A 144,179-nucleotide genomic window follows, 5' to 3' on the forward strand; every position below is an offset into this window, starting at 1 on the left:
CCGATAAGAGAGGGAACTTTAAGAAGAAGAAGAAGACGGTCCAAATTATATGCTTCTATCATTAAATGCACAATTGTTTTACATATCGGCTGCACTAAAAAGCGACATATTTTACTTATTTCAATGTTGTAAAAAAACTACGTATTGGAGTTCGGTTCTGCATCGATAACTATAATGTTGTAATCAATATGGGCTCCGAATATTTTTAAAATTAACAAAGTTTAATATAAGTTATAAATTGTGAATCTCAGTGATATATTGAAATAAACTGTAAGTGTACAAACTGCTTACATAATATCCAGTTAAATTAGCATTAAAGTCAGCAAATTGCAATTATTTGTTATTGTTGTCAATAAACAAATCCAGTTTTTCCAGCAAAATAACCACTTTTAGTAAAAACCGATATACCTGTTTTAGCAGGTGTACAGGCTCGACTTACTTTTCATTTAACGTTTATCGAAATTAATTGAAACATGGAATCACACAATAGTTCTACAATTAAAGACCATCAAAGTCAAATAAACGCATCACAATCATACTCTTTGGCAGCGTCAAAAATTCAATTTCCTTCAAAGCAGCAAGTAGTTATCTTTAGTGCCTTAGAAAACACCAAACTTCAAGACTACGCTCTCCCACTTGGAAATATAATTCAACCGGAAAATATAATTTTCTCTTCTAGATTATCTAATAATCGCATGTGTATGTATTTATCCAATAACCAAATAGTGGATGATTTTATGAATAATCATGTTCAAACAGAAATACAAGGTGAAATTGTCAGAGCAAGAAGGTTAGTTACACCAGCAGAACGACTTGTGCTGTCCAGCGTATGTCTTTCAATACCACATAACTTGATAATCAATAAGTTACAAAAAATCGTCATAGTTCCTGTCTCCCCCATGACATTCCTCAAAATTACTGCTTTTATGCCTGAGTAAAATCACATCCTTAGTTTTCGAAGACTAGATTTGTCCTCACAGTCTAACACTACCAGAGTCATTTACTCTTATTTTTAACAACACGCTATATAGAATATTCATTTCTCAAGACAGTCTAGTTTGCTTTAGCTGCAAGAAGTCAGGTCACATTGCATCACAGTGCTCCGAACCACTAGCTCAACTAATCCCCAACCAAAACAATGAAGCATCGGTATCCAGTGCAACAAATATATCTTTGCAAGAACCCAGTGATACAAACCCTTCTCAGTGTGAACAAATGTCTATTTCTAATGTCCTGAAGACACCGAACAAAGTAGATGCATCAAATACGGACAGTCACATAATTAATCAACCAAAACGTAATTTTGATGAAATTATTTCACCTGAAGCAGATCCATCGTCAAAAGAACGTAACATTTTTCCACCACCTAAAGTCCAAGCAAAATCTAAAAAAGCTAGAATTAGTTCAGCAAGCACTTCTGAATGCTCATTTCCTCTCTTACTTAACCCTGCCACAAACTTTATAGAAAATCACCTTCTACCTTTCCCTCTAAACTTTGATCAACTTAACATGATCCTAACGAATATCACGGGATCAACAGATCCTATAGCCACGATTCAAGAATATACCACAGACCTACCAGCCTTGACCGATATGCTCACTGAAGTTTACCCCCATTTAAAGGAAAGATCTGTTAAACGCAAATTCACGTCCTTAAGGAAAAACATTTATAAACACCTTGGTAGTGAGGCATCGGACTGGGAAAGTGACACATCTCAATTAAGTCAACATTAAGGTTCAAGTTTCTACTTTAAAAGAATATTGATAGATTTTTCCATCGCCTTGCTATGCTCCAACATCTTTCTCTAAATTCCAGCATCTATACTGCAGAGCTCTTTGGTTTGTTTAAAGCCATCAAACATGTATATATTAAAAACCTCCCTTCTTGTCTAGTCCTTTCCGACTCTCTTAGTACAGTCATAGCTATGCAAAATATATACCATAAACACCCCATTGAGAAAAGAATCAAGGCCGAACTAATGGAAGCTCAAGAAAGTTGCAGAAGAATCCACTTCCTGTGGATATCATCCCTCATAGGCACAGAAGGAAATATAAACAAGCAGATACTAGTGCGCGTAACGCTCACTGCATCACTAATGATGCATCAGAAAGAGAGTGTCGGAGTGTCGCTAGCGATCTAAAAGTTCATTTCAAAAATAAAGCGTTAGTGCGTGGAATCCAATTATTGCTCCAAATTGTCTACAAATTGTAATTCATTTTTACCAATTTTAATATTGTTACAAAAGTTACAGAAATGTCGCTAATAACCTTCGGGTGTATGCGACTTTGTCTTTTTTAAATAAAAAAAACTTCTTATTGTATATTATGAAAACGTTCGGCAGATGACAAATTAAAAGATGTTTATAAACAAAAAATTATTGCAAATTGTATTCGAAATTAAGTATTTTTTTCAAAAGTTTAGGTATTATTACTAAAATAAAAATTGAAATACTTATTTAAAATACTTTATCTACTCTATGTCATATTATGTATAAGTTTTTAGTTTGTGAAAACTGTCATTATAGATAGCAGTGCGTGAAGGATTTAAAATGTGCGTGAAGTAACAATGTACTTTAAATGGGATTTACTTTTTCGCACTGTTTTAACCTTCGCGTTGTCATGGTGATGACAATATGAGCAATGAATTACAACAGTTTTGCCAGTTTTGTGGTTTGAAAGTAGTTAGAATTTTTAAATGTCAAAGTTCTAAAAATTGTAGAATAGAAATGAATTACAGTGATGAAGAGTTACAGCTTTTTTTATTTGTTTATCAAAGGTAATACCACGAGTCCTCTAAATTTTATCGATAATTTTTTTTGTTTTCACGAAAACTTCACGAGTGATTTTATCCATTTCGGTTTGATTGAGTGATTTTACCCTAAATAAAGAAGTTTAAGTATGAAAACGAAAAAATTTATCAAGCAAAATTTAGAGGACGAGTGGTATTTGAAAAGATTATTTTGTGAACCAATATGTATTATCAGTAAATACGGGCATATGTGAAATATTTTTAAGACAACTAGGGTCAATGTCTTAAGTAGGTTATAGATAAATTATTTTGTGATTTAAAAATAAACCAATTTATTTATTATATTTTTATTACATAAAAAACTGTTTAAATCGAAAATGAACAATTATTAAAAACACAATTTTTATAACTAATATGAGATTTTCCAATGTTGTTCGTAACGTCTAATCTGTCGTCACTTTCAGTATCATTAATTACAGTCGCATTTGATGTACTGGCAATGCACTCAGTTGTAGTAGTTGTTCTAAGTTTATTAATAATTTTTTTATGATGTTCTTCATTAACTTGTAAATAAGGTTTTAGCGAAGAAGCTGTGGCATGTCCAGTTATTTTTATTGCCTCCTGTTCTTGAATTCCTGCCTTAACAAGATGAGATACTACACTGGATCGGCTTGAATGATTTGTTATTTTTCGGTTTTGTGTGTCCAATCCGCATTTTTTTGCAGAGTTCTTCAACCATTTATCCATTTCATTTGGTCCAATGGGAGTATTTTTATACCATATTCCATTACCTGTTTGCCAGTATGGATTTGGGGTAAGGAAAAATCTATCGCTGGTAATATTTTTGCCACGTTTCTCCATGATTTTTTTATATAGTCTTATTGGGCACCTTTCTGGATCTTTAATGTTTGGTGTCAGCCATTTTGAATCCGAACACTTTTTTTGACCACCTTGGCATGTTTTGGTAAAAATTGGATTATATTCAATCCTTCCTGTTTCTTTGCCGGCATTATTTATTTCATATTTGAAATAATCAATTCTACAATGAACACCCTCACCACCGCGCCATGCTAACTCGTAAGAGACAACATGAAAAAATTTCATCTCTAATCCTAGCGGATTATTTTCATCGCACGAGTCTATAATACTCAAATACTCTTTTTCATCCAGCGCTATAGCACTTTGTTTTTTTTTCGGGACGACTTTGTAACTCTTTCCTTTTTGCATTTCTCACGTCTCTTGCCTTCTTAAATTCAATGTCGATAAACGGGTTAAAACTTATATTAAACTCTGAAAAATATTTTTCTTGAATCATATTGGCTGTTACATTCCAAATAGTTTTAACAGAGTATTCCTTGTAATCTTCACCATTCATTTTCTTCATATTCATTCCCCAATCTTCAAGAACTTTTGCAATTTCTTGAATACTTGTATTATCATTCAACTGATAGTTCCTTACTGTGCAAAATTGCTCAAATTGTGTCCAAACAGACCTTTTTGTCTTAATTGTATTTTGAGGCGTATTATTTTTTAACAAATCTTTAATTTGTTCATGATTATTGTCACCAAATCTAACGCTAACGTCCATTTTGTTTAAATTAAATTATGACGATGTTAAATCGCGAAAATTTAAATTGGTCAAAATTGCGCGGCCTACTTGCTTCGTGGTCTTACCCAGCTACGCTGGGTGAGTTCACCACAGTGCAGTGGTGTAATTGGTTTTGCCTAACCCCCAGGTGAATGCATTTTATTTAATTATTATTCACCCGTGTTTTTGTAATAATAAAATAGGAGAATGTAATTTTAGAACTATTTCACTAATTCTACTAATATAATGTGTATTTTAAAAGTAAATATTGTTCCAAAATATTACGTTGTAAATATTCGAGTCCTTTTATGTGATAACACTGGTTTGTTGAAATCGGCAACAGAATAGAAGAATTCGTTCTGTGTTCTGTGTACGGTTTACATCGGTTCTGTTTGACGTTTATGAAAAGTTTAGAAATATTTATTTTGAAAATAAAAACTGTAGAAAATCTGAGTATATCGTGGTTAGTGCTTTTAAAATATCTATGTACCAGGGCTGTTCATAAATTAAGTTAGTAAACACAGGTATGTACGTATTATGTGAAATTTAGGGTACCTTAGGTTTTATCAGGGAAGAGACTGTTTTATCAAGGAAGAGGCTGTTTTATCAGTATTACACTCAATGATTGGCTAGAACGACGCGTAGTGATTGGCTGAAAAAGCAAAAACGTCAGAATTTGACAGGTGAAAAAATAATCGTAGATAAAATATTGTATAAAACTGTGCGTGAAGTACTTTTTGCGAACTTACGCGATTTATAGCACTTGCTCCGTTGTCGCTCGTGCTCTAAAAATCGCGTGCGTTCGCAAAAGGCATACTTCACGAACTGTTTCATAAATAACTATTTTACACACATACATAGAAATACAATAATCGTTCCTCTTCTACCGTTAGATATCGTCGATATCGAGGGAGGTGTTTCTAGCCTTTCATGAATTTTCTCCATTATTTCCTATTTTTCGGCATTTGTGTTGCTTTTGGCCAAGATTTGCCATATTTTTTAAGTCATTTGGGGTCATATTTTTGAATTCAATCGAATTTTTTCGTATACGAGTTAACTCGAATGAAAAATTTCGTATACGAATTTGAATGTGCATTTTTGAACGTTCTACGAAATGTTATACGTATACGAGAAGAATTTGCACCTGCGTCACTGCAAATTCGAACAACATTGAACAACTAAACTACGAACTTAACCTTAAAATTATTTGGCCTCTGAAGAATCACAGTGTTGCCATTCTTTTTTGTTTATTTTTTGTATAATTTCAATCAATGGTATACCTATTATAATTACATTATTAAAAACAAATGTTATATTTGTTATACATACTGGGGTATAATGTACAAGAATAATATTGTATAAGAGCATTTAAAATATAAATATAGACTTATAGTCTGAACAAATTATAGAAAACAGGCAATTTTTGGGAAAAGTTGTTTAGCAGTTATTTTAGCTGAAAGCTGAAATCGAATCTTAAGATTGCATATGAGGTGCTCAGAGCAACAGTGGCCTAACCCAAAAACGAAGTTTTGAGATAAGTTCAATCTTTGCATTCGTATTTACATTATGCTTATGGGATGGCGCTACAAATTATGTAGCACCATTTAGCCAAATATAGAGGTAGGTTGTGTAGACCCTTGTTAATCTGAAGATTTAATGTTGCTGCTTTTATTGATATATTAATCTGAAAATGTTCAATTTGCGGGTTAGGCCACTGTTGCTCTGAGCGTCTCATATATTAGTAATATCGGTTTGAAAAAACCACAGTGTGATATTTTGTTTATTATTATTTTTTTACGGCCTTGCTTAAGCAGCCACTTTCTAGCACGCATTTCGTTTCCGAAAGTTGCACTTTCCTGCACGGCGTGCGTAAAAGTAAATTTTCCCACACGGCGTGCGGGAAAGTAAAATACCTTGTAGTATGGCATTATAATATACTATAATACATGCAATAAACTAATATTTAGATATTATTTACTAATTTATTTCAAATTTATCTTATTGTGTTCATGTTTTAATAAAATTAACGCAATAATTGGACAAAATAAAATTATTTTGACACAATATCGTCGTCGTGGTAACCCATTATAATGAAAGTTTGGTTTTAACAACCGTGTCAAAGAAGTAATTTGTGTATTTTCACTCCTAAATAAAATTACTCTAATATGACTATATTTTTTGTGGGTTTTTCCAAACGTACGGCCCTAGAAAAAATATTGTTCCTAACTCATGCGGAAAGTGAAAGTATCACTTTCCGCACTAGTTAGGAAAATAACTATTTCCACCTACCTCTATCGAAAGTATACTTTTCCGGACCTAATTTTAGGGAGCAAAGTTGTACTTTTCCTCCCTAGGGAGGAAAAGTAAAAGTGACGTCATGGTATTTCATTCATGAAATATAACTTATTGACGCCCTGTACAATATCTATTTTCTATTACGTAAGTATCTATACATTTTAACGTTTATTTATAAAACACTCTGTATTTTGCAGAATGGTAAAAAACAGTAAATTGTTATTTTGATTTAACAATGTCTACATTGATAATTTGACTTATATTTGACAGTTGACAGTTATATTGTACCTACTTGTTAGTTTTAGTTTTAATAAATTTTGTTGGTTAGTTACATAAAAAGGTTAAGTAAAAATGAAAAATGACTTGTTATTAATTAGAGGAAGGTGGAAAAACCATATGTATAACATGGGAGTAAAGTGCCTTTTCCTCCCTTGAAAAACTTCATTCTCGGGAGGAAAAGTAGCACTTTCCTCCCTTTTTATACAAATAGCTATTTTGTATTTAGTATTTACCCTGATATTTTATTAAAAACTTTTCAAAACTTTACTTTTTTGGAGTTTCAAAACTATTTTTTAAATGTAACTTTATGTACTTAATATATTATGAAAAAATTGAGGATATAACAACGGTGTCATATGTTAAGCTTAGATCTTATAGCCACTTTACACGATGCAAATAATTGCGCAATTAATTGCACAATTTCTTGCAGCAATAGAAATTGCATCGTGTCATACGCAAATTGAACAGAAAAGCTGCAACTTCTTGCTGCAAGAAGTTGCAGCTAAATAGAACATGTCCTATTTTTCATGCAATTTTTTCTGCAATTTGGCTATATTTTTAGTAACTTTTAAGGCTACACTGTTTGTTTTGACATTCTGTCATCCTAAATTTCAAACTAAACAATTTTTGACAAAACTAGAGAATTTTTTTACCAATTTCACGCTTCACAGATAACATTATTCTGGTGGATAACTTTAATTATGCAACATAGGGATTTAAGAAACTATATTCTATTTTTATTTCCTTTGTATTTAACAACTTCTTTCCTTTTGTAAATGAATAATGTATTATAGGTATACTTGCATTAGGTATTAATTGATTTTGTTATACATAATACATATTATAATTTTCTCAAATTATAATCTAATATATCTGATAACTCTACTCAAAAAACTACATTTTTTAAATTAAAAAAACAACATAACCTAAAATTTATGGTATGTCAAATTCTGTCCATTTCATGTCAGTTTATGCAATTACTTGCACCGTGTAATCACTTTATTGCAGAAAGCTAGTTGCAACTTATTGCAGAAGTTCTTGCTGCAAGAACTTGTGCAATAAATTTCGCAATTACTTGCATCGTGTAAAGTGGCTATTAGATCCAAGATCCAACTTTCTGTAATGTGATAGTATACGAATGCAACTTTATGTAATGTGATAGTACAAAAAAATTGAGGATTTACACTGATATTTTATAATATGAAAAAGTTGGGGATATGGCAACGGTATCATATGTCAAGCTTTAATCCAAGATCCAATGCCAAAATACGTATATAAATGTTAGGTTAGGTAATGTCGGTCTAATATGAAAAATGCATAAGTCCAAAATATTCAATTTTTGACTTATGATGGCATCTGTTAGCATGCCATAAAAGCTATGTACGACTCTGTTTTCTTCTAATATAGTTTACTCAATTTTGCTAAAATTGTGAAAATGAAATCTACATAAGCCCATTAATGTTGAAAACCATATAAAACCTGCACAAGTCCCACAAGTCCGCTCATGTTAGTGGCCAAACCATTCAGACGTATCGGTGCTTTTCTGATGTTTATACAATAAAAAGTCTTTTCATTGTAAACGAGTGACTACCTACAGGGTACAGGTTAACATGACCCAGAATATTGTTGGATAATTAAACAAAGTTATTACTAAAACGGACTTGTGCAATTTTCACATTATATTTAGTATTGTACAAGTCGAGTTATGCACCGTTAGTTTTTTGTCTCTCCTGTAAAATCAGGTATTTTGGACTTATGCAATCCATTCTCGTATAACATGTTCTTCCTTTGTATTAAAAAAATATTTAAACCAGCCATTAAAAAGATAGTTTTTTTATTTAATGGCATATACATTAGTCATTCAGCCAGTTGCAATAAACAAGATACAATCCTATCCCTAATACAAAATTAAACAGAAACAATACAATAAATAATACAATACAATAATAATACAATAAAAACAATAATGGAACTCTGATAAAGTGATAAAACATTTATGACAAAAAAAAAAAAAAGATGCAAATCTGAACTTGAATCTAAATCATAAAAAATATCATGCCCGCGTACAAATCTTATAGGACCGTGCGTGTATCTGACAAGAAATCTATAATGATATTGTATATTTGTTGGGAGCCTGTAGCCATCAAAGACTGTATATTGAATAGTGCATGCATATCAAGTTTAATTAAATTTTTATAGAGACAGTTTGAATGCTGTTGAAACTTAGTACATTCAAAAAAGATATGATCAAGATCACCCTGCTTTCCGCAATGTTTGCAATTATTGTCTTCAATCACATTTATTTTATATAAATGACTTGGATAGCAAGCATGCCCAAAACGTAATCGATTTATAGTTGTTATATATTTACGTGGAGCTTTAAAACTCTCAAACCAGGTACTTTGTGGAACCACTGGTTGTAAAGTGGTGTATCTTGTGGGGTTTGTTAAGCAATAAAGATTCCATTGATCTTTCCATATCGATAGTTGGTTTCTGTTAAAAATAGTAATAACATTTGATACACATAAAGAATATGACAATAAAGTGCCTGATGTTATACTGGATTTAGCTAAGTAGTCTACATACTCATTATCTTTGAGTCCAATATGTGCCTTAACCCAAATAAATTTTGTATTGAAGCCAGAGTCTTCTAACTGCTTTAACATATCCTTTATTAAAAATATGTAAGGATTACTAAATGTTTTGGGCAAAAAAGTATTTTTGATATTCTGTAACACTGATAGGCAGTCTGAAAGAATTAACGTTTTTTTACTATAAGAGTTTTTAATATATTTCAACGCTTCGAGTATGGCCAATGATTCCGCAGAGAAAATTGAAAACTCATTGGGAAGTTTGTACTTGAATTCGAAACCTCCTGAGGGTAAAAAATAAGCACAGCCAGACCCTTCTCTTGATTTAGATGCATCTGTGTATATAACTGTTGCATCACTGTAGCAGTTCAAAATAGATTTCAGGATATTGTTGCTGATTATGTTGTTTTCGTTGTATGTGGGTATTGTACAATACATCAGTTTTATGGAAGAGAGCAAAGTAGTCTAAGTTTTTGTCTACTGTGTTTAATTCATTTGAAAAAATAGGATTGTTCTGTAATGCAGTACATAAAGGCGGAGATGGTTTTTTAATCCAATACTTGTGAGTAAGATCTGATTCGTTAAGATGACATATACTGGAAAATAATTCTAAATTTGTAGTGTGTGCTTTAAGTACCCATTTTTCGCTTAGTAAATTTCTTCTAATCTCTAAAGGAGGCTCAGAAGCTTCAACATGTATTGGTTGTATAGGAGTAGATCTCATAGCACCTAAACAGATTCTCAAGGCAGAAATTTGGAAAACGTCAATTTTTCTTAAAAGGTTTTTGGAAGCAGAACCGTAGAGAGTAGCACCATAATCTATAATGGATCGTATATAAGCTCTATAAAACAATACAGATGTTTCAACATCGCAGCCCCACCACATTCTAGTTGTCATTCTAAGGAAATTAATACCTTTGCTACATCTATCCAGCATATATTGTATGTGTGGTTTCCAAGTTAGTTTTTTGTCCAGAATGAGTCCCAGATATTTGACATTATTTTTAAATGTAAAAGATTGATCACTAAGTAATACATCTTGGTTTATAGGAAGATTGTGTCTTGTAAAGACAGATACTACTGATTTGTTAATTGATAAATTCAAGCCGTTCTCTAAGAACCATGGAAAGAGGGAACTACAAACTGTACTTGGGTTGTGCATACCGTTTTCATATTTCTTGCTTTCCATATAGACACAAAAGTCGTCTGCATATTGTATGATTTTGAATGGGATCTTGTTTATTTGCATCTTATGTATGTCAGAGGTGTACAGATTAAATAAAATTGGTGATAATAATGAGCCTTGTGGTATACCGTAATAAATATGTCGATGTCCTATTAGTTTGTTATTATGATCTCTGATGTAAATTACCCTATCTGTATAGAAACCGATTATTGTGTTAACGAAAGCAATTGGCATATGAAAAAAAAATTACCATTTTATGTTTTAAGGTTGATAAACAAACTGAGTCATATGCTCCTTCAATATCTAAGAATAGTGCTGCTAAGTAGTTATTTTTAGTTAAGTTATTCTGTACATCTACAACAAGTGTTGTTAAAGCGTCTAGAGTTCCAAAACCTCTTTTGTAACCAAACTGGTTTACTGGAGGTAAATTCTCTTTTTGTAACCACCAATCTAATCTAAATTTTATAAGCCTTTCTAAAGTTTTAAAAATACAAGACAGTAAGGATATTGGTCTATATGAACTTACGATGTTTGGGTCTTTTCCGGGTTTAAGGATAGGAACAACTAAGATGTCTTTGAAAGAATCAATAACTATATTTTTTTGGATGATATCATTGAAGACATTTAAAAGAAGGTTTTTTAGTATCAACATCTGGTAGGTTGGTTAACATGGGGTATTTTATATGATCGATACCAGGAGAAGTATTTATGCGGTTTTTAAGGGCAAAATCTAATTCCCTTTCAGTAAATGGTTTTAACAGGAAGTGATTATTTGAATGATGACTTTGTGTAGATCGTGTAGGTGAATTTTGAGCAAAAGGAGGACATAATTTATTAAAAAAGTCGTCTAATAGATTATCATTGAAGGGTTTTATACTAGTAGATGCTTTTCGATTCATTTTGTTGGCCTGTGACCATATCTCCTTAGAGGAGGTATTTTTGCTTAAATTAGAACACCATTTAATCCAACTAGCTTTGGCTTTTTGTTTCAACTGCTTTTTAGTATGAGCAGTAACTTTCTGACAATTTAGATAATTATCAAGGCTTGGTGAACGTTTATACAATGCTAATGCTTCTTTTCTGTCATTGATTATCAGATCGCATTCTGGGTCCCACCATGGTGGATGCGATCGATTTTTAGATGTAAAAATTTTGTATTGAGGAATAGATCTAATTGCAGCATCATTAATGCAATCTATTAGAAAACTATAATTTTGATAAATATTGAAAGAGTTATTGTAGTTGGAAAACATGTTTTCAATTAAGGATCTATACAGGGACCAATTGGCTTTCTTGATATTCCATTTGCTTTTTGGATAAATTATTTCTTGTGAGATGTTGGTTATTGAAAAATTCATAGTTATAGCAAAATGATTCGAGCCTAAGGTGTCAGATAAAACTGACCAAGTAAATTTACTAGCTATATTAGCTGTGCAGAGTGAAATGTCAATAATAGATTTTTGAGTACCATATCTAGGAAGATATGTAGGTTCTCCATTATTCAAAATTACAAGATCTAGGTCTTCGATACTGCTAACAACTTGGTTACCAACTGGATCATTACGCAGTGAGCCCCATAGTGAGTGATGAACATTCATATCTCCGCCAATTAAAAAAGGTGATTTGATTTGTGAGAAGATATTTATCCAATCGTTTTTGGATGTACTAATATTTGGAGGTCTATATATAGATAAAAAACTTAATTCTATTGTGTTACATTTAACGATAGCACCGCAAACTAAAATTCCCTCATTAAAATTGTTTCTAATATTTATTTCAAAAAATAGTATAGTTGTTTTAATTAAAATTGCAACACCTGCATACCCGTCATATCTATCTTGGCGAATTACATTATAACCTTTAAATGTATAATTTTGATTTGGTTTGAACCAGGTTTCACTTAATAATACAATATCAATATTTTCAGTTATTAAAAAATGAATTAAACTATTTTTATTCGAAACAACGGATCTACCGTTCCATTCCAAAATTTTTAATGATTTATGTTCTGGGAACATGTTATTTATGAGTGATATGCTCTAAAATCGTTTTTATACCATGGTAAATACTATCTTGACTCATAGTTTTTATACAGTTTGAATATTTGTAATCAAATTAAAAATATAATTGGAAATGAGTGTTTCCAATACTCTCTGATCTGATTTGTTTTGACAAATTGGGGTTTTAAATTAGCAGGAAGGGGTTTGGAGGGCCCAAAATTAAAAGGGAACATGGGTGAATTGTTTTGTGATTGGTTTGGTGATATTTTTCGTTTTTTAGCTATATTATAGTGGCTTGAGGAGGGTTGGGATTGGGATGTATTATTTGAAATGTTTTGATTTTTATGTATGGTAGTAGAAGGGGATGATTTTTTTGAAGATGTTGGGAGGGGAGGAAAACTGTCTTCGATATTGTCTAGTGTGGAATATCTATTCTGAATAAACAATCCCGAGAAGGATGATTCACAGTAATTTTTTGCCTCGATAAAGGAAATTTTTTGCTCAATCATCACGTTCTTTAACTTCTTTTGATGTTTGTATTTTGGACACTTCTTGGATATGGAAACATGATCTTTACTATCACAATGTATGCATTGAACATCATTATCTTGACATATATGATCTTCATTTTTGATTTTTCCACATTTTATGCAATGTGCTTGTGGACTGCGACACTGCTTGGAAATATGTCCAAATCTTAAGCAATTGTAACCCTGTGGTACTTTGCCGATGTAGGTTTCAACAGGAAAAAATACACTATTTATTGAAATGTAGCTAGGAAGAATATTTCCTTTGAAGGTGACTATCATTATCCTTTTGGGTACATAGTTAGTTTTTCCATCGGTGTCAACTTTTCTGTAAGTTCTTTTAAAGGCTATTATGGGGGAGGGAGATTTACTATTATCTAACAAATACTTTTCATCGTATTGAGTATCAATATCTCCTATTAGGCCTCTAATTTCTAGTAAATGGTTAGGGACATAATATGCTACTAAGTTTTGGTTTTTTAATTTTATATTTTTAACCAAATTATTTGCATCTACGATTGACCTTAACAAAACTTTAATTCTGTTTTTTCCAATGGCTTTTATTTCAATAATATTAGGAATGTTCAATTTTTTATGCAAGGTGTCCGCAACAGTAAGTGGATGTAAACGGCAAATATCCTGATTGTTTGATTTTTCTATATATACATAAACTTTATTAAAATTGCACTTATCTGATGCAACGTTGAACAATTTTTTCTCTACAACTTTGTGCGGAGGTGGGATTTGCTGTGTCGGCACTTTAATAAAATCTCTGGTTTTAGTTGTAATTTTCACAGTAGAATCATCCAAATTTTCGATTAAACTTGATTCAATAATATCCATTTCACTATTCTCACTAGCACCTGAAAAGTTTTCACCTAATGGTGTCCCTGGGGAAAAAGCTTCCCCCATTGGGGGTCGCTTATAGCACTGTTTATCGCACTCAATCAATATCAGTTTTTAAATCACACCAAGTGTCCTTTTTTCTACTAATTAACTCACTAAATAGTTAATTTTATTAAGAGCAGATTTTAATGGGCACTGTCAGTTTGACGTTTTTTTGGAAAAGATAGTTCAATGCAAAAATATTGTATACGCTCTGAGCTTCGCTGGTGGCGCTCCTATCGGATTACTGGAATTATCTTTCACCGGTAATTTTTAAATTTATTATTTAATTTTTATCGCTTAACATTTACAACGCAAAAAATTAATTAAATTGTAATCGATTTTTTTAAGATTTTGCTAATCATTTTGACGTTCTATTGATAAAATATGAATTTCTTACTTCGGATACTTTCACAATTATCGTGTAGATGGCGCTAAGATTTTTAGATTAAATTATAATTACATATTACGGAACATTAAAAAAACTTAAATTCAGTATTTAAAACGTAAGTATATTTAAGGTAAAAATATATACCACAGCTTTGACCAACTAATATTTTTTATAATTAATGTTTTTAATTTTAATTTTACATTAATCACTTTGACATTTATGTCAAATTTCCGGTAAACGTTTACAGACTTGCCACTATTGGCGCTCGAGAATTTGTAAATATCCCCTCTACGTACGAGCTCACAGCGGATACAACAACGATTAATACTCTCATGCCCCGCTAACTCTAATAAAAAACATGTAATCGTATTTATTTTCCTTCCGTTTAGTCAGAGGCGCTGATGTCAGCATTGTGATTGGTGGAACATGACTTTTGACAAATCCTGCGCTATCTGTGAATCTGTAATCTGTGTTCGTGTTCGTTCGTTCGTTGTCGTTCACTTATTTTATATGGTCGGTTATGTGATGTGTTTGGTGTTTGTGTTTAGTTTGTCACCATAAAAAGCTGATATTCAGTCGTGTTTTTTGATATTTTTGTTATTTCATAATCGAGTACCTTTTTAAAGGTAAGCTTTTTTGATTGTAGGTACTGTTTATCCAACAGTTTTAAAATACACATTTTATTTCGCGTTTTGTTGTTGGGTCTAATGGCCGATCAGCTGTTGTGTGCAGCCGATAAATTCAACAAGTAAACATATATTTAATCGAAATTAAATACTCATATTTCTATGTAAAATGTCACATTATTGTATAAATAAATAATTAAGAAACAAAAGTTGTTTGTGTTTTACCTTTATTGTCCACTTGAATAACATAATATTAAATATTGGAAGTACCGTATGGAGGCTATGGTGTACCTAGCGTGGAGGCTAGATAACGCTACCCTTCCTATCCAATCAACAGCAAGAACGTTTAAAATTTCACACCTATCATGTCGAAGCTACAGACCACTTATGTGGAGGCCAGATTTGTAGTATCCTTCCAATTTTCCAGGTGCTGAAATACGTGACATATTTTTTGAAGGGTAAGATCGCATTCTACCAAATCACACAACACTTTTTTCTATGAATACTCTCAGCTAAAACTATCAGTGACAACTGAAATAACAACAATTCGTATACAAGCCGAAATACAAGTCGAAATTCGAATGGTTCATACCCATTCGAGTCGTCTAATGGTGCGTCCGCATTTGTAAATTTTTCATGCGTATTGAACTAATGGTTCGTCGCAAGAATTTGCGTCGCAAATTTTTACCAGTGAGGACGCGGTGCTCAAATCATTTGATCTTCGCTCGAAAACGATAACCGATGGAGCGTGTGCGTCGAAAATTCTTGCGTCCGATTTACGCGACGAACACGTCCACACTAGCACAATTTACTTCGAGCACGCGAAGATTTGCGACGAACAGCTGGTACGCACGAAAAATTTACCAATGCGAATGCGGCAATATCGAAAAAATTCGTTAGTACACGCTCATGAAGAATTCGAAAATACAGGAAACTGAATTTCGAGCGAATTTCTTCTAATTTGTTTACGAAATATGCTCGAATGAGTTCGAAAATATAACCCCTGCTATGTCGATATTCCACTCTTTTAAGGGTCTGCGTCTTCTGTTTTCTCTATTGGAATTAGCTTTTCACACTCTTTTCACTTGTCTGTTACTGCCCATTCATGTTAAATGACCAAACCATGCACATTTTTTCTCTTTTGTTGTGTCAAGTAACGGTTTGATTTTAAGTCTGTTTCTTATTTTCTCATTTCTGAGTCTATCTGTCCTTCTTCTTCCTATCGTTCTTCTGAGGTATTTCATCTCTGCTGCTTGTATCCTACTCTGGTGCCTTCTATTTAAGATTCAATTTTCTGCTCCGTATGTCAATGTTGGCCTATATATTATTTCATATATTGTCATCGTTTTCCTTGATATTTCTCTATATAAAAATGCTCTATTTACAGCCTAGACTAGTCTTCGTGAACTCCCTGGTCTGTTATTGACATCGTCCTCGATTCTTACTATATTATTAGTGTTACTGTTCCCAGGAACTTAACACACTTTTACAATGTGAGATTTTAGTAGTTACTGGACTGGCAAAAGATGGACCCAATAGATCAACTACTTTTTAAACAATTATTTTTGTTTATTCCATTTAAGAAAAATGTCATTTTAAATGGTGCTTTTTAATATTTAGATATTCCATTTTTAATCTCGTTAATCTCGATAATCTTCAAAACGCGTCTACAAGAAAAATACTGTATTATAATAATATAAATACATTAACACTATTTGTTGACCAATTTGTGTAGTTGGTAATCATTTACCTTTTCTTCCAATGTTTTCATTGTCAGCAGGTGTCTGATGGTCTGATGTACTATAAACTTTGCGGAAGCCAGCCTTGTTCAACCGGTTGTTAATTGTCCATTTCGTAATTCAACAGATTGTTAATGATTCTCATAAACAGTTTGTATAGGTACTTGGCTGAGCCACGATATAGGTCTACAATTCTTTAGGTTACATTTATTTGTCCCATTTTTTGTGTAAGCGTACGTTCAGAGTGGACGAGCAAAGAGCAAAGAGCAAAGAGCAAAGAGCAAAGCGGAGAAATCAAACTCATACTGGCAAACGGAGGTGCACAGAGTGCTAGCAAAGAGCAAAGCGGCGAAACCAAACAAGTTTGATTTCTTTGGTCAATGTAGTGAGACCGCTCCCGTCTGAAAAAATTTTTGATTCGGTTTCTTTGTCAATTCCTATTCAAAAATGTCCCCTTTAAACAAATCTGAAGAGCACCGGGCGGAATTTTTGGGCAGAAATTGTTTAAACAATTTTATCTACTCTATGTTATGTTACGTGTAAGTTTTTAGTTTGTGAAAACTGTCATTATAGATAGCAGTGCGTGAAGTGTTTAAAGTGAGCGTGAAGTAACAATGTATTTTAAATGGGACTTACTTTTTCGCACTGTTTTTAACACACTTTCATATAATCAAATATCCTTAACTTTGGCGTTGTCATGGTGATGACATAATGAGCAATAAATTACGACAAAAGTTTTTACAGTTTTGTGGTTTGAAAGAAGTTAGAATTTTTAAATGTCAAAGTTCTAAAAATTGTAGAATAGAAATGAATTCCAGTGACGAAGAGTTACAGTTTTTTTTTATTTGTTTATGGTAGAGTAGATAAAATATTGTATGAAACTGTGCATGAAGTACTTTTTGCGAACTTACGCTATGTATAGCACTCGCTCCGCTGTCGCTCGTGCTCTAAATATCGCGTGCGTTCGCAAAAAGCATACTTCACGAACTGTTTCATAAATACCTATTTTTAAACAAATACAAAAGATCACGTTTTTTGCTCCGGAACATATATTTTTAGACGAAGTAGTTTTCAATCCTAATAGTAAATTATTAATATTGAAAATATTAAAAATATTACTAAAAGATTTTTAAATTGAAAACTTATTGGTACACTTTCCTGGTGACACCTCCAAGACCAATTTGCAAGTCAAATGGATGCTGCAGTGAAGACGAGAGGGAAGGAATTCTACACTATGCAATTCACATCCCCCGTCTGCAGCTGGTAAAGTTCCAACGGAAAAATGCACCTAGTTAGGCCGCACCTACATTTGATCCGATTTTCTCCGATCAGATCAGATCCGACGTCGGCCGACGTCGGAATAGAAAATAAACACATAGTATTAAATGGGGGTGCCTACATTGGATCCGTTTTCTCCGATCCGATCAGATCAGATCAGATCCGACGTCGGCCGACGTCGAAATAAAAAATAAACCCATAGTATTAAATGGGAGTGCCTACATTGGATCCGTTTTTCTCCGATCCGATCAGATCAGATCAGATCCGATATCGGCCGACGTCGGGAGTAGCTTCTCCTATTCTCATCGAGAAGTGTTTGGTTTCATTCCGATTGGTTGCAAGTTGAGTTGCAATTTTAGTTGCAAGTTGGTTGCAAGTTGGTTGCAAATTGGTTGCAAATTGGTTGCAAGTTGGTTGCAAGTTGGTTGCAAACTGGTTGCAAGTTGGTTGCAAACTGGTTGCAAACTGGTTGCAAACGGGTTGCAAGTTGGTTGCAAACTGGTTGCAAGTTGGTTGCAAACTGGTTGCAAGTTTGTTGCAAGTTGGGGGTTGCAATCTAAAGCGTCGTTTAAACACAACGACAAGTCACAGCAACTAGTTGTGATGACAAGTTGAAACGCTGTTTAGACGCTGCGATTCAATGCGATACCACCTTCAACCCAACTCCAACTTTGATAAGTTGTGCGATGCACCGTTTACACACAATGATAAGTTGCAACAACTCGATTGACCTTGATAAGTTGTTTGATTTATCGCTGTGTTTAAACGATCCTTAAAGCGTCGTTTAAACACAACGATAAGTCACAGCAACTAGTTGTGATGACAAGTTGAAACACTGTTTAGACGCTGCGATTCAATGCGATACCACCTTCAACCCAACTCCAACTTTGATAAGTTGTGCGATGCACCGTTTACACACAATGATAAGTTGCAACAACTCGATTGACCTTGATAAGTTGTTTGATTTATCGCTGTGTTTAAACGACCCTTAACATGTTTAAATATATTCAATGTCATCATCTCAACACATCTTCATCGAAACTTATTGTCGGTGGTCGGTGGTCGGAAGATTACTGAACCAATGTAGGCACCCTCGCCGGAAAACCGGTCTGATCGGATCTGATCTGATCGGAGAAAGACGGATCCAATAGGGCTTTTCATCGACTGTCATTTGTTTCGAGCTTCTGTCATGTGTCACATAATATTGACATATCTACGCCATAACGTCTTTGGTTTGTATTGTTTATATACCAATAACGTATGACGTAGATAAATTAATATTATGTGACACATGACAGAAGCTCGAAACAAATGACTGTGAATGAAAAGCCCTATGTAGGCACCGCCTGTCGAATCGGATCGGATCTGATCTGATCTGATCTGATCGGAGAAAATCGGATCCAATGTAGGTGTGCACTTACTCTACGGAGTAATACGACTATAAAATAAAAATGTATACCATTTTTATTATTATATATTTTTAGGTTTTTTGGGTTATTCTAAACAAAAAAGGTATCTTGTAATTTTTCCCAAAAATTAATAGTGTTCGAGTTATAGGCGATTTAAAATCTGAAAAATGCGAAAATACGCATTTTCGAGGCTTAAAAATTCATATTTCAATTAGTATTTTTGAGGTTACCAGATACTTAAATTGATGATTAAACATTCAGCTTCGATTCTGAAGAGTGATCGCGTCTAACCTTAATTTATACCGTTGTTTTTTAATTGTTAAATATGCGTGTTTATCAGATTTTTTGCCGGTGCGGCGCGCTCTATTTCAAAAATCTCCTATTTCCTCCGAAAATTATTTTTTCTAGATTTTTTGGAATATTCTAAATAGAATAAGTTTTTTGACATTTTTCTCAAAAGTTAATAGTTTTAAAGTTATAAGCGATTTAAAATCCAAAAAATGACAAAAAAACTCATTTTTGGATTTTAAATCGCTTATAACTTTAAAACTGTGAACTTTTGAGAAAAATGTCAAGAAACTTATTTTATTTAGAAAATCCCAATAAATCTAGAAAAAATAATTTTCGGAGAAAAATAGGAGATTTTTGAAATAGAGCGCGCCACACCGGCAAAAAATCGAATAAACACGCATATTTAACAATTAAACAACAACGGTATAAATTAAGGTTAGACGCGATCACTCTTCAGAGTCTTGAGGCTCAATGTTTAAACTTCAATTTAAGTATCTGGCAACCTCAAAAATACTAATTTAAATATGAGTATTTAGGCCTAGAAAATGGGTATTTTCGCATTTTTCAGATTTTAAATTGCCTATAACTCGAAAACTATCAATTTTTGAGAACATTTACAAGATATCTTTGTTGTTTAGATGACCCACAAAACTTAAAAATATATGTTCCAGAGCAAAAAACGTGATCTTTTGTATTTGTTAAAAAAAAATTGTTTAAACAATTTCTGCCCAAAAATTCCGCCCGGCACCCTTCAGATTTGTTTAAAGGAAATTTTAAAATATTTTTAAATAGGAATCCACAAAGAGACCGAATCGGAAATTTTTTCAGACGGGAGCGGTCTCACTACATGGACTACTGTGAGAGTAAAGAGCAAATATCCTACCGCTCCTATCCACACTGCCGAGTGGAAAAGAACTAAACTCTCGTCTAGCGTAACTACCCGCTATTAGCACTTCTTTGCTCTTTGCTCTTTGCTCTTTGATCGTCCACTCTGAACGTGCACTTTTTGCTCTTTGCTCTTTGCTCGTTGCTCTTTGCTCTTTGCTCTTTGCTCTTTGCTCTTTGCTCGTCCACTCTGAACGCGGCCTAAGAGTAGGTACTACTACTAGACTTTTGTTCCAGTCTTCAGGGATTTTAATTTTATGGAGAGATCTATTACATAGCTCTGCTGGTCAAGAGATTATTACTGTCTTGCTTGTTTTCAAGAACTCGGTAATTATGTCAGCATGTCCTGGATCTTTATTACTTGTTAGCTGTTTTAAAGAGACTAGAAGCTAGCACAAGAAAATAATACAGTGAAATGGGAATCCTAAGAAGCTTAACAGGAAAGACATTGATGGACATATCCAGATGTAACGGCATCAGAAACACGTGGAGTATACAATGAATGGATACAATATTAAATAGGAAAATGAAATAATTACATTAGCAAAATGGCGGATATTAGAATAGTTAGAATAGTGTGAGGTAAGTCACCAATTTTAAGAAGAAGTTGAAGAACAAGAGGTGAAATAGCAATATTCAGGGATATGCTCAGAGACTACTTTAATGAAAACCAGACAATACGCCTAAATAAAAGTAGAAGAAAAAGATAATGTACATATTAACAGTTGGCCATTGAAATCCAATATGTGAGGTTTTATTTCAAAAAAAAAATCCAACCACGTAGGAAGAGTCCTGTGTTGCCCTGGGTAACATCCAAGCATATCTGGAACATCATTTAACCATTGTATAAATATGTAACGTAACATAACCGTCCACATTTAAAGGGTTTTTACCCTACACATTTTGGTGGCTAAGGCATGCTATTTTTTTGGCTTTTAGAATACTGATGATGGATTTCTTAACCCCGAAAACGTTTTGTCTTAATGTGACCCTTATTTAGGGTATTTTAAAATATACCTTTTACAACAAATCTAGTATTTCTGTGATTTATGGTATACAGCCAGCTACAGGAAGTTTATTTTCCTCGTGGATTTTTTAATGTACATCATATTCGTTAACTAGGGATGGCGGTTTTTGGCAAAACACCGGTTTTCGGTTATACCGTTTTTTTTGCTTACGGTTTAACCTGGCGGTTATAACCATCCAAAAAAAAACCGGTTTTTGGAAAAACCAGTTTTCGTTTTTTTTATCCAATAGGTTACAAAGTTACATTTACAATACACTTTAGTTTACGATACTCCATTCGACTCGATATCAATATAATCAAAATTAGTACTATCGAAGGAACATTTATTACTTTTAACACGTTTGTATATTTGTAGAATAGGTACATTTTAACTCATTTAATACTTCCTGTATGAGTGTATCGTTTTGAAAACGTAGCGAAATTCTTGGAGATTCGTATTCGTAATCAGTAATTCGATATTCATAGTTAGAGCATTATTTTTGGTAATCAGATAAAGTCATTCACCCACTTTCAATGTCAAGAGTTAAGTGTGAAAAATAGATGATGTTTGCGTCTAATTCAACCAGATCACTTCTTATGTAAATATTATAATTACAAATACCTTTTCAAGGAAATATTATAATAAAACTTAATACAGTGGAACCCCGATAAGTCGGCCCCCGATAACCCGGAAGTCCGGCTAACCCGGACCGATTTTCATCAGATAAACATTTTGATTTTCAGGACATATTTTGTATTTTGACAACGACAGCCGATCTGGGCGTCGAAATGTTAATAAAATTATTTTTCAATTTAATTGTGGCTTATTTCCCATCAAAATACATAGTTAATTATCAGACAAACATTTCAACAATAAAAATGTGTAATATAATATTTGAGAGTTAATACGTATTTGTGTAATTTGAACTACATAATATACCATAGTAAAAATGACTCAGGGCACACAACGTTTATTGTCGTGTTATCGAAAACAACAGGCACCTGAACGTATCCTTTATTTATTTGAAACTGTCTTAGCATTGTTTAGAAAAGATTAAAAGACTACCTATTTAAATTCTTTTTTAAACAATGGTCTTAGTCTTTACTGTTATTAGATAACATAACTTCGTTGCGATTAAGACGGTATTGTGTGTAGTAAAGTCGCATTGTTCGCTTCCGTTCTGTAATCGTTCGTAAATCTATTCAGATTTTGTGTTTGCGTGTTTTTTGTCTACGTAATGGCAATAAAACGTAAAAATGTTGTTTTTGTTTCAAAATGATATCAAAAGACAGTTTGGACAATCGGTGCAAAGCTAATAAAACTAAAAATAAGACTCTCGACGACGCGACGCTTTGTATGTGTGGTTTTGTGCGAAGCGCGAATGTGGTTTACCAGTGTCTGTGTGCCAATTATAACGGAGTTTATCTGTAAGCATACCATATTTGATTAATTTTCACCATTTTCTCCGGCTAACCCGGATTTTCGTTAACCCGGATCGGCCGCGGTCCCGATTAATCCGAGTTAACGGGGTTCCACTGTAATTGTTTTTGGCTGATGTAAGATTGCACTTTCAGTTTGCTTCTGTATTTTATAAAATAAAATAAAATTTGAATTATGGTTTTGTTTGGAATAATTACTTGAGAATAACAATTATGATTGGGATCCGAAATAATACCTAACCTAATCCTAATCACCGTAAAAACCTAATAACCGGTTTTTACTTTAAAAAGAAAAAACCGGTTATAACCGGGACAAAAAAACAACCGGTAAAACCGGTTATTGCGAAGTAAAAAAACCGGTTTTAGGTTTAAACCGGTAGGTTTTTCCCATCCCTATCGTTAACGACTGAGGACTGTTATTACACAGGTCAAGTGTGAACTACTCAATAGACAATTGATTTAGCAATATTGTAATTAGGCACCACTGTTTACAATGCCTCAAAGATTTTTTAACCAACGGTGAAACGTTTCGCCATAGCCAAACATAATTTTTTTGATAACTGTAAAGAAATATAGTTTATGAATTTTAATGGTCATTTCATGATCGCCAGATATTATCCTTTAAGCTTATTCATTTAAATGTTGAATGGGTTGCATGTGAGAGTTCATTTTAAATGAAGTAAAAGACACACGTACCCTCAATCATTTATTGTAACTTCCGACGACCGGTTTTCGCTCTTTTAAATGATTGAGAGTACGTTTGTCTTTTACTTCACTTATTCATTTAATTTTTACTGCGTAGAACGTACTAGGCTTGTTAAGTATCATTCAAAATCAATATCATCATAAATATTAAAAGAAATTTTCAGAAATTTGGGATATATCAACGTCGACTGTTCGGATTAACATCATTTATATCACTAGAACTATATTATATTTGCGCTGTCCTGGCCAGACAGCAATCTTACACTTTAGACCAAGAAACACATAAGCGCCCAATACTCCACAAGGAGGGATGAAACTATGTAGAGAGAGAGAGATATCACTAGAAAATAGTGGAAAATCTCAAAAAGATTTTTGGTTTTCTTGAATTTAATTTAATAAAAGGATTTCAAAATATAATAATAAAATGTAATAAAAAGTTTGTTTCGAGATTTAAAATCATATCAAACGATATGTCACCGCCAGCTATAGTTTGTATTTAATGATGTGTATTTTAAAGTCTAAAAATATCATATTTTTATACCTTTACAGACAAAATAAAAATAATATTAAAATTTAAACCTTTGAAATTGAGAAAATAGTTTTATAAAAAACTTTATCAAACTTTATCAGTGTTTTTTATGTTGATCCCATGAAATCGAGTTTCCACGTAACTTCTAACTTACTACTTACAACTAAATCATTATTGGCTCGTGACTGTAGGTATAGGGGTAAACGTTGCCCTCATCATTACGGCACACTAGTCACTATTCACACATATCAACCTCCATTTACCTCCCCCAAGGGGCAAAATGCGAATCCATTAATGCACCTACATCGTCTCCTGTTTCGCTGCGAAGTTCAGAGTTAAAAGCTGGAGGCACAGAACTCTGTCGTGCTGTGACCGAACAACAATTGCATTAGCCTCCCACGATGGGTACAACTCGAGTTTTTTCATTTAAGCTTTCCACTGATACGATTACATTTACGTAAATTATAAGAAAATTGTTTTGTTTTAAGAAAAAAAATGATCATTGAAAAACTTAATTTTTTGGACCTTTATTTACTTAGTAAAATATTCTGATTTGTTTATTTAAAATTAAATTTAGTGTACCTGGAAAAATATGAAATGAATTTATAAAGGATCTTGAATACGAATAGCTACGACTATCTTCATAGATTGCCTTCTTATATCTTCTTCTTCTTGTTGTTCTTGACTGGCTTCACAACTAGGGCTGAGTCTTTGCCATATTCCCTATAGCCCTCAATATTCTACGATCTTGCGCTTCCATTTTACATTTCCCCACCCCAATTCTAGATAAATCGGCTTCAACGTCATCCTTTTCCATCTTTTTCTATGACGGCCTACTGATCTTCTACCGCCTTTTTTTTCCAAAAGTACTGTCTTTACGACTCTGTTTTCGTCTGATCTTAGCACATGCCTGCCCATATTATATTGTTTGCTTTTATATGTCCGACAAAGTTTTCAGTATTATACAGAGTCACCAATTCCTGCGTTTACTGTCAATTCATCTCTTTGAGGGCCAAATATCATTCTAAGAACCTTCTTCCAAATACCAGCAGCTTATGTACTTCCCGCTGATACACAGTCCATCTTTCACTTCCATAGGTAGCAACTGGGGGAATATTTGACATATTAGATTTTCTTTTAAGCAGCTTATATAGTTCTTAATATAGATGGTAGGGAGTATATGCTCTATTCCTAGCAGATACCTTGCTGAGGTCTCTTTTTCTATGTGGTTGTCATCTTTGATTAACGCACCTAGATATTCAAACTTTTATAATACTTCGAAGTTGTGGTCATTAATAGTTTCTCATACCAAAGATCGGCATCAATTTTGGCAAATTTTTGTCTATGGAGGCCTTAATCAGCAAATACATTTATCAGTTAGAGTTTAGAAGGCTAAAAAGTTGGATTTGTGTCCTTAAATCTGGGCACTGATATTGTTGCCACATTTTTTCGTTTGCGAAATGTCACATTTTATACCCAAGAATAAAATATAGTTCTATCCCGCTCACGGAGATAAAAATATTTTTTTCTCTAACTGGCGCGAATTGCCATATCTTGCCACTTCTTGTTAGTTGCTGCGACGTCACATTTTATCCCAGTTCAATTATTTTCATAGTTGATCATTCCTTCTTAAGGTGCCTTCTCCATTACTGAAAGTTGGCTACAACTACAGCAAATTGCTCTCTATCTTGAGCTGTTCTTAGTATCAAATGTGTGTCCATGCCTGTCAAATCTCTTACGTTCTTCAGCCAGGAGCATTTTCTTCTTCCTGGAACTCTTCTTCCTTTCACTGTCCCTTCCATTATGAGTCGTAAAAAGTTGTATCTTTGTCCTCTGTAATATGTTCTAAATAATTCGTTTTTCTGTTTTTTACAATATTTAGGAGTTCTCTCTCAGTCCCCATTCTTCTCAGCACCTCGTTGTTGGTCACGTGCTCTGTCCAAGAGATCTTCAGCATCCTTCGAAAAACCCACATCTCAAAGACTTCTATATGCCTAATACTTGTAATTCCGAAAAACTCACATCTCAAAGGCTTCTATACTCGTCATGCTGATCACTCCTACTTTTTATTAATTTAAGAAAAACTATAATTATTTCAGTAGCTACCTAGGCAACGTTGAAATACATATACCCCTACTATCTTGATATTCTATTCTTTATTTTTATTTTTAAGAGGAAACAGTAGCGATCAACAGGTAGCGAAAACGCGTTCCAAGATTGCGGCTGTAATTTTGAATATTTTTTTGAGATATTTGGCACACGTATTCGTAATATAATAAAGAATGGCGGTACAGAGCCCAATTTGAAAAATATATAAATATGTGGAAAATACTCTGTAATTAAATGCAATATTAGAAAATCGAGCCTGTACCGCCATTAAGAAGAACAAAAAAATACACTTTCTTCAAATAAACTTTTTTATCCGATGCCTAGATTTTGTGTCATTTTGGAACTACTAAAATTTTTTATTTCATTAGTAGTTCCAAAATGACACAAAATCTAGGCATCGGATAAAAAAGTTTATTTGAAGAAAGTTTATTTTTTTGTTCTTCTTAATGGCGGTAGAGGCTCGTTTTTTTCTTCTTCTTCTTCTTCCTCTTTATAAGCAATTCTGCTTGTTCATTGGCGGATTGATACCTCTATGGAAGGTTGTCGCTCCATCTTTTGCGCGGTCGGCCGATACTTCTTCTGCCGATTGGTGATTTATCTCGTGCTATTTTGACCACACGTGTCTTCCCCATTCTGGTTATATGGTTGTTCCATTCTTTTTTTCTATTTAGTGTCCATTCGTTTTTACACTGTACGTTACATTGTCTTCTAATATCTTCGTTCCTCTTTCGATCTCTCAGTGTATTTCCTGTAATTCTTCTCAGTACTCTCATCTCTGCCGTTTCCAGTAGTCTTTGTGTTGTGGCTGTATCGGGTCTTGTTTCTGATGCATATGTCATTATTGGTCTTACACTGGCTTTATAAATTCTTGACTTCATCTCAGTGTTAATATGTCGGTTTCGCCATATAGTGTTATTAAGGCATCCTGCCAATCTATTTGCTTTTTGTACTTGATTTCTCACTTCTTTGTCTAGGTCTCCGTAACTTGACAATGTAATTCCAAGGTATTTTACTTCCATTACTTGTTCAATACTGATACCATCAATTTCTATTTTGCATCTGATTGGTTCTTTACTGATTACTAAAGTTTTAGTTTTTTGAGATGAAATTGTCATATTGAATTCTTTTGCTCTTATGTTAAATCTGTGGACTAATCTTTGCAGACTATCTTCATCTTGGGCTATCAATATTGCGTCGTCTGCGTAGCAGAGTATTTTTACTTCTTTGTTTCCCATTCTATATCCTCTTCCTTTGTTGACGTTTTTGATGATTTCATCCATGATTAAATTGAAAAGCAGAGGACTCAATGAGTCTCCCTGTCTTATTCCGCTGCCTATATCTACAGGTTCTGTAAGTTGTCCATCTATTCTGACTTCCATCTTGTTATTTTGGTAGATGTTCTCAATAGTTTTTATGATATCTAGAGGGATTTCTCTATTATACAGAAGGTGGATTACATCCCTGAGTCTTACTCTGTCAAATGCTTTCTTTAAGTCAATTAGACATAGAAATGCTGGTCTATTATACTCTAGTGATTTCTCAGTAATTTGCTTTATGACGAAATTGCATCTGTACACGATCTTCCAGTACGAAAACCCTGTTGTTCATCTGCTAAACTTATCCTCTGATTCATTACGTCTTGTAAGATTTTAGTTGTAAGTTTTAGGGTAGTATTTAACAAGTTGATACCGTTTTAGTCGTTTTTTTAATAATGTATTTATTAACAGAGTAATTTCCACATATTAATATATTTTTCAAATTGGGCTCTGTACCGCCATTCTTTATTATATTACAAATACGTGTGCCAAATATCTCGAAAAAATATTCAAAATTACAGCCGCAATCTTGGAACGCGTTTTGGCTACCTGTTGATCGCTACTGTATCACCTTAAGGAAAAATTGTTGAAACTTCTGTTGTTTCTGGCGAGTTATAGAAAAAATATGGTATTATACACATGGCAAAATGCAGATTTTAGCGCTCTCATGATTACATCTCCCCGCTACGTGTCGGGATGTAATGTATGGGGGATATCGGGATGTATCGCGCTAAAATCTGCTATTTTTGGACATTAATATTTTTAATAATAGCTTTTAGAACTGACTTTTATACAAATATAGGAAGTAATGAATTATAATAAACATGAATGTCAAAAAACAATATTTTCAATTGTATTTTTGTATGTTACCACAAAATATTATTTCACCTTTTTATGTCTATTGTGATGGCATACTGACCAGCATATTTTGATTATGTATATTTTTTGTGTTGATTATTCTGAAACGATTTTCTTTTGAATAATATTAAGAACGATTTCCGAAATAGAAATACTAACGTCAAATATAACGTATTTTCATTCAAATATTTGGTCAAATTCCATTAAACAGATAAATAGATTACATTTTTATTTGTGTCATTTATTATTGGATAGTTCCATATGTCTTTAAAAATAACCATCTTATTAAAGACAAAATAAAAATATTTGTACTTACTTACTTAAGCCGTCCTCTTGTACCTTACGGTGTCGATGCATTTGTAATTGTTTTTAATAATACAAGAAATATATTTTTTAAATAAATAATCATCAAAAAGGAACTTGTAAATTCATATCTATAAAGTAAAAAAAATTGATGGATTCGACCGTTACTTGATGGAAGTTCATTTTATCTCACAATAAAACACTGAAAACTTTTGTTTTCTATACTTCCACAAAATTTATTATTTACAACTATGTGACTACAGCTGTTTCGGCAGAGTGCCTTTCTCAAGTGATATAATTTACAATGTGTTTGCCTTTTTAAGCCTCTAACTGAAGAGGTTGAGGAGTGGGGAGCTGTTTGTCTCGAGTTGGTCATTCAGAATTATATCTGTATTTTTCAGTTTATTAATTTCCATAGATTCTAAAAAAGATAGCTTAAGGCCTTTATTTTGGATATGCAGAATTTGAAACCCTTCATTGAAAGAATGATTATGATCTAGAAGGTGAAGTGCGTATGTAGAAGTGGCTGTTTTTCTATTGTTGAAAGCCCTTTTGTGTTCTGCTATCCGTTTGTCAAAAGTTCTGTCAGTTTGACCGATGTACGTTTTCGGACAGTCACCACAAGTTAGTTTGTACACACCACTCTGTAGTTGCTTTCTCTTTCGGCTTTTATTGTTCTTAATATATTTGCTTAAGTTGTTGTTAGTTCTGAGAGCTGGTATTATTCCTTTCTTTTTTATGTATCTGGCTATTTTTGTTGTTATCTTGCCAGTATATCTGAGAGAGCAGAAGGTACTGGGTTTTTTCTGTGGTGGTGGATACACTAATTTCATTTGACGTAAAAAATCTTTTTCCTAGTGTTCCTCCTACAGAAACTTTTGTTTTAGTTAAAAATCTTTTAGACCATAATAGTATAAATCCGATCATTGCATCTGAAATTTTACACCTCCTTGAAATTTGCATAAATCAAGACTATTTTGAATTCAATAATCAAATATACACAAACAACAGTGCAGGACTTATTATGGGTAATCCTCTAAGCCCATTACTATCAGATAAATTTATGAACCAACTTGTAACAACTGTTTTTACTGTAACAACTGTATTTAAACAGTTCTTATATTGGTGGAGATACGTGGATGATATACTAGTATGCTTTACAGGAACTAACAGACAACTTGACCAATTTCTATCATACATTAATTCACTTCATAGTAATATTGAGTTTACAATAGAAACAGAACAGAATAATTCCATAAACTTTCTAGATGCAACGATTACCAGACTACACAACAAACATGAGTTCTCCGTATATCATAAACCTACCCATACTGACACAACTATACACAATTCATCATCCCATCCTACACAACACAAATTAGCAGCCTACCATAGCATGATACATAGACTGAGAGAAATTCCCATGACAAAAAATAACTTTGAGATAGAACTAAACATCATTAAACAAATAGCAGTAAACAACGGCTATAACGAACATACAGTTAACAAAATTTTAAATCAAAAACTCCGTAAGAAAGCCCTGAAATTAGTGTATCCACCACCACAGAAAGAACCCACTACCTTCTGCTCTCTCACATATACTGGCAAGATAACAACAAAAATAGCCAGATACATAAAAAAGAAAGGAATAATACCAGCTTTCAGAACTAACAACAACTTAAGCAAATATATTAAGAACAATAAAAGCCGAAAGAGAAAGCAACTACAGAGTGGTGTGTACAAACTAACTTGTGGTGACTGTCCGAAAACGTACATCGGTCAAACTGGCAGAACATTTGACAAACGGATAGCAGAACACAAAAGGGCTTTCAACAATAGAAAAACAGACACTTCTACATACGCACTTCACCTTCTAGATCATAATCATTCTTTCAATGAAGAGTTTCAAATTCTGCATACCCAAAATAAAGGCCTTAAGCTATCTTTTTTAGAATCTATGGAAATTAATAAACTGAAAAATACAGATATAATTCTGAATGATCAACTCGAGACAAACAGCTCCCCACTCCTCAACCTCTTCAGTTAGAGACTTAAAAAGGCAAACACATTGTAAATTATATCACTTGAGAAAGGCACTCTGCCGAAACAGCTGTAGTCACATAGTTGTAAATAATAAATTTTGCGGAAGTACAGAAAACAAAAGTTTTCAATGTTTTATTGCGAAGTAAAAAAAACTTAACCAACATACACTAAAAAATATTTGCTAACTTAATGGTCAAAAAAAAATCCAGATTTACTTGACTTTCTAGGTTTCTCGTTTTAGTATAAAAACTTGTTAATCCTAATGTGACACACCGGTTTCTGACACCTTTAGAGTCACGTTATGCTAAACTCTGGCTGAGCTGCGGTTCTTCCCTATCGAATATTCTTCCTGTAACGTTGGTACTAGGGTATGAAGACATCTGAGGTAGATATGGTGTTAGAACTTCCTTAATTTATTCCTTCGAAAATATATTTAACACACTGCTGAAAGGATATGTTTATTGGTAATACAACTACCTCCTTCTTCTTATGGTGCCTATCCGTTACAGATATTGGACACTAACATGGCTATTCCGACTTGGTTGACTGCTGCCCTAAAAAGTTCGGTAGTGGTAAAGTTACATCATTTTCGTAGGTTATAAAACCAGGGTATTCTTCTTCCTGGACCTCATTTTCAATGCACTTTACATTGAAGTATAGTCCGAAATAGATCGTACTTATGCTTATATTGCTTTACGCTCTTTACCCATTCTATGTGTGTAGACGTTTTTAGTTGGCAACTTTGTCTATCAAGGAAGTCCTCAATATACGTCTATATCAGGGGTCACCAATTAGTTGCCTTAGGGTCTGTTTCGAAAACCTGTGCCACTTCCGAGGTCCGGATTTAATGCTACCTGTGTCTGGTTGTTCTGATTCGGTATTTTTGTGCATTCTTGTTAAAAAATATCTTCTAGAAATAAATCAGAAGGGTACCGGGCGAAATTTTTGGGCAGAAATTGTTTAACAATTTTTTCCAAGAAATGTAAAACATCACCTTTTTTGCCCCCGAAAATAAATTTTTAGCGTTTTTGGGTCATTTTAAACAAAAAATCTTCTGTCAGTTTCTCAAAACTTGATAAAATTCGAGTTTTAAGCGATTTAAAGTCTAAAAATGCATCTGAACAAATAAGCATTTTCGAAGCTTGAAAACTCATGTTTATTATTCGATTAGTCGGGGGCTCAAAAAAGCCTCGGTTACTCCTTACAATCTTGAAACTGAATGTATAAACTTCAATTCAGGTACTTGACCACCTGAAAACTAATAATTTAGGTACATATGAGTTTTCAAGCATCGAAAATGCGTATATTTGCATTTTTCAGATTTTAAATCGCTAATAACCTGAAAACTATCAACTTTTCAGAAATATGACAACAGACCTTTTTGTTTAGAATTACCCAAGAAACCTAAAAATATATTTTTCGGGACAAAAAGGTAATTTTTAATTTTTTCCAAAAAAATTGTTCATTCTGACACCATCCTGATTTGTTTAGCTATAAAAGGGGACATTTTTGAACAGGAATCCGCAAAAAAAACGAATTAGAAAATTTATATACGGGAGGGAACTCACTACATGGACTAATATGGAAAGCAATACCAATTTGTACAAGCTTATCTTATTGTTTTTTGACCACTGTAGAGTTGAATACTTTCCTGCTAAAGTAAATAAAATACAAATTGCCACGGATGTGGCTAGAGAACCTAATTCTAAGCAAAAACTGTTTTATAATTTTTTTTGAAAACTCACTACTTTTTGAGTTTTTCGTGGTTGAAAATTGGTAATTTTCATCGAAAAATGACACCGTTTTGAACGGTTTTTGGGAATACCTTAAAAACTATGCGTCTAACGAAAAAAACTATATAAAATATTTTTGTAGCTTATAAAAAAACAAAGGGATTCGTTCTTTCATAAATCTTCTAGTCATAATACGAAAAGAGATTATGGTAGGTGAGAAGAATTTGTTTTTTGGTGCATGCTCAAATCGGTGTATTTAGCTTGAACTAATAGTAATACCTTTTGTAGTGCTTGAAAGCACCTTTAAAATGAACAATATTAAATGTCGATTATATTCAAACTAAGCGAGATATGCTGCAAAAAAATTGACGACTAATGTATTTTAAGAAAAAATGAGAAGTGTATTTAACCTCTCATCCATCAGAATAAAAATGCATCGTTTTCCTTCCACAACACTTTTTATTATAGTGTTATTTCTATGTTCAAAAAGTTGGACGGATTTAAACTGAATGGTTTTTGAAAAAATTAAGATCAAATTATAGAGATCATTTTTAAATTTTCTTAAAAATCTTCCTTCATCTTTCTCCATGTAAGTCGAAAATGATCAGAAATACGAAAAACGGGATACGGCACAAAAATGTAGGGTATTTTTAGATGAAAAATTTGTTTTTGTTTTGCACTACTGTATCTCTTATCATTTTCAAGTTACATGGAGACAAAGGAGGTTTTTTAAGAAAATTAAAAATGCGCTTTATAATTTGATCTTACTTTTTTTCAAAAACCATTGATTTTAATCCAGTTCAACTTTTTGAACATACAAATAATAAAAGGTAAAATTTTCAATCCTAATAGCGACATTAATAATATTGAAAAATATTAAAAATATTACTAAAAGATTTTTAAATTGAAAACTTATTGGTCCATTTCCCAGGTGACACCTCCAAGGCTTCTACAATATGCAAACCAAATGGATGCTGAAGTGAAGACAAAAGGGAAGGAATTCTACACTAGGCAATTCACAACCCCCGTCTGCAGCTTGGTAAAGTTCCAACGGAAAATGGACCTAGTTTCTCTATAGCAGTAATACTAATAAAAATAAAAATGTATACCATTCTTATTCAGTTGCAATGCGAAGGCAAAACAATCTTATTTTTCACTTAGAATAAATAATACTATAGTAAACGGTATTGTAGAAGATAAACAAATACAAACGCGTGAGAATTTATAACTATAATTCCAATGCGAAGGCAAAACAATCTTATTTTTCACTTAGAATAAATAATACTATTGTAAACGGTATTGTAGAAAAAAAAACAAATACAAACGTGTGAGAATTTATAACTACAGTAGCAGCCGATGAAGAAAGAAACACCACAAACAGAAACTAACAAATTACTTTATATTTTTTTAAATTTGGCATTGGATAAAGCCACGAATAATCTCCTATCAAAATATTTTAATTTTGCTGTTGCACCTGCACGAATTCCTGTAGAAAATATCACTAGTAAAGTAGAGACTATTATTACTATTACTAATGTTCTAACAGAAGTAGCCGAAATGACACGCCAAGGCTTAACAAAAATATTAAGAGCTGCCAAACCACCAAAAAGAAATTTAACACACGGGGGTAATAAAAAAACTAAAGAAAGTGTGAAAATAAAAATAACAAAGAAAATGCTTTTTTGCTGTGAAATTGTGCTCGTTACGAAAAACTAAAAATGACCTTCAACTAAAAATTATAGGTCAGAATATACCAGTAGAATGTGAACACTAAGAGCGTTCCAAGTACCAACAAAAATAATAAGATTAGAAACGATACTCAGAAAAACCATTTGTGCTGTCAAATGCAATGGTACAGGCTCAAAAGAATTCGAAGTGAAAAACGGAGTTCGTCAAGGAGACCCATTACAACTTTGTTATTCAATATAGCTTTGGAAAACATTGTGAGGGATACTGGGATAAACATATCCTTCAACTCTTTTCTACAAGGAACACCAATGCCTGGCGTATGCTGATGATGGCGTTCTCACTGGGCACGACTGTTTCGGGCTACCGCTAAGATTGGACTAAAAGTGAATATAAATTACTTCAAGAACATTGCAATTGCGAAGAAAAAGGAAAGAATCGGCATGGCATGCTTTAAGTTAGGGATGAAGGATAGAGCAGAGGTAGAATTTGATAAAATCGAGGAATATATGTATTTGGGTACACTTATCGACCAGACATGTGAGGTAGAAGCAGGAATCCAGTTAGTACTGACCAATAGTAGTAGAAGAGTAGTTAGTAGTAAGTAGTAAAATAATTAAGGCTAAAGAAATATCACCTAATACAAAAATAAGTAAAAATAAATAAAAATTTTATTTTTAATTAAGTTGCAATGCGAAGGCAAAACAATCTTACTTTTCAATTAGAATACGGAGCGCAGTCCAGTCCCTTGAATCGCGATTTTCGGCTCTTATTGGAGCCTCATCGGAAATAACGTAGGCTTGTTCTCCATATCCCAATTGATCCGTACTGAGAGGTTTTTCCATCCATTGCAACTGAAGTGAAAATATTAGGTGACTAGCGTCATCTGGCAATTAAAAGATGAAGTTTTCGATCCTAATAGCATTATTAATAATATTTAGAAAATATTAAAATATTACTAAAAGATTTTTAAATCGAAAACTTATTGGTCCATTTCCTTGGTAACACCCCCAAGGCTTCTAAAATTTGCAAGCCAAATGGATGCTGAAGCGAAGAAGACAAGAGGGAATTCAAAAAACTTACAATTCACGACCCCGTCTGTTCAGCTGGTAAATTCCAACAGAAAATGGACCTAGTTACTCGAAGGAGTAAAGACCAATATAAAAATAAAATAAATTTTTTTATTTTTAATTCAGTTGCAATGCGAAGGCAAAACAATCTTACTTTTCAATTAGAATATGGAGCGCAGTCCAGTCCCTTGAATCGCGATTTTCGGCTCTTATTGGAGCCTCATCGGAAAGAACGTAGGCTTGTTCTCCATATCCCAATTGATCCGTACTGAGAGGTTTTCCCACCCATTGCAACTGAAGTGAAAATATTAGGTGACTAGCGTCATCTGGCAATTAAAAGATGAAGTTTCTGTTGGAATTTACCAGCTGAACAGACGGGGTCGTGAATTGTAAGTTTTTTGAATTCCCTCTTGTCTTCTTCGCTTCAGCATCCATTTGGCTTGCAAATTTTAGAAGCCTTGGGGGTGTTACCAAGGAAATGGACCAATATGTTTTCGATTTAAAAATCTTTTAGTAATATTTTAATATTTTCTAAATATTATTAATAATGCTATTAGGATCGAAAACTTCATCTTACAAAAATAAGTGTATACAAACCTGTTCTTAGACCCACGATGCTATGTTAACCTAACCTAACCCGCCGAGATCAAAAATAGTGAGAAAACGCAGCCTAGAATGGCTCAGTCATCTAGAAATACTGAAAGACGGTAGACAAGTCAAGAATATTGGTTGAAGAGCACCTAAGGACAAAAAAAAGAGAGGAAGACCAAGAAGGAAATGAAGAGATGCAGTAATAGAAGACGTCGGTAAGTTGGGTATCAGAAATTGGAAGCTGACAGTTAAGAACATAAAACGATGGACATTAACATAAAACGAGTCCAAAAAGGCATGTTAAGGCTAAAGGTACATACATACTTCCAGGTGCCGATTTAATTTTTCACATTAAGTTATCTACTAATTTAACCTACTCACATAAATTTTCCTCTTGTCTTTCTAATAAGGTACTAACTATTAATTTATAATTGTTATTGATATATGCAAGTGGCAGTTTCAATTTCTGATTTCTAAATATTTATTTTTGCTTCTCGAATAGCTTTCGTCGGAAATAACACCATCAAATTCTGACAGCAGTAGGTAGGTAATTCTATTACATTGCGGTGTTCGAAGTAAAATAACTGCAAGTACTAGTACACTTTAGAAGACCAAAAATAAGCATTTTTTCAAGATTTTTTTCTCAGAACTTTTATTAAAAATGAACATAAAACTTTTTACATATTAATATCTAATTTTAGAGAATAAAAAAAAATATCTTTTTTAATAAGTTTTAATAAGAATAAAAAGAAAGTAGTTCCGATGGAGGACAGTTAGTCTCAGGATTGGGATCTCTGAAACAAAAAAATCGTACGACATTTGAAAAAGGAAGGTTTCTTACGTGACAATTTACTACCGTTAGTGAAAAATTCCGCAAAAAAAGATTTTACGGAAATTTTAAAATATTTTGTGAAAAAATCGCCGATTTTCTTCAGTTTCTCATGGTTAAAAAATATTTATTTTTTATTTTTTGGTAAAATTTTGGTAAATTGTCACGTAAGAAACCTTCCTTTTTCAAATACAGTACGATTTTTTTGTTTCAGATATCCCAATCCTGAGATTAACTGTCCGCCATCATTTTTCGAGGCCTCGACTTTTGCGCCCTCTACAATATTAGTGTACGTGCATAAATGAAAAAAGATATATTTTTGTACTTTTTAAGAGTTAGATATTAACCTTCGGATGACCAAGGGGGTTAAATTTGGACACCAGTGCATGTTTTTATTTAATAAATTCAGAAATATTATCAACTTTAAACTCATTATTTTTTTATTTGACTTTAATACCGTTCTAGATAACCTCATATTTTTTTCTTAAAATTCCCTATATTTTACGAAAAAAAAATTTTTTCTGAATTTGTGGTCAAAGAGGAATTCCCTTGGTCTTCCATATTAAAATTTTATATTAAGTAAATACCGTCTATTATGTGGAATTTTATGTAAGAAACATTTCAATATTGAAAAAATATTGTTTGTTAAACCTATGGCGACATCTTTAGTTCAAAGTTCAGAATAATGATTCCTGTTTTTGTTCTGTTGTACATAATTAAAAATATGTTTTAGTAATGTTTATTTATAATTTCTTGATACAATAGTAACATTAAAATTACGAATACAATTTCTTAAAACAACTTCAATTTTTTGTCAGTTGTCATTTTTGACTTGGGGTCATTTGTTACCCCCGTCATTCCCAACAAAAACACCCGAATAAATAATTTTTTAAATACAGCACCTAGAGACCTGCAGTTTTTTGCATTGCGTTCAGGATGACGCCAGGAAAAAAGTCTACTATTTAAAAATGTTTGGAAATGCATAATTGCACTGTAAAGTGCATAAAATGCATCCAAAATTGCATAAATACAAAAATAAAGTCAAGATCAGTATACTAAGGAACAACATTTATTATTTGGGGGTTTTTGGGGTCACTGAATACGATTACGCCATCAGAACTGACCTCCGGATCACCTGGTGCCCAAGATCACTGTAAGAGACGTCATCTTCTGGAGTTTCGATGGTTTTTGGCATTAAATCGATGCAAACGCGTTACTCGCCGGTTTTAGGTGTCGCTAAGTACGAATATGTCATCAGAATTGATCTCCGGAGTACCTGGTGCCCAGAGTAGCTACTAAGGCACGTCATCTTCTGGAGTTTCAAGGGATTTCGGCACTAAATTGATGCAACTGGACTATTCGGGGGTTTCTTAAGGTTGTTAAATACGAATCTGCCATCAGAACAGACCACCGGATCACCTGGTGACCAAGGTCACGGCAAGGGACGTCATCTTCTGGGGTTTCGAGGCTTTTCGGTATCAAATTGGTGCAAACGGATTACCCGGGGGCTTTTGAGGTCGCTAAACACGAATATACCATCAGAATAGACCACCGGATTACCTGATGCGCAATGTCACTGTAAGGGACGTCATCTTCTTGAGTTTCGAGGGCTTTCGGTATTAAATTAATGCAAATGGATTAGTTAGGGGTTTTTGGGGTCGCCAAACATGAATATGCGATCAGAATTGAACTCCGGAGAACCTGGTGCTTAAGATGGCTACTAAGGCACTTAGTCTTTTGGAGTTTCGAGTGTTTGCGGCAATAAATTGATGTAAACGGATTACTTACTGGATTTTTGGGGTCGGTAAACACGAATATGTCATCAAAACTGAGCTCCGGAGTACCTGGTGCCGAGGATCACTACTAGGATAAGTCATCTTCTGGAGTTTCGAAGATTTTCGGCATTTAATTGATGCAAATGGATTACTGGAGGGTTTTTGAGGTGGCTAAACAAGAAATATGCCATCAGAATCGACACCTTGTACACCTGGTGCCCAAGGTCACTGCAAGAGACGTCATCTTCTGAAGTTTTGAGGGATTTCGGCATTAAATTGATGAAAATGGATTACTCGGGGTTTTTTAAAGTCGTTAAACATGACCATGCGATCAAAACAGACCATCGTAGCACCTGGTACCCGCGGTCACTGCAAGGGCGCCATCTTTTGGGCGAGGTTTTTCGGTACTATATTGACGCAAACGGATTACTTATAGGTTTTTGGGGTTGCTGAACACGAATATGCGATCAGAACAGACACCGGACCAGCTGGTACCTAGGGCACGCCATCTTCTTGAGTTTCGAAAGTTTTCGGTACTAAATGAATTCAAACGGATTTCTAATGGCTTTTTGGTGTTGCTAAATACGAATACGCCGTTAGAACATACACTGGAGCACCCGGTCCCCAAGGCACGTTATCTTCTGAAGTTGCGTGAGTTTTCGGTATCAAACTCATACAAACAAAGTACTTTTAGGTTTTTGGGGTTGGTGAACACGAGTATGACGTAGATGAAGGATTCTGGAATATCTAGTGATTATGATGATCAATAATAACTCCAACGCATAATAACATTGTCATAATAGAATATAGTAAATCGATCTGGAAATAAATAAAGAAAAAATATTGTCAGATATAAATAAAGTTTATTTAAATTTTATATATAAATAAGTAAGAAAATTGAATAGCACGGTCAGTACCTTGCAGTGACCATGGTCACCAGGTGCCCCATGGGTCTGTTCTAATGGGATATTCGTGTTTGGCGACCTCAAAAACCCACCGAGTAACTCATTTGCATCCATTTTAAGCCGAAAACCTTCAAAAATCCAGAAGATGACGTCCATTGCAGTGACCTTGGGCACCGGGTGATCAAGAGGTCTGTTCTGATGGCATATTCGTGTTTAACCACCTCAAAAACCCCCTGAATAGTCCAGTTGCATCAATTTAGTGCTGAAATCCCTCGAAACTCCAGAAGATGACGTGCCTTAGTAGCGACCCTGGGCAATAGGTACTCCGGAGGTCAATTCTGATGGTATATTCGTATTTAGTGACCCCTAAAACCCGTGAGTAATCCGTTTGCATCGATTTAATGCCGAAAATTATCGAAACTCCAGAGGATGACGTCTCTTGCCATGACCTTGAGCACCAGGTGATCCAGAGGTCAGTTCTGATGGCGTAATCGTATTCAGTGACCCCAAAAACCCCCCAGATAATAAATTTTGTTCCTTAGTATACTGATTTTGACTTTATTTTTATATTTATGCAATTTTGGATGCATTTTATGCACTTTACAGTGCAGTTATGCATTTCCACCCATTTTTGAATAGTAGACTTTTTTCCTGACGTCATCCTGAACATAATGCAAAAAACTGCAAGTCTCTAGGTGCTGTATTTAAAAAATTATTTATTTTGTGCTAAATGCCCTGGTCTATGCCTCAGGTTCACAGTTTTAATCGTTATCGACTCGGTAATGACTCACTTGAACGAATAAGTAATCTTGTATATAGTCCGTCCGCTATAACTTTTCCCATGCGGTACGATTCATTTTCAATTACGTCAAAACAGAAAGTGAAACGTACGCCAATTTGTGTAGTATATAGTATACAGTATATAAAATGTATATACACATCGACGTTCGTTTCAATTTATGCTTTGACTTAATTTGATTGAAAATGAATCATACCGCATGGAAAAAGTTATAGCGGACGGACTATATCTGGGTAATCATATTAGTGTAAGCTGGAACCCTAGTACAGAAATAAAAAGTAGAATTGCCAAAGCCAGAACAAGTTTTATGAAATTTAAGAAAATCTTGTGCAGTCATGATCTAAATTTGGAACTTCGCATAAGTATGATTCGATGTTATATATTCCCAGTACTACTTTACGGGGTTGAAGCATGGACCCTGACAGAATCGCTTTTAAAACATCTAGAAGCATTTGAGATGTGGGTCTACCGCAGTATTCTGAAGATCAGTTGGGTAGAAAGAGTCACAAACGAAAGGGTTTTGCAACGTTTGAATAAAAGTTGCGAAGTTGTGAACACGGTTGAAGGGCGCAAATTGGAATTGGTCATATAATGCGTCTCCCAGAAAAATATGACATACTTCACCTTGTCATGCAAGGTAAAATAATGGGAAAAAGAAGTGGTCCGCAGCGCCGTACAACTTCTTGGCTTAAGAACCTACGCCAATAGTTTTTGAAAACTAGCACTGAACTATTTCGTGCGGCTGTAAATAAGACAGTGATTGTTAATATACTGGGCAATATGAGAGCCAACGATCGATAAGCGGTCTCGGTACCTTAAGAAGAAGAAGAAGAAGTTATCGACTCCCACTTCATCACTCAGAGGTCTCTAATAGCATATGTTGCTAGAATATTTAAATATATTAGTTTTATTCTTTATAAAATGAGGTGTGTTCGTTGGAGAATTAATTAACGAAACTATTGAAGGAAACGCACAAGTTTTATTTAGATAATAAGAAAATCTACGGTTTCGTCTTGATTAAAATCTGTCTTCCTCCATCCCCCGATAGCACTATTTCTAGGTCTACCTGTTGTCAAAGAGGCTCTAAGGAAGACAGATTTTTACCATTCCGACCGTAGATTGTCGATATAAATTAAAATAATTTATATCGCAGTATGGATAGAACGCCCTCTAACGGGGAATAAGCGAAATGAATTTCGACTCAATTCAAGCTTTCTGCTTAACCCAGGTATAACATACCAAAAGGCACCGCCAGGAAAACATTCCACTTTGCGGTTCAGAGAGCCCATATAAAACGAGTCTTTGTACTCTATGCAGAGTATTGCATTAACAAAATAAGAAAATTTACGATTTCGTTTTGATTAAATCGTTTTATTTTATTAATTAATTTCGTTTTATTTAGATGTTAACAGTTCAGAATACAAAACGATACTGAATTCCAAATCAATAAATACAAAATTCCTTAAAACCTCTCACAGTCCTGGCACATATCATTGACACCTCGAAATCATCAGCGTGTGTGTTTCTTATTTCCGCTCTAGTCTAGATATGGGAATAAAAACGCACCCAGTGCTGCAGTGGCGTGCTCGCCATAACACCTCCGTTCTGAAGACCGAAGCTGGGGTGTCCAAGACGGGCTTCTTTTGCAGCTTCAAAGTTTTGGCTTGCAGTGTGGAGCCTCTCTGGACATACTCCGCACAGGGCAGGTAGGGCCACATGAAACACAGAAACCAACCGGCAATAAATCATTCTCTTTTTGTTGTTGTGAGAAGGCCGTAGATGAAGTGTACCACAAGGTAATCGAATTATATGTTGTAGTTATTGATTAAAATCTCTTTATAATATGTATAAAGAAAGCTCATATCTACTACTTGCCGTGTTACACTTCAACTTCGTTTAAGTAATCGCATCATAAAATTGTTTTACATTAATAGTCTAGTAAAATAAAATTACACTACATGTAAATCAAAATGTAAATTCGTACAGGTTGAAACAAATTTTATATCAAAGTTTAGGTGGGTACAAAAGATATTTTCAAAAAAGTATCCAAATCATACAAGGGGATCATTGTATAAATAATTAAAAAGGGGTCATTTTGGCAAAAAAAAAATTACTTTTTTAACTGCTGAGGTCATTCAATTACTAATGAAGGTGTATAGTAATATTTTCTGCAAAGTTGAAGAGTAAATTTATCACATAAGACTTACTAAATTAAATTTGACCCCCTATTTATTTAAATAATTATACATAAAACTTTAAAAACAAATTTGCAAAAAAGTATTTTTGGAGTTTTAAATAAGCACTATAAAATATCTTATTTTACAGGAGAAGTTGCGCTATGTTATCAGTATTAATCAAAAAAAAAAAAATTGGTCCAAAAATATTTAATATTTTTTAAGATACGGAATTTGTTTATCAAATAATGTTACTCTATTTTCCATCGCAAAAACGCGGTTGTTGCCAAAGAAATATTTACCTGTATTAAATGTTATTATTTTTATTCTTATGTATAAATTATTTTCGTATGTATGTTTTCGATAAATGTATTGATAAATAGTCCAGGGCGCATCTGTTTTGAGATGGACGTTGAGAGGTGACTCAAATTTTTTTGCAGAAATTGCTTGAAAATAAGTCAAATAATAATATTTGAGTTATCCTCCCACTCAAAATGGTCCGGAACATTGTTTAAATAATCAAAATGTCAAAATATGAAGGAAAAATTCGATTTTTTTATTGGTTTTTTGATTATAATTTTAAAACTATTCATTTCTGAAAAAAGTTGTACTGACATAAAAGTTGTGTAATTAAATTTCCTACAATACAGAATTGGTTAAAAATTTAAAAAATAGTCACCCTTGTTGCAAAATGGCAATAATTGCGAATAAAACCATACAAAAACAAGTATTCGCAATTTACGTTTTTCAACCATTTATGCTAAATTTAGGACCTTCATATTTTACCCAGAAAAACTTTATGATATATTTAAACAACACTGTAAATTTCATTAAGATCGGTTTAATAGATTTTGTCAAATAAATTTTGCAATCCAGCTTTCGCAATAAAAATTAATTTTTTTAAAATGTTGCAGAACTAAAAATAAAGCAGATAGCAAGTTGAAATTTTTTTTACTTATAGAAGTATACTATACCTTTCATTTGCAATTTGAAAAATTAGAATCGATTAATTACCACGGCGTCAGGAAATTTTTTAAATAAACATTAATTGTTGGTGCTACGCGCAGGACAGCGGTGTTCGATTCACACAAGTTGATTTCCACCAAAAATTTTTCCCATCATTATCTAATATATTATTTTCTTGCTCTATATTTTGTTGTATTTTAATATCTTAGTTCCACAAAAATCAAACTAATTTTATTATTGTTTGTGAAATATTGTTTAAATAATTGCATATGTTTAAAAATAATAAACTTTTATTCTCTAAGTTAAAATATATGAACAAGGAAAGTTTTTGCTAAAAAAAGTGTTATTTCAAAGGATAGAGTATGTGATTTTATTTTGCAATAAACAAATTTATTTATTTATAGCGAAATGTAATAAAAATTAAAATGTATCAATCATTATCAAAGGTTATTGGAATGCCCAATTAGAGCAAACTATCCGCTGTCCTGCGCGTAGCACCAATAATTAATGTTTATTTAAAAAAATTCCTGACGCCGTGGTAGTTAATCGATTTTAGTTTTGCAAACTGCAAGTGAAAGGTACAGTACACTTCTATAAAACAAAAAAATTTCAACTTGCTATCTGCTTGATTTTCAGTCCTGTAACATTTTGAAAAAATGAATTTTTTTTGCGAAAGCTAGACTGCAAAATTTATTTTGCAAAATCTATTAAACGAATCTTAATGAAATTTACAGTATTGTTTTACTGTATCATAAAGTTTTTTTGGGTGAAATATGAAGGTCCTAGGTGTAGAATAAATGGTTGAAAAACGTAAAATGCGAATACTTGTTTTTGTATGGTTTTTTCGCAATTATTGCTATTTTGCAACAAGGGTGACCATTTTTTAAATTTTTAACAAATTCTATATTGTAGAAAATTTAATTATGCAACTTTTATGTTCATACAAATTTTTTTGAAAATGAATACTTTTAAAGTTATGATCAAAAATCGAAGAAAAAAATCGAATTTTTCCTTAATTTTTTGACATTTTGATTATTTAAACAATGTTCCGGAGCTTTTTGAGAGGGAGTATAACTCAAATATTATTATTTGAGTTATTTTTAAGCAATTTCTGCAAAAAAATTTGAGTCACCTCTCAACGTCCAAATGTACTAATATTTTTACAGATCCGCCCTGGTCTAAAATTCAAATTTCAATTAAATTTCCTCCTAAAATGGCATTTGAAAATTATTCATGTTTGTTTATAATTTGTTTTTTTAATAACGTCACGGGTATTAAATATTTTGAAATGCCGTTTCGATAATTGGATTCCTGGGAATTTTTCACTAATTAACAAATTTTTTGTCTTTTTTTCCTCTTCTTTTTTTTTCTTGGAGTTATATTACTATGGGGCCTTTTAGGGTTAAGTTTCATTAAAAATGTCGAATCTCTAAGTTGTAGATTCTAGACCTAAAAATATAAAGATTGGTCTAAAATCACTTAAATAAAATGTGACTACTTACTGAGTTACAGGGTGTTTTATTTAAAAATTTAAAAATTATTTTTACCAAGTATTTTCAAACTATTTGACATATACTTATCATATTTGGCAGAAAGTGTGGGTACTATACACTCTACTAAATTGTGATAAATAAAAGTTTTTAGCTACTACCAGAGGCGTACGACATGGGATAGTTAATGGTTGACCCTTTCCAAATTCTACGCCACTGAGGTAATTACTATTTTAGCTAAATTTTTCGATTCTTCAATACTTTCTAAGCAAATAATATACTCTTTACTGGTAACGCTTAAGTCATTAGTTTTCGAGATATTGGACGTTAAAAATTAAACGGCATAGTTATTTTGATTGATTTGATTCATTCATTCATTTTCAACTTCCAATATCTCTCAAACTGATGACTTTATCGATACCAATAAAGCTATTTACATACAAAGTATTGGAGAGTCGAAAAATTTAGCTAAAATAGTAATTGACTCAGTGGCGTAGAATTTGGGAAGGGTCAATCATTCACTATCCCCTGTCGTACGCCTCTGGAACTAGCTAGAAGCGTTTATTAATCACAATTTAGTATCTAGGGTGTATAATAGCCACACTTTCTGCCAAGTATGATAAGGATACGTCAAATAGTTTTAAAGTACTTGGTAACAATAATTTTTAAATTTTTAAATAAAACACCCTGTAACTCAGTAAGTAGCCACATTATAATAAAGAGATTTTAGTTAAATCTTAATATTTGTAGGTCTAGAATCTACAACTCAGAAATTCGATATTTTTAATAAAATCTAACCCTAAAAGGGCCCGTAGTAATGTAACTCCAAGAAAAAAAAGAAGAAGAAAAACGACAAAAAATTTTGTTAATTAGTAAAAAATTCCCAGGAACCCAATTATCGAAACGGAATTTCAAAATACTTAATCCCCACGACGTTATTAAAAAAACAAATTATAAACAAATTTGAATAATTTTCAAATGCCATTTTAGGGGGGAGTTTAGTTGAAATTTAAATTTATCAATACATTTATCGAAAATAAACATAAAAATAAAAATAGTAAGATCTTAATTAGGTGAATATTTCTTTGGCAACAACCGCGTTTTTGCAATTGAAAATATAGTAACATTTAATAAACAAATTCAATATCTCACAAAATATTAAATATTTTCCGACCAATTTTTTTTTGCTTAATACTGGTAACATAGCGCAACTTAATCTGTAAAACAAGATATTTAAAGTGCTTATTTAAAATGCTAAAAATAATTTTTTGCAAATTTGTTTTTAAAGTTTTATGTACAATTATTTAAATAAATAGGGGGTCAAATTTAATATAGTAAGTCTTATGTGAAAGATTTACCCTTCAACTTAGCAGAAAAAATCCCATAGACCTTCATTAATAAGTGAATTACCTCAGCAGTTAAAAAAGTATTTTTATTTGCAAAAGTGACCCCTTTTTAATTATTTAAGCAATGATCCCCTTGTATGATTTGGATACTTTCTTGAAAATATCTCTTGTACCCACCTAAACTTTGATATAAAATTTGTTTTAACCTGTACGAATTTACATTTTGACTTTTTTTTATTTTATTAGGCTATATCGTTATCCAACTTAAATGTTAGACTTTTATTGGTTTCATTAACTTCAAGAATGAATAACATACGGTCCTGTGTTTAATACTGATTTTGGTGTATTTAGAATTTTATCAGTTAAAATAAAGCTTATAACAGTGAGAATTTTTTTTGTTTATCAAAAAGAAAAAGGTGTAAGTATTAAAATTTTCCAGCCACTGATGTTGAACCGGGAGCAGAAAATGTTTTTTTGCTTACCTGCAGTACTTAAAATAGTTATTTTCCTAACAAGTGCAGAAAGTCATTCTTCAGAAAGTGCGGAAAAGAGATTTTCTGCAAGAGTTAGGAACAATATTTTTTCTAAGAGTCTTTAAAAAATTACCAAATCTTAATCAATTAATTTAATTAATATGAAAATACATACACAATTTAATTCTTTGACAAGGTTGTCAAAACCAAATTTTCAATATAATTAGTTAGCATGACGAAGATCTTGGTTTCCATGACGATGATTCAAAACGACTGTTATTGTCTCCCGATTTGACTTTCGAATGTTATGTCAAAATAATTTTATTTCATCTAATTGTCGCGTTAATTTCATTAAAACAGGAACACGATAAGTTATATTTGAAATAAATTAGTAAATAATATCTAAATATTAGTTTATTGCATGTATTATAATTACTTTAAGGCCATATTAACATATCTAAATTAACACGCGTGCGTAAAAGTAAAAAGCGCGTGCGGAAAAGTAACACGCGTGCGGAAAAGTAACACGCGTGCGGTAAAGTGAAACTTTCTAAACTAAAATGCGTGCGCGAAAGTAGACATTTTTGCACGCTCGTAGAAAAAAATTTTATTGTCATTATTTATATTTAATTTAGAACAATTGAAGACCTTGGGACCAGAAGGGGACAAGCCACAATTTCGTCAAAAATGAGTTAAAGTAGGAATCGCACACTTTAATACCATATTAATGTCCCAAACAGAAAATTTCAGCAGTTTTCTCATAGATGGTACCGCTGTAGTTAAGTCCCGTTGTGTCACCATTACTTTATATTGCAACAGAAGGAGACAAGCCACAGTAGTAATCAACATGGCGGCGGAACATTCCCGTGTATGTAAACGGAAAATAGACTTTTCTGAGTTTGGTTCTGAACACAGTGACCAAGATCCGTTTTTAAATAAAAGCGAAGATGACAAAGACTATACAGTATCCGGAAGTAGCAGCGATTGGGAAAATATAAACTCAGGAACAGTAAGTTTATTTACTGTGTGGCTTGTCCCCTTATGTTATATTTTTCTAACCTAAAAATATTAGGATTGTTCTAAAGGTTTTTTGTGGCTTATACCTTTTTAGTAAAATACCTACTTCATTGTAGGGAAATGAATAGGTTTATACCCCACAGACTTCTCGAGTTCTCTTGACAACTCCAGAAAAGAAGGCGCCTTCTAGATGGAGACACAAGGATACCCAACGACATAAAAAATTAAGCGCAAGACTAAAAAGAATCTAGTTTACGAATATGTATAATGTATATAAATACAAAAGGGAAGAAAATAGAACCAAAAAAATTAGGTCCACCTTGCGGTTGCAAAAAACAGTGTAGGCAGAAATTGGTGCTTGCCAACAAATTCTACCAGATACTGAGAATAATGAACCACTAGAAGACATTGAACATTTGGACGACTTTTTAGATATTGAAAATATTGACAACTGAATTATTTTATTGTTGCATTTTATGTTCATATTTTAGAATATATTTTTTTATACAAAAGGGGATAAGGCTCATATTTTTTCAAAAAATGCTCAAAAACTCAAAAACCGTTAAATAAACATTTGTGTTACTTTTATTGTGTATTTAATATCATATTTCCAAACGACTATGAGCCTTACTGCCAAGAAAAAATTTAAAAATTGGATTTCAGGATTTGAAAATAACTTTAAAATGATGTTTTCTCCAAAATATTGTTTGGTGGCATGCCCCCTTCTGGTCCCAAGGTCTTCAATTGTCATTTGTTTTTTTGAAATATTGTTGATTTTCATAATCGTTTAAAATTTGCTTAATTTGAATTAACGAACTAGGATTTAAAGAGCGAAGCATTTGACACAAAGGTTCTTTTATGCCCGTAATAATAGCGGTCAGAATTGCAGTCTTACTGTGAAAATTATTTAAACATTTTTTCTTGACATTATTTAAATTTGAATCGTATTTAATAACTTTATTGATTCTTATTAATTGTTTTTCAATTATATCACCGATATTTACAGGTTTTTCATTAGAACGTTGCTCAAAATGATATCACTCAAAATTTAGACACTGCAAATCCAAATTTTCACCAAACTGAGAAAGGAGAGCATTTTTTATCTCTTGCCATGTCGAAAATTCTTTCGAACCAATGAAATCAAGAGCTTTTCCCTCTAACCTGCTTTTTACAATAAAAGGAAAAATTTGTAAATCCGCTGGGTCAAATTTTGCAAAAATAAAATCAACAGAATCTATAAAATAGTGTAATTTTGAAGAATACCCATCAAAAACATTTGTGAGCTTTGATAGCTTTGTCACACTTAACCCATTAACCGCCAAGCAAAGAAATACTGAAATAATATGTAATATATTTGATTAACTAGAGTAAAATAAACTTAAACATTCGTAAAAAAATTGTTTTACACTTTGATAATGGCAGGTGTCACAACAACAAAATGGTTCGTTTTCGAACCTTTGGCGGAAATGAGATATAAAAATTTAAATACACAATTTTATTTTTTGTGAAAAGTCTCAAAACATTTAGAGTGTAAATGGACCTGAAAGTTTTGATAAACAAAAATAGTATGGTTAGAACATTGCCTACACCTTCTTTAGCTTCTTTCTCAAAAACGAAGTCGAGCGGCCGTCTATCTTTTTTAGAAATTATTTTAGATATTTCCAGTTTACACTTTCCAATCCTGTATCTTGCACTGTGCCAGTTGCATAAATTCGACAAATCGACATATTGTCTACAACACTACAGAACCTCCCTTATGTAGCCCTTTCCCCCTCCCCCACCCTAGATTATAACCAAATTGAATACCAGAATACCCGTCTTTCTAAAGGTACGTATCCACTACGTTCGTAATATTTGACCACCGAGGCACTGCCGCACGGTCGTTGGCGCACTGTTGCACGGTCCGGGAGCGCCAACCATCCACTATGTTCACGAACCTCTTGCACTCCGCGCTCCCTGCAACTGCTCCAATCGATACGGTATGCGCTCCTCTACATATAAACCGACACCAATTGGAACGCCGAGGCGGAGCGCCAACCATCCACTATGTTCACAAACTTCTTGCGCTCCGCGCTCCCTGCAACTGCTCCCATCTACATGCATTGCCTCCTCTACATATAAACAGCCACCTATTGGACCGTTGAGGCGGAGCGCACACTGTTGCATGGTCCGAGAGCGCCAACCATCCACTATGTTCACGAACTTCTTGCGCTCCGCGCTCCCTGCAACTGCTTCAATCGATACGGTATGCGCTCCCTTACATATAAACTGCCACAGATTGGAGCGCCGAGGCAGAGTGCGCACAATTGCACAGTCTGGGAGCGCCAAACTTGTCCACTATGTGGAGCAGTTGCAGGAGCTCGGAGCGCAAGCATAGTGGATACGTGTTTTTACACATAATAAAGAAATATCCCAACAAATTACTGCCTGTGCACCACATTGAACTTATTCCTGATCAGACAGGATTATATGTCGATTTCCGCCAATGGGTCGTTATCGAACCATTATTTTCAAACACGAGATTTGATGACTCAGAAATTTTTTTTTTGTATTTTTATAACAATTGGTGTACAAATAGGTTAAAAAAATAATGTTTTAATTTATTTGACCACAAAAGTGTTATGTCAATAAAATTACTACAGTAAAAATAAAGTTGTGTCGAAGGATTGAAAATGTCGGACATTTAGAAAATATTTTTGTGATGAAAGCATGAGTTTGGAAATTAAACAAAATTAAATTTATTTACACTTATATCTTCTGGTTGCTTAAAAAATACAAAGATTTAAAAAAAATCAACGAATTGTCAAAAAAAAATTCTACAAAAAATGGTGCGTTTTCGCACCTTTGGCGCTAAATGGGTTAATATAATTATTAGAAATGCTGGCGGAAATTATGGACGTAATTGCTGTTACGTCGTTAGTTGCCATTGTATTAAAAAAATAAATGAAACAAGTAAAAAAAAGGCAAATACTAGATCTGATATCTTAAAAGTTTGAAAATAGCGAAACAGAGTAAATAAAAAAAATGAAAACAAATACAAAATGAATATAATTCGACTAACCTTTAGTATTTCCGTGAGAACGTGGCTTTACACCGGAACGGGTCGAAAATGTTGCAGCTTCCCAGATCTAGTCGCTTTACAATGGAACGGGTGGAGAACGTTGCAATTTCCCAGATCAAGTGGTCTAACACTGGAACGGGCAGATAACGGGTGTGAGCACGTTTTGTACCTTCCAGATCAAGTGGCCTTACACTAGAACTGGTCGAAATTCTAAACTGTATGTAGCCGGTATAGTAGCCGCTATGTTGTTGCTTCTTCTGTGGAAATGCTTCACCGTTTCCATGGTCGAGTGGCTTTTCACTGAAGCTGGTGGTTAAGAAGATTTCACGAAGTTGCTAGTTGCGCCTCCCCAGAACTTCCGAATTGCTTTGTGGCTTTACACAACAAGTGGCCTTACACTTGGAATTCTTCAAAGCTGCTTACGGGTTCCTTCAGTTTTCCTTCCTCGTGGCCTTACACTCAGAACTCAACTACTAAGTCACTAATTCTTCAATTTCCCAATTAACGATTAAAATCGATTAAAAAAAGGCTTTACTTTTTCTAATTGAAAAATCCTACTGACTGCGCCAGTTTTATTCTTTATAAAATGAGGTGTGTTCGTTGGAGAATTAATTAACGAAACTATTGAAGGAAATGCACAAGTTTTATTTAGATATTAACAGCTCAGAATACAAAACGATACTGAATTCCAAATTAATAAATACAAAATTTCTTAAAACCTCTCACAGTCCTGGCACATATCATTGAAACCTCGAAATCATCAGCGTGGGTGTTTCTTATCTCCGCTCTAGTCTAGATATGGGAATAAAAACGCACCCAGTGCTGCAGTGGCGTGTTCGCCATAACATATTTACCAACGAGTCGGTGCGTTTTCGTTTAATTCAGTCTTCTTGAAAAGTCTCTTTGATAACGGGTAAACCTAGAAACACGTGTCAGGGAATGGCAAGAGACTCGAATGGAATCACAACGAAACCGTCTATTTTTATTAGGTTTTTTAAACTATGTTTTATATATCTAATTGCTTGTTTTTTAAAATTTATTTCTTCTTCCTTTTAAAGAGGTCTCTCCTCAATGGATGTTGGCTACTACAATTATTGCAAACTCTTCTCTGTCTTTCGCTGTTTTTATTAGCTGTTCAAAATTTAGCTCTGCCCGTTGTCTGATGTTTCTGAGCCACGATAGTCTTTTCCTTCCTAGTCCTTTCTTTCGTACTTATTATTTCTCAGTATGTGACCTAGGCAGGCGCGGATCTAGAAATTCATACTAGGGGGGGGGGCAGACTTAGAAAATAGAAAATAGATTTAGCAACAGAGTTTAGTCAATTTTCAAGAATTCTTGAATTACTTGTACTAGCTTGTGACACAATGTGCGAACCAGCAGATACGGATTTTCCGATATCAATTTTATGACCAGTCCTTTGTTCTTTTATACTATGATTTTGGGAGTAAAGTGTATCTGGCTGCACATGGATTCGCTCCCGGGTTCAGGTAGGAAGACCTAACCCTTCGGTCATAACTTAACTTTCGGGTATGAGTTTCGGAGCCAACTCGTGTACAATAAAAGTGGTTTTATAGGGGTTGGGAGCGAATCCATGTGCGCCGGTGTATCTACCTGAATCTGAATAGTGAATATGAAGGATTGTGGCTTATTTTGATATAAAAGATAATTTCAAACTAAAAATAGTAGTTACATAATATATTAAAATCTTAAAACAGGAGAAGTTTATTTTGCACCTTTTTAACTTAAAGTATTTCAACATAAAGGAACATTAAAAATTTTTCTCGTTCTCAATTGCTTCAATATCCGACATTGTTTTGTTTTTAAACGATTATAAAGTGTAAAAAATCATGTTTTTGCCTGTAAAACATTTCTTGTAGATTTTAGAGAAAAATGTTTTAAATAAATATTTTAGATCTTAATAGTTTCTAATTTGAAATACATAAACAATTGGAGATACTTGCAAAAAACAGCATTCGAATAAGAATATTTGTATTTTGAACGTTAATAGGTACACGTGTGGTAAGTTTTTTTTTAAAGTCTACAACAGGAAAAAATATGCAGTTTTATTTTATTAGATATAAATAAATTAATTCCTTATAACAAAACTAAAGCATCCTCGATATTTAGTATTGCGTTAGAGACGGCTCTACTCGAGTTACTTTGGATTAAAAAAAATTAAGAAAATTGCTCTAAATACCTAGAATGCCGAGAAAATACATTTTTTAAGGTATACCGATTTTAAGGTATACCGATTTTAAACTTTGAATGATTTTTATGATGAATGGTGATTATTGATCATTATATGATGATGAATGTAGTTTATTTTTGAATACTCGTACCTAAAGTATCATTTTTTTGCAATGTGATAGCAAAAGAAGGAAAAAATGAAATTTACCGAAATTTAACGATTTCTACCGAAAATATAGGAGCAGTCTCCCGAAATTTTGTCCAAGAGCTGTGGCAACACTGCTCAAATATTATATTTTCCAGATTTAGCCATAAGACTCACACTTACTCTAAGGATAAAATACACTATATAATCCCAGATACCTACGGTATCAAAAGGATTGATAGACAATTCACGACTATTAATCTCACTGGTCGTTCTTTACCATAAAGGTTAACCATTCTACCATCAATAGGTAGGTACGCATGGATTATCTAGTAAAATACAAATTTTTATATCTTTATTGTATCGCAAATTTGGAACGTGACTTTTCATGAGATAAGGTTTATACTCAGTGTAATGTATTTCTATTTTAAAATATCATTTGTGTTATTCTTTGAATTGAGAAAAATATTTCCATTGTTTTTAGTTCCAACGGTTACCAAACAAATGTGCCTTCAGATTATTTTTCAGAGAGGGATGTTTTATTAGATTTTATGGCTTCTTTCAATTCTTTGGAAGCGGTTGTCGTGTAATTTAGTGTTGTACTGATGGCTTAAAGTTTAGAGTTAACAGAAAAAAATAATAAATAATAAAAAAATACTTATAGACTAAATACAATAGGGGGTCCATGGACGCGTTGGCCCTCCCCCCTGTATCCGCGCCTGGGCCCAGGTATGATGTTTATCCAACTTTCACTGCGTTGAAAAGTTCTCTTTTCTTGCCTATAACGGCAACTTCTTCCATAGTTTGTTTTGTTAATTTACTTTCCTCCGATGAGAATTTATTAAAATGTTTTGTTAAAGAACTTAAAACTACGGTGATTACACTAATTTCTGTTTCTCTTTTTAGTTGATTGTTCCAAAGAAACGGACAGCTATTCTAGTAAACAGACTAATGGTTGCTTTAAAGGAAGCACTTGATAAAGAAGGAAGAAATGAAATGTTAAAGACTACTAGTAGTATAGGACAATTTTCATCAAAAAATAGTAAAACGTATTCCATGAACGAAGATGATTTAAGATCAGTAAGTATTTATTATCAGTTTTTAATTTACAAAATGTATTTATCTACTCTATGTCATATTATGTACTTACAAGTTTTTAGTTTGTGAAAACTGTCATTATAGATAGCAGTGCGTGAAGGGTTTAGAGTGTGCGTGAAGTAACAATGTAATTTAAATGGGACTTACTTTTTCGCACTATTTTTGACACACTTTCATATAATCAAATATCCTTAACTTTCGCGTTGTCATGGTGATGACATAATGAGCAATAAATTACGACAAAAGTTTTGACAGTTTTGTGGTTTGAAAGAAGTTAGAATTTTTAAATGTCAAAGTTCTAAAAATTGTAGAATAGAAATAAATTCCAGTGACGAAGAGTTACAGTTTTTTATTTGTTGATCATAGATAAAATATATTGTATGAAACTGTGCGTGAAGTACTTTTTGCGAACTTACGGGATGTGTAGCACTCGCTCCATTGCCGCTCGTGCTCTAAACATCGTGTGCGTTCGCAAAAAGCATACTTCACGAACTGTTTCATAAATAACTATTAATAAATATGTTTTTTTACAAGCAGGTTTATTTATAATAAATCTTTTACTTAATCGTGTGTGCAATTAAGATTTTCTTTTTGGTCAGATACTCAAGTTTTTGAATAGGGTATTAGACGACAATTTTGGCATAAACATGGACGGCATATGATAAATATAAGAACAGTGATATTATGGTAGTAGTGGTTATAATTTGGGAAAATTATCTTGTTGGGAATATAGGTATGCACAGTCCACAGAAAGTGTGTTATATTGTTATTTTCTTTATGAACAAATTAGCGCATATTTTTTTTAATTATTGCTCTGGAACCCCAAGATTTTAACTTTAAACCAAATACACCCAAATAAAAATTCACTGTAATTAAATTCTACATAGAGACGTGTTTTTTCCGATTTACTTCGACTAAAATTTTTCGCGGAAAATGCGGGTTTTTTCAACAAAATCTTTCATTTTCAACAAAAATTTTAGGGTAGTAATTACTTATCAATAATTAAATAGCTTGGTGAAATAAAAGGTTTCTTGAAGTAGGTTATATTTCCGGAGGCCGGCGACAATCTAACAAATAGTTTAGCAACAAATAAAATAAAAATTCCGTCTTTATTCAGTTGCAATGCGAAGGCAAAACAATCTTATTTTTCAATTAGAATACGGAGCGCAGTCCAGCCCTCTGAATCGACGATTTTCGACTCTTGTTGGAGTCTCATCGGAGAGAACGTAGGCCTGCTACTCCATACTTCAATTGACCAACACCGGTAGTTTATCCCCCACATCGCAACTGACGTGAATGGACTAGGTGATTAGCGTCATCTGGCAATTGAAAGACGAAGTAGTTTTCAATCCTAATAGCAATATTAATAATATTTAAAAATATTAAAATATTACTAAAAGATTTTTAAATTGAAAACTTATTGGTCCATTTTCTTGGTAACACCTCCAAATCTTTTAAAATTTGCAAGCCAGATGGATGCTGAAGCGAAGAAGACAAGAGGGAATTCAAAAACTTACAATTCACGCCCCCGTTTGTTCAGCTGGTACATTCCAACAGAAAATGGACCTAGTTACTCAAAGAAGTAACGACCAATATAAAAATAAAATAGTTTAGCAACAATTTAATTGTAAATTAAAAATTTACGGTCACAATAATATCCAGAATAATAATTATGATTTTTAGGAGGTACAAGGTTAGTAATAACCGAAAATGTGACAATGCACTTTTTGAGAATCCCGAAAAGGCGTTCTACCGAAAACTCAATTCCACCGTAGAAAGTGTCGACAAGTCTGATCCAAGCCAAGATGAAATTCATGAGTTTTGGGGAAATCAACTTTCCACACAAGGTGCTTTTAACAACAATGCTGACTGGATAGGAGATACGACGCACAACTGTCACCACTAAGTCACTCCTAACTACGAACCATTCACGAATGAAGAGGTCTTAAATGTCATCAAAGAGCTGGAAATCTCCTGGACCAGACGGAGTTCAGAATTTCTGGCTTAAAAAGTTTTGGTGTATTCATGAGTGCTTATCAACATTAATTGATCATGTTATTTCTAATCCGCAGGAAATACCATCATTTCTAACTCAGGGAACTGCTTATTTAATACCAAAGGATCAAAATAACACCCAAGATCCATCCAAGTAACGCCCAATTACTTGTCTTCCAACTTTGTATAAATTGGTCACATCCTGTGTAACCCGGCGTATCTACCAACACTGTGCTCTAAACAATATCATAGAGCCTCAACAGAAAGGATGCGCTAAGGGTTCCATGGGTTGCAAAGAACAACTTATCATCGACTCAGTCATTTCTAACCAGGCATTCACTAAAAAAAGAAACCTTCCTTTTACTGCCTCTATTGACTACAAAAGGCCTTTGATTCAGTACCGCATGAATGGCTTATCGATATATTGAAAATATACAAAGTCGATGATAACATAGTAACCTTTTTAAGGCATATAATGAGAGATTGGAAGACTAAAATTCACCTCCAAATACCTGGTGAAAACAATATCGAAACTGAAAATATCGTAATCAACCGGGGCCTGTTTCAAGGAGACTCGTTGAGTCCATTGTGGTTCTGTTTAGCTTTGAACCCCCTTTTCCAGCTCTTAAACTCCACTGACTCAGGTTTTTGCATTAAAAACAATATTACTGTGGTAGAGAAGCTCAATCATCTCTTGTATATGGATGATTTGAAATTAATGGCTTCCACTCGAGAACACCTAGAACAGATGCTAAAAACTGCAGAAACATTCTCTAATGATATTAGTATGCAATTCGGTCTAGGCAAGTGCCGTGTTTTGAATATAGTCAGAGGAAAGGTACAGCCCGGTGGATTCGATATGCCTAATGGCCAGAACATCGAGGCCATGGGCGAAAACGATATGTACAAATATCTTGGAGTAAAGCAGGCGCGAAAAATTGACCATAAGCAAATGAAAACTGAGATAACGACTGAGTTATTACGAAGGGTAAAACAGCTGCTTTGTTCACAGCTTTAGAGTAACAATTTATTTAAGGCACTAAACACCTACGCTTGTTCCGCGCTTAGCTATTCATTTGGTATTGTTAAGTGGACAAAAACGGATATAGAAAATCTTCAGCGAAAAGTACGAACACACCTTACAAAGGCACAAAAACACCACCCTAAAAGTGCAGTAGAACGAACGACATTACCGCGGTATTTAGGAGGAAGAGGACTTATGGATATAGGTGAGCAATTAGACAAACAGATTGCTAATTTAAGAACTTATTTTCAGATGCAGGCTGAGACATCTATTCTACACCGCGCTATTTGCGCAGTAGATGACACAACACCTATCAAACTGAGGGAACCATAAATGCGCATAAATCACCTCACTAAAGACGAAAAAATGCGCAGCTGGATGGGAAAACCTCTACACGGGCGACATCCCAATGAAGTCAGCCAAGACTATGTCGACAATACAGCGTCGAACTATTGGTTGACATCAGGAAAGATGTTCCCTGAAACGGAAGGTTCATTACTGACCATTCAGGATCAGATTATACCAACCAGAAATTACCTGAAACATATCGTCAAAGACCCTCAGGTTTAAAACGACAGTTGCCGATATGGATGCCAAGCCCAAAAAACCATCCAGCATCTTACAGGGGACTGTCAGGCATTTGCTGCAACTGAATACAAGGAACGGCATGACGCAGTGGGAAAAATCCTTCATCAGGAGATACCTATTAAGCTGGGACTTCTCCAAACAGACCATCTCCCATATTATCAATACGTCCCTGAAAGTATGCTTGAGGATGGCAACTACAAGCTATACTGGGACCGCACTGTGCTCACAGACCAAACAGTGGCACATAATAGACCAGATCTCGTACTAGTTAATAAATTAACAAGGCAAACAACACTAATTGATGTGGCGATACCTAACAACAATAATCTACGTAGTAAATTTACTGAAAAGATCGCCAAGTACAGAGATCTGGAAATTCAAATACGAAGACAATGAAGAATGCAAAGTACCCAGACGATACCTATTATTATGTCTACTACTGGAGTCATTCCGAAGAACCTCCTCGAAAGCATAAAAAGGCTGGGTCTAAATGAACATCTTTACAAGACCATGCAGAAAGCTGTACTACTCGCAACGGCCAGATGTGTACGAAAATTTTTGGGAGACACACCTGCATACCAAGTCACCTAGGGCTCGATAACACGGAAAGAGTACCACCAGAGCTCAATCCTTTTGATACCGTAGGTATCTGGGATGAGTCAATTTTCTCCTTAGAGGGAGTGTGAGCCGTATTGCTAAATCTGGATTATGATTTTATGATACACCAGAATAACTAAGATTTTCGTATAAAAAGCACTAATACCTATCTAACATGCTTTATAGAATTAAAATTGGACTATTTGAGCATCCTCAGGAATATTTAAATTCATAAAAAATTTTTTGGCTTATACACAAATAGAATATCTCGGTAACTACATATTAGATTAAATTAAAGTGACATAACGATAGGTGTTGAAAAGGGCGCGGCAGTATGCTTCTTTTAAAAGAAAAACATTGAATTACGAGGAGTGTTTCCTGAGATACAACCGGTGAAAGTTGACCGACATATGCGACGAAGTTATAAACAATAGGATGGTATTCTTCGGACCTTTAGGTTTTTATTTTGGTCCTCATTCTCTATACAAATTTTAATCTCTTTACGAGACTCACAACATATTATAATCATAAAAACGATCGATATTACGCGTGAAAAATACCAAAAACACCAAGATCACAATAAAAAACTAGGTTGAAAAAAAAATAAAATTTTTAAGTTCAAAATCGGTATACGTTAAAAATATGTATTTTCTCGGCTTCTCATAGAGAAATTTACTTCATTTTTTAAATGGAATTAACTCGAGTAGAATAACTAAAGCATTACTAAATGCCAAAAATGCTTTAGTTTCAATATAATAAATTAAATTAATTTTTCTACAACCGTGTTAAAAATGCAATTTTTAGCACTCCATACGAGCGTTAAAAATGCTACTTTAAGGCACTAGTGCTTTAAAATATTTTTAAGGCACTGCAGTTGGTATTGACCGTATGGGAAATTTTGATGTAATGTCAAAAAAATATAAAAATGGAATGTCAATCAAGTTCACGTAAAAGTTCTTGTAGATATTGTCCTGTAATTACGTTTGTAGAAAAAATATTGTATGATATGCGTGTTAAAAAGAACATTTTTAAGGCACTCATGTGAATTGCAGAACTCGCTATCGCTCAGTCTGCAAACTTTCACATGCGCGCCTTAAACGTGTACTTTTAACACTTATTAGATTTTTAATTTTTAATTAATACAAATTTAAAATGAGAATATTTTTGTATTTTGATCATTAGAAGGTACACGTATGTTAAGTTTTTCTAAAAAAAGTCTACAACAGGAAAAAATACGTAGTTTTGTTTTGTTATAAATAATTTATTAACTTATTATAACAAAACAAAAGCATCTTAGGTATTTAGTAATACGTGAGTTAGGTGGGTCTACTCAAATTACTTCGGATTAAAAAAATGAAAAAATTGCTCTACGGGAAGCCGAGAAAATTCATTTTTTTAACATATACCGATTTTGAACTTCGAAGTTCTATTTTTTTCCACCTAGTTTTCCATTGGGATTTTGGTATGTACCTATTTTGATTTGTATCATTTTGTATTATTGTAATTATGTTATGTCTCTTATGTTAGTCTCTTGAAGATATGAAAACTTGTATGGTGAAGGATGGCCGAAATAAAAAGACAATGGTCCGAAGATTACAGACCTATTGTTTATAACTTCGTCACAAATACCGATAAACTTTGACCGGTTGTATCTCAGGAACCACTCTTCGCAATTTACCTTCTTTTCTTTCAAAAGAAGCGTGCTACCGTTTTCGTAATTTAATTTAATCTAGTAGTTGCCGAGATGTTCTATTCGTTTATTCTTCTATTCGTTTAAGCCAAAAAATTTTTCATAAATTTAAATCGAGAGAGTGTCAGGCAATTTTGTGAACTAAATTGATCTCCGGCAAAAAATTTTGTGCGGGAGAAATTTTATTTTCAAAGTGCAGGATATATTGTCGGAAATGAGTTCAACTTTTGTATTTGGTGGTTTTGGAGGTCACTGAATAAAAAATTTCATGACGGCGATGGTCTCCGAGGTACCTGGTACCCAGGGTAGAGCTCGTCACCTGGAACGATCGAATAATTCGCGGGACGATCGAATAATTCGCGAAATGAAGATTGGATCGAAAAACTGAAAAATACGCGTTTAATATTTTTCAAAAATCTATCGAATGACACTAAAGACTACGCCCCACTCCACCCCCTGGAGGTGGGTTAGGATAATTTTAAAATCTTAAATAGAAACCCCATTTGTAATTGTAGATTTGGATTGCTTACGTAAAAGTAAGCAATTCTTATTCGAGACATTTTTTAGAATTGTGGATAGATGGCGCTATAATCGGAAAAAACGATTTTTTCGTGATACCATAGGTGAATTCGAAGCTTTTTGATAAAATTCTGCTAAAAAGAATGAACCAAATAATAGAAGAGAAAAAATGATTCCAATCCACCAATTTGGCTTCAGAAATAAATATTCTACTATTGATCAAGTACACATATGTAATTACTCACATAATTAAGAAATCATTATAAGAAAAGAATTGTACAATTGTCTGTTGTACAATTTTTTTAGACGTAGCTCAGGCCTTCGACAAAGTATGGCATAAAGGTTTAGTCTACAAACTCAAAATTCTTATGCCTAAACAATATTCAGAAATTTAACAATCATATATATCTAACAGATATTTTAGAATTAAGCAAGAAGACGTGTACACTGATCTAAAATAAATCAGAGCAGGAGTCCCTTAAGGAAGCGTATTAGGTCCTGTTCTCTACCTGTTACACACATACGATATACCTGAAATGGAACATGATACTGTAGCCACTGTATAATACTGTAAAAATAATGTATAATACTGTATAATATTGTAAAATATCAGTCTGATTTTTGCATGAGAGTTTAATGAAAGGGTAACAAATCAATTGGAAGTTCTGTCGGACAAAATACATGTGACGTTTTTGTGGTCTGACCGTTCCAAATTTTTAACCTGTTTCACAATTAAAACTTCCCCTGTTCCAGTGTTCCCATATATCAAAGTTTGTCCGACTAGACACCCTTAAGCTATTAACAAATTTTCAGCTTGCTATTTTTCAACTTTTTTTCATACGCGGGATCCAGACCTAATACTATCGAACAGTTTATTTATATTTTATTCAAAGATTAAACTAATTTTTACTTACAACTTTCCAAAAAATTTTATTAAAACAATACCAAAAAATAAGAAAAATTAGAAAACACCCGGATTCGAACCAGGGACCTCTTGATCTCCAGTCAAACGCTCTACCACAGAGCTATACTCCTTTTGTTTGTGCGGGTGCGGACTACAATATTTCTCAGACATAGTGTCAAATAATAGACCAAGTGAAGTAAAAAATAGGTACTTTAAATAAATATTACTTATTTAATAAATAAAAATGTACACCATCTTTATTCAATTTTATTTTTAATTTAAAAATCTCTTAGTAATATTTTTAATATTTTTCAATATTATTAATGTTGCTATTAGGATTGAAAACTTTACCTTACCATTACTTATTTAGTTCAGAGAAATAAGGAAAAAATATCCTGTTGGTGACACAACCCCCTCGAGACCAAAACCAAATTTTTTGAGTAGTATGGAGATCTATAATAATAACCTATATGTTTCCTGCAGCCGATTTTGATGATATACTATACATAGTTATAAACAAATGAAGATAAAAACGGTAAATTTTCGCTATTTTCGTCTATTACCAAAATGTTAAGCATTTTAAACAAATTTGATAGGAGAAACTAATAAATCGTAAAAAAAACTTCAATATGGCGTTCGCTGAATATCTCAGTTCTTATTGGTTGTTTAGAAAATTGCAAAATTAATGATACATTTTGAGCTTCTATAAATATTCATAACTTCTGTAAATATTAACTTAGAACCTTCTTGTTACACGGAATACTGAAACTTCTAGTGCTTAAATCATACCGTAAATTTCAAAGCAATTGGTCAAATACTTTTAACCAATCAAAAACCTTTGACAAACGGATAGCAGAACACAAAAGGGCTTTCAACAATAGAAAAACAGACACTTCTACATACGCACTTCACCTTCTAGATCATAATCATTCTTTTAATGAACAGTTTCAAATTCTGCATATTCAAAATAAAGGCCTTAAGCTATCTTTATTAGAATCTATGGAAATTAATAAATTGAAAAATGCAGATATAATTCTGAATGACTAACTCGAGACAAACAGCTCCCCACTCCTCAACCGCTTCAGTTAAAGACTATAAATAGGCAAACCATTGTAAACTAAATCACTTGAGAAAGGCACTCTGCCGAAACAGCTGTAGTCACTTAGTTGTAATAAATTTTGTGGAAGTATAGAAAACAAACGTTTTAAGTGTTTTATTGTTAGAAGTACCATATCAATAACTATTTTCAATATTTAGTAAGTTCTTGTGTTCTTATATTAATTCTAACAATAGTCGATATTTTAAAAATGTTCACTTGTCTCATTTGCATATAAAAAACTTTAAGAAATAACACTTTAATATAATAGGTTAAAGCTTGTGTTATAATTTTCAGAAAATATTTAGTTTACTAATCAAAATAAACTTGACATGTTTTAGTTCTATGATTGATCGCCTATTTTAATGATGGAAATGTTATGGTGTAACCTAATTTACACATTAATTTTACTTCTGTGTGGTTTTAGTACTATTTAGAGCATAATATATTTTATAGCATAATTATTTACGAGCATTTCAGCCCATTTGTAAAATAACAAATTGTCAGAATTCACAAAATAATACAAGAACGTACTAACTAAACATTTGACACGAACCAAAACCAAACTACCTACTTTATTTAAAAATGTAAGTACAATAATAAGGCCGTAGTAGAAACTTACAGTTGATCCGCCGGATCTTTGCACATCATTATCATTCGTATTAGGCCTGGATCCTGCATATCAAAAAAAAGTTTATTAATAGCAAGCTGAAAATTTGTTAGTAGCTTAACGGTGTCTAGTGGCACAAACTTTAATGTACGGGAACACTGGAACAAAGAAGTTTTAATTGTGGAACAGGTTACAAGTTTCGAAGGTCAGACTACGAAAACGTCCCATGTATTTTGTCGGACAGAACTTCCAATTGATTTGTTACCCTTTCATTAAACTCTTATGCAAAAATCAGACTGCTATTTATCACCAACATAATTCCTGTCATTTAACATGTTCTACAGTTAAGCCCCTGAATATTTACCCGTTCGTCATCATTTAAAGCACACGAAATAAGTCGATGATAAGTCGGAAATTGAAATTTACTAAACGCAACAGCAAGTGACAGTAAGTGACTTGCTGTTGCGTTTAGTAAATTTCAATTTCCGACATATCATCGACTTATTTCCTATGCTTTAAATGATGATGCACGGGTTAAAGCGCTCTATTCACATGCGTATTTGTCCGGCGGATATGTACGGCGGACAGATACTCCGGACAGATCCGCATGTGTGTATCCGTGCGTACGCCGTATGTGTCTTGCTCGCCGTCTGTGGTTCAAGACGACGCGACGACTGAATGTGTAGCACCAACGAATTTGTCTGGAGACACATCTGCCTGTATGTAGCTAACAACGGATCTGTCCTCCATACATATCCGCCGGACAAATACGCATGTGAATATAGCACTTAAGATTCAGGGCCTCAACTGTACGTGTCGGAAATATTAAAATGCCCAACACATTATTTGTCGTACAAACATTTGTCGTATATTATATAAAGTTTGCTATTGTTAAACCTAAAAACAATCTGCTAGTTTTCATAATCGTAAGGATCGGTACTTTATGTTTTGATTAAACCCCGTTTAGTTGACCGGGGTTTAATCGGGACCTCTTTAGGTTCTCTTGCGTTGTAATAAATGCAGATATAATTATTATACTTAGTTATAACTATAATAATACTTTTAATTGCACTTGTTACAATGCAATATACCCTAAAGAGGTTCCGATTAAACCACGGTTAGCTAACCGAGGTTTAATCGAAACATAAATTACCGGGCCTAAACTTATTAGGATGACAAGTTGCACAATTAAAATCACGTTCCACAATTAAACTTCCCTGTTACAGTGTTCCCATACATTAAAGTTTGTCCGACTAGACACCGTTAAGCTATTAACAAATTTTCAGCTTGCTATTAATAAAATTGTTTTTGGTACGCGGGATCCACTCCTATATTATAGAAAATAAACCATAACATTTGAGCCAAACGTACGTAGTTTATACGTTAAAGCCATTAGAAAATGGATAATTTTACAATAGACGTTTTTAGACTTACTTCGCTTTTATTTTATTTATTATATATACATACACCGTTATTTAGGCGTCAACGCCCTTCCGGTAGGGATCCATGGAGGAATATCACCAAGCCGCAAGCACTTATCCCTTGCCGGACCGGTCCTCCATACGCCAATCAGGCACCTAGCTTATTTGAATTCAAGCCATAAATTTCATATAGAATTTTATACTACGACGTTGGCCTTTTTATTTTTCAATGTCTTGGCCAGGAATCGAACCTCGATATCTAAAATCCACTAGAGTTGTCGATCGAGCACCTCAACCCACTAAGTCATCTGACCGACTATATTTTATTTATTGCAGTTTAAAAATTAGGTATACATTTTTGTGGAGGTAATTTTTCAATTTTTGGAAATCTATATAGGCTGTTGATTATATTCAAAATAAGATAGCTAAAAGGAACTACAACGTTAACGGGGTTTTATTATTTCATATGGTCAATGGACATCTATATATGAAAAAACCGCGGAGTGCTACCATTTGAAGGGGTGCGTTTTTGAGAAATGGGTGAATTAGTCCCTGGGCACAGGTTACATTAGGGTGAGTTCTATGCGCTTTTGGTGCAAACATATCTACATAAAAATTGTTCCTGGTTAAATTTCTTATCTAAATATCACTATTTAAAGTCAATGATACTTTTTTTTACAAAAATATATTCAAAAGAAAAAGCACAAAGAAACCAAAAAGAAAGAAATTTTGTTGTTTGTCCCATAACTTTTGTCCACGAGCATATATGTATAGACATTGCTTTACAGAAAAGAAACCTACATATTTATTCTTAAAATGTTGTTTAGTAGAGGTAATTAGGATTTATAGTTTTCGAAATATGATTTTTCAAAGTTCGCCACTCACAGCAATTTTGGGCAATTTTTCTTGTTATTTCGCAAGTATTGTTCTGTAACTTTTTTATACGTAACTTTAGGTATATGCAATGGTAAACGTAATAGGAATAGAAATCAATTACTTTTAAAATGGTCTACTGTAAAACGTTGTACGACTTTTTTTAAAGAGATTATGGTTTTTTAAGGTTTTATAATTTTAACAATTTTTTATAATATAATATAAAAATAAAATAATATTAGTATATAATATATTATATATTATATAATATTATAATATATATAGTATATATAATATAATATTATATTATATATTATATAATACCTAACATAAAAAAGTAGATATTATTTTTTACAATTATTTTTAAAATTTCTCATTATAACTTTTTTTCTTGTACATGAATATACTATATATTGCTCAATAAAGAGGGCTTACTTTCTGTTCTTTAAAATGGTGTATCATCTATATTTAAATAATGGAAACCCAGTGATTCTTTGATATTTTTTTAACTGTATTATTTAAAATTATTTCTTTTACAAAAATGAAATAAACATTAGTCTTAGAAAACATCACTTTAGTTAAAATTATTTAAACATTGACATTTAAAAATTTTCAAAATCAAAGTACATCTCTTCGTTAGCATTAGTTTCAATATCTTCGTCTGACACCTCAGTTATCTTAGAGTTCCCACAATTAGTACCTATGCACAGGCACCCTTTGCAGAATATTGAACAACTAATTCCTATCTTCCTACAACCGCAGGTTTTTGTACATCGTTTGGTACATTTGCATGCTATTTTTTTCAAGCAAAGCTTGTGGTGCAGGAGCTTTGACCGTAAATATTGGAATTAATCCATATTTTGAAGTTTGCCCGGCCGAGTCAAGTGGGTCCAAAGTATTACCTATAAAAAATAAGATTCAATCATAACACACAATCACATAACAAAGTTATAATGAGAAATTTAAAAAATAATCCTAAAATCAAAAATCGTTGCAAGTACTTATTACATTTTGAAAAAGCATATCTCATTCAAAAATAATCCTAGAATTTTTTATAATACACCATTTTAAAGTAAACAGAATAAGCTTCCTTTTTTATTAGTATAATATATACCTAAATGTAGAACAAAAAAACGTTATAATGGGAAATTAAAAAATAATCTTAAAAAATATAAAACTATAATTTAATATTATATTATATATACTATATATAATACAATATTATATAATATATAATATATTATATAATAATATTATTTTATTTTTATATTATATTATAAAAAATCGTTAAAAGTATAAAACTTTGAAAAAACATAAACTCTTTAAAAAAAAAGTCGTTCAACATTATACAGTAGACCATTTTAAAGGTAATTGATTTCTATTCCACTTACATATACCATTGCGTATGCCTAAAGTTACGTAGAAAAAAGTTACAGAACAATATTTGCGAAATAAAAAGGAAAATTGCCCAAAATTGTTGTGAGTGGCGAATTTTGAAAAATCATATTTCTAAAACTGTAAATCCTAATGACCTCTACTACACATCATTTTAAAGAGAAAATATGTAAGTTTTTTTTCTGTGAAGAAATGTCTATACCTATATCCCCGTGGACAAAAGTTATGGGACAAAAAACAAAATTTCTTTCTTTTGGGTTTCTTTGTGCTTTTTCTTTTGAATATATTTTTGTAAAAAAAAGTATATTTGACTTTAAAAAGTTATATTTAGATAGGAAATTTAACCAGGAACAATTTTTATGTAGACGTGTTTGTACCAAAAGTGCATAGAACTCACCCTAATGTAACCTGTGCCCAGGGACTAATTCACCCATTGCTCAAAAACGCACCTCTTTAAATGGTAGCACTCCGGGGTTTTTTCATACATAGAGATTCGTTGACCATATGAAATAATAAAACCCCGTTAACGTTGTAGTTCCTTTCTATAGTACATAATCAATAGCCGGTTAGCTAATAACATCTACAGTAAATAAATATTTAAACTCTCCTAATCAGAAATTAAAGTAAAAAAGACAAGTAAAATCCTTTATAAAAGGTATAGTTATTAAACTTCCCAAGAAGGGGTTACATCACAAGCAAAACTAGTTTTCAATCTGATAACAGATCATTATCAGTGCTGACAAGATGCTGACATGCTAACCACCAAAATACAAAAATATTAGGGTAAAAACCCTTTAACCCTTCCGGAACCGTGCTATAAAAACTTACGCTGCAGGCCGTGCGGGGCAACTATGGTACCCCACTAAAATACTTTAATAATTCATTTAAATTTTACATTATTGTTTGGAAAGTTATATGTATAATAAAGCACTAGTAACTGAAATAATTTGTTTTTATTATTAAAAAGATTTTCATTTTTTTATTTTTACCTGCAATTACAATTTGATCTAATTCATCATTTTTACAGTCAAGGCATATAAATGTTTTACTTTCTTTTCGATGTATGGTGCAAATGGGTTTTCTGCATGTACTACATGATATTTTAGTCTTTCTATCACGTGCCCTGGCACAAAAGCTGCATCTTCGACTTGTATATTGTTAAATGTCTCTGGCAGGGGTTTCTGGCACTGTGTGCCCCGAGGAGTTAATTTCAATTTTAGTATAAAATTTAAATTATATTTGATAATTTTTTTAAAAAACGATTTAGTAATATATTTTCTAAGATTACCTGGAGGGATAAAAAAGTAAAAATATTAAAGTTATTAAGACAAAACCTCATCTGGGGTAGCTAAGCTGCCCCGCACGGCCACGGAAAGGTTAAACTTGATTAGTCATGGAAGCATTGACTATAATTATTATATTAAACATGGATGCACAAGATATCACATGTATAATGCCCAGGGTACCATCTGAACCTAAATTGAGTTGTTAACATATTGTTCACGGTTGTTGTCAACTGAACTGAACTTCAACATGTGAACAACTCAATTTAGGGTCAGATGGTACCGTGGGCATAATACATGCGATATCTTATTTAGCAAATGAGGGCAAATGAGTACAATAATGCATGACTTTATTGACGGTTGGCGATAAAAGTTATTTACCAGCAATTTTATTACTGGAATCGAATTTCATGATTCTATATATTAATAATTTAAGTATGCAAAGTCCGCAGATAGTGTGCAACTTAAACAAATATGTTAAAAAAGTCAAATAATGATAAACAAATAAAAAAAAAACAAAAAAAAACAAAGAAAAAAAAACACGAATTAAAACTAAACAAAAGAGTACTTAAATAAAGCATTAAAAAAAAACAAAAAAATATAATTAAAAAAAAATAAAAAAAATATACATATAAAAAAATGCACTAAACAGAAACACACAAATTTTAACAATAACATTTATCCTAGGGTGTGAGAATTTAAACAATCAATTTATTTATATTGGATCAAAAAATGCTCTTTTTATATTTTATAAATAAAAAATAATTCTGGCTAATTGGTTTATGCCAAAGCCATTTACAAATAAAAGAAAAAAAAGTGTCCAACTTTTTTTATAAACAAAATGGAGCCCCAAAATCGTGTTTTTTTAATTATATTGCTCTATAACTCCTATTTCTCTAGTACTATAACTATAAAGATTTTAACTTTACACCAAAAGTACCCAAATAAAAATTCACCGTAATTAAATTCTGCATAGAGACATGTTTTTCCCGATTCACTTCGACAAAATTTTCCTCGTAAAATGCGGGTATTTCCAATAAAATATTTAATTTTCAACTAAAATTTTAGATAAGTAATTATTTATCAATATTTAAATAACTTGGTGACATAAAACCCTTCTTCTATATATTATAATTCCAGAAGCCGAGGGAAATTGAATGAACAGTTTAGCAACAATTAAATTGTTAATTAAAAATTTACGATCGTTATAATCTCTTCTTCTTCTTCTTTTTGTATAGACATGACTCTGTCTCTTTTTTCAATGTGCCTCTAGTAAGTTGTCGTTCCATCGTTTTCGTGGTCTTCCCACTGATCGTCTTCCTATTGGTGAACCGTCTCTCGCTGTCCTGACTACCCTATTTGTTGTCATTCAGCTATAATAACCATCGCTATAATAACCATAATAATTATGATACATAAGAATAACTATGATTTTTGTATAAAAAAGCAATATACCTATCTAATATAAGTAAAATTGAATGCCTTACCCTAGGACCGTAGCCATAGGAATTTTATCCATCCTTTGGATTTTGCCATGTTGGCATTCTTATAAGACTTTTATTAGTCTGTTTTTGAAAGGCTTTGATCTATGTATTTTTTGGTTGGCTCACCATGTTCTTGTAAGTATAACCAAACTTTGCTTTTACCTTGGTCATCATTTTAACTTTAACATTTTGCTTCCATTAATATGGTTATACTTATTTTAGAACACTGATGATGCTCTTGTTACAGAACGAACACGTTTTGTTTCTATGTTTGTAGCCCTATAGTGGCTCTTTAAACTAATATACCTTTTACCAAGCCAAAATTTTTTATTAAATTTTACTTGTAATTAATGGTATACAGCCAGCTACAGGAAATTTTTCCTTGTGGATATCTATCTAATATTCTTTAGAGAATTAAAATTGGACTAGTTAAGCGGTCTCAGGAATATTTTAAAATTATAATCAAGATTTTTGGGTTATAAACAAATAGGATATCTCGGAAACTATTACATTAAATTACATTATGAAAAAGTATTGGAAAGAACGTGACAGGTCGCTTTCTTTAAAAGAAAAAACGTTTAATTGCGATGAGTGGTTCCTGAGATACAACCGCTCAAAGTTGACCGGTATGTACGGCGAAGATATAAACAATAGGATGATCATTTTTGAAACATCACCTTTTTCTTTCGATACTCTTTCTCCACATAAATTTTTATATCTTTAAAAGGCTCATAACAACTATTATAATAATAAAAACTATCGGTATTGCGAGTGAAAAATACCAAAAATACCAAAATTTCAATCAAGAATTAGGTTGGAGAAAATGGAATCTCAACGTTCAAAATCGGTATACGTTAAAAACATGCATTTTCTCAGCTTCCCACTGAGCAATTTTCTTCATTTTTTTTGTTCCCAAGTAACTCGAGTAGAGCCACCTAACTAACAAATTAATAATTGTCAAATTTGCTTTTGTTTTGGAGAGAAAATTATTTTTTCTAAATAATTATACAGCTTTAGAATGAGAATATTTGTATTTTAAACGTTAAAAGGTGCACTTTTTGTACGTTCATGTAAAAAAAAAGGATACAACTGGAAAAAATATGTAGTTTTATTTTCTTATAAATAAATTAATTTATTACAACAAAAAAAAAACAACTTCGACATTTAATAATGCGTTAGTTATATGGTTCTACTCGAGTTACTTGGAAACAAAAAGAAATGAAGAAAATTGCTTCATGGGAAGCCGAAAAAATGCATTCTTTTAACGTATTATACCTATTTTGAACTTTGAGATTCCATTTTCTCCAACCTAATTTTTGATTTGAACTTTGGTATTTTTGGCATTTTTCACTAATGATATCGATAGCTTTTATTATTATAATATCTGTTATGCGTCCTTTAAAGATATGAAAATTGGTGTAGAGAAAGAGGACTGAAATAAAAAGGCGATGCTTTAAAAATTACCATCCTCTTGTTTATATCTTCGCCGTACATGCCGGTCAACTTTGACCAGTTGTATATCAGGAACCACTCATTGCAACTAAACGTTTTTTTTTAAGAAGAAGCGTCCTGCCCGTTCTTTTCAATACCGTTCTCATAATTTAATTTAATAGTTGCCGAGATATTCTATATCTTTATAATCCAAAAAAATTGTTTATAATTTTAAAATATTCCTGAGGTTGCTTAAATAGTCCAATTTCAATTCTGTAAAGTATATTAGATAGGCATTGTGCTTTTTTATACCAAAATCATAGTTATTCTTATATATCGTAATTATTTTGGTTAATATAGCGACTGTAAATTTTTAATTAACAATTTAATTTTTGCTAAACTGTTCATTCAGTTTCGCTCGGCATCTGGAAATAAAATCTATACTAAAAAGGCTTTATGTCACCAAGTTATTTAATTATTGATAAATAATTACTTACCTATAATTTTAGTTAAAAATGAAAGATTTTGTTGGAAAAACTCACATTTTCCGAGGAAAATTTTCGTCGAAGTAAATCGGGAAAAACATGTCTCTATTGTAACGTGCCCCAAAAAGAGGGTGTTATTTATGTAACGTGAAAAGGGAATTGAAATTTGACATGATGTTGATATGTCATATAAGGGGATGTTACACAACAAAATTCAAGGCCACGGTCGCTCCAGTCTCAGAGATCTAATGGGGTGTGGATTCTTAAGGAATGGTAATAATGTACTTTTATTAGCTTAGAAAAAAAATTAAAAAGATAGAAAAATCGAAATGATGTAAAATAAAAAAAAATAAAATATTGGGCGCCACTGGTTACCTTAAGGAACCAAAATTTACACAAAAAATAGAAATAAAGGAAAGAAAGATAGCTAAATCAAAATAGAACACAAGAAATAATCTCACAGAAAATATACATAATATACAAAATATTATAATGTAACTTACCTTATTTACTCTATACTCAAAATTCTATACTCAATATTCTATACTCAATATTCTATACTCAATATTCTATACTTAATATTCTATACTCAGCCAATTCTTTATTGTTCTTACGATTCAAGAGAGAAGGAAAGAAATAATAAATTTGTAGTTAGCAAATTAAACATTATTTATTAAAAAACGAGAAAAAAAATGAATTTCTGATCTCTTTGTGTTACAAATGATAGAGATCGAGATTACAAAAAAATAAAATAGAAAGTTTACAAAATATACCTTGTTTATCAGTCCTGTTCTTCCTGTGGTTGTAAGTCCAAGACGCCATTTCACTACGCGAAAGTCACTTCACAATGTTAATAGCTACAGCAACAATACATAAGGTTATCCATAGTTTATAGAAAAATTCAGCTTTGTATGCATTCTGCATTCTCAAAAACAAATTAGTTCTACTCGAACAAAATTATTAAAAGTTTATTAAACGGGATCAAAATTACTAAAATCAAAGCAAACTTCGCTTTAACTAGGGTGTTGGAACACAAAAAGGAAACTTATTCTGCATAATTTCTGGATCTGACTGCAAAAAAAAAGGAATACCAAAAATGGTATTTAGAAATTATCGACAATTCGCTTGACAGCAACGAAAATTGCCGGAGTTCCATTATAATCACACCACTCTGCATCGCCGCGCTGAGTTCTCAGCCGGCCTAAGAACTGGTAACTACATTTTAACGTCACTGCAACTCCAAACTAGACTTTTAACTCAACCTTTCAGGTACCGCTGCAAGCAACGGACCCTCCCAGGCTAACTCAACTTGAAAACTAAACTTGAGTTGAAGAAAGACCTAACAGAACTGACTAACTCGATCTCCCCAAACTAACATCTCTTAAAATCAACGCCCTCTCAAAATCATCACAGGATCCATCCCATCGACCAATTATAAATTCAAAACACTCATAATTCAATCTGAACTAATAAGGAAAAAGTTTAATCCTTCCTTCTTTCATCATTGACTAATAAAAAAAATAACTAAGCTTCCTACACTTTTTATTAACCAATAGAAAAAAAAAACATGTTCTAAGCCCAACCTACTGGGTATGGAGTCACCCAAAATTAGTTTGCAAAGACAGCAAAACTCACTCCGTTCTACAGTTCTAAGTAAAGATATTGCTAAGTCTACAATTCTACACCTGCACCTTTCAACACTCAAAGCAGCACGATTTGTGTATCTAAACTCCAAAAACCCGGCGCCAAAGGCCATTATAATATACAATGTAACTCTGTTTTACATTGCAAACTGACTGTTCTAAGTTCAGTTTTCGAGCGATAATATAAACATTGAAAACCGAATGTAGATATGTCTACAAAATAATATAACGTCTTTCTTTTAACCAGACGGATAAACTACAAAATCTCACGTATCTTTTTTGGAACAGAGATAAATTCAATGTACAGGGCGTAGCGAAATTGCTACAAATGTAAACTAGATCGAAACCTCAAATAACTTTGGTATTCAGGATGGAGCAAAAATACAACGAATTTCGGACCGTTATACTATCAGAATTTAATTACGCTGAATTTTTATTTGGATATTTTTGGTGCAAAGTTAAAATCTTTGGAGTTATAGAGCAATAATTGAAAAAACACGATTTGGGGGCGCCATTTTGGTAAAAAAAGTAGCACACTATCTGCGGACTTTACATACCTAAACTATTAATATATAGAATCATAAGATTCGATTCCAGCAATAAAATTACTGGTAAATAACTTTGTCCAAAAATGACCTATTCTCCGATAATCTACCCAGAATATAAGTAAAAAAACAGGCAAGGTACGATAAAAGAAGATGTATAAAGAGGAGACTGAGAAGTTCAGAAGAAGCTACATAAAAACACAACATGAAAACACAGTACAGTATAATATTAGAATTGGCAAGAAGTAATTACCGAAACACTAGGGAAATTGAAGATGGCAATGAAAAAATTCTTAAAGGGAAAAAAAGAAATAATTAAAATGTGGACAGAATATTTAGAATCTATATATTGAAAGGGAAATATATACGAAGAGTTAAATGAAACTGAACAGGGAGATGCTACAGAGTACATGGATTTAAACCAGGTTATATGTTCAAATGAGGAAATAAAAACGGCAATACACAAAACGAAAAACGAAAAACGAAAAGACAGCAAAAATATCGACAACATACCCGCGGAACTAATAAAAGATGACGTAGAATGGGTTAGTGGAATATTATATGAGTTGTTTAAAGAAATATGGGCTAAAGAACAGATTCCCATAGATTGAAAGGAAGGGATAATTCTGAAATTGCCTAAAAAGTGGGACCTTAAGAAATGCAATAATTGGAGGTCAATAACAATATTACCTACAGTCTCAAAAGTTTTACAAGATTATTAAGAGAAACAAAATTCGATCAAAAATATTAAGGGGCAACCAAGCCGGAGTCAAGGAAAACTGTTCTATCTTGGATCATATATGTACCCTAAGAATTATCCTCGAACAGGCTACCGAATAGCAAAAGAAGGTATGCGACAGCTTTGAGGCCTTCAATAGAGTCGACCATGAAAGTATGTGGAAAATACTAAAAATATATGAATTACCAGAAAAATACGTAAACCTGATCAAAAGGTTTTATAAAGACTACCAAGCAAAAATACAACCTAATGGAAAGATAAAAAGTAAAGATAGAAAAAGGCGTCAACCAGGGATGCATACTGCAGCCGATGCTATTTGCATTCATTACGGACTGGATAATAAATGAGGAAAGCGAAAGATGGAAAAACAGGATTAATATGAAATATAACAAGAAAACTGGAAGATTTATAATTCGCGGATAATGTATGCTTGCTCACAGAAAATAAACATCAGATGTAGAACAAATTGAAAAACCTATCAAACACAGTTAACAGAGTAGGATTAAAATTAAACATGAAGATTTAAGAAGGTTACAAAAAGAATAATAACAAAAAATGCGATATGAGAAGACTAAAGCAAAAAAGATAGTAGCACTGATTCCTAAAGAGAAGCTAAGTAACATGGAACAAACATACAATGCAGAAGAATTACTCCAGAATATATGTGAAACATTTAATGAGATGAGAGAAGATCATCTAATAGGAAATAAAGAAAAGAGGAAAAGTTGGATGAATGACAATGTACTTCAAGTCAAAAAGAAATGAAAAAATCAAAGAACAACAAAAGAATGTACAACCATATTCAGCGACGGAGAAGAACCGAAATATGGAAAGCCAAAAAAATTGGTTAAAATTACAATGTAAAGAGATATAGTTAATGAAACAAAAACACGATACGTTCAATATGCATAAAACTGTTAAATAAGCAGCTGTTAGAATAGAAATATGCTTTATTGTCATGAAAAATTGTACAATTTTGTCGACAAAGCTTACAAAAAGGCAAGAAAACGAAACAATAACAGTTCAATTTACTACAATTACATAAATCGTCAGTATAAATTAAAAAAAATTAATAATAATGAACTTAAACAGTTAATCAATTGCAAAATTTAAAAATTGAAATAAATTGCAAATTGCATAGTCTACCTAGTAATTAAGTTTAAAAGTTAAGCTGCTGCATATGACACCCAAATACAGATGAAAAATAACAATAAAAATACTATTTGTGCAAAGGGTACCGTAATTTCTTAGTTATTGATTAAGAAAATCTTCTACTGCATAATATTATGGTCTTTCGGATAGGTAGGCTTTTGTCAGTTTAGGGAATTTGGGGAAAGATGCTGCAGATTTAAGTTGTAGAGGGAGATAGTTGTAAAGTTTTTTGCGGAATATAATATAGATTTCTTTACTAACTCAGATGATGGAGTCGGTAAATAGACGTCAAAGGTAGAATTTCTCGTGAAGTAGTCATGATTAGGTCTTGGTGGAAAGACACGTAAATGTTTACAAATTAAGCCAACAGTTTCTAAAATATAAATATGTATAAAGGTGGAAGGGTTAAAATTCTGTGATCTTTGAAGTAACTTCTACAATGTGTTGTTCTTCTGAGACCAAACAGATATCTTACTGCTCTTTTGTGTAATTTGAAAATAACATCGCATTGGGCAGCTGTACCAGAACCCCAAAAAGGAAGACCATAACAAAGATGTGACTCAAACAAATAAAAATATGTTATTTTGGATGATGCTAAATTGAGTTCATTCGAAACAGATCTTATAGCATAGCAAGCTGAAGATATTTTCTTCCTTAACAAATTAATATGGAGGGACCATTTAAGGTTGCTGTCTAAAATAATACCAAGAAATTTTACAGAGTCAACGGTACTGATCTGGCTGTTATTAAGAGGTAAGGGTTGGAGAGCTCCTTTATAAGATAATGCTACTGTTTTGTCTACGTTAAACGAGAGTAAATTAGAGTCAGACCAGGTTTTTATTGTAAGTACATCAGAAGTTATAGTAGCATGAAAAGTTGCAATATTTGAGTTGCTCCAAGTAATACTGGTATCATCAGCAAAAAGAAAGATTTTTCCATTGATTTTTAAACTATTGATGTCAGTAATAAAGATAAGGAAAAGTAGAGGACCCAATAGTGATCCTTGAGGTACCTCACATACAATGTTTTTGAGACTAGAATCTGTATCATTTGCTCTAACCAGTTGTTTTCTATCATCCAAGTAAGATTGGAACTAATTCAAAGAAATACCTCGAATTCCGTAGAAATTTAGTTTTTTTACTAAAATGTTGTGATTTACACAATCAAAAGCTTCGACGTAGTCACAGAAAACGGTGGCAGTGTGAAGATTTTTGTTCAGTGCTTGATAAACCTCATGTAGTACAGAAAACATGGCATCAGTGGTGCATTTATTATTTAAAAAGCCGAACTTATTTTGTGATAAAATCTTGTTTTCAACGAGAAAGAACATAAGTCGGGCTTTTACGAGTGTCTCAATAATTTTGGAGAGTACCGGTAGTAGTGCAATAGGTCTATAATTGCAGGTACTATATATTTCACCACCCTTATGAAGAGGAATAATGATGGCAGTCTTTAAGCACTCTGGAAATTTGCCTTTCTCAACAGAATCATTAATCAGTGAGATGAGGACTTCCAACACATTTTCTGGGAGATTAGAAAAAAATTTTATTAGACCATCAGTACTACAGGAAGATTTGCTTTTGATACTATTGATTGTTTGGATCAGTTCAGATTTATCGACTGGTTTTATAAAGAATGAATTCGAGACCTTTATTGAATTAGGGGGATAGGAAATGGGATTTTTTGTGGCAAAATTGTTGATGTAATATTTTTACTCACATAAACACAGTATTCATTTAGATTTTCAGGGTCTGGAAGGGAAAATGTTTGAGCAGTGTGGGTTTTATTTCGAAGATCGTTTATTATGGACCAAGTTTCTTTTGCAACACCTTTAGAGCTTCCCAGACGGTTTTGGTAGTAGACATTTTTAGCTGATTTTATAAGTTTAAGATAGGTTACCCTGTACTTGGTGATATGTTCAGTGATAGAGACGTTCTTAGTAAATTTCTTGATGTAGAGTAGAGAACGCATATTCTTGGAAGATATTCGGAAACCTTTAGTAGTCCAGGGTTTGCGATGTTCTGGCTTAACTGGAACTAAAGGAAATGCTTTATTGAAGATACAGACAAATTTATCTAAAAAATCACTGAAATTATTATCCACGTCCATAGCAGAAAAATGCCACTCAGAGGTTAAGCATAAATTTTGGAAATTACGAAAGTTCCGGGTAGAAAAAATCCTGCCTAAACGTCGGGTTTTTGAGAAGGGTTTGCTAAAGATTGTTCTTCAGCTCCTTGAGGACCAGAGTTTCTAATTTCATTTCAACCCAGCTTCTGTCTTTTAACATGTCATAATACCTCCATATCTGGTGTATTGAAACTAACTATCATTAGGTTCATTAATTTTGAGCACTATCAGCAATCCTAAAATTAATTACATTTTTGTAGTTACTTGATAAAGAAGACTTTTTCGCTTGTCAATGGCAACGAAAAGTTGACGTTTACTGAGTACCGTCAGTTTATCGTGTTTAAACTTGAAAAATGCGCGTCATCCGTAGCAACCATACCGCCATACAATACAAACAAATTGAACATTCATACTTATAAACGCGCGTCGTCCGTAGCAACCATACATTCATAAAATAACAAATTGAATATTCAAACTCATAAATTTAATGATTTAGAAATAGTTTCATTTTATTAAGTGATTGTAGAAAAAAATTTTGTATGTACTACAAGCAAAAAGTGACATTATTGCTTTCGAGTTATTACCGCTCTCCGCTTCGCGTCGCCCGGTAACTATTACTCTCAAGTAATAATGTATCACTTTTCGCTCTTAATACATAAATAACTTTTTTCGTAGTTAAATTGAAATCACATACAATTCAAGATGTTTCTTCATTTTATTAATAGACTGGGTCATTTAGCACTAAAAATACCCAAATAAATAGATTTTTAAATACAACACCTAGAGACTTGCAACAGGATGAAGGAAATCGGAATAACTCAGAGGTTAATAGAAGCCGTAAAAAACCTATACAACAACAGGGTCAGTGTTAAAACCTGCAATAAATACTCCAACGAATTTAAGACCACAAAAGGCTTATTGCAGGGATGCTCTACATCTCCAATACTGTTCAAGATATTTCTGGAACAAATATTAGAACCATGGAAAAGGAAATGTGAAGGGATGGGAATTCCAATCCGGGACAACTTCTTGTACACACTAAGTTTTCCAGATGACCAAGTGGTAACGGCAACGGCTAAAGATGAAGAAGATCTGTCCTATATGCTCAGAAAATTAAAAGAGGAATACACAGAAAATGGACTGGAAATAAATCTAGAAAAGACCGAATACTTAACAACAGAACAAGAACCAATGAGAAACTTGGAAATGGACGATGATAGGGAAATTAACGGCACTGAAAAATTCAAATAATTAGGATTCATACTCTCAAAGAATGGAACCACCGAGCAAGAAATAACCAGCAGATTAGCACAGATAAGAACATGTATGAACGGGGTATTGTGGGATAGACAGATTACCAGAAATACAAAGACCAGAATATTTTATATGAGGCGCTCAGAGCAACAGTGGCCTAACCCATGATACTACGACAACCAGAGATAAAGCCACTTCGAGAACAACTTTTAACCGGTGACGTCAGCGCCCGACAAACTTGTACGGATACTTATGGGAAAGCATAGAGTTTTATACGGTTTTATACATTCTCGTATTATTAAATAACTGAAATTGTCGTTCGTCTGTTCTGTTAAGGCGGAGATACATATGCGCTCTGCTCGGTGTGCGAGCCGCTCGCGCGCAGCGTATTCGTCAGATTAGTACGTGTTTTCAAGTGACGCACAAACGGCACGCACACGGCGCACCACGATCTAAATTCTGTCGGTTTTTCAACAAACGCTTTGATGGTTCGCAATACGTATTTGGACGGGTTTGCGAGTGGTTTGTTGGTTTTGGCGCGCATGAGTTGAAAATTTGTTAGTAATGGAATAGTCGGAACTGTCGGAAGGAAATTGATGTTTACCGTGGAAAATCATTATTGTGGGATCCTCAATAAAGAACCATTTAATTTAAAGAAACAACTTAAATCCAATCTGAACGGAAATAGAAGCTGAAATAAAAAAATGTACATGCGGACCTTTTTAAAAAATGTTAGTTCATTGTTGTACTAAAAATAACATGTATTAAAAATAAGATTTACTATTTTATTTGTGCATAAGCCACAATTCGAGTTTGAAATCAAGTTTACTTGACGTTTCGACTTTCACTTCGGAAATAGTTATCAATATCAAAAAAACATTCATAAGCAGATATATATTATGTGTCACCGGAAAGCGAAATAGGTAATGCACGACTTGGAGAACCTATAGTTTTCCAACTTCGTGTCTGGTGAAGCAACGCAGTTGAAACAAGCGGATATATTATAATTGTGTCACCGGAAAGCGAAAAAGGTAAGGCACAACTTGGAAGACAAAATAGTTTTCTAACTTCGCTTCTGGTGAAACAACAGAGTTGGAACAAGCAGATATATTATAATTGGGTCACCGGAAAGCCAAAAAGGTAACGCACAACTTGGAAGACCCAATAGTTTTCTAACTTCGCTTCTGGTGAAGCAACGGAGTTGGAACAAGCAGATATATTATAATTATGTCACCGGAAAACGAAAAAGGTAACGCACAACTTGGAAGAGCCTATAGTTTCCCAACTTCGCTTCTGGTGAAGCAACGGAGTTGGAACAAGTAGATATGTTATAATTGTGTCGTCGGAAAGCGAAAAAGGTAACGCACATCTTGGAAGAGCCTATAGTTTCCTAACTTCGCTTCTGGTGAAGCAACTGAGTTGGAACAAGCAGATATATTATAATTGGGTCACCGGAAAGCCAAAAAGGTAACGCACAACTTGGAAGACCCAATAGTTTTCTAACTTCGCTTCTGGTGAAGCAACGGAGTTGGAACAAGCAGATATATTATAATTGGGTCACCGGAAAACCAAAAAGGTAACGCACAACTTGGAAGACCCAATAGTTTTCTAACTTCGCTTCTGGTGAAGCAACGTAGTTGGAACAAGCATATATATTATAATTGGGTCACCGGAAAACGAAAAAGTAACGCACAACTTGGAAGAGCCTATAGTTTCCTAACTTCGCTTCTGGTGAGGCAACGGAGTTGGAACAAATAGATATGTTATAATTGTGTCGTCGGAAAGCGAAAAAGGTAACGCACATCTTGGAAGAGCCTATAGTTTCCTAACTTCGCTTCTGGTGAAGCAACTGAGTTGGAACAAGCAGATATATTATAATTGGGTCACCGGAAAGCGAAAAAGTTAACACAGGGCTTGGAAGAACCTATAGTTCTCTAATTTCGTTTCTAGTGAAGCTACGCAGTTGAAACAAGCAGATACATTACAATTGTGTCACCGGAAAACGAAAAAGGTATCGCATGACTTGGAAGTACCTATAGTTCTCTAATTTTGTTTCTGGTTGTAGGAACAAGCAGATATATTATGGTAGGGGAGCAAAGTATGCTAAATGTGCAGTCACTCGAGCGCTTTGGGGACCTATTGGGTTGTGATTATTAGGTCCTAAAACCAAAAAAGTTAAGTAAAATTTTCCATTTTAGTGGGGACTTCCCATTTTTTAATTTAATTTTCCATTTCCAACAATCTTTTTTCCGATTATAGCGCCATCTATCCATAATTCAAAAAAATGTTTCGAATAAAAGTTGTTTATTTTTATACAAACAATCCAAATCTGCAATAAGAAACGGGGTCTAGCATTTAAGATTTTAAAGTAACCCCCCACCACACCTCCGTGGGGGGTCGTGTTTGGAACCATTCGATAGATTTTTCAAAAACATTGATAAAGTGTATTTTGCAGTTTTTCGATATGATGTTTATTTTGCGAAAGATCGCGGGATTTGTATTTAAAATTTTAAATTTACCCCCCACCCCTCTCCGTGGGGGTCAAGTTTGGTATTTTTCGATAGATTTTTGAAAAATATTGAACACGTAGTTTTTAGTTTTTCAATCTGACGTTCATTTCGCGAAATATTCGCTTTTTTTTTTGTGAAACTTTTTGACTCACCCATTTCCGTACGGCCCGCTCAAATTGTCATATTTTTGAAATATAGACTCTTTTGTATGTACTTAACTTACCTTATCTTAATCTGACAATTTCGAGTATTTTAAGGATAGATTTTTTTTCGGGCCCCCCTGAACGAACTCCCCTGTGTTAAGAGCCAATATATGGTGGAGGTACATCTGCAGGGTACCACGTTTCTCCCCATATGATAATCTGACGCGCTCGAGTAACTGCAAAAATCCCCGCTTGGGCTCCCCTACCATTATATTTGTGTTGCCAGGAAGCGAAAAGGGTAGTTCCCGAAATGTTCCCAAACTGTGGCTTATTCCACATAAAATAGTAAATTGCATAAGATGACACAAGAAAATAGTTTCAGAACAATACCAAAATAAGATGTAGTAGAAGTACAGGACAGAGACATGATTATCTACAATTACTAAACGTTCGTAAGTTTCCTCTGGATCGTCAAAATGAAAAATTTTAACGAACAATAACCGCGCCACGAACGCGCGGCGCACACACGGCGCGGAGTTCGCGGCGCGGATATCTGTGTCCGCCTTTACACTGTTTAATTTATACTTCGATGAATTATTGTAATCATACAAGTATGTAAAATAATACAATATATTATGTAGGAATTGTACTAAAAAACGTAATAGTTTTTTCAATTTAAAAATTTAAGAGGTTTCTTGACATGCAGAAAGCTTTAAATAAATCACGTCAAATAAAAGATGGTTTAACAAATAATAAAAAAACTAAAGTTTCAAAAAAGTATTAAAATTATAAAAACAAAATTAAGTAGATAGATTTAGATGGATTTAAAGAGGTGGCCGTTTAGCCTATTCCGCTGCTACTTTTTCAGATCTATTGTGGTCCTCTAATTCTAGATTACATTCTTTAGTCTGGCCCTTTTTAAAAGGTCCAATAAGCCCCCAATTCGCACCGCACATTCTTCTACATTTGTCCAAGGACATAGTAGCTTTCTGTGTGGTTTTCAGGATGTGAGTATTCCATTTAAGCATATGATCACTATAAACCCCAAGGTATTTTGTTTTTTTGGCAAATGAAATCTCTGTTTCTCCCAGCGCACCACCGGTAGTTTTAAGCCTTCTAGTGCTCCACTAAAAAGTGAAATTTAAAATTATTTACCACTAATAACTTGCATCCACGTTCACTCATTACGAAATCTGTTACAAGTATTTCAGCCATTTTAACAAAATTTATTTCGACTTTCTCATGTAACTCGTCCAAGAGACAATACATAAATGATGAATAACTTTTACACCACCTTCAAAGAGGGTAATTTATACAAGTAATACCTGGAATACCGGTATTAGATTATCAACATCGTTAAGAATTTTTAAAAAAATCAGAGTTACAAATTCACCGGTAGTTGATGGGTTATCGAAAAATTAACTCAGGGCCAGAGTTACCAGTTGGCCTATAATTAGGATGGGGGATTAAAATAGTTACGAATTCACCGGGACCCGCAATATTAACTCTGGTTAAAGCAACCATCAAAGCAAGAGTAGGTGGAGGCTGTCCACAAGGAGGAGTTCTGTCACCTCTACTTTGAGCAACCTTGGTAGATGATCTCAAAAATCTCTCCACATAAGACTTTTTTCTCTAGGATACACTGACGATATATCAATCGTAATCAGGGGCACGTTTGCCCAGCTGGTGTCTGGGAGAATGCAAGAAGCCCCAACTATAGTTGACAACCGGTGTAAATAAGAGAGACTGATAGTCAATGTTCAGAAAACAAATCGCCAACTGCACCAAAAGGACAGCACTAGAAGGCTTAAAACTACCGGTGCTGCGCCGGGAGGAACAGAGATTTCATTTGCCAAAAAAACAAAATACCTTGGGGTTTATACTGATCATATGATTAAATGGAATACTCACATCATGAAAACCACACAGAAAGCTACTATGTCCTTGGGCAAATGTAGAAGAATGTGCGGTGAGAATTGGGGGCTTATTGGACCTTTTAAAAAGGGCCAGACTAAAGAATGTAATCTAGTATTAGAGGACCACAATAGATCTGAAAAAGTAGCAGCGGAATAGGCTAAACGGCCACCTCTTTAAATTCATCTAAATCTATCTACTTAATTTTGTTTTTATAATTTTAATACTTTTTTGAAACTTTAGTTTTTTTATGATTTGTTAAACCATCTTTTACTTGACGCGATTTATTTAAAGTTTTCTGCATGTCAAGAAACCTCTTAAATTTTTACATTGAAAAAACTATTACGTTTTTTAGTATAATTCCTACATAATATATTGTATTATTTTATATACTTGTATGATTACAATAATTCATCGAAGTATAAATTAAACAGTGTAACAGAACAGACGAACGACAATTTCAGTTATTTAATAACACGAGAATGTATAAAACCGTATAAAACTCTATGCTTTCCCATAAGTCTCCGTACAAGTTTGTCGGGCGCTGACGTCACCGGTTAAAAGTTGTTCTCGAAGTGGCTTTATCTCTGGTTGTCGTAGTATCATGGGCCTAACCCACAAATTGACCATTTAGATTAATATATCAATAAACTGCGGGGCCTGACACAATTCCAACTGAAATAATTAAATTAATATCCCAAGATCAAATCAATGTATTAGTAGACTTATACAGTGCGGTGGAATAAGTGTTGCCCCCCCTATTAACTTGTTTATTTTAAGAATATAAGCAAAGCACTCGGACAGGTCGATTTTTAAACTAACCATAGTATATTATAGCATCAACGTTTCGAACTTTACGCGATTCCTCTTCAGGTGACAGGCATAACTTTGATTTTTTTCAATGGGAAAGTACATTATGTGATACCTCATTTAAAAGCTCTTAAAATGCTGATTTCAAAAATGTATAATACTTTAATCCTGTTTGAGAGCGTAGGCGCAAAATTTCGGTCGAACTATTTTTAAACGCATTTATTTTTTTCGAATTCTGAGAAAACTAATAAGTATTTTTAAAAAATTGAAACGCAGAATCAAAGATTAGATTATTACCGAGGGCAGACAGTCCCTTAGAATAAACAAAAAGTTTCTTTTGAATGATATATTTGAAATTAAAAATCACACTAAATTTTTTCTTTTTTTTTACCACTGTGACTTATTAAAATAAACATTATAGGAGTTCTCAGGGACTTTGGACCATCGAGAATACTGTAATATTTCATTATGCGTTTAAATTTTTCAAAAATATTTATTAGTTTTTTCAGGATTCGAAAAAAATGATTGCATTTAGAAAGAATTCGATCGAAATTTTGCGCCTACGCTCTCAAACAGGATTAAAGTATTATACATTTTTGAAATCAGTATTTTAAGTGCTTTTAAATGAGGTGTCACATGATGTACTTTCCCATTTAAGAAAATCAAAGTTATGATTGTCACCTGAAGAGGGGTCGCGTAAAGTTCGAAACGTTGATGCTATAATATACTATGGTTAGTTTAAAAATCGACCTGTCCGAGCGTTTTGCTTATATTCTTAAAATAAATAAGTTAATGGGGGGGGGGGGGGGGGCAACACTTATTCCACCGCACTGTATAATACTGTATATCATACGGGTATTATTCCGAGAGATTGACTCAAATTAACATCTATAACATTACCAAAAAACCTAATACAAGAGAATGTAATGACCATCGTATAATAATTAGTCTAATGAGTCACACACTAAACATATTCTTAAAAATCATCCATTTAAGAATTTTCAGCAAAGTGGAACAAGACCTAACTGAAACCCAATTTGGATTTAGGAATGCCATGGGCACGGGTCATTCCATTTCAAATCACTCAATTTTGGAGCAAAAAAAATTTTGGACCTCCGATTTGTCTGAAAATTGGTATATAGCTTCTGCGGGACGTACAAATAAGATATTTAAGGTCAAAAAATCTTCTTCTTCTTTTTTTCTCAAAATGTTATTTTATGCGATTTTACAGTGATTTGGAGTTTATTTATACAAATTTGCATTTTCTATCGTAAAGTATCAATGAAGAACATAATATTTTAATAAAGAGGACTCAAAAATGTCATTATATGGCATTATAACAAGTTACTTTGATTCAAAACAAGCTTTTGATCAAATTTTATAGTGTAGAAAACGTTAAAATACCGTTTTTTACATTTTTCTCCATTCCCAAAATACATCAAAATCGATTTGGCTGAAAATTTGCCTACAGATAGACGAAACATAGGACTTTAAGTGATGAGAAGGATTTGAATTATATTACAATACCAAAAAAGTTACATGCAATATTATAGTCAAAAATATAGGCGTCTACTGTAAGTAAAATTAACTCGAAAATATCGACCTCACGACAAAAATTGTTAAAAAGAAATTGTAATAATTGTAAATACGATTTATTTGGAACAATTTCAGTTCCTACCATTTTTGTCGAAAAGTTAAAAATGGCGGAGATATTGAGCCAAACAGGTTCTCCTTTAAAATCAAGATGGCGGCTAACGTAACGGAGGAATTCATTCGTGATTTTAAATTTAGGCTACTATTGACTCCCTTAAAGATCAGAAAAATAAAGTTTTGGGCAGCTCGGCATTCAAGGTCAAATGCTATCCCGACTGGACTAATATATACTTTTGAGTCTGATATTACTGCATGTAACTTTTTTGGTATTGTAATATAATTCAAATCCTTCTAACCACTTAAAGTTCTATCTTTTGGATATCTATGGGCAAATTTTCAGCCAAATCGATGATGATGTATTTTGGGAATGGAGGAAAATGTAAAAAAACGGTATTTTAACGTTTTTTACACTATAAAATTTGATCAAAAACTTGTTTTGATTCAAAATAACTTGTTATAATGCCATATAATGACATTTTTGAGTCCTTTCTATTAAAATATTATGTTTTTCATTGATACTTTACGACAGAAAATGCAAATTTGTTTAAATAAACACCAAATCACTGTAAAATCGCATAAAATCACATTTTGAGAAAAAAAGAAGAAGAAGATTTTTTGACCTTAAATATCTTATTTTTACGTCCCGCAGAAGCTATATACCAATTTTCAGACAAATCGGAGATCCAAAATTTTTTGCCTGAGTTATTTGTACACGAGAAGCATTATTTCGATTTAACGACCTAAAGCGTGTGATACACACGCAAACTTTAAGTACGCGGGTTTAAAGATCGCGGACTTACTCAGCTCGCCGTCGCTCGCTGATACACGGCAGACTTACTCATAACTCATTGCGATGTCGTCGAGAGAAGATGCTTTGTGCTATTTAGGAATTGCATCGTATTATATACTTCGTATCGTATCCTATCGTATTATATATTTTTAATACTAATAAAAAAAGACGAAATCGAAAAGTGTGGGTAACAAACAAAATATCACAGATAAGAGGGTAATATTTTCATCAGGAGAATAAAACAGCCTATAAATAATTAGGTTTACTCAAAAACAAATAATCAAAAGCGTAAAATTGTGTTTTACGGTTTTCTAAAAAGTTATAAAATGTAACTTGTCTCCTTTCAACAATAAACGATTGAATTATTTCTAGGCAATTTGCTTAATTAGTGAAAATATAATTGTAACTTTAAAAGCAATAACATGATGGCTCAAGGCTCGTGGCAGTGATACACGTATGGGTTACGAGTAAGATTTCAAACTTGTTGGATCGACGGCGTACTTACTCGGTGGACTAAAAGGGGTGATACACACGCGAGTAAGTACGCGAACTTATGGCTCGCGACCTTTTTCGCGCGTGTATCACCGCAAGTACGCGTACTTTAAGTCCGCCGAGTAAGTACGCCGTCGATCCAACAAGTTTGAAATCTTACTCGTACCCCTACGTGTATCACTGCCACGAGCCACGAGCCTCGAGCCATCATGTTATTGCGTTTAAAGTTACACTTGTATTTTCACTAATTAAGCAAATTGCCTAGAAAAAATTCAATCGTTTATTGTTGAAAGGAGACAAGTTACATTTTATAAGTTTTGAGAAAACCGTAAAACACTACTTTAAGCTATACTAAATTATTTTGATTATTTGTTTTTGAGTAAACCTAATTATTTATAGTCTGTTTTATCCTCCTGATGAAAATATTGCCATCTTATCTATGATACTTTGTCTGTTTATGCCTACCTTGTATTAAATTAAAATACAGTAAAACCTGCCATATCCGGATCAATGTGGCGACAGACCGATCCGGATATGAAAAAATCCGGATATCAAGACCACTACTTATTTTACAGTCTCTGAAACGTTTTCTCCTTCATACATTCCAGTAATTAACGCCGTCAATAACTTTCGTCGATGGACACGTTTTATAGATTCTATAATACATTATTTCGCCATCTTTTAGTTCTTCTTTTAGTGCGTTGTTCAACAGCAGGACTGCCTTTCTCGGTAGATTTCGGTAGATCCGGACGGCGCCCGGATATGGGGAGGTCCGGATATGACAGGTCCGGATACGGCAGGTTGTACTGTAGATCAAAAACAAGTGCTATACTTCACATCATGATTTTGACAGCTTACCACACTTATAAAAAATCAAATTATTCTTCTATTTAACAAAACCTGATCAAAAAAATAATCAAACTCTACTAAAAAACATAAGATTTCAGCAAAATTAGGTACACAGAAAATAAAAAATTTAACCACGAGGACAGTTTCTAAATTTTTTGCTACCGACGGCGACCGCGATCTTTAAAACCGCGTACTTTAAGTCTGCCGTGTATCACCGATGGCGAGCCGAGTAAGTCCGCGATCTTTAAACCCGCGTACTTAAAGATTGCGTGTGTATCACGCGCTTTAAAGTACGCGTACTTGCTGTGATACACGCGCGAAAAAGGTCGTTAAGTCATAAGTTCGCGTACTTACTCGCGTATGCATCACACGCTTTATGAAAAGATGTATGGATGTAAACCAACCACTCTATTCGATAAGGTCTGACACAACCATCTTATACAGTTGCTTAAAGATAAACACATTGATAAAAAATACTTAAGAGTAATAACTCATCTCTACTTTAACCAAACAGCAAAAGTCAAAGCAGGTAAAGAACTTTGGTAGAAAGTAGAGATAAAAAGAGGCGGAAGACAAGGTTGCATACTCTCTCCCTTATTGTTCAATCTATACTCGGAGGAAATAATTAAAAAATCACTCGAAAATGTAACAATTGGAATAAAAGTCAACGGCAGACCCATAAACAATATCAGATATGCCGATAATACTATACCAATTGCAGAGAATATACAAGACCTACAGGCACTCTTAGATAATGTAGTAGATGCTAGTGAGGAAAGCGGACTAACGCTTAACGCTAATAAAACACAATTTATGACAATTTCCAAAACACAAGACATTTGCGACATAAGCGATCGACTTGAAGCATTCGAGATGTGAACCTACCGAAGAATATTAAAAGTAAGTTCGGTAGATAGAATAACAAATGTTGAAATCCTTAGAAAGATGAAAAATTATAAGGAAATTATGAATACGATTAAGATAAGATAGTTGCAGTATCTCGGCCACGTTATGAGAGGGGATAAATAATATGTGTTGCTACAAACTATAATGCAGGGAAAAATACAGTGAAAGCGAAGTATTGGAAGAAGACGCATCTCCTGGCTCAATAATCTGAGAAAGTGGTATAGTTGCAGTTCTATCGACTTGTTCAGAGCTGCAATCTCAAAAGTGAAAATAGCTGTGATGATTATTCAACCTTCTTAGAGGAGACGGTACCTAAAGAAGAAGATCAGTAAAAGCAGCAACATTAAATCTTCAGTTTAACAAGGGTCTACACAACCTACCTCTATAGTTGGCTAAATGGCGCTACCTAATTTGTAGCGCCATCCCATAAGCATAATGGAAATACGAATGCAAAGATTGCATTTATCTCAAAACTTCGGAAGCTAGTGGTGTAATTTGTGACAGAAAAATTGCAATGAAGCTGAAGGAAAGAACCTATAAAATAGCCATAAGACAGGCTATGATGTAAGGAACTGAATGTTGGGTATTAAAAAAATGAGGAATAACGAATGCATGTGACAGAAATAATAATGCCTAGATGGATGAGTGCAGTAACAAAAAAGAACAAAATTGGGAATGAGTATATTAGGGGAAGTCTAGGGGTGACACCAATTAATGCCAAAATGAGGGAGCATAAGATAGGCTGGTTTGGTTATGTTCAACGCAGTGGCGTAGCGTAGTGGGGGCGGCAGGGGCGGTGCGCCCCGGGCGGCACTTTTTAGGGGACGGCAAAATTTAACAATAAATAACAAAAATATTTTGTAAATATTTGAACCATTTTATATTTTCATCGCACCTTCAAAATTCGGACCGATTGAAAGGAGCACGGAATTTTTCATTACTTATTTTGTGACGAATTCGGGGAATTCATTTTCTTTAAATATTTAGTAGCGACTGGCAACAACATCTATACTGACTTGAAGGAATTACCCGTTTATGACTAACAATCAGCGAGAATGACTTGTATTAATAGGGCTTTTCATCGATTGTCATTTGTTTCGAGCTTCTGTCATATGTTGTATAATTTATGTATATTGTTGATATACACGGATTATACGACATATGACAGAAGCTCGAAACAAACAAATGACTGTGAATGAAAAGCGGCAACGGTGCAATAAAATACTTTGCTCTTAAAAAAAGTAGACGTTTAAATTTTTAATTGAAGATGGAAGTTTTGTTTTTAATTCCAACAAATACTCATATTACTTTTCAATAAAAATAAAAATACAGGGTGTCCAGAAACTCTCCCGACAAACGAAGACTGGAGGTTCTTGAGATAATTAAAGTGAGAGAGCTCTTTGAAGATTGAGTCTTGGAATTAGTTTTTCTTAGATATCTCCAGAACGCTTCTATTTAGAAAAACGAAACCTGGTACACTTATTTATCTTCTAGAAATAAATCAATTACATTAATTACGAATTTCTAATACCGGTCATAGGCGCCCGTTCTGGGTAGGGCAACGGTTACTTTATCGTATAACTTTTTTATCTTTAACTTCTAAGCATTTTTATACTCGATTACTAAATTGCAAGGTATTTTAGTACTAAAAGGTACTCTTGCTTTAAGCCGGTAGGATGCACCGTTTTCTAGAAAAATCGATTTGAAAATTTTTTGTCTGTTGATTTTGAAAAAAAAAAAATTAAAAAAAACCATTTAGAAAAATGAAAATTGGTACGTTTATTTACCTTCCAAAAATAAATCGATTTCCTTAGTTGCGAACTTCTAGTACCGGTCATATGCGTCCGTTTTGGGTAGGTCGGTTAGTACGGTTATTTTATTGCATAACTTTTTTGTCTTTAATTTTTAAGCATTTTTGACACTTGATGATTAAATTATGAGGTATTCTAGTACTAAAAGTTACTCTTGCGATAAGTGGTTAAAACACACCGTCTTTTTTGAAAAAAATTTTCAAAATTTTTTCAAATTCAATGAACGAAAAATTTTCAAATCAATTTTTCTAGAAAACGGTTCATTCTACCGCCTTAAAGTAAGAGTACCAGTTAGTACTAGAATGCCTCACAATTTAATAATCCAGTGTAAAAAATGCTTAAAAGTTAAAGACAAAAAAGTTATGTAATAAAATACCAGTTGCCCTACCCAAAACTGGCGCCTATGACCGGTACTAGAAATTCGTAATTATCGGAATCGATTTTTCTCTGGAAGATAAATAAGTGTACCAGTTTTCGTTTTTCTAAATAGTAGCGTTCTGGAGGTATTTAAGAAAAACTAATTACCAGACGCTATCTTCAAATAGCTCTAGCTCCCGTAGGTGAATTTTTGGACTAGGTGAATTGGGTTAAATTGTCTTAAAATTATCTGAGGAACTTCCTGTCTTCGTTTGTCGGGAGAGTTTCTGGACACCCTGTATAACATTATAGTTTCGTTCTAGTTGTAATTAAAAATTGATTTTATTTAATCTCGTCGATCGTCCTAGGTGTACCAAATCCTAAGTGATAGAGGTACCTAAGTTACATCAATGTATCTAATTGATTAAAGTAAAAGAATTTTTGTATTAATAAACGTAATTGGAAAACTTAGATAAACTTTTTTATTTAAAATCTAACCTGTACAATGCAAAAGAATGATGACTGTTCTCGCCGAAAAGTTCTCTATTATTAATCTATATAATTAATGTATGTAATGTATAGTATACATACATTAAATTAACATACCTAAATAAGAGGGCGGCAAAATTGTCTTCCGCCCCGGGCAGCCGACACTCACGCTACGCCACTGGTTCAACGTCGAGACGTTAATCATCCAATACGAAGAATTGCTGAACTGCGGGTCCTGGAAGTCCTGGAAGAAATAGGAGAGGAAGGCCAAAGAATACTTGAAGAGACGCTTAGACAGAACCTGTCGGTAAAGGGGATTGATGTTGATATGATCCATGATAGAAACTTATGGAGAAATGCAATTAGGGATGTCAACCCCGCATATTGATAATTACAAAGAGAATGATGATGATAAACAATTGCAAAAAATGCTTACTTTCTAGTTCAACTTGCAATAATTTATTGTTTTTTAATTTAGAGAATCTCATTTCAGAGAGCAAGTATTATCAAGAAAGTCGTTTTTCTATGGATGCTATACAATATGCAACTTCTCTCACTACTTACATACATTCACAACGAACAATTCCTCACGCAGTCAGAAAAGTCGACCTTTTATACTTACATAATTTTGAAGAGCATTTTTTATTGAAGTAGCATTTTATAAAGCATTGTCCTTCAAATTTAGAATCTTTTGTAGAAATTTCCCTTAGATACAGCTTAACGTCTGGAACATCTTCGAAATTAAGGAAATTCTCTTTGTATTGTCTTATTTTTGATTTCTTGAAAAAGTGAGTTTATTGTTCAGTATTTCGTACCAACTCTATATAAACCGTCAATTGATTTATCTTGTATGATACCCAAAATATTTCGAGCATCTCCTTTGGCTATATTAAAGCTGGGGTAGGTATCGATACAGTTTTTCCGGTCGAAATTAAAGGACATTTTTTTCACTTAATTGTTTCATAGCATTAATCTGGGCATGAAGACATTCAATCGCTTGTCCTTTATTTATTTTAATCTTTTCTGTCTGTGCACAACGCATGCATTTAACATTTCTTTCAAATCCTAGTATTCATCAAGTGTGCTGTCAGCGCACACAACATGTAACACCTGATTACAAATAATTATGCACGTGTGTGCGTCAGAGCTCTCTTTTTGGCAAATACAACCTACCACATCTGAAGAGGTAATCTGAATTGTTTGACAATTTTCTTCCTCTCCTAGTGACGATGGTCCGGGGGCTTCGTTAGTATTATGGTGATCCTTAGTTTTTTCTCCGATTGCGATATCTTATTTCACAGTTTACGATGAAATTGCCATTCCATCTGTTTGTGCTAATATAAAATTCATTCACTTAGTCAAATCAAATTTTACGTGTAAATAATAATCAAACTCCGTTCGCTCAACTTGGACGCATTTTGATAGATTCAGAGTAGGAAACGTACAACACAAAATTTCTTACCCCACAAAAGTGAATGCAAAGAGAATTTTCTTAATTTCGAAGATGTACTTCAATAAAAATTGCTCTTCAAAATTATGCTATTAAACTTAATCTAACAAATTACGGCATTTTGATAGCTGATCGGGGTTTGACTAGTCAAACCCCGATTTCATAAAATTAAATTTCGACCTTTGTCTGACCAACTTAGTCTCTCCTAGGTTTGACTAGTCAAAGGCCTAAACTATAATTTATTTCGGGCTTTGACCAAGACCGTCAGTCAGACCTGAGGATTGCCTAGTCAAACCTAGCAGTGCCTGAAATTCGGGCTTTGACTATAACACATATACTATACCTAAAAGCACCTAAATTATTTAATTTTGAAGTTTGAACTCTTGACAAAACCGCATCCATAGAAAAAGTACAGTGAACAACACACGAGAAAATGAACTATTTCTGCCTCGCTTGATTTACGGCCCTCGCCTCGTGCCAACAAACTTCTACGCTCGTGAGAAATATGTCTTTTTTCTCACTTGTTGTACAATATACTATTGATAAACGTTTCCATCTACAATGCTTAGTTTTTTACACAATATTGAAATAAAGAAAAAAGTCAATTTTTTGCTTAAATGAACAAAAACCATAACGCAGTAAGAAATTTGATATCCACGAAATGGTATGGTATTTTAAGGGTTTTAACCCATGTATTTTTGGCGGCTTAGCATGTAGAGCTTGCTTAGAACACTGATGATGCTCTCTTTAGAGCGAAAACGTCCTGTATTTTAATGTAGCCCTTTATTGGGGTTTTCAAACTAATATACATTTTACATAGAAGATCTTTTTCTTCAAATGGTATGCCTTTCCTATTGACTTCCATGAGATATTCCAGCTAAAAAAGAGCGGCCAGTAATTTTTCGTTTTTTCAAGGGCTTTTTCGGATTGTGTTTCGTGGGTATATCTTATTTTTTAATTGTTTTAGTTAAGACCGTTATTTGCAAAAGTCTCTAATCGACAAAAAAAATCAAAATTTACATTTTTGTCTAACTTAAACCATTTTTCAACAAGGAACGGATTACTATCGGTAAAATCCTTTATAACTGCCTCCTTACCATATAAAAGCAAGTTCAAATTTGCTGGTTATTTGCAAAACTCTTTGTTTGGATTTACAGTTTATTTGCCAAGCTGCTTGTTCGCCAGATAGGGTTTTCGGACTAAGTGAAAAGGAAATAAAAAATACCCGTTATCATAGAAACGAGTCATTACGATGCCATAATAAGTAAACATGCTACAGTTAGAAAAATATGTGTTGACTGGACCATACAAGACTGGAAAAGTGAAACAAAAAAATTCGTAAAACTGCCTGGAGCCTGGCATTTCAAATTTAGCAATGTGAAACGATTTATATTTCATAAAAGGAACACACGATTTTAATTCAGGGTGAGATTAATTACTTACATAAGTAACACAGCAATGCCTAAAGGTGTCTGTAAGAAAATAATCGTTTTCCATTCAGCCAGGGGAAGTAGCTTTACGCAGCAAACTTAAAGGTGATAAACCTTCAATTTTTAGTTTACCCGATAAGCATTATGGTGTAGGCTGGGAAAAATAGCAGAACTAGACTTCTACAATAACATCCTAAGGTAAACTGCTATAAGTACAATAAGAAGTGAAAGTGACCAAGATTTTTACCTGTTAGGTACTTTTTAAGCCTGTAGCAATCCTAAAGAAGTGCAAAATTTATGTAGCACGATGAATTAAATAAACAAAAAAATATATTCAAACTGTGTAGTTATGTAGATCATAGGCATGATGTTCTTTGTGCTAGTTAACTTTTCGGGTTGCCCCGGTAAGCTACGGTCTCAGAGGTTGAAAGGGGTGGGTTTTTAAAATAAAACATTTACTATCAAAAGGTATTAATCATTGGACGCCATCAATAAATCAAAATAAATATACTGCCATATGCCTATCCAAAAATAAAAAAGAATTACTTGCAATGTTGTTCCTTCAGATATAAGTGGGTGCATACCATTGCGGTCGTAGATTGTCTGTACGCCTTTCCAACAATAAGAATAAGATATATAGTGTGCAAAAGAAAAATACTGATATAAGTTAAAACATAATAATCGTTTATTTATGAACTAAAAAATTTAAGAAAACCAAAATGAATTGAAATTAATGAGTAAAAAAAAATTAAGTCCCTCACAGGTATACTTGTTCAAAAGAAAATTAAACAGATTATTACAAGTACCTGGTGACCTGGGACTGCATTGTTGACTAGAGCTAAGGTAGATCTGGTATAGCTCAGCTGGAACTCTTGTTACCCAACACTTTTCACTAATACTTTACATTTTCTGACTTAAAGTACTATTTCACAAAGTTTTATTATACGAAGATAAAATTACAAAGTTTTTTGTTATATTTTGACAAAAAGTAACTGCTTAATTGATTTTCTGTTTTATTAAACAGCTGAGGAATATGTTCTGCGAACTTGCACTAATTATTTATTCTTGAAAACAAACAAAACAGAAACTGTTCCATCCAATACACAGGAACTATACACCAAAACAAACTAACATGGTATTCACTGTAACCACATCGTTTCTCACTAAGAAAACAGACTACATATATGCTCAACTTTGGCACAGAAACAAAAAGATTGGAGTTCACTCCATCTGATAACTCAACTTGTCTCGCAGACAAAACTAAAAACTGTCTCGCGGACTAAACGGTCTACGCCTCAACTTAACTCTGTCGTAGATCTAACTTGATTGCCTTCTCTCGTCCTTATTACCTAAAACAAGACTCTCCTCTCAAACACAGAAATTACCCTCCCATTTGATCACCGGATCTTTATCCAATTAAAAGAAACCAAATATTTCTTCTACAAATAAAATAACAGGGTATTTTCCAAAGTCACATTCGACCAAAAGTCGTAAATCTTCTTTAAAAATAAAAAATACACAATATTCCTCGGCAGTTGGTCGGTTCACACCAAAAGTGCTTATTTGGCATTATCTCAGGTGTAGTAACCCGAGACTATTACGACTTTACGTCAACAAAACTGAGACTCAGAGGCGCAAAAGATCATTAAATCCTTTTGATAATTCGCCTCAATAAACAAATTCTCCACTTGACCAGGCAACGAAAAACACATCGTTGTTGGGAAAAGAATTGCGCAATACTCATACGTTTAATTTATTTATGACTACAGGGTCCGACCTTATATATTTATACGACAATAAAAACATATTTAGTGTGTTTTTTTAGGGACCGTTACAAGCCGGCCACTCACGATACTGCGGCGTTGTTCAATTTTGAGAAGTTCGACTAATTGACAAAAATGTTGATCGTGTGTGACCGTGCATCCAACAAAAACGTTACAATTTTACCACATAGAAACTGGTTTCTATGCTGCAGTATCGCAGAATTGATATCATCGACGATTTTGTCGGACGACACCGCAGTATCGTGAGTGGCCGGCTTTAGTTTTTTAAATAAAATATACTTGAACTGAATTTTGTTTTTGAAAACCTTCGTTGAATGTTTGTAACACGTTATTTTATTGTTTAGTTAACAAACTTTTTATAAAAAAAACTTTATCTTATTTGCAAAATACTTAAAGTTTAATTTATTTGCAAAACTCTCTCTTTGTGAAAAAAAAATTGTTCCAATAGCTGTGAGAGATCTAAATTTATAATCCTAATTACTTATTCATCATTTAATCTTCGCTTATCCACTTATGGATATAGATATCCCTCATAATTTTCCATCTATTTCGATTTTGTACGTCTTGCATCCAGTTCCTATGACAACGTTTTAGATCATCAGTCCAACGTGTTGGTGAACGATCTCTGCTTCAGTAGGCATCATCTCTTGGTCTCCAATCCAGTATCCGCTTTGTCCATCTATTATCTGTCATTTTAGCTACGTGACCTGCCCAATCTCATTTCAGTATTGCTACTTTCTCTATTGCATCAGCCACTCTTGTTCTTTGTCGTAACTGGCGGTTTGTGATCTTGTCTCGTAGTGAAACACCCAACATTGCACGATCAATCGCCCTTTGAGACACACGGATCTTTTCCAGTGTTTTCTCTGTTATGGTCAATGTTTACGCACCGTAAGTCAACAATAGCAAAACACACTGATTAAAGGTTTTTCTTTTAAGGAATTGGTATGTCGACGATTTGAGAATATAGTTCAGCTTGCCATAGGCTGCCCAAGTCATTCTAATACGACGGAGAAGCTCAACGGTTTGGTTATATTTTCCTGAGCTAATCTCATGACCTTGGTATTTATAGGCCATTATCTGGTATATGGATCTTGTTCCTACGAATATATCTTCGCTGATTACAAGATTTTGCATCATCGAGGTTTTAGATATATTTATTTTCAATCCCCCTTCTAGCGAGGAAAGGTAGAGCTGATTTAAAAGTTGTTCTTTGACCTCATCTATCCTATCAGCTATTAGTACAATGTCATCTGCAAACCTCAAGCTAAGCTTATCTCCGTTTATGTTTATGCCTTTGTTGGTCAGTTTTACCCTTTTACAATTACAATTCCGTTACTTATTATTATATTATTAATGAATATAATATGGCTAATAGTAGATTATACCACGAGTCAATAATGATGGCTATTATTCCCGAGGAATATTTACGAACCGAGCCGCGTTAGCGGCGAGGGAGTAACATTCCGAGGGAATGAGAGTCATTATTGCGAGTAGTATACTCTACTTTATCTACGACAAATTAATTAATTTAAGATTTTTAATGAACAACTTTATTTGTTAAAAACATTAAAATTAGTAATAGTACAATTAATAAACTGAATTGGTTGAGAATCATCATTAACTTTAGTAGAGTTTTTAATACAAATATTTGGGATCTCGATTGCTGTAGAACAAGAAGATGGTACATTACTGTTTATCTCTTTAGCGATAGTATCTGCTGTAGTTGCCTTGTTTCTCATAGACTGATCAATGTATCCTTCAGCTACCTGTGTTGACTTCCAGCCCCCATGACGCTTTAATCCAGTTAAATCGCCTCCTCCATCAATATACAGAGTGGCAGATGATCTGCGATAACAATGGCCGGTATAACTTTGAGGATTTGGCAAGTTTAAATATTTGGCAATCTTTTAAATAATAATAATAATGATAATAATAATAATGATCTGTCAAATATACTATTCGTTTGACAGTGACACTTTTTGAGGTTGATTATTTTGTTTCCGTGGTGAATTTTGTGATTGTTGTGCCAGAGGGATTAATAGCTATTAATCCCGCATTATTAATCCCTAAGGGATTATTATATGGCATTATATTGCAAACACCACAAGTATAATACATATATTATGTATCAGTCGTAGATAAAAAATATAATACATATATTTCGAAAATATGATTTACATGAAAGCTGCAATGTTTTTTGTTGCTCCTGAAAAGTAAATCAAATAGCAAAGACGGAGTTTTGCAAATAACGGCCTCATTCAATTTTATAACCTTTGAAAAATGTAACTAATATAGATGTTTTTCAATTTTATGTAATCAATAAATTTTTCAATTAAAAATCTTGTAAAAATATTTTATTTTACAAAATATTTTTATTAGGTTGAAAAACTTGGTCTGTAACTAATATAGTTCTTTTTTAGATGGAAAGAAGAGGACAAGGCGGTATTGGTTCACAAAAAGCAAGAAGTTATTGGAGATGCTATTTTAACGCTGTAACATGTTTTTAACTCTTCTTATTTAAATAGAAGTTAACGTGGATGTGTTAGTGGACTAATTTTACGAGTTATTTACACTTCAACCCAACATAAATATATCGCTTCATGCGAAAAGTGCAGGTGGTGTAAACTTGAGGTTTGAATTTTCAGTTTAATTAATGGCCGGTTTCACATTATTGAGTTACCTTCTGGTTAGTAAATATGTAGTGGCAACCAGCCTTACGGCAAACAGGTGTTTTTAATTTTACTTTATGTTTTGGAATAAATAATTTTGATTTTGTTTACTGGAACCTAATTTTAGTTAAATATTTAGTTTGTACCTCTATTAAATACTTATAGGCTATTCAGTGTTTTATTGCGTCTTAGTAATAGTTGTGATAGTCAGGGATCCCAGGCCTGCTTTCACCATTTACTACTAACAAGCAAATTTTTCGTGAGTAGCTTTATTTTGACGATACGCCCAACTTTTTTCCTTACAACAATTTCCGTATGTGGTAGATAACAAAGATAGCAGGGATGAAACATGTTGATTTGACGATTCTCAAAAATTTATTGCTAACTGTTTTTTTTTGTTAATTTTCAAGATTATTATCTAAATTAGCCAAAAAAATATTTGTCCTACAAAATGTAAGGTTTTATCAAATTGTCCCCTCTTTTCAACATGTATCATTAACGAGATCATGAAAAATGATTACTAACCACCTGATTTTTTTGTTGGTTAGCTTATGTTTATAATATTTCACATCAAATTGTCATACAAATTGTGTAGTACGTTGTCCTGGTCCTACTTTCAAAAGTTGTTAATACCACTAGACCATTTTTTTATTAGTAACAATAGGACAAAGGTATCACTTGATAGGTTAGTTGTTTATCTTTCATCCAAATAAAACAATGTCCTACAAGAAAACAAGTATGTATCGCTAGTCTGACAAGAATTTTCATTTTCGTTTACCCATTTGTAACACAACATAAAGTGAAGACGTACTTCTTATACACGTGCAAAAATGTGTGTTTTACATAAACAAAAATTAATTCTCATCAGATAAACCTTCATCATCTTCGCTACTAGCATCACTCTGATCTTCATCTCTCTCCCCTTCTATAATAATAGTAATACAAAAAAAATTATGGATAATAATTTCATTCTTCTATTCTTCTAATCTTCTATTCGTTTCAGTATGTTTTCCCTAGTAGTAGAGAATGGAAGAATTTTACACGAAACTCTACAGAACACATCAAGACAATGAAATGGGACCAGCACGGAAATTAATCAAAAAAGTTGGATTGGAAATAATGCCAAAAAAGTAACAATTTTAGAAGTGACTACAGCATTGGAAAACATGAAGATAAATAAAGCTGCAGGAGAAGATAGAATTACCACATATATGATATTAGAAGGAGGTAGGGAACTTATTGCAATTGTAACTAAGCTTATAGCCTATAAACTAAGCTTATAACTAAGCTTATAGACAGTTGTTTACACCAGGGCAAAGTCCCTAAGTGCTCGAACAACTCTAAAGTAATCTTATTACACAAGAAAGGTGATTATAGAAAGTTGGAGAACTACAGGCCCATCAGTCTACTGTCACACTTGTTTAAAATACTCACCAAAGTCATAACTACCCGACTAACAAGGAAATTAGATAAATACCAACCATATGAACAGGCAGGTTTAAGAAAAGGCTATTCAACTTCCGATCACCCGTTAACCACAAAAATATTAATAGAAAAATGTAACGAATACAAGTTTCCAGTTTTAATAGTATTTGTAGACTACGAAAAAGCTTTCGACACTATAGAACACACGGCCGTAATAAACGCAATGCAAAATTGTAGAATAGACATCAGATATATTAACTTAATAAAAGAAACTATGAACCAAGCTACAGCTACATACTACCTAAATGAAAATGAATACACGAACCCTGTACCATTAAACAGGGGAGTCAAACAGGGAGACACTTTATCACCCAAACTGTTCACCTTAGTTTTGGAGAACGTGTTTAAAAATCTAAATTGGAAATATAAGTGAATAAACATCAATGGCCGCTACCTCAGTAATCTACGATTTGCGGATGACATAATCCTGATAGCTACTGACCTACAAGAACTGCAAACCATGCTTTCAAAACTACACGCAAAATCTTTTAAAATAGGACTGAAAATGAATTTAAACAAAACAAAAGTCATGCACTCCGAAGAGACCGTGGCAATAATAAACAACAAAGTTATAGAAAAAGTTGAAGAATATATATAGGTACTTAGGACAAAAAATAATACTAAATAGGGAAATTGAAACGAAAGAAATAAAAAGAAGAAAAAGTTAGCATGGGCAGCATTCGGCAAACTGAACTATATACTCAGAAATCAGCAAATTCAACTACATCTTAGATTTAAAGTTTTTGATGCATGCATTATTCCGATATTAACATATGGGGCACAAACATAGACAATCACAAAAAAGAATATAAACATACTCAGAGTCACTCAACACGCGATGGAAAGAGCAATGCTTGGCAAATCACTTAAGGACAGGAAAACAAACACATGGATAAGACAGAAAACCAAAGTCACCGATGTGGTAGAAAAATCATTAAAATTGAAATGGGAATACGCTGGATATATAGCTAGGAGCGATCTAAATAAATGGCACAGAACAATTCTAACCTGGAGACCATACCAACACAAAAGACCCAGAGGCAGACCTCCTATGAGATGGACAGATGATATGAAACGAACTGCCGGGAAAAATTGGCTACAAGTAGCGTACAAGAAAAAACAATGCAAAGGAAGACTTGAAGAGGCTTATGTTCAGATGTGGATGTGAATGGCTAGACGAAGAAGAAGAAGAAGAATAATTTTATTATTTATATTTTAAACAAATTATATTATATAATTCCATTCTAGATACTAAAATAATATTTATTAAAATGAATAAAGGAATTTTACCTTTTATTAAACGTCATTCAATGTTTTCATATCGACAAAAGAACCAGAGAGACTGAGTGACTTGTCGCAATAGGTTTTTATAAGATTAGATTCGGCGATTTACAAATTTTTTCATATTATTATAGAGTCAGATATAACGAATGAACAGAATGAAGGGGAGGGAGATGAAGATCAGTGTGATGCTAGTAGCGAAGATGATTAAGATTTATCTGATAAATATTTTTTTTGTTTATGTAAAAACACACATTATTGTACGTGTATAAGAAACTAAAATATTTAAATTTACAGAAATACGTTTTCATTTTATGTTGAGTTACAAATAGAGAAACGAAAATTACAATAATTCTTGTCGTATTAGCGATACATACTTGATTTCTTGTAAGACATTGTTTTATTTGCATGAAAAATACACCAACCTATCAAGTGGTACCGTTGTCCCACTGTTACTAATAAAAAAATGGTTTTGTGGTATTAACAACTTTTGAAATTAGGACCAGAACAACGTACCACACAATTTGTAGGACAATGTGAGTGTTAAATTATATAAATATTAACTTAACAACAAAAAAATCAGGTGGTTAGTTAGCGTTAACGATACATGTTGCAAAGGGGGACTCTTTGATAAAACCTTGCATTTTGTAGGACAAATATTTTTTCGGCTAATTTAGATAATAATCTTGAAAATTAACAAAAAAGGACTAGTTACTAATAAATTTTTAAGAATCGTCAAATTAACATGTTTCATCCCTGCTATCTTTTTTATCTACCACATACTGATACGTAGATACATACCATTTGACTATCATGACATAACATACAAACTTGTTTCTTTGTTTCGAAGGATATCATCAGAGCTATTATTCGTAATGCGTAGGTATTTTTGATATTATTGATCTAAATCATTAGCCGTTATTACAATAATTTGCAGTTCTTTATTCCATATTTTCTGTAAATTTCGTCTTTGATGATAACTATCGTATACAGTTTAGTTTTGTATTCCTTGCATCACTGTATTTTGCATCAACCCATTTGGGATCATCTTTGTGGTTCACATGTTATAGAATGTCTCTATTTTCTTTAAATTGCTCTTTTTAGATTCATGTTTCCATTTCATAATAAAGAACCGATATAATATTACCATTAACAAGAAGGAGTTTTAACCCTTAACTACTGATGTGAATGGTCCAGGACGGAGAATATGACATGCGGTATGTCATACCGTTGCATATTCTCCTTTGTCTTTATATGAAATTGTTTTATATCCCTGTATTCTATGCAATAATTGTCTCAGTTTATAACTAAGACAAAGAATGGTTAAGTGCTATGTTTGGTCTATACTTTTGTATGGTGCAGAAGTGTGGGCACTAAAAGTATTGAATAGAAACAGACTGTTTGACTTGTACACACTTCTATACTAGGGTGGTCCGATAAGTACTTAGCCTCTCCGTCCGATGGCGCCACTGTCGCAAGAGAAATCTACCATCGTTTAATACATTCTTGTAGACGGCCTATGTCAAAATATCAGACCAATCGGACTAGTAGTTTTGTTTTAACCGCGTGTGTAAGCGGGCGTGTTTGGGGATTTTAGAAAAATTAAAAAAGAGCAATATCAGCCGGTGATTCGATTCTTGTTTTTAGAAGGGGAAATCCCGCAGCGAAATCAAAAAGCGCTTGAATTCTGTAAACGATGATTCTTCTCTGTCGATAAAAGCCATCAAAAATTGGTTTAGCGAGTTCAGCGATGGTGACACGACGGTTTTTGATAAGTCACTCCCAGTTGCCCCGAAAACGGCTACCACTGAGGACAGCGTGAAAAAAGTCCACGATCTCGTGTTGGTAGACCGCCCACTAAAGGTGCGTGAGATAGCTGAGACATTATGCATCTCAAAATATCTCATTGTTCGTTCATATCCTGCATGAAATTTTGGACATAAAAAGCTGTCGGCGTGGTGGCTGCCGCATTTTGAAACTCAGAACAATAAACGCAACCATGAGACCACATCGGAGACCTCCCTGACCAGTGGTTAGATCCCTGGTTAATTTTTAATATGAGAATGTGTTTGTTTAAGGTTTTCTCTTCATTTGAGGTAGTTACAATTATAAGACGATAGCTCTGATAATGGCATTAAAAATGCTGAAAGTACTTAGCTGATTTTAATAAATTTATTTACACACTATCAGTCTTTGAAAACATACACCAGTTTCCGTTCTGATTTAACTAAAAGTATTAACCATGAGCAGAATTAAAGCATTGAAAATGTGGATTCATAGACGGAAGCTGAAGATACCTTTGACAACAAAAACTAATGAAGAAGTACAAAGGAGGGTAAACAAAGATAGGGAACTGCTAAAGACTGTTAAACAACGCAAAATGTCTTATCTGGTACACATCTTTATTTTACCTGCAGCAACGCGAAAAAGCTACATAGATGTTGTGTTGAACCGGGTTCTGAAGTTCTTTAACCAGGATGTTCTTCTTTTTCCTGAACCTTTTTTCCAAATATTTTTTCTTGCAGGATGGCCTGTAGGAGGCCATGTTGGGATTCATTTTGCATAATGTGTCCAAAATATTCCAACTTTCCAGACTTGATGGTGGTTAATACCTTTCGATTCTTCCCTCTTCTAAGGGCCTCCTCCTTCATGACAAGGTCAGTCCATAGAATTTTAAGAATTCTCTGATATAGCCACATCTCAAATGATTCCAATTTTCGGCACATATCTTCGTTCAAGTTCCATGATTCAAAACCATAAAAAATGAAAAGAAGGCGTAGCATCGCAGCATTTTTACTTTTATACCAAGAGAAAGGTTGTGACTCTTGAAAAAGGCCCTCATACGGTTGAAGGTGGATCTAGCTTTTCCGATGCTCACTCTTATCTCTTGGTTGTTGGTCCATTCTTCATTTATTATGGTGCCGAGGTAGTTGTAGGGCGTGACTTTCTACAAGTGTTTGGTTGATGTAGAGTTGACCTTCTGATGTCTTTTTCTTGCTAATGATCATAAGCTTTGCCTTCTTTACATTTATATTGCGAGCAGATAGTAAGGGAAAATCTATATAAAATATTACAACTGATCCTTAAAGGTAAAATAAAAGGCCCTAGATATGTAGGAAGAAAACAAGTTTCTTGATTAAAAAACATTCGTGAATGAACTCAGATATAAAATGCAGGACAACTATTCCATATTATCCAATATTCCATATGATTCTTCACACTACTTTAGAATAAAATACTGCTCCAAATAAAATAAACTTTATTTTTTCAAGAAAATTATGAACGCATGCATAATATTAAAAAAATCGTGGAAGTTCTTACAAAATCCTTTACAAACTGATTTACAAAAAAACTTGAGTATTGGTAATTAAAAAATAGTAAAATACTGTTGAGGGCAGTTGAAAGTATAACAACTGGGTGAAACTTCTGCCATACTAATAGCGAAATAATACACTGGACTGCTTTTAACTATAAAAACGTAAACACTGAATGCGGTCCGTGATACCTCAAGAAAACTTTGTGTCACCGTAGCTCAAAGACTAAATCATACTAAAACTAAAACTGCAGCAGTTCAGAGCTGCTACAATTACACACCACTTGAAAGTGCACATGTTGTTCTAGGAATCTTTTAGAAATCAGGTTTTACAACAAAATATATTTTCGGCGCGATATGGTATATAACCCAGTAAGGATCTGTTTTTAGGTGGATGTGAGAGGTGGCATTCAGATTTTTGCGGATAAAGTTAGGTGATAACTTCGTTAATAATAATTGATTTATGCTCCTTCTCAAATATGCCCGGAACATTAATAAAAAAAATAAAATATTTAAAAATTTCAAAAAATTTCGTTTTCTTCTAATTTTTTTGCTTATAACTTAAAAACTATTCATTTTAGAACAAAGTCCTATAGAAATAAAACAAAGATAATTAAATTTTCTATCAGATGCAATTGGTTAAAAATATCTTAATTTATCAACCTTGCTTCAAAATAGCAATAAATATAAAATAAGGGGGCAAAACAAGCCTGTCTTTATTCAATGATTTTACATCACTTTGGTCACACTTGGAACCTTCCTAATTTGCTTAGAAAATTTTTGTAATGTGCTAAAACCGTACACCAAATTTCATTAAAATTGACTTACTAGATTTTGCATAATAATTTTGCAATCTAAACTTTTTTAAAAAAATTAAAATTTTTTAAAATCTTGCACAACAAAAACTAGAACGTACAAAGATTTGTCAATTTTTTTACACATAAAGAAGTACTCCACCTGTCTAATGCACTTTACGGAATTGAGATCTGATTATTTAAGCAGCCTCAGCAATGTTTTAAAGTTATAAACAATTTTTTGGCTTATAAACAAATTAGTGCTGTGGCCAGGAGGGGGTGCTACGGGCTCCTTTATTTAGATCGACTTACCCAAAAATTTTTATGTATTTTGACCCGTAGAACACGAATTTTTTGGGTAACAGTTGATCCGGATGTCGATAAGATTTTTATAAACAAAGAACTTGAAGAATTACATAAAATCGATTTTTCGCAAAATAAAATATTTTTTGTATTTCTTGGGTAATTTTAAGCAAAAAATGTTCTTACAAGTTTTTCGTAGGATGCATAGTTTTCGAGATAAACGCGGTGGAACTTTCAAAAAATCGAGAAATTGCAATTTTTGAACGCGAATAACGTTTGATTAAAAAATAAAATAGCAATTCTGCTGACAGCATTTAAAAGTTTAAGTCAAATTATACCGGTTTTAATTATTTGCATTGCTAAAAATTAATTTTTTTATTATTAAACAAAGCTATTTTTTATAAGCCAAAAAATTGTTTATTATAATTTTAATACATTGCTGGGGCCCCTTAAATAATCAGATTTTAATTCTGTAAAGTGTATTAGATAGGTAGAGCACCTCTTTATATGTAAAAAAATTAGCCAACTTCTAAATGGTCTACTTTTTGTTCAGAAAATTTTTTAAACAATTTGAACTTTTTTAAAAACATTTAGATTGCAAATTTATTATGCAAAATTTATTAAGTCGATTTTAATGAAATTTGTTGCACGATTTAAGTATGTTACAAAAAATTTCCTAAGCGAATTACTAAGGTTTTAAGTGCCACCAAAGTGGTTAAAAAATATTGAATAACAACAAACTTATTTGGCCCCCTTATTTTGTATTTATTGCTATATTGCTATAATACCTTAACACATTTTTTACCAGTCGTATATCAGACAAAATTCAATTATCTTTATTTTATTTCTCTACGACTTTGTTCCAAAACGAATCGTTTTAAAGTTATAAGCAAAGAAAGCAGAAAAATCGATGTTTTTCGAAATTTTTAAATATTTTAATTTTTTTATTAATGTTCCGGGCATATTTGAGAAGGAGCATAAGTCAATTATGATTACTGAAGGTGTCACCTAACTTTATCTGCAAAAATCCGAATGCCACCTTTCACATCCAAAAATAGACGTTTTTTCGCAAATCATTACTGGTCTAATACTGCATGTCAGTGGTTAACAGTTAATAATAATTTAATATTTAGGTTTTATTCGCTAAAATATTCCTTTCATTACTTGACTGGCCATTTAGATGCTACTTTTAATCTCTACGAAGCTATCTTGGCTTTCAGTAATATGAGAGTTGCTTCCTTCTTACAAGTTTACTTTTTTTTTCTTTTTTATTTAATTATGATAATATATTTCTTTTCACTTACCTATGTAAGTATAATGTATTATTCGCTAAAGTTTAAAATTTATCAATTAGTAGTTGGATATTCTAGGGTGTTTCTGCAGTATAGACTATGCTCAGGTTGTCTTATATTGTTTATTGAAATGTCAATTGTTTTAAAGCCTACTTATTGGTCGGAAAGTGATTGTCAATTATATAGTTATGGTATGAGTTAAACATGGTTGGCAAAATATTAAAATTACATTAAAAAATATCCTAAAATTAAATTTTATCGCGCAATTTAAATTTTAAGGGTACTTAAATTTAAATAATATTCATCCCTGTGTTACACTTTTCTCGATTTAAATTCCTTGGCTGTTTTCTGTTCAGTGTAAATTATAATGTTTACCTGGTTAAGAGTCTGATCCAGAACAGAATCCGAATGGAGTATTAGAGAGATATTATCCATTTATACAGAGCGCTGGAATAAGTGTTACCCCCCCCCTGATTAACTTATTTACTTTTAGCACATAACCAAAACGCTCGGACAGGTCGATTTTTAAAATAATCTTAGTACTTATATTATAACATCAATGTTTCGAACTTTGCGTGGTCCATATTCAGGTTACAGTCATAACTTTAATTATTTTGAATGGGAAAGTACATCATCTGACTCCTCATTTAAAAGAGTTTGAAATACTGATTACAAAAATGTATAATACTTTCGGTCCAATGCTTTTTAAATGCCTTCACTTTTTAAATTTCGAGAAAACTTATAGGAATTTTTCAAAATTTAAACGCTGAATGAAAGATTAAATTATTACCAAGGGCCGAAAGTTCCTAGAAACTTCTATAATGTTTATTTTAATAAGTTACAGGGGTGAAAACAAAGAGAAAATTTAGTATGATTTTTAATTTTAAATATATTATTCAAAAAGATTTTTTGTTTATTCCAAGAGACTTTCGGCCCTCGGGAATAACATAATCTTTCATTCTGCATTTAAATTGTTCAAAAATAATCATTAGTTTTCTCAGGATTCGAAAAAAATTAATCCATTTAAAAAACCGATTTTGAAAACGAATCCATTCAAAAAATTTGACCGAAATTTTGTCCAAGTGTTATACATTTTTGTAATCAGTTTTTTAAAAGCTTTTAAATAAGCTGCCACGTGATCACGTGATGTGCTTTCCCATTTAAAAAAGTCTAAGTTATGACTGTCACCTGAAGAGAGATCGCGTAAAGTTCGAAACATTGATGCTATAATATACTATGATTATTTTAAAAATCGACCTGTCCGAGCGTTTTACTTATGTGCTAAAAATAAATGAGTTAATATGGGGTGGGGGTAACACTTATTTCAGCGCACTTTAACTTGAATCACGTTCTTTAACTTGTAACTCGTTAAGAGTATTGTCAAGACATGCTTTATAATAATTTAAATATGTTAGTTTTAGCATGTAAAAGATGTTTTTGATATTAACTATATTTAATCTAATTAATAATTTTATATTGGATAATTTCGCAATAGATACACAATATTTGGTGTACCAAAACATGTAATTAGGTCTAAAAATGTTATCTTTTGTTTTAATTAATAAATGTACCTATCTCTCGTAGACGCGCTATATACTACCTAACGTGTAACTAGATATTCCTTCCTCCGTGTAAATTATTTATCATCATGAGTAGTAGGAGGGCGGATTACCCCTAAAAAGACGCTTAGAAACGGAGTACACCGACAATTTTTTTTTTCAATTCTGCCATACCAAATCTTTTTTAATCTATTCTATATCGATTATTTTCAAAGTTCAAATTTATAGACCAGTGCAAATAGCAAAAAAACAATAAAAAATTAATAGCAGGATGAGACCAATTCCAAATGAAAGTACACATATTAGATAACATGTGGAACATTTTTCACCAAATCTGGATGAGGGGAACATGGGTTGGGGGAGCGCTTTTAGGGGTGAAAACGGTTAATTACGATTTGCGGCAAAACGGCACATCCTATCGAAAAAAGTTAAATTGCAAAGTTGTAGGCTATAAGAAGATCTACAACTTTTGTGAATAAGCATTTTTCACATAACCTCAAAATATCCGAGAAAATTGGAAAATTCGATGCTTTCGATTTTATTTTTTTTTCTCACTGAAAAAAATTTTTTTTTACCAAATATGGTGGAAACTTACCTCTTTATGTCCGAAACACACTGTAATTTTTTTGTATAAAAATAATTTTTTAAACTTTTGTTTTTTATGTTTAAGGGAAAATGTAAGCATTTTTTCAATTGAAAAATCTCCCGAAATTTTTTTAGCTTTTTTAAAGAAGGTGGCATTTCTTTTGTTTATTGAAACCTCTATTTTCTGATGGTGTAAAAAAATATATACGTTACTGTGGAAAATTTTGTCACAAAAGGCAAAAATCGGAAATTTATTTTCAACCCCTCACCATTTTCAGATTCTCAGACGTAATGTAAGTTGCATAGCGAGTAGGTGCAGCCCAGCCAGACGCCGGGCCGCGCCGCGCTGCGGCCAATATATGTACCATCATGACACATACAGTGAATCAAACGTACGTGTTAAACATAATTTTGTGAAAAGGATTTAGTGACAAATTTATTTATTTTAAAGGAAATTGTGGAATATACATAAACAGGTAAATACTACCTGTTTCTTATTCTCAATTAATCAATGAAATATTATCATTTTCTTTCATAAAGAGTATGACTAAAATAACTTGAAATTTTTTTATTTTTTTAATTAACAAATTTTTAATAATAATTAAGTACAATATATTTCAAAATAAATTAGAAATAGGTACTTTAGTACAATATTAACAAACAATAATTTCTTTCTTTTGCACAAGCAAATTTAGTTTTACTCGAAGAGAAAATTGTAAAATCATGATTTTGTATTTGTAGATTATCACTATGGATATGGAAGAATCTGTTTGTATAATCTGCAATGAGGCAGATAATAAGCAGTTGTATAAAATAAAAGAAAATGCTTTGAAACGTTTAGTGGAGTCTGGTAAAAAAGATTTGACAGTAGACACAAAAAATTTGCAAATATAACATCAGCTTTTATTCATAAAATTTGTCAGAAAAATTATAATGATGATGCTCTAATAACTACATACCATGATTCATGGCAAATAAAAGCAATGGAAGGAAAACAAGTTAATAAAGACGCTCTTATTTTCATTATGTGATTGACGTTGACAAAAACATTTTAGCTCGTTTGAAAAATGTACCTAATTTAGTTGAAGTACAAGCGTGTTATCACAAGGATTGTATGGGTAATTTTTATAGGAGGAGAAGTGACAGAAAGTTTGGTCGCCCAAAAAGTGAAAAAACAAAGAATTTTATTGATTTTCTCATTAATTACATCATTGACAACGAAAGAGAATGCCAATTTTCTGTCAATGAAATAAAAGAGGGATTTTCAGGCGATCTTCCAGACTACATAACAATTAAAAATTAGTTGAAAAAGCATTTTCAGAATGAAATCGAGTGCCATTTATTCAAAAGAGACATGATAATTTTACACAAAAATGGAAACCAACGCCAAATGAAGAAAATGTAGACGAAGACCATGAAGGTCTAGAAGATTTAGAGGAAACTGCAGAATCTGTAAGCATTACCGAATGTGATGAAGAAATGCCATCAAAATGGAAAAACTTAATTAATTGATGAAAAATTGGCCATTAAAATTATAACAATTACTTTCTTTTGTATTAAATAAACTTTTTCGTTAAAAAAGTTGTTGCGACTTTTAATTTGGTTCATGAGAAAAAGTTTAAAAAAAAATGTAGTTTATAGGTAAGTAGGCCGACTTTAAAAAAAATGTGGTTTAAAAAAATAACAAACACGCTTTTAAAGCACTAAAAATTTAAAAATAACTTTTAAAATTAAAGCTAGTAATATTTTATTTTTAAATTTTTAGTGCTTTAAAAGCGTGTTTTTTATTTTTTTTTTACTATAATTTATTCACAAAACTAAAAATCATAGACAACGGCATTAGTGTAGTAAATTTTTAACAGACGTTCGTTGGTTCCTGCTCGCTATGCAACTTATATTACGTCTGAGAATCTGAAAATGGTGAGAGGTTGAAAATACATTTCCGATTTTTGCCTTTTGTGACAAAATGTTCCACAGTAACCTATATATTTTTTTACACCACCAGAAAATAGAGGTTTCAATAAACAAAAAAATGCCAACTCCTTTAAAAAAGCTAAAAACATTTCGGGAGATTTTTCAATTGAAAAAATGCTTACATTTTCCCTTAAACATAAAAAACAAGAGTTTTAAAAAATATTTTTATACAGAAAAATTACAACGTGTTTGGGACAGAAAGAGGTAAGTTTTCGTCATATTTGGTAAAAAAAAAATTTTTTTTCAGTGAGAAAAAAATATAATCAAAAACATCGAATTTTTCGATTTTCTCGGGTATTTTGAGGTTCTGTGAAAAATGTTTATTTACAAAAGTTGTAGACCTTTTCATTGGCTATAACTTTGCAATTTAACTTTTTTCGATAGGATGTGCCGCTTTGCCGCAAATCGTAATTAACCGTTTTCACCCCTAAAAACGCTCCCCCAACCCATGTTCCTCTTATCCAGATTTGGTGAAAAATGTTCCACATGTTATCTAATATGTGTACTTTCATTTGGAATTGGTCTCATCCTGCTATTAATTTTTCCTTTTTTTGGTCCATTTTAGAGCTATCTGCACTGGTCTATTATATATATTTTTTATTTTTCCCAGTGGGCCGTAACGGATAGTTCTTTCAAGACGACAGACTCAATAAAACACAAGTTAAAAATAAAATAAATATATTAAAGATAATTATATACAGTTTAAAAGAAACAAAATAAAATATAATTCCGTCTTCTACAAACGAAAAACAATATTAAACTTTATTACAGTTATCCGATCATAATAGCAACAACAAAATAATACGATAAAGAGTATATTTATATACAATAACAATCTCGCTACGTTAAATCAACATAGCCCTATATTCCGATCCGGAGATCATTCCTCGCTACTACCGCCTACTGAGATAACGATCATGGCAAGACCCACGTCACTACTGTTGCGTCCGCCTAGGCATAGTCCCACCTCACATACGGTGCATCTTTTGCCAAGCCAGCTAATGCTAGTTCAATACGCTAGCAGCAGCTGTTGAGCCATGGTTAGTTCAATTCGCTAGCCACGACTGATTTTATCATTCTCCTAGCTCGCCTTAAATATGCTCTTGCTGCCACTACTCCTTCGATTTTCCCTAGCGACGCTATGCGCCAACACGGATGCTCCTCCGGTCGTCTCTGGTAAAACAGCTCATCGCTTGTCGTGGCATCACATCGTTACACCCCCTTCTCTTTGGAAAACAAAAAAAAATGTAGCGTACATTTTTTTCTGCCATGTGTGCAACACGGCTTGGACTTATCAACGGTGTGGCCTTGGTTGGTTCTTCCTTATTTCGTAAACTGGTCGTGGATGGCTGTCAAGAAGATGCTTCCCCCTGTAGATCTTGAGCGTGGTACCCTCATATCCATTGGGGCAGTGTGCCAAGGCTTTTCTACAGCAAATGGTCACATTCTTCCTGTTGGCTGCATCTGCGACGGTTTACTCTTAAGGCATGTACTTTCTGTCAGTTTACTTTTCGCAAACTGATCTGGGATGATTGTCAAGGAGATGTTTCCTTCTGTAGATCTTGGTCGTGGTCCCCTCAAATCCATTGGGACAGTTTGCCAAGGTTATTCTACAGCAAATGGTCACATTTTTCTTGCTGGTTTCATCTTCGACGGTTCCATCAACAGTGTCGTCTTTTTCGGTGATTCGTAAATTAGTCTCGGATGACTGGCTAGAAGGTGCTTTCTTCTGTAGATCTTGGGCGTGGTCCCCTCAACTTCATTGGAACAGTGCGCCAAGGCTTTCCTACCGCGAATATTCGCATCCTTCCTGCACGTTGCATCGGCGACGTTTATTTTCGGATCATTCTCGGTTTGGTTCATTTTTGGTTTCTTAAGAATCTGAAAACAAAAAAGCTTAATCATCTTTGAAAGGGTTCTATATATATCCACACGACGTAAACCAATTACTGAGTCTGTGTCTTTATCTGTCGGCATTTTTGGTATTTTCCGTGCATCGAGTAACGACGTTTACTTGCGTATATTCTAATTTTTGCTCGGGCGCCATTGTAACGAGTAGTTCTTTCAAGACGACAGACTCAGTAAAACACAAGTTAAAAATAAAGTAAATATATTAAAGATAATTATATACAGTTTAAAACAAATAAAATAAAATATAATTCCGTCTTCTGCAAAGGAAAAACATTATTAAACTTTATTACAGTTATCCAATCATAATAGTAACATTAAAATAATACAATAAACAGTATATTTATATTCAATAACAATCTCGCTACGGTAAATCAACATAGCCCTATATTCCGATCCGGAGATCATTCCTCGCTACTACCGCCTACTGCCATAACGATCATGGCAAGACCCACGTCATTACTGTGGCGTCCGCCTAGGCATAGTCCCATCTCACATACATGCATCTTTTGCCAAGCCAGCTAATGCTAGTTCAATACGCTAGCAGCAGCTGTTGAGCCATGGTTAGTTCAATTCGCTATCCACGACTGATTTTATCATTGTCTTGGCTCGCCTTAAATATGCTCTTGCTGCCACTACTCCTTCGATTTCCCCCAGCGGCGCTATGCGCCAACACGGATGCTCCTCCGGTCGTCTCTGGTAAAACAGCTCATCGCTTGTCATGGCATCACATCGTTACAAGTTGTTCCTAACAAATAACAAAAAAACAATTTACCTAATCGCTTTTAATAATCATGTTCATCATTGAAATAAATACGTCTGCTCTCTTAAAAGTTCTTCCAAAAATGCTTCTTTTTCGAGATAATTGCAATTTTTTGTTGAAAAAATACCTTAATTAATAATCTTTGGAATTTCTTTTTCTCCAAATAATTTACTAAATAAATTGTAATTCTACGCAAAACTTTATAATATATAAATTTTCAAGTGTAAGTAAGAACATTGTGACAAGAACGAATGGTTTTTGTCGCACTGAAAACATGGACATAAATATTTCGATTGTGTATTACGAGCAATCTTAGTCCAGGGTAATAAGGTTTTTTCCATGACACTTGAACAGCCAGGGTACTGAAGCGTTTTTTCGACAGGTAATACCTATGAGAACAAATTGTAACTATTTCCTGCGTAGGATCTGGCGGCCACTTTTATTTTTAAACAATTAAGTTTCAAAAAATGGCATTTTTCACTTTTTTTTTTCAAATCAATGGAAAACAGGGAAACTGATGGTTTTGTTAGTATGAATATTTTCGATATCATGGAAAAAGCTTTAAAATGACGTATTACAGAGTTTGATATACTCATTTATTGTTAATATAATTGCGAAAAAAGGTCGGAATTGCAAAAAAAATTATTTTCGCAATAACTGTTAAAAAAATTAGTGTATAGCTTTGAAATTTTTGTCAAATAAGGATTCTTTGGTGCTTAATATGTGATAAAAATTTCAAAGCGATTTATTCAAATTGTTTATCCCAGAGAGCATTTTTTTTGCAATAACATAAGTCAGAAGAAAATGACGTTAGAGCCATTCCACAGGTGTCAAATGAAAGAGCATGAGCTATATTTTCAACTTGTTTTAAAAAAAAGTGAATTAAAAATGCATTTAATAGTAATAAATAATTTATGCACAAGTATCGTAAATCTTTCCTTATAAACTTTTTATTTTGTTATGTAAGAAATTATACATATTTATTACAATTTTTTATCAATTATGATTTAGATAACATTACTTGGTAGTTGTGCACTTAAAACCGGGTAAAAAAGTTAATTTTTTTTGGAAAAAGTTATTCAAAAAGTTATTGATAAAGAAAAATTGAGGATACTTTTGCATAATTATTTATTACTAATGAATGCATTTTTTATTCACTTTTTTAAACCATGTTCAAAATGTAGCTCATGTTCTTTCATTTGACACCTATGGAATGGTTCTAAGGGAATTTTTTTCTGACTTATGTTATTGCAAAAAAAATGCTTTCTGGGATAAACAATTTGAATAAAATTTAAACAATTGAATAAATCTCTTTAAAATTTTTATCACATATTAAACACCAAAGAACCCTCATTTGACAAAAATTTCAAAGCTGTACACTAATTTTTACAACAGTTATTGAGAAAAATTTTTTTTGCAATTCCCTTTTTTCGCAATTATATTAACAATAAATGAGTATATCATACTTTGTACTACGTCATTTTAAAGCTTTTTCCATAATATCGAAGATATTTGTACTAAAAAAATCATATTTGGTATGGCGGTGGCCGCCAGATCCTACGCAGTAAATAGTTATAATTTGTTCCTATAGGCAAAGAATACTAACATACCCAAGTGGGTGTGTTAGTATTTTTTGCTATAGGTATTACCTGTCGAAAAAACGCTTCAGTACCCTGGCTGCTGAAGTGTCACGAACAGGGTATATTTTTGACTTATTACCCTGGCTTATCTACCGTTGCTCTGTACATAAGTGTATAAAGCAATTCAAGTGATTCAGGACGAGGCGCGTAAATCTTTATTTTTTATTTTAAATTTGAAACTATGTATTTAGTAAAGTATAAACCACTTCTTATCCTTGTCAAAATATTGTTAGTTATACATACTTGAAGGTTTAAATATTATAAAGTTTTTTGTAAAACTGTAATTCATATAAATATAACAATATTTCAGAAAAAATAAATACAAAATAATTAGGCAATTAAGGTTTTTTCATAAAAAAATTTCATATAACTCAAGAAGTACTCATTTTTGTAAACGTTACATATAATACCACAAAGAAGTATTTCTTTCAATGCCATACGCCTAAAAACCTTTATTCGAAGCGAATCAGAAAATTGTTATTTGTTCCTAGTTTTTTAATATCAGTTTCCAGCCCACTTGAACAGATTAGAAAAATAATACATTTGATCTTTGAAAAATATAGAGAATCGAATAAACACCATTTGATTCGCTAGAAATGTAAGCAAAAAACTTAGTCTGTTTATACCCTTCTTAGGGCGGTAAACCGATCGCTTATAGCACGACAATTCTTTTTAGGTCCTGGCCTGTTCTAAAACCTTCCGCCAATCCGATCTATTATGGATTTTGCGCTTTCACTTGGTGATGTTTAAGGTTTTTTTTAGTCTTGTTTCACCTGCTCTATATACAATATTGGTAATCTTTTTTCGGAATATAGCAACTTTCAATGCAATAAGTTATATTCTGGATTTGCAACTAACCAGTGTAAATTTCAAGACGACATCGCGATGTTTCACATTTAATTCATTTGTTCGCCTGTAGTGAACTGAGGTGCCCCATCGGATTGCATGTCTGTGCGATAGCCAGCGGTAAACGGATTACGGTCGAACCAATGAATTAATTTTAAAACTTGGCGACGTTATATTGAAATTTACACTGGTTAATTGCAAATCGAAAGGTGTCAGTTCAGTGCAGTCGAACAAATGAATTAAATATGAAACATCGCGACGTTGTTTTGAAATTTACTAAAATTTCTGTATTCATTCTACCGGACCCATCCAGCATAGTATTCAAATTTTATTAAACATGGTGATTTCTGGAGTTATAAGCATTGTACAATTAAAAGTTGCCACACCTTGTTTTTTGGACTGCCTTGTCTATATGTCTTAAAAATTTTCATTCAAACGTTGCTAGTAGACCATATTTCTCCGAAAGAGGCCATATTTCTCATCCATATGTTAAGACCATCTGAATAGTGTGTAAATTTTACATATTTTTCTTTTGTTATGCTATCTTCTTAAGATCTTAAATGCTTGAGGGGTCTACTACTTACAAGTTTTATTTGCCACGTATATTCTCCTTTTAATCTCTTCACTAATATTATTTTCTGAAGTGACTAATTAGCTTCGACATGAAAATTTTTTATTTTCTTGAAATTGTAGGTAGTTATTTACTTTGTGTATATAATTGTGTTTTGGCATTGATTTTTTTTTTATTAGAAAAAGAAGTCGCATCCACCAAAAGGTTATTAGCGACGGAACAAAATATAAATAACAAAAGTAAACAACTACAGGTTGTACAGAATGTTTATGGATTTTAGATAATTAACTATATTGTCGCAGGAATAGTTTTGACCTAGAGCCTGTGGTAGAGCGTTTGGGATCTTGTAGCGCTGTCTTTCTTGGTCATATTTACTACAAACTATTAAAAAGTGTTCGACTGTTAATCGGACGTTACACTGATCGCATATAGGTGGATTACTCTTTGTGAAAAGGTAAGAGTGCGTTAACCTGGTATGTCCTAGACGTAAACGCGCAACCGCAATTTGTTCTCGTCTATTGCGCGACGATGGAAACCACTGAGACACATTATTTTTTATTTTATTTAACTTAGAATTATATTGAGACCACTCATTTCGCCACAAACACAACACTTTATTTTTAAAATAAGCTTTTAAGTCACTGGAAACACACTTGTCTATCGGCTCCGAAAAATCACTTAAAACTGCCTCTCGTGCAGTCCTGTCAGCTTCTTCATTTCCTGTTATTCCGACGTGTGAGGGAACCCATACAAATTGAACGCTTCTTCCATGTTCATGAGCTTGGGAAAGCTGGTATTTTAGCAACTTTTCAAAAGGATGTTTCGGATTGCGGAAACAAGTGAAATGTTTTGAATTGTACAACTGATTGGTCTTTAAGTTTGTCTCCTGTAGACAAATAATATCTGGAGAATATTCAGATAAAAGAAGCTGTAGCATAGGGAGACGATGGAAAAATCCATCAATGTTCCATTGAAGTATCGAGTTGAATGTTGTTAACAGATTCGGAGTTAGATGATACTGAGCAATTATCTACAGAAGAGTCACTGTCTAAGTCAGAAATCTCTTTCCCTAAATGGTTAAGAAGTTTCTTTTGAAGTTTTGTAAACTTAGTTTTTGTAGATCTATCATTTGCATATTGATAGCTGCTTTGTAAACCAGGCATATCAGTTGTAAATTCTTTAACGACGGTAATAGTGTCGGGGGAGCCTTGGACATTATCAATCAGTAAGGACAATTGGTGGTAATTTAAAACGAATGGTGGGGTATGATTATCAATAAAATTTTCAAGAGTTTCCCGTGTAGATGGGACTTTAGATGAGCGCGGTTTTTTTGGTTTAGAAGATTTGGGTTTTGCAAACAGATTTTGTGATGAAATTGATGAGTCTGAAGGAGGAGTATCGATCTCACCAATACTGCGTTTTATGGAAGAACTTGCGTTTTCGCAAGTGCTATTAGAGTTTTCACTTAGCTGTTGTGGCTTTATTACCTTTGGAAGTACTGGAGCAGACTCATTGGTAATGACAGAAGTCGAGCTTGAAGTTTTGATTGTAAGATTGGTTGAAATGGTTGTTTCGGAAAATTGTGGTGATGTATCAGTTTTATTTGAGTTTTCTGCAGTTGTATCTAATGGAAGAGGTGCTGATAGATTGGAGGATATTGCTTTAGGAGTTTGTGAAAACGGTATTGCCGCTGAATGTGGATGACTGAAAGTGTTGCTATGAGTAGGAGTATTAGTAATTTCTTGGTCATGGAGATTTGTAGGTGTAGGTGATATGCTCGGATTTGATAATGCATAACTTGATGACTGCTGAGTGTTTGGTAACTTGTGTAATATACTTGTTGGATCTGTTTGATTTGGTACTTCATTGTTTGAATCAATATGAGTTGATTCCGTTACTGAACTGTTATTGCATTGGGATGATATGTGTCCTGTATTTTTGCAAATAAAGCAGGTGAGTGTACCTTGTGACAAAAATATGCGGTAAGGTGTTTGGTCGAAATTTATTAGAATAGAATCTGGAATTGGTGATGTTATAGGGCTTACACAAACTTGCCTCCGAAAGCTCAATATGTGACTATATTCGGGAAGAGTTGAGCTAATTTTCAGAAATGTTATTGGGGAAATAAGCTTTAAACCAATATTCTGTAATTCTTCAACTAATACTTGATGAGGAATTGACGGGCAGACACCAGACAAGACTAGTCTTTCTGCTGGAGAGACAAGTCTCCGTGCTGTTACAATTTCGCCGAGTACTTCTATAGAGCCATGTTGTTGCATGAAATTATCTACTACGGTTTTGTTTGCCAAATACATGCAGATTCTATTATGAGATAATCTAGATGAAAAAAATAATATTTTTTGAGTTGATTATTGTGCCCAACGGAATTAAATAATCCTGCAGTTTAGCATTATCGATACAACTAAATACAATTGCTTGGGTCTTACTCGGAAAAGAATGTGAAGCGGCTGATGCATAACTGTTTGTGATATTCGAACGTTGATTTACTGGACTGGTTAGATCGGAAGGTGTGTTTACATTGTGTGAAGTCATTTTAGCTGCGGTGGCGAAAGCTTCAGTCCGGCTCTGGTCAGTGACAAACCAACCGCATGCTAGCTAACCTCACAAAATTATTGAACGGTGGTGTATATTTATTATTTGACGTTTTCTTTTCACAATAATAAAGTAATAATTACGTATAGATGACTTACGTAGTAGTATCTAGTAGATAAACACTTTACTTTTAAAAAACTATTTAATAATACCACTTGTTTTTAGTAAAAACTAGGAGTACAATATCAGTACAACTTCACCATACCTTGTCAGGGCCGGTCTCGGCATTGATTTGTCTACCGTTTTCTGCTACTTTTATTATTAGATTGAATGTGTGTATAATTTCCCATCTGCTTGTAGCTATATCAACGTTGTCAGCAAATACTTGTACACCTTTTGTTATTCTTGTAATTTTCTAGGATTTGCATTAGTGTACATTTGATTTCTCCCTACAAAAACCGCATTGGTATGCCCTAACTAGTTATTTGCTTCGTAATCTAAATTATTAACTAGTCAAAATATGTACATTCTTATTTGCGAAATGAGCTTTTGAGGTTTATTTGTTTATCTCGTTGGCATTAAAGTGGTAGGGCAGTCTGACAGAAGTAGGTTTGATTTGTGAGCCAGATTGCAGTTATTATAGTGATGAAACTGTTAAAAATGTTCATGACTTAGAAGGCTAAGTTTTAGTCCAAGAGCAGATCAATAAAATTTAAAATATTATTCTAGATTCCGCCAGATTAAAACCTATTGGGACCATCTTTCTGGTTACACCTCCGATAACCGATGCTAAGGCTAAAGAAGATGAATGATTTCTAAAATTTGCAAATCACGTGCCATCTGCTCAGCGCGGAAAGTTCTAAAGAAAGATGGATCCCCGTACTCAGTAGGAGTAAAACAATTACAAATAAAAATTAATAACCATTTTCATTTCTTTGCAAAACGAAACCTAGAGCCGTATTAAACTTATGTTTATTTAGAGAGGCCGCAAGCGCCCCTACCGGTTTCAAAACTCTCGTAAGGGAGTGCATATGCAGCGTTCTCTGACTGGACAAAAATAATCCCCGGCCTCCAGTCTCGGATTGCAACGAACAAAATGACAGGATGCCAAAGCGACATCTGCTAGAAGAAAGTCTAAGATTTAATTTAATAGCACATAAATAAAATTTAAAATATTATTTTATATTGCACCAGATCAAAACCTATTGGGAACATCTTTCTGATTACACGTCCGAGGTTATTAAAAATGCAAACCATAACGGATGCTAAGATTAAAGAAGATGATGCATTTATAAAATTTGCAAATCACGTCCCACCTGCTCAGCTCTGAAAGTTTGAATGAAAGATGGATTCCCCGTACTCAGTAAGAGTAAAACTAAACCATTTTCGTTCCTTTTTAAAACGAAACCTAAAGCCGTATTGTACTTTAGTTCATTCAGAGAGGCCGCAAGCGCCCCTACCGGTTACGAAACTTATTATTTTTTGTCATGGAGTGCATATGCAGCGTTATCTGACTGAACTAAAATAATCCCCGGCCTCCAGTCTCGGATTGCATTATTTAGGTTTAGTCAGAGAATGTTGCATAATATGCACTTCCTGACGAGAGACTAATAAGTTTAGAAAACGGAAAGGGCGCTTGCCGCCTCTCTGAAGGAACTAAAGTATAATACGGCTTTAGGTTTCGTTGTGCAACGAGGTGAAAACGGTTATTCATTTAAAAAAATCTGTTTGCTACTAAACAATAAGACGGCGAATAACTGAACTTATTTGCATGGTATGTGCAAAAAACGTATGTCTACAATGCAGTCAAAACTTGTGGAAATGTATGTCCTCATATTTGAATAGGCCGTTATATTTTTCAAATCTTAAAATTCAAATTGTTTATTTTGTTCCAACCTCTATTTTATTTATTAGTTTTATTTTGTATATAAACTAAAGTTGATTATTTTATCATCTCTGGTTTGATGGCATCAATACACGGATAATAAGGTTATAAGATAACGTTCACAAAGTCATTTGCAAACTCATACATACAGGACACAGGAGTCTCTGCTATGACGAGACAATACTTATTACTTTATTACCTTGTATAATCTGCATTAAAAAGCTCATCATACAGTAAAGTTATTATATTATAACGTTCATTCTGAATATAACATTTTTATTGTTGTTGTTGAACACGTTGTTTCTATTTTTTTTTAAGTCTAATTGTATGAAGGTAGCTTTAAAATGTCGTATCCGTTTTACTGCATCTTATTATTTAGTATCTACAGCGGACCTACGTATTTTTTATCTGTTTTATACACTGTAATTGTCAATTCAATGACTTTTTTGTAGGTTAAAGGCGATGGTATTCTTACATTTGACGAATCTGAAAAAGACCAGCTAAAGGATTTTGTTTATAATTTAATTAGTCACGATTAGTATTTAGTAAAGCTACATTGGAAGACTATTGTGATATGTCTTTCTCATTAAAATATTAAAACATTATTTTACATTAATTATTTAGAAGATATAAATATTTCTCTAAGTCTACGTCTTAAAGTGATAGGCGTAAAGTTTCGTTTTCATTTTTTTAGAATCCTAAAAAAACTAATAAATATTTTTGAAAAATTTAAACGCAGAATGAAAGACTACCTACTTTATTACCGAGAGCCCAAAGTCCCTTAAAACTTCAATAATGTTTATTTTAATAAATTACAGGGCAGAAAAGAAAAGATAAAAGTTAGTGTGATTTTTAATTTCAAATATCTCATTCAAAAGAAGCTTTTTATTTATTCTAAGGGACTTTCGGTCCTCTGTAATAATTTAGTATTTCATTCTGCGTTTAAATTTTTCCAAAAATATTTATTAGTTTTTTCAGGATTCGAAAAACAAATGAATACATTTAAATGGCACTAGAGCCGAAAGTTTGCACCTATCACCTTAATTTAATGGGTTAGTCTTAATTTAATGGGTTACTCTTCTCCATATATTTCTGTTCTATAATACACACATCGGAAAATCTAGGGATATTGTTAGGAAGAGATCTAGTGTCTTATTTAATTGTTTTGGATACATAATAATCGTAATAACTATGGTCTGTTTTTAAACCAGGAGGAGTAATTCAAATTTACCGCGCCATAATGCTTGTTTGTAATTAGTCCAATCTCAGGCAAGTTTACTCCACTGTTTTGAAATTTTGACACTAATCCAATTTATTAAATTTTGACAGTACAGGCATTTCATAGTTTATTTAGTTATGTCGGTGATTTTTTGTGTTTTCTACGTTATTCCTTTAATTTTTAGATTTTTAGTCTACTTTTATATAAAAAAAGTTGTTCATAAAAATATCAACCAAAAAAGAAGTTATTTGGTGATATTTCTAGTGACTTTCTTGGGTGTGAATCTGCCTTTTTAGTTTACTCCTTTTGGTTTAAAAACAAACCATAGTAGCATTTAATATACAAGAAAATTTGTTGAAATATCAAAAATAACGATAATGCCTTTAAATACAATTAAATGTATATTTGTTGTAAATGTTGTAAAGCTGTAGGCAATCATATTCATCACATTTTTGTTATTCTTCACGCTACTCTAATCTTGCAGCGCGATTGACTCTGGAGATAAGTGGACATCTCAATGGCCTTCGACTGTGGAGATTGGCTTTAAGGAGACGATTTCTTAAGGTAGAATTCCGCACCAAGCGACCGAGACAGGAGACCGCGACAGGCGACAGATAGACGAGGTCTCCCCACGACTGCTCTCAATGCAATTATATCAGGGTAGTTCTGCAGCCCGCGCCAGAGACCAGCGACCAACTATCATCTATCGCGACCTATCTGTCGCCTGTCGCAGTCTCCTGTCTCGGTTGCCTGGTGCGGAATTCTACTTTTACAGTATCACGGCCTATGCTCACCTGGTGTGCACTTTCAAAATCAATCTTGAACTGCAGTTTAGTACGTTCACGTCCAGAATGACGTTCAACTGGACTTCCACTGTCACAAAAACGCTGCCACAATAGAATTACAACACTTTGGAAGACTCCCATGCGCTAAGCTACATTATTTTGCCGCATGTCACCTTGAAGAAGGCCTACAGCCTTTGAAAACCTTGTTTTTAGATTTTGTAAAATACTGGAAATACAGGAAAATGGAAGAAAATATAATAAATCCAAATGAATTAAATCTAAAATATTACTTACCTATAATGGGGTTTTAATGAAAATGGCGACAACAATTAAATATAGAATGTGATATGAATTAATAGTCAAAATCAAGAAAAAAATTTGAAAAAGAGAGATATATGACCAATTGGTAGAATTGTGGTCAATTAGATAGCAATTGGATACCAGAGACGCAGAACAGAATAAGATGGAAATATGTTTAACAATGGACAAATCAGGATTAATCGATGACGATGATGAGGTATGGCAGATACAATTTTGTTTTGAGTCAATACCTTAGTCCATTAAAATGTTACATTTAGGTTGCATTTCTTAGAGGAGTCAATTTTATTTTTTTAATGTGTAGGGGGGTTCAGTAGAAGCTTAAGTTCAAGTTTTTGGGGTCGCCACCCTTGTCCCCCGGCCGCCATATTGGAAAAAGGGGTGCAAAGGGGTTTCGCGCTGTGTCTTCTAAACTAGCAATCCTACAGAAAATTTAATAACACATAAAATATACCAAATTAAATTTTATACAATTTTGTATCTATTACTTTTTATCGTCAAGTGACCAACAAAAAAGTTATAAATAAAAATATGAGAACATTTTGTAAGAAGTTTCCTTTTGGAGGTTATAACTTTTTTTCCGTTCATTTCACAATAAAATAACATCATAGCGATTTTGTAGAGGATTTTTCAATGAACAATTTTCGCTATAAAGTTGTTTAATTTTATTTATTATCTAGGTTTTACAGCGCTCCAATCTTGACGAGATTCTCGAATTCTCATAGGAATACTTGCCTGCAAAGGTAAAATAGTATATGTAAAAAAAGTGAGTTTTGAGATAAATGACTTTTTGTTCTGTTACTGTGCCGTTTTGTCATTTATAAAGTTAGACAAGTAACATTTGGAATATAAAAAAAGTATGCTATTATAATAATTAGTACAAGAGCAAATAGGTATAGTTTTTTCAAATCTGCTTGTAAAGTGACATATACTGTTTTACCATTTTTCCAGTATACCCAAAGAGTATATAAAAGACTTTATACGTATAAACCGTCGGGGAGATAAAAATTCCCATTAAGTAGTCATACTATGGTAAAAGAGTATATAAAAGAGTATGCTATTTTACCAGTGGAATTGGACCCCGTTTTTATGAAATATGTTACCGTATAACAGCATATACCACATACATCCTGTTTTACCAGTAGAGTTTCAAAAAATAGATATTTAACATAATACCAGGGATAAGCAGTGTATGACGATGTATACTATTCTGCCTTTGTTGAGTTTGTCGAATATACTGTTTTACCCGGAATGGGACGTTTCATCGCCGCCGGTTCATCGACGCCATTTCGATGCCGCCGGTTCATCGACAGTCCATTTCATCGCCGTCATATCTCGCATTTCCTAGAAATCCTAATTATTACTAAAAATAAATAATAATTGTAACTGTGGAAAATTCGGAAATATATCAGATAGCGATTAATTGACTGGCGATGAATCGGCCGGCATCGGCATCGAACTGGCGGCATCGAAACGGGGCGATGAAACGTCCTAGACCCGTTTTACCATAGCAGAGACGCAAGTACACGTACTCATATACTGTTTAACCAGTGTCACATTTTGACAACTAAATAGATAGAAATAAACTAAAAATTGCATAAGAAAAAGTTTCGGCGGCAAATTCAAAAATCGATTTTTTCACATATACTCTTTTACCTTTGCAGGCAAGAATACAATAAAAAAAATACTTTTCTATCTATATATTAGTCGAGCGGCAGCAATCTTTATGCTGACCAGGAAAATCAAATTTAAGGTGAATGACCAATTTTGGTCTATTTTTATGTTTTCGAGGTTGCTGAATCCGAATATGAAGTTTATTTTTATCTAGATTTGATGGAACATGTTCAAAAATCAAATTTTATACAAAAATGCCGAAAATCAATTTTGATGATTTTTCAAATTTACCTCGCTGTATCTATGGTCGCTGTAAATATTTCCCTTTGAAAATTTTACTGTTTAATCTCTGAAGTATGTAGATAACAACGGGATTTGTCCTAAATATTTCAACACATTAAAAAAGGAGTTGTTAGTTTTAAAACATCTTGTCATCATATTTCGTTAGTTTCATGTTTACTTAAAAAAGTTGAGTGACGAACTTTTTAGTTTATAATTATAAAATTATAAAACACAACAATAAAATATAATTCATGAAGAAGTTTTTTGGAACATTTTAATTCAAAATATACAATAGGAAAAAAGTTATGTTAGTTCATAAACAAGCGGCATACCAAAAAAACGCTTATATCTCGAGATCCTGACCACGGTGTGGTGAATGGCTAATTTTGATCATATTTTATGATTTTTATAACAAAAATTCGTTTTTTGCTCTTCCTAAGAATTTTGCAATATGCGGTTGCGTCATTCGGCGAATTTGTCCTCAAACAACTTCTTGGGCCGTTTCTATATATGCTTCGGGTTATAAGTTTTATAGTGGGGAGAAAGGTCAAAAACAGATTAATAATAGCATAGGAATGTTAAAATTATAATAAATTGTATGAATAAAAAATATATATAGATAGAAAAGTAAGCCTAACTTTTGTTTTTATTATATCCCTATGAGCATTCGAGAATCTGGTCAAGTTTGGAGCGCTGTAACACCTATATAAATAAATAGAATTAAACAAATTTATAGTGCAAATTGTTCACTGAAAAACCCTCTACAAAATTGCTATAATGTTATTTTATTTTAAAATGAACTGAAAAAAAGTTATAGCCTCCAAAAGGAATCTTCTTAAAATTTTTTTACATATTTTTGTTTATATCTCTTTTGTTGATCACTTGACAATAAAAAGTAATAGAAATAAAATTGTAGAAAATTTAATTTGCTACATTTTATGTTTAATTAGATTTTCCGTAGGGTTGGTAGTTTACGAGATATAGAGCGAAACCCCTTTGCACACCATTTCCAAGATGGCGAACGGAGGACAAGGGTGGCGACCCCAAAAACTTGAACTTATGCTTCTACTGATTCCCCTACATATTAAAGAAATAAAATCTCTAACAAATGCAAGGTACGGCTTAAAAAACATTTCAATGGAGTACCTGTTGCAATAGGGATTTTATTTTATATAACAACTATTATTTTTTATTCATGACTACTCTTTTAATAATCGTACCTCTTGTGTGTGTATATTGTTGGCGAAGCGTTAAAATTGACGCATCTTTTTTATCATTTACATTTACATTTACATTGACTATAAATTCCATATTATAGAAAACGTTTGTCAATATTTTTCGAAACTACTTCTAAATATTCTACTTCTACTTCTAAATATTCGATTTTTTCAATAAATAGAACTTTTTAACATACGCACAGTCTGCACTTTACGGATAATATTTATATTTATAAGGCTTCTTAGATATATTAAAAATACCCCCGTAACGTTATTAACGAAAGTCGAATTCGACCTTAAAATAGTCTAGGCGCCTAATAGAGGTCACGGTGTCATTTTCAATTCTGATGGACAAACTCAACGGTTTATTATAGATTTTTGGCTGCTGATACGAATTTCGAGGGTGGATTTCGATCCAAGTGGTCAAAAAATTGTTATAAACAATTAAATTGTTTATAAATTGTTTATAAGGCTGTGGCTTATAAACTAAAAGAGATAAAAAAAAATGTTTCAAAAAAAATGTGTTTCCTAATAAAAAACGAAGAAAAAATCGTTTACTAAACTTAAATCCTGCGCTCGGCTTCTACGCAAGAATATGTGCCTTAGAAGGTCTCATTTTAAAGCTCAATTAATAGGGTAGGTCGAAAAACAATGTTTCATTTTTTAATCGCTATACCGCGGAAAACTTGCCTTTGGGGTATACAGGGTGTCCAGAAACTCTACCGACAAACGAAGACAGGAGATTCCTCAGGTAAATTTAAGATAATTTAACCCAATTCACCTAGTCCGAAAATGCTTCTTAACCCTTAAACGCCCAACCTTTTTTAGGTTCCATGTACGCCCAAGGGTGGGTAAAAAATGTCCACCTCGAATATATCTAATATGTTTATTGAGAGTTGTTGGAAATGGATTAAACTTAAGGATCTTATGCTTAATAAACCCAGAATCTTGTAAAATATTAATATAAACAATTTACAAACCTTACAACAAAATTACAATGTACACCAAAATTAACATACCAGTAAAAGCCAGTAATTCAAATTTGTCGATTTTCTCCATATTCTTCCTTTCAGCCTCCTCATTGGCGAATAATATGTCGATTATGTAATTATACGTCGATAATTATATGGATTATGTTCCTACCAACGCGAAATTACATAGAAACCTTTAGTAACAAGTTTTACCAAGGGTGTACTTTTTATGCCCACCCATATTTAACTCAAGCTATTACTTTTAATTTCAAAAATATCGGTAGATACAATTTAACATCCGATAAAAGGCTGTCTTTTTAACAATAAATAATTTTTGGAAAATTTTTAAACACGTAATAAGTATGTTACAAGGGAATACGCATTAGGTGGATATTTTTTACCCACCCTTGGGCGTTTAAGGGTTAAGGGAGCTAGAGCTCTTTGAAGATGGCGTCTTGTAATTAGTTTTTCTTAAACACCTCCAGAACGCTTCTATTTAAAAAAACAAAAATTGGTACGCGTATTTATCTTCAAGATATAAATCTAATCCATACATTGCAAATTTCTAGTACCGATCATAGGCGTCCGTTTTGGGTAGGGCAACGGATATTTTATCGCATAACTTTTTTCTCTTTAACTTTTATACATTTCTGACACTGGATTACTAAATTGTGAAGTATTCTAGTACTAAAAGGTACTCTTGTTTTAAATCGGTAGGACACACCATTTTCTAGAAAAATCGATTTGAAAATTTTTCACTTTCTGAATTACAAAAAAAAATTTCAAAAAAAAAACTGTTTAGAAAGACGAAAACTGGTACATTTATTTATATTCCAGAGATAAATCGATTTCATTAATTGCGAATTTCTAGTACTGGTCATAGGCGTCCGTTTTGGGTAGGTCAACAGTTATTTTATAGCATAATGTTTTTGTCTTGAATTTTCGAGCATTTTTGACACTAGGTTATTACATTATGAGGTATTCGAGTACTAAAACTTACTCTTACTTTATGTTGGTAAAATACTTCGTTTTTTGTTGAAAAGTTCATTCAATTTTTTTTCAAATTCCAAAAACGAAAAACTTTCAAATCGATTTTTCTAGAAAACGGTGCATCCTACTAACTTAAAGCAAGAGTACCTTTTAGTACTAGAATACCTCACAATTTAATAATCCGGTGTCAAAAATGCATAAAAGTTAAGGACAAAAAAGTTATACGATAAAATACCCGTTGCTCTACCCAAAACGGACGCCTATGACCGGTACTAGAAATTTGCAATCGATGGAATCGATTCATCTCTGAAAAATAAATATGCATACCCATTTTCGTTTTTCTAAATAGAAGCCTTCTGGAGGTATTTAAGAAAAACTAATTTCATGACGCCATCTTCAAAAAGCTCTAGCTCCCTTCAGAAGCATTTTCGAACTAGGTGAATTGGGTTAAATTGTCTTAAAATTATCTGAGGAATCTCCTGTCTTCGTTTGTCAGTAGAGTTTCTGGACACCCTGTATAAGTAAAATGCAAAGTAAAATAAAGTTATATATTGAACCCCTAGCTAGCGCATCATACTTAAAATTTAGTTTTTTTCAGAAATGAAAATTAGTTTTACAATCTTTGGCCAATAATATTTAAACGTGCTATAGTGAAAACTGTTTAGTTAGTAGTTTAAAAAATAGGAAATAAATTTGAAACAGACAATATCTTTTAATTTTCGGTAGCGCCCCCTCCGTGGCTCAGTGGTAAGAGTGCCTGCGTTTGGATCGAAAAAATCCGAAAGGTTGTGGGTTGGAATCTCACCAGGGTCAGAGATTTTTCATTTATTATAAATTAATAAATGAATATAGTTTCTGTCCTTGTGGGATCGGTACTCACCGGAGGGACCGCAGACGTTCGGATACAATTAGCGTCTCTTTGCAAAGACAATGACGTCGACTTTGCAAAGTAACAAGACACTTACTCAACACACACACTACACATGACACTAGGTACCTAACTGTTAAAAATTACCGTACCTACCATGCCAATGGCCATTAGTTGTCGAGGCATTAGCTAAATAAAAAAAAAATTCGGTAGCGCAAAATACTAAAAAATTGTTAAAATTCACATATTAGCACCATAAAAGAAGGTCTGGTCTAGTATGTTGTGTTGGGTGTTAATAGTACAATCCATTTTTTGTTCTTTTACTTGCCACCCCATTTAATTGGAACAGAATTATTCTAGTGTGTTTAAAGTTATAAAGGATATAAATAAAACAACTTATAATTTATTAAAACATGTTTAATTAAAACAAAATTGTAGCCAAACAATGTCAACAAATTAAATGAAATTTTGACTTTAGGAAGAGTCTTTTACTCATTATTTCTGAGTGGGTACGTTGAAGCTGCGCTTGCTCTCAAACTTTGGCATCGAAGCTCGGATGCTACGGCAGATCTTATGAAACCATCTTGTTCGTAACCACTAGGAGGACTAGTTAATCGCAATATTTTGAGTAAAGATGAATAGTATCTTCTAGACATAAGTTGTGAGATAAAGTCAGGCAACTGCTCTGTGGACTTATGTGTTCGAGAACCGGGTCCACTTTCCCACTCTCGATGGTTGACTACAGCTAACAGAGATATGAGACTGTATGTAAGTGTTCAGTTGAACATAAATTGTTAGTATCCTTCATTTTTAAATCATACATGCCTGTAAGTATGGTTCAAAATAAAGTACAGCAAATACCATTTGGATCTGAACACCTATTGAGGCTATCAAATCAACCAGATTTCTACCAGAGAATTTGATGAAAGTAGTTGATCCTGTAATCGAAATAAATGCATTTTTCCCACCCAGAAAATTTGCTACTGAGGATGATAGTGGATGAAAGGAAACACATATAAGAGAATTAGAATTCCGAAGACTAATCAAAGCAAGGATGTTAGCTAAAGAAACAGAAACAATTAGGGTTTTTCGACCTCCAAAAATTACCTTTCATGCGACTGACTCTACTGAATTATTTGATTGGAACACCACTGAAATTACGCCACCATCACTGTTACAGAGAGTCTCTGATGATGAAGTTTGGGCTAAAATCACTGCTAATGAAACACCCGAGGATTGGAACTTTGGAAAATTTCCATGTCATACTCAAGCCGTGGAACGCTGCGTCAAGTTAATGACTGAAGCATCTAAAACAGTCGTCGGTGCTGATGAGAAAAGTAATGAGATGGTTTCATAAGATCTGCCGTAGCATCCAGAGATTCGATGATAAACTTTGACAGCAAGCGCAGCTTCAACGTACCCACTCAGAAATAGTGAGTAAAAGACTCTGTCTAAAGTCAAAATTTCATTAAATTTGTTGACACTGTTTGGCGATAATTTTGTTTCTTTTTTGTTTCAATTAAATATGTTATTAAAAATATAAGTTGTTTTATTTATATCCTTTATAACTTTAAACACACTATAATAATTCTATTTCAATTAAATAGAGTGTAAAGTAAAAGACCAAAAAATGGATTGTGCTAATAACACCCAACACAACATACTAGACCACACCTTCTTTTAAGGTGCTAATATGTGAATTTTAACAATTTTTGAGTATTTTGCGCTAACGCAAATTAAAAGATATTGTCTGTTTCAAATTTATTTACTATTTCTTAAATTATTAACTAAACAGTTTTCACTGCAGCACGTTCAAATATTATTGGCTAAAGATTGTAAAAATAATTGAAAAATGTCTTGATTTCTGAAAAAAACTAAATTTTAAGTGTGATGCGCTAGCTGGGGGTTCAATATATACTTTGCATTTTACTTATATACCCCAAAGGCAAGTTTTCCGCCGTATAGCGATTAAAAAATAAAACATTATTATCTTTTAAAACATTATTGTTTTTCGACCCACCCTATTAATTAACAGGCTTCCAAAAAAATTTGTTAAATTACTTGATCTTCATTTGTTTTAAAGTTATACCTAGTACCGGCGCTAGGGTATAAGGTGCCCGCCTGCAAAATTAGAGTAGGCACCCTTCAGTTTTTTTACAATTAGTATTTTGTATAACACCAAAAGAAAAAAGCTCATTTTGGCGCCCCCCAAACAGGGGCGCCCGCCTGCAGTGCATCCCTTGCAGGCCCGTTATCGCCGGCCCTTATACCCGTTTGAAGTTATAATTTTTTTAAAAAATTGTACATTAATTTGTTTATAAGGGTTTCAAGTAAATTTGAGCTATAAACATTTATACTTTAATTAACAATAATGATAGAAGAACCCAAAAGGAACAATTTGAGATTATGGCCAAGATGTCGATATTTTAATAGCGCGCTATGAGGCGCAAGATTGGCTCACAGCGTTAAGGTTCACGCGCTAACTTCTCGATGCAAATTATAATTTATATGTTATATATATTGTATACAGTACCTAAATCGTGCAGCTGGACATATGGAATATACATTAAGAGAATTGTGGCAACTGCGCTTACCTGTGATTGTTGAAGCTTCTGTTCGAATACGAGTTTCTGGTGTAATAGAGCTGTTAGAACGAATAGAATGAGTGAGTTTGGAAGCAAGGCTGTCCATAAATAAATCAAAAACAAAGATTACGATTAACAAGTTAATTTCACTTTAATGTGTAAAATATTTTTATTTCAAAACGAATTTCAAAATTTAACAGACACAGTTTTCCCATTCCTTAGGCCAAAAATATTTACTGTTACATCGTCATGTTTCGACGTTTATTTGTGTTATCCGAAATGAATTGTCAATTTTGAGGTTAATGCCCCTAATGCTAACAACCATATTGCCATCGAGAAAGCGTAATTGCCACAATCATCTCAATGTATGTTCCTATGTCCAGCTGAATGATTTATATACGTCATCTTCATTTTTCATTTTTGAAGATCCTAATAAAATTTTATCATATAATTTTTATAATTAAATCATCATACTGTACCTCGTACCACCTTTCATTCTATTTAATTTGTCTTTTATTTTTTGTACTAAATGAGAAAAAATCCATTGAAAAACTAATATTTCAGAAATACAACTAAAAAGTAAGTTGATATTATTTATTTATTATTACTATTTTTACAGACATTTTCTTTCATACATCTGCATCGAGATACACAGGGAATATCAGCTTTTTAATCTGCATAAGTTCTTAGAGCAATTTTTACAGACACATGGTGCTACTAAATCTGATCTTGAAGGCATTAAAGTTAAAACTTTTTGGGGCTTCAGAGTTTCGTTATCTATATGATATCCATCAAATTCTTTTGCAGTATCTTCGAGGCAGGTTAATTGTGTGTAAACCACATAAAATGCTCGTTTTATATGCAATTGGATCGAGTTTGATGTTGGTGGCATATCTTGCAAACTTTGTTTGGAAGTCTATTAATTAAGCTTTAAAATTAAACCATGAAATGCTCATTTCAATGTGCAGAAGCCGAATTACGATCGATAAAGCGTCGAAAAATACTTACTTGACTGTGAGCCGATCTTACGCTTCATAGCGCGCTAATAAAATATCGACATCTTGGCCAAAAATAAACTTACGAACATTTTCATAAGCTCAAATTGTTCCTTCTGAGTTCTTCTATCATTATTGTTAAATAGAGTATAAATGTTTATAGCTCATATTTGCTTGAAACCCTTATAAACAAATTAATGTACAATTTTTTTTAAGAAAATTATATCTTCAAACGGGTATAACTTTAAAGAAAATGAAGATAAAGTAATCTAACAAAATTTGTTTGGAAGTCTATTAATTAAGCTTTAAAATGAGATTTAAGGCTCATTTGCATGCGTAGACGCCGAGTTACGATCGATAAAGCTTCGAAAAATACTTATTTTGCAATTTGCAATTTGCATTCTGCAGTAATTTTACAATATCTTGAGTTCTAATTGTCGGATTTAAATTTAGTAAGCGTTTCTTTTTCGTTTTTTATTAAGGAACAAATTTTATTTGAAATATTTTCTTATGTCTTTTAATTTATGAGCCAGTGCCTTATAAAAAATTTATAAACAATTAAATTGTTCATAACAATTTTTTAACCACTCGGATCAAAATCCACCCTCGACATTCGTAATCAGCAGCCAAAAATCTATAAGAAGCCGTTGAGTTTGTCCATCAGAATTGAAAAGGACACGGTGACCCCTCTGGCGCCTAGACTAATTTGTTCAAATATTCAGTATATTATACTACGATACTTTTTATCACTAAAAGTAACTGCACTGAGTGCCTTCAAATAGTTATTGTTAAAAATTAACTTATCTAAATTAGTAACGAACTCAGAATATAAATTATACTGTACCTCGCAAGGATACAACACTATGTCCATTTTCGTAACTTTACAGGAGAGCAGTTTTAAACTTTTTTTCAACAAAAAGTGTTATTGCTGCAGCTATTTATTGAGATATTGAAACAATATTTTAATATAACATTCTATCTATTGTAGTTTACGTAATACATTTGTTGTAATCAAAAAAAAATTTTTTTCCTGTGTTTTTTAACCCTTTTATGGACATGGTGTTGTATTCCTGCAACAAAGTTATTGTAATGTATGTTTTAGTATGGGGTATTCAATAACAACTACAATACTATTTGACTTACAAAATTTATTAAACCAAACAATTCACCATTAGAAAAATGCAAATAATACAAAAAAATTAACCAAAATGGTATTTTAGGTACAAACCACTCAGACGTCCTCATTTGAGTCTCCTTCTGGATAGTCACTATTGGTATTATCGCTAGTGTGCTTTAAGTTTTTATAGAAATCATGGCAAAACGTAAGGTACATATGGCAGTAATGCCAATAGATCATTGTACTTTTGTTGTGATATAGGTATTGGAGTTTGTGATACCAGTTGCAAATCTTTTGGCAATGTAAGGTGTCGCCTTGGAAACCTAACAAGATCAATTTCCTGGTTTTCACCATTAAAATTACTTTTCAAAAATAGAGTTCCCATGCTGTTTTGTTTTACTTGCAGTTGAACACAGTTTGACAGAAGAACTTGTTGTTTATTGATATCTCTCTTTCTATTAATAAAAGGAGGATTTTGAGATATTTTGACATCGTACAAAGACCTAAAATTTTTAAAATCTTCTAATTCCATATTATGTACGGTATATTTCATTGATGTTTGTCTGACTAACTGCTGCCAATCCCAAGGTGTTAAAATAGTCATGTTGTTTCGCTCTATCAGCGCATGGACAGTGTCCGCCTCCATGTGGGTGTGGCCCTTTAGTAGAAACTTCTGGGTGATAATTTTTACTTGTGGATACTTATTGAGTATCCAAAAGAAACACATAATAAGGCTAACATTTTTATTCTGGCCGTAACAATTGTCTGACCATAGTATAATTTCTTCTATTTCACTGCCAGGAATGACGGTATCTGCCCATTTGAGTAATCCAGATCCGATTTCATTTCCACCACGAGCTCCTTTGGATTCATCCCACATAATGCAATGGACTGAGGAATCAGAGGAATCATACAAGGTGTAATTTAATGTCCACAGCTTTCTCTTATAGAAGCTTATGCAATTTGTTACAAGGGGTGATGGCAAACATTTTTGCAGATCACCAGTTAATACCTTAATGGTATTGTTAGCCTTTTTGGTGTCCTTGCTTTTCAAATCATACCTTAATTTAGATTCATCCAGATGTCTATTATGTTCTTCTTCAACAGATTTTTTTTTCATCTGGAGTCAAATTATTTTTTAGTTTTGCTTGAAAAGAGTCACATGTGTCACATGTGTCTATTTCTGGTGGTTTGAAAGTCAACTTAAATTTTTTGTTGAACACATCATAGTACAACCATTTTTTAGCTCTTAACATAGGGTTGAAATCATTGTTATTACAATCCTCTATATACAGCTCATACATTTTCTCTACATTCAGGTGCGTACCCAAATACTTCATATCACTTTTTTCCCTAGTGTAATGACTGCAATAGGTTGGGAAAGAAGAAATGTGTCTTATTACACTTTCAATAGTGTCTTCGTGTGTTTTATTCGCAGGAATTTGCTTGCCTCTTTGATCGCTTTTTACAATTCCACCTGGTTTAATATTTTTCAAAACATTAACTACCACGGTGTTTGATATAGAAAGTGTGTTTAAAAACATAAGTTTACATACTCTAATGCGTGTGCCATTTGTTGTAAAATAATAATGTAGAGTATTTTTTTTTGACTTGTTGGAGGCAGGATCTCTTTTTCTTGAACGGACAGTACTATGCTTCTCTAAACATGAAAAAATGAATTGCCGTTTTATATCAGTTCCCTTGTCCTGACTCCAGTATGCATTAAAGATCTCCTGTCTGTTATTTTGTAATAATTTTTCAAAACATTTTAGTCTGCAAGAACAAGGAGGTTTCATAATTCTGGCAGGGACAACTTTACCCCTTTTTACTAACATATTCTTCACCTGCAGAATATTTACGTTTCTGAATATTACATGCCCATTCACTGGTATGAACGACACGTTTTCTACCTATCTGAGTACAAATAGATTTATACTTCACTTTCCTTTTTACTTCATTACATGATGGTGAATCATCACTTGGATCTATTGCAGAAATTGCAGGTTCATCACTTTTGTCTCCATCATCTTCTTCTTCATTAAAACTCAAGGCATCGCTAATGTATGTATTGTATGTTTTTTTAACGACACGTTTTTTACCTATCTGATTAGAAATAGATTTATACTTCACTTTCCTTTTTACTTCATTATAAGATGGTGAATCATCACTGGAATCTGTTGCAGAAGTTGCAGGTTCATAACTTTTGTCTCCATCATCTTCTTCTTCATTAAAACTCAAGGCATCGCTAATATGCTCTTCATCTAAAACATCATTGCTTTGTGTATGATTTGAATCTGAAATAAAACAAGGTTTAGAATATTGGTTGTAAAAGCTAAAAATATTGCTAGTCATCAAATCACTACATTAATTAATTGAGGGTATGTTTTGTATTAATTTAAACATATTAAGCAAAAACAGTAGCTTACCTGTAAATGCAGTAGAAGAAGTCGCAGAACTTTTTAGTAGTTCATCATAACCTTGATCTCTATCAGACACATCTTCTTCGTCAAAACTCAAGGCATCTCTAATCATTCTAATATGGTCTTCATTTAAAACTTCATTGTTTTGTGTATTATTTGCTTCTAAAAAATAACAAGGGTTATATAAGTGATTGTAAAAGATTTAATAATATTGCCAGTCTAAGGTTCCTTTAAATCGGTACATTAATTTTTTGATGGTATGTTTTGTATTCATTTAAAAATAATGAGCAAACACAATAGCTTACCTATAAAAGTAGTAGAAGAAGTCGCAGAACTTTTTAGTAGTTCATCATAACTTTTGGCTCTGTCAGACTCATCTTCATCATCAAAACTCAAGGCATTTCTATTAATATACTTTTCATTTAAAACATTGATTTGTGTATTATTTGATTCTGAAAAAAAAACAAGGCTTATAAAATTGGTTATAAAAGTTTTAATAATATTGCTAGTCTAAGGTTCCTATCAAATCACTACATTAACTTTTTGAGGTTATGTTTTTTATTAATTTAAAAATAATGAGCAAAAAAGGAAGCTTACCTGTAAATGCAGCAGAAGAATTCGCAGAACTTTTCAGTAGTTCAAGAATCTTTCTACCACGAGAATTATGGTTCATTATGTTCTTATTATTAGTAAAAATAACTTTAAACACACCGTAAATGGCAAAAGTACTACCTATTAGATCACTAATAATCTACTACTTGTCATCATAAAGAAATGCAACCGTGTGCAACACTCGATTTCTCATACCTGCGTTAATCTATGGTTCAGTTGAACCGGGTTCACGGGTGATCTCCAGTTCTGTTTGAAATGCATTTCTCATTGCGCGTTCATGTCAGTGCTCGTTCTACAGCTTTCGAGAAATGCCAATAGATGGCAAAAGGCAAAAAACTGTCGCCATTTTAAACTACCTTTTTTATGCTGTTTTTGAATAAAGTTAAATTTAAGTATTTATAGTCAAATAGTCATTTTAATAATTATAAATAAATATTATAAAAACACAAATAATGTTATCGTTTATCATTAGGCTTAATATAATAAAATAGGATATATTTATATTATGACAGCGTTTCGTGTTAATACAACGCATGCGTAGTCCATGAAATCATCTGAACTGAGTTCTGAAATCTTTGAACGGCCGAATTCCACCGTTCAAGCATCGTTCAAGTTTAAACTGCCATCGGTTGAACGGGAATTGAGAAAGACGATTTTGACTTTAAACTGACGTTTACTAAAAGTTCAGGTTAAACTGGAGTTGAACTCGATATGAGAAATTGGCCCTATGTGTGGCGGTGATTCACATGCGTAGAGGGATAAAACATCAAGTCCACATGGTGTTCTATCCCTCTAAGTAAAAATGGACTTGATGTTGTTTTAAAGGTCGCTATCTCGGTTAGCAAATGGTTTAGGACATAGTACTCTATTCCTCTAAATAAAGTGATAAAAGTTGATTATTAATATGTGAAAATGTCAAAACTGAAAAAAATGGACTTAGTGTTGTATCCTTCCGAGGTACAGTTATAAAAGATCCAAAACTTACTATAGTCCATTCTTTCACGGTTTTTGCTCTAAATTTTAAAGAACCGCTTGGATTGACATGAAATTTGGCATACCTATAGCTTACATGTCAAAGAAAAAAAGTGATATTGTGCTAATGTGTGCTTTTGCCCTGGGGTTGACTTTTACCCCCTTCTGGGGGTGAAAAAATATATGTCCAAAATAAGTCTGGAAATGGATAAATTGACTAATTTTAAGTAACTTTTGTTCTATAGAGCTTTTTCGCCAAGTCAACACTCGTATCGAGTTATTTGCGAGTGAATATGTTCATTTTTCAACAAAATAACCACATTTTTAGACGGTTTTTCGCAAATAATTCAAAAAGGAAGTATTTTGTCGAAAAAAACGTTCTGAGAAAAAATATAGCCTATAAAAAAGTAAAAAAACTGGTGTACACGATAGGTCTGTGGATCTCGTAGAACCAGAGTTATAGCCAATGAAAAATAGATTAATATTCACCAAATTTCAAATAGAGTATTTCGACGTGAAATATCTAAAAAATTTAGCACTTTTTGGGAAAAACCCATTTTAACTTTTTTAAGGTGTTTAAAAAAAGCTTTATTTCTGTTTTTACAAAAAGTAAAGCATTAAATTTAAGCAAGTTACGCTCAAAATAAAGTTGGTCCCTTTTGTTTTTGAAAAAAAAAAATCGGGAAGACCACCCCCTAATTAGCAACTTAAATGAAATTAATCGTTAGCGCTCCACAAATTATCTTACTTATGTTGTGTTTATATGATCTGTAAGTTTTATCGATTTAAAGTGCTTATTTTTGAAAAAATTTGGTTTCAAATTAAAATTTTTAAAAATTTAAATTTTGAAAAATATGCTTTTTTTTAAAATAACTTAAAAATTGTTAGAGATACCAAAAATCTCGAAAAACAAAAAAGTCAGATTTGCTTTTCTGAATATCATGTATTTTTTTGTTTTTCTGTTAGACAAAAATTGATTGAGATTTGGTGTTTCTAAATTTGCATACATTCGTGATCAGTGACTCGTTCAACCCCTTTTAACTACAGCCCTTTCAATAATCAGGACTTTGAACCGATCAAACTTACAGATCATATAAACAATATATACGAGTCAAGAAACTCGTGAAGTCGTAACGATTAAGTTCATTTAAGATACTAATTAGGGGGTGATTTTCTCGATTTTTTTACCAAAACCAAAAGGGACTAACTTTATTTTGAGCGTAACTTGTTTAATTTTGATGCTGGAATTTTTTCTTATAAAGCAAAAATGAAGCTTTTTTTAAACACTTAAAATAAATTGTAATGAGTTTTCCTCGAAATGTGCTTCATTTTTGGTTATTTCACGTTAAAGTATCCCATTTGGAATTTGACGAATATGAACCTACTTTTCATTAGCTATAACTCTGCTTCTACTAAGTGGAGAGACGTGGTATATTCACCATTTTTTTAAATATTTTATAGGCTATATTTTTCCTAAGAATTTTTTTTCGACAAAATACTTACTATTTGAGTTATTTGCAAAAAACCGTCTAAAAGAGTGGTTATTTTGTTGAAAAAATGAACATATTCACTGCCAAATAACTCGAAAAGTATTGACTTGTGAAAAAACTCTATAGAACAAAAGTTACTTAAAATTAGCCAGTTTATCCATTTCCTGACTTTCTTTGGACGAATATTTTTTCACCCCCAAGAGGGGGTGAAAACCACCACCAGGGCAAAACCACATATCAGCACAATATCACTTTTTTTCTTTGACTTGTTAGCTATGTGTATGCCAAATTTCATGTCAATCCAAGCTGTTCTTTAAAATTTAGAGGTTTTGCAATATTTTACCGTTAAAGAACGGACTACTATACATTCCATATAAACAGGTGCAATATACAACACAACTTTATATTTAAAATAAAAAATAACACAGTAGCGAAAGATCATTTTTAGAGAAAATCTAGTACTTTAATAATTGTCATCTCCTAACACAAACACAATTTTAATTTTCTGCCCCACTTTTTACTCTACCGTCTCCTTTTGAAAGTTGGCGATCAAAACGACAATTGCAGCTTTGGAAACTGCTGCACGAAAGATTTCTGCGGATGAGCGATAAAACCATCTCCTCAGGTCTTTTAGCCACGAGTTCTGGCGTCTTCTGATCTTCTGGCATGTACGTTCTAATATGATTTTTATAAGTAAGTAATATTTCACCTTTCAACTTATGAGCCAAGTATTGCATTTTCCTCACTCTTTCCTCTTATTCTTAGTAATTCCATTTAATTTTACATGCACGAAAAATAGAAATTAAAGAAATGAACCTAAAAGTGTGTAAAATCGCCAATAATTAATAAAATATTAATTTTAATACATACAGAGTGAGTTTTATGTATGGAAACACTCAATTATCTCGGAAACAGCTTGCACGATTTTTATAGATTTTGGTGGGTAAGGGTTTTCTGAGGCGGCCGATATTATAATGGTAATTACATTGTTGTCAGATTTTCCGTTTTTCTGGAAATCTAATGATCTTTCTTATTTCAAATGAAACAACCTGTATATTTTTTGCGCTTTGAAGTCCTAAAGAAATACTGATCATTTTTAATTTTATATTTCCTATAGCTAAATGCCATAATTTCGGAGTTATTGCTACATTTATTTTAAAAGAAATTTTTAAACAAATAATTATACAAACCAATTTTTTCGGCTTCTGTAAATATTATTTTAGGTTCTTTGGATCATTGGGGACAACAAAGATCTTTTGTAATTTTTCTATAAAATTAATCGTTTCCGAGTTCTAAACAATTTAAAACTGAAAAAAATCGAATAATGACAATTTTCAAGGTTCAAAAACACAAATAAAAATTATTAGTTTTGAAACTGCGTAGTACCCAAATTCAAGTTCAAGCCTTATTTTATCAGATACCGATAAGTAATTTGTTTTATATTAAAATATTTTTTTTTAGTTGTTAATACAGCCCGATAGCCCGTCCTCTCATATGCGCTTTATTAACAAATTAAAAAGCGATATTTTAGAATAAAACGTGCCAAAAACTCTTATGGAGAGCTCCTAGAAAAAGGGTTGAGCTTGAATTTAGGTAATTCGTAATTTCTAAAATTATATTTTTTATTTGCATTTTTGAACCTTAAAAATCGTCATTATTCGATTTTTTCAGTTTTAAATTGTTTATAACTCAGAAAAGATTAATTTTATAGAAAAATTACAAACGATTTTTTTTTGTTCCCAATTATCCAAAGAACCTAAGGTAATAGTTACCCGAGTAAAAAAAATTGATTTTTATAATTTGTTTAAATTTTCTTTTAAATAAATGTAGCAATAACTCCTAATTTATGGCATTTAGGTATAGAGAATATAGCATAACAAATAATCAGTATTTCTTTAGGACTTCAAAACGCAAAAAATATACCGTTTGAAATAAGAAAGTTCATTAGATTTACAAAAAAACAGAAAATCTGGCAACAATGTAATTTCCACTATAATATCGGCCGCCTCAGAGAACCTTTACTCACCAAAAGCTATAAAAACCGTGCAAGCCGTTTCCGAGATAATTGAGTGTTTCCATACATAAAACTCACTCTGTACAATAAACTATAGTCTAGTCGCAACATAGGGGGTCCCGTGGGAAATTCTAGCTCGCCGTGATTTGATGGTGGTAGTATAGGTTTTTTGGGTCGCTGAATCCAATGGAAGTGGTCTGGAAGTCCAAGTATGATGCATTTAATTGTTATTAACAAATTATGGTAAAATTAGGTATTTTTAAGGTATTATTAGAAGCCCTGTAAAGAAACTGATAATGTTAAGGTCTTCTCTGATGTATTTTTGGACGCTTAATCGAATGCGAGTAGTTCAAAATATGTTATTATTTTGTTAATATTGTTTATTTGCCGAAAAGCTCGAAATAATGCTCGAAATAATAATCTACTGCAAGTTTGTAGTCTTTTTCATAGTATTTTTATACGCCAAATCGATAGCGGAGTCTTGATAGCTTAAACCACTTTCCGACTTTGTTATTAATAAATTATTGCAAAAATAACAGTTTATAGTACGTTTACTCGCGGTTTTTGCTCTAAATTTTAAAAAACCACTTGGATTGACATGAAATTTGGCATACAGGTAGCTAACATGTCAAACAAAACAAGTGATATTGTGCCGATGTGTGCTTTTACCCTGGGGGTGAGTTCCATATGTTCATTTTTTAACAAAAAAAAAACACGTTTTTGGTGGTTTTATAAGCATTTTCGAACTGATGAAACTTACAGATCATATAAATTCGTTATAAAGACTTTTCGTTAAGAAACTGCTTTCTGGCTGCATCCTGTATCTCCGGCTTTTACAATATATCAGCACAAGAGACGGCGAATATAAAAGCAAGCAAATAAAGGACACTTTGGCCACGTATTTACCTTCTTTTCGTCTAGAAAAAGGACCGAAAGACAGTTTAAGGTACTCAAATCTGAGTAAAGATGAGAAAGATAAAGACAGTTTTTGATTTTATTTGACTCAGATCTATATCTTTTTCATCTTTACTCAGATTTGAGTACCTGAAACTCTCTTTCGGTCCTTTTCCTAGACGAAAAGAAGGTAAATACGTGACCAAAGTGCCCTTTATTTGCTTTCTCCTATAATCGTCGTCTCTTGTGCTTATATATTGTAAAAGCCGGAGATACAGGATGTAGCCAGAAAGCAGTTTCTTAACGAAAAGTCTTGGATTTAAAATATTGTTTATTATTTTTATTTCAATTATTCTAATTTTATAAAAGTAGCAAACTTTGTATCTAGGGCTTTTCGTCTTCCTTGTCTGCTAGTTTCATTTTGTTTTTCTGTAAGAAAAAAAATCGGTCAATATAGGGCTGTTCAAAGTTTGCAGACACTCGTGATTAGTGACTTGTTCAAGCAGTTTCAACTATAACCCTTTCAAAATTAAGCACTTTATATCGGCGAAACTGACACATCATATAAAAAATACATAAGTAAAGTAAATTGTTTGTAAAGCGGTAACAATTAATTTCATTTGGGGAGCTAAACACGGGAAGATTTTCATGATTTTTTTTTACAAAAAATAGGGGGTCAAATTTAATGCTAGAAACTTTTATATTTCAAATAAAGCTCTTTTTAAACACTTTAAAAAAGTTTCAATGGGTTCTTCCCGAAAAGTGCTTCATTTTTT

The 144,179-nt window shown here is 32.9% G+C and overlaps 1 protein-coding gene across 1 annotated transcript; it reads left to right on the forward strand.

Moving 5' to 3' along the window:
- The first annotated feature begins 45,662 nt into the window (after positions 1–45,662).
- Positions 45,663–99,457, forward strand: LOC114337667 (uncharacterized). Its single transcript, XM_050652064.1, has 3 exons — positions 45,663–45,710; positions 54,182–54,355; positions 99,040–99,457. Exons 1-3 carry the CDS (start codon positions 45,663–45,665, stop codon positions 99,124–99,126), a joined length of 309 nt encoding a protein of 102 aa, XP_050508021.1. The 3' UTR covers positions 99,127–99,457.
- The last annotated feature ends 44,722 nt before the right edge of the window (positions 99,458–144,179 follow it).

Source organism: Diabrotica virgifera, chromosome 5 (assembly GCF_917563875.1).
Source record: "Diabrotica virgifera virgifera chromosome 5, PGI_DIABVI_V3a".
NCBI lineage: Eukaryota > Metazoa > Arthropoda > Insecta > Coleoptera > Chrysomelidae > Diabrotica > Diabrotica virgifera.

Bases quoted from the DNA above. Each gene is read 5' to 3' on its own strand.
- LOC114337667 (XM_050652064.1), top strand. From the start codon at position 45,663: ATGATAAGGATACGTCAAATAGTTTTAAAGTACTTGGTAACAATAATT. The intron at 45,711-54,181 runs TTTAAATTTTTA...TTCTCTTTTTAG, and splicing joins AGTACTTGGTAACAATAATT to TTGATTGTTCCAAAGAAACG. The intron at 54,356-99,039 runs GTAAGTATTTAT...GTTCTTTTTTAG, and splicing joins ACGAAGATGATTTAAGATCA to ATGGAAAGAAGAGGACAAGG.